The sequence below is a fragment of the Adiantum capillus-veneris genome, chromosome 8 (genome assembly GCF_014529385.1).
Source record: "Adiantum capillus-veneris isolate H3 chromosome 8, ASM1452938v2, whole genome shotgun sequence".
Taxonomy (NCBI): Eukaryota; Viridiplantae; Streptophyta; class Polypodiopsida; order Polypodiales; family Pteridaceae; genus Adiantum; species Adiantum capillus-veneris.
The window spans coordinates 146,912,584-147,048,570 of record NC_140938.1 but is presented as its reverse complement, the minus strand read 5'-3'; the positions used below and the strand labels follow the sequence as shown (position 1 = coordinate 147,048,570).

The 135,987-nt window shown below is 43.6% G+C and overlaps 2 protein-coding genes and 1 pseudogene across 2 annotated transcripts; 1 reads left to right on the top strand and 2 right to left on the bottom strand.

Annotated features, from left to right (window-relative positions):
• Positions 1-41,726: 41,726 nt before the first annotated feature.
• Positions 41,727-108,885, top strand: LOC147453133 (uncharacterized). The gene is made up of 4 exons (XM_086518619.1): positions 41,727-41,860; positions 106,689-107,405; positions 107,668-107,862; positions 108,185-108,885. Exons 1-4 carry the CDS (start codon positions 41,855-41,857, stop codon positions 108,224-108,226), a joined length of 960 nt encoding a protein of 319 aa, XP_086374745.1. The 5' UTR covers positions 41,727-41,854; the 3' UTR covers positions 108,227-108,885.
• Positions 89,584-90,228, bottom strand: LOC147453134 (uncharacterized; annotated as a pseudogene).
• Positions 108,886-126,167: 17,282 nt separating the features above from the next.
• On the bottom strand, positions 126,168-127,122 carry LOC147453132 (uncharacterized). Its single transcript, XM_086518618.1, has 2 exons — positions 126,536-127,122; positions 126,168-126,429 (listed from the first exon to the last, which is right to left on the bottom strand). The coding sequence occupies exons 1-2, from the start codon at positions 126,986-126,988 to the stop codon at positions 126,301-126,303; spliced, it is 582 nt and encodes a 193-aa protein (XP_086374744.1). The 5' UTR covers positions 126,989-127,122; the 3' UTR covers positions 126,168-126,300.
• Positions 127,123-135,987: the final 8,865 nt, after the last annotated feature.

Below are 135,987 nucleotides of genomic sequence, written 5' to 3'. Positions count from 1 at the left end.
TGCACAAAAACTTCGCCTGCTCTAACTAGAAATTGGTCATCCGCCAAAAAGGTTGGATGTATCCATCGTCAAATCATCCTCAACACCGTTTGAGATATCTTGTACTGATTGTTGTAGGTTTGTGATGAATGTAAGAGAAAGAGATGCCACATTTGAATCTCTATCATACACTTTAGCACTTGAATCATCAGTTGGAAAATAAACATCATCTTCAATATTTGTCAAAGTAGAAGGAAAGAAATATGGTAAAGGAGATGATTCCTTGAAAAAAACACTTTCCTGATGGTAGGTTCTTTTAACATCGTGATGGAGTCCATTTTTTATATCAGCAAGAAAATCATCAACATCTTCTTCTAAATTCCCAAAGAAGATTGGGATGTCCTCAAAGGTATAGAGTTGGAGAGGGGGAAAGGGGAACACACCCGGAACCCAAATAAATGCCTCTCTATAGCCCACACCCCAATCCACTAGAGTTCACCTTCAACACTTGTTGACACAATCCACAGGCAAACCACCGTTTGCACACAACCATACGCACATGCTCGATGCACTAACACAAACAACACCAATCAATCAGCACATGCTCAATTCACTGCCTTCCACACACACACAACCTCTCTCTATATCTCTTTGCACAACTTGACCTCGGGTTTCTTCTCTTATAGGAGAGGGAAAAAAGCTTAAAAGAGAAAAATTTGACTATGGGAGTATGCATGCTACCTTAGAAGCATTAGAAGTGACAATAGCAGCATTCTTCTTGTGTTGTGCAGCCAAAACTGCCTCTTCCATAGTGCACTACTTAGCCCTATGTTATCTAGATTGGGCCTATTGCAAAAATACAAGGACAAGTCCATCAAAATTCATATCATCCGGTTTATTCTCTATCCCAATCCTAAGGTAGAGACAACATTCTGATAAGAATCTTCCAAAGCATCAAGAAATATCTACACGAGTATTGTTAGGAATGATCTCACTAATGGCAATTCACTACTCATTGTGATCTATAATCCGCGTAAGAATTACATTCATATCATCCTCCTCGTGCATAACCTTAGACTCTAGCTCCATACCAAGGTAAGAAAAAATTGCCAGATTTGTGCTTTCATAAAGAAGCTAGCCTACCCCACGCTTGTTTTGATGTTCCTGCTGAATAAATGTATGGAGTAATGTAATGCCTAATGGAAAGCGCAATTAATGCATAAGCTTTCACATCCTTAAGACCCCAATGTCCATGTAGATCTTCTAGAACCTGCACCATTATCCACAAAATCTATATTGACGGAACCAGGTCTCACATCATTAATTTTCACACATTTCCAAATGCCCTTTGCAACAAGGACATGTTGCATCATGTATACCCAAGTGGGTAGCTGTTGTAATGGAAATGGCCTGCGAACTTTGAGAATAGCCGAATTAAGAGAATTAGAGTGAGCATTTTTGTGAGATTACTTTGAGAAAATGGAGGGTGAACTTAATTGATGGTACCAACATAAACATGGTATGTAATTAACTTGGCATGAACAATACTTTTGCAAGAGAGAGAGTATTAGAGAACGTGACAATAGTTGAGGACCGGATTTACTTGGAGCCGGTCCCCCCTCCAAAAGGCGTTTGTATCATAGATTCTCCCATCAAGAGAGACTTGTTACAATACAATTTTTGTGTTTCTTGTGACCATGGCGATGCTATGAAGATGGAAAGCTTCATGCATCACGAGCTTAACATAAAATTTGCAAAAAACATTAACTATCCCAAAGCCTCAAACGCCTTCAAAGGCACAGAGAGCTAGCGGGGAATGAGGGTAGGGAAGAGGAAGAAGAATCATCCATAGGAGAAAGAAATAGTTCCTCACTTATCATCACTCTTCTTGCTTAGCATATCATAATAGCATAGTAATGAAGATGAAGAATATGAAAAGCATAAGCATTGAAGCATGTTCTTGGTTGGATTTTCATTCCATAGCCAAGATTGTTGGTGTAGGCTCTCCACTTCTCAACAAGCTTGGAGAAGGAGATGTAGCGCTTGCACTTTGCACTCCACACAATGAGAGAATGTGTTTGTGTGTGTGTGTGTGTGGGAGAGTATACCCCCCCTCTCATGCTTGGTCCACACCTCTCTCTCTCTCTCTCTCTCTCTCTCTCTCTCTCTCTCTCTCTCTCTCTCTATCTATCTTTTGTATTATTTTATTCTTTCATTTGGACATGTGTCTTCTTTTTTCTCTTTGAGAGAAAGAACTTAATTAATTATTTTTATATATCTAAATTCTCATTGGACCCTGTTAAAACCTATCCAATAGCATTCAAACACATCATGAGGGCCACATGTGGAGGATAATTTGAACATGTGTCTTTTATGCTTATTAAGTCATTTGGTTGAATGGAATACTTCAATTAGTCTAGTCAAGCATGGAAACATTCATGCCTCTTGAGAGTTATGTTTGAATTGAACACTTCAAGAACTTTAGTCATTTAAACATGTGAGAAATTCTTCAACCTTTTGGGTAAGGTTCCGACTAACGCTTAGCAAGCCAACAAGCACCTCATACTTGGGTAGGATTCTCACCTCAAGGTCAGCCCTAGCTTGCCTAAGGTCAAAGGACTTTTGAACACTAACTTTTGGAGTTCTTTAATGAAGCTAACCCTATGGTCTTTAAGCTCCATTAGGTAGCATTGCTCTTCAACATACCATCTCTCATTTGGACACCGTTTAACCTTGGCCTCGTGTTGAGACAGATCCATAAACACGTGTCTATATTCTAACCCTTCTTCTTGTTTATTCTCCCACATTAAATGATCAGTTTAATATGAGAAAATCATTTGGGTTGGTTAGATATTAGATTTTATGAAATTACCTCTCTCTTGAAATCATAGTCGTCCTCGACTATGAGGTAGAAGAGATAAAGTCTTAGTCATTAGTCTACGTTTCTTAGCGGGTAGAGGATCCCTTTTTACCTTGCGATATCATTCCAGAATGGATGACTAGTCCATTTAGTTCTTGGGAGACGTACCTGCCACCGCGAGCATGTCTACTCTTTAGTCCATATCATACTCCCAAAGTAGAGTGAAAAATTCTACTTGGTGTTTGAGTGACGTCGTCATCACAAACATGATTCTAAGCATGCATACTATTTAAATTTGTGCAGAAAAGAGGATTAGTCTTATAAGACAAAATCATTATTCATTAAGAAAGCATTTACATTTGCTTCATGATGGAAACTCGTAGAGTTTTCCATGTCTTTGGGGCTTCACCATTGCCACGAAGGCTAGCCCACCATTGACGAGCCGATTTTTGGAAGTGCATAGCTACATGGTGTAGCTTGGAAGACTCCGTGAACCCCTCGTCTCCAAAGGCCGCATCAAATTGTTGGATGAAGGCCAATACTTTGTCGGTGGCACCAAAGGTACCATCATAGGTGAGAAAAGAGATACTCTTTCCTCCCTCTTTGAACTTCTTGAGCTTTTGTGATCTGCGCCATGTAGGGTATGATTTGCGATGTCCTCCCCTCTTGTATTGTCTAGGAGAATAGCCATAGCTTTCATCGGGAGAGGAGGAAGGTGAAGAAGAAGGAGAAGAGGGTGGCCTCTTTCTTGACCTTTTCTTCCTTTGTTTCCTCTCTTCCCTTTCGGAGTGACGAGGAGAAGGACTGTGTGTTGACCGTTTCCTCTTGGGAGGAGTTGGCGATCGTCTAAACCGCCGTCTTCGTGGAGCCACATCTTCAAAGGAACTTAGGGATTCATTACTTTCTTGTTCTTTGGATTCCTCCTCTCGTATGGGAGAGAGTCTTCTTTTGGGGGTCTCATCAAGAGGCCTCCTAAGCCATTAGGAAATTTCGGAGGTCATTTGGATGGCCTTCTAAGAAAAATAGAATTTTGAATTCTCTCTCTAGAAAATAGGTGTGGTAAAAGCAAATGTAAAGTTGGAATAACCATTCGAAAAGTGTACTTACAAGTAGATTCTTGCCACAGTGTCATAATGGCCGTGATGATTGAAGGCTAAATCGTTTTCAGTTGCATTTAGTGAACGTCCTATAATTGGAGGGAGTTTTCTATACATGGAATGTATGAGTAAAGGAAATAGGACGTATCCTTCCAAACCTGCTCTCTCATTACTCTCTCACTATTTGTGCGCTGACCTTAAAGAAATCCTCCCATTCTTGCCCTGTTGCACACATGGCTTCTTCTTCCACCCCGACAAATGTCCTCCTTAAAAGACCCTTCTATCATCTATAGATTGACCTGGATCCCCAATATACGCCACTGTGTAAGCGAGGCAAAACTAACATCAAAGTGACACCGATCATGACAGAGAGACTCGGAGCAAAGGGAGAAAGAACACTTAGATATTTGGACAAAAGGCTCACTCTATCCATTGAATCTGATGACAAATGCTTTCCCAGCATCTTCAAATCCCACTAACTTATTGAGCTTTGCAGGTAATGGAGAGAATGGATTGCTTGGCTACTATAAAACTCTAAACAACAAATCAGAAACTTATATAGACATGGTGAAGCACCAAGCAAATGAGATTCAAAGACTTTCAAACTTGCATCATGAGGACCAAAAGACTGTAATGCAGCACACACAAGAATCACAGGTCTTGAGAACAAAGGTACGGTCATTACAAAACAAAGAGACAATGTTAGGCACGCATGTGCGAAAGAAAAAACTACGGAATCTTGAAACGTTGAAGGTAGGCTCTGGCGGCTTTAAGAAAAGAATCCAAGCATTGATGTGAGCATTGTAAACTGTCTAATTAATTTAAATTAATCTAAGTGTTTGTTTATCTTAGTTATGCTTTCTTTGTAGAGATTCCATCTATCCAAAAAAAAAAAAAAACATAGACCCAAAGGCCAATGTAGGAAAGCACTTAAAGCCATTGATAACTAGTGGTCTTGCAAAGGATATCATGCATGACAAAAAGTTTAAGGTTTTGCAACGAGATGTCGTGGACATAGTCATTTCAAAGAATGCAGTGCCTGCCAAGCATATACAGGGTACATTGGACTTCCTTGGAGTTAGCAAAAGAGGCTACTCAACTATTCAACAGTCTCTTCCATGTTTGTGAAGAAGGGAATAAAGTCTAAGCTTTTACCAACAGCTGCAAGTGTTTGGAAGGAAAGACTACATCTCAATAATGAATAGACAGACTTCATTGGATGTCCATTTCATATTCAAGATATTTATAGCTCACAGGGAACTACTGTCACTTATGATGAGTACAACAATATCTTCATGGACCTCACTTTGCTACAAACTAGAATGGTAGAGTTCTACATTATCACATTCGAAGAGACAGGTGGTGTTCTACATTTTGTTTTGAAGCTAGATGAGTGTGAGATTCTTAAAGAGAAGAAGCTAGAGCGAATTACAATCACATTGATGAATAGGGCCCTTTCCAAATGTCCCATTCATGACCCTTCATACTTCAGTGTTCAATCAGAAACAAACATATGGTGGCTTGGTGCATTTCAGGTAATCCAGTTATCTCCAATTTTGCAGCTCTAGCAAGCCCTCTATTGTACCTAAATTTTAGATTTATTTTTTGTATCTCATAAGGATTGATCTTGCAAGTAAATAAAGAAGACCATGACATTTTATTTTGGGTATTCCATCAAACCCCTATTCCAGATATCATTGATAGGCAAATGAATCAAGGAGAGGTATTGGCTGTAGATGGGAGAGGAGACTTTCAAGTTCAATGGCATCTTGCAGGTGACCTCAAAACAGTGAAGTGTATGTATAACTGTGGAATGGGTGCCATGGCAAAGTCTCCATGCTTGTATTGCATGGAACCTGCAAAAGTGCTGGACCCAAAGTGGTGGCGAAAGGCTCCTACTCGTCGCAATCAAGACTCTAATTTCCGACCAATTCTAAATATACCACTTGTTAATGTCCATATTTGTACAATGCATGATCTCTGCCAAATTGTAGAGAAGTTGGTATATCTGTACATTGGGTTTGCTTGGAAAATCAAAAAGTCATCTGAACGAGAAGTCGCTCTAGAGGCTTTGGAACTAGTTTTGTCAGATATTGGTCTACATGGGGGCAATGTGAAAATACAGCGGGACGAAAAAATTCAACCAATGAGAAAGATGTACCCTGCAAACCATCCATAGGTGAGGTCAAGGCACGCCGTTTCCTATCTAAACCTCAAGGTATGAAAGATGTGAAGCTAACAAAGCGAGGGAGAGTATATCACTCTACCTACATTAACAAAGTTGAGTATATGCACTGGAAAAAACTTCATTTAGCAGTGAAAGACCAAGAGCCAAAAACTCGCAATGCAAAGGGTGATGTGTGGCATTCCATTGATATATTATTTCAAATGTGTGAGAATGATGATTGGTCGCAGGATAATCTCAGCAAGTTAACCAGAACCTTCAGCTACTGAAAAAATCCTTCAAGACAGCATGGACTGACACTCAAATCACTCATTACATGGTAAATTCAAAGCTCCTCATATAGTCTTAGTACTAAGTTTGTGTTTAAATTTCTAAATAAATTTCTTCTTTTGCAACACATTATTTTTAATCATTTGCCATACTTCATCCAAAAGTATGCGAATCCACGTATATGGAACACCCAGGACCTGGAAAAGTCTCATTACATGGCTAGAAATGCCTACTTCAGACACACACAACATGGAGGCTCTCAAAATAAGGCAAACGGTCTAAAGGAGTTATTTCAGTGGTTTTATCGCAGAATCATTCATCGCATGCAACAAACCAAGTATTGGCCTCTTCAGCAATCGTACAGGTAATCAGACATTTGCAAATTCAGAAAAGAAAGCGAGTAGACGCATTCAACAACTCAAGTGCTCTTGAAAGTCAAATCAAGTGGAGAGAAACAATGCAATATACCAATCATCGGTGGAACAAGAGAGTTAGAGTTTAGACAATTGATGTACCCCAAATGCCTGTAGAATTAAATTCAATATGTACCATAACTATTTCAACATTTTGATGATTTGCAAATACCATTTGGAACCTCCCCCTTGTATCTGATCATTAAATGTTTTCCATACTCTAAGAGTTCAGTAGAGTTTTCTTTCCCTAAAGATAATGCCATTGCTGTGTATGTGTAGTAATATGCTGCACGGCCCCCAATATATCCTGGCAAGTAACCAAAACATTCTCTCCCAAAAACCTTGTCGACGAGGATTACTTTGTCACCATTTTGTGGCAGCATTGGACCACCTAAAAAGCGAGATAATGTCTTGAAAGCATAGGTTGCAGTATTCCCCTCTTGTGACATTCCGTTGTGGAAGATTAGAATGGGTGCCTCGCATAAACTAGGAAGATATTTTCCTAGAGTTGCATCCCTACCACGGAATTGTCTTCTTTGACAACGAAGAAAGTCATCCTTTTCAGCAATCCATGATTGTAAACAAAAGAAGTGTTTGTGTATGTGTGAGAGAAAGAGAGACAAACAGAGATGGGGGGGGGGGGGGCAGGAATTTATACCATGAAACTCTCATCTTGCAAAAAAAACTCATCCTTCCATAGGTTGACTGATCTGGTTGACTCCTGCGCTGGTCGCTTAAACCAATCCTCCATATCCTGTTTACTAGTTGATGGCTTAAGATTATTTCGAATAGATTGAAATGTGGCTTCATCAGGAAGGCTTTCTTTATACTTTTTTGCCTTTTCAAAGCAGATTTTAAGGCAGTCCAGTGGGTTACTAAAGATCTCCATTGCCTCGTCATCACTACTGTCATCTGAAACAAATCCATTCCTCTCCTCCTGATACTTGGAGATAGTGGCCAGTGCAAAGTCCTCCGGCAAACAAAAAATACTTTGTATATCATGGAGGAAAATGTACGACCTATCTCCAAATTTAAACTCTGGCACTCTTGGTAGCATTAAGGTGGCTTGCCGCTCATTGAAACCTAACACGTCTAGAGGTAGCTTGATATCTGAGGTTTTCACTGAGAGAAGATTGCTTCGTTTCACCTCTTTTGCTTCTTCTTCAAGATCAATGGACTCCTCTATCTCTGTCACTTCAATATATTCCTCATTCTTTTCCTCTTTTTCATCTGCTGGTAAATCTTGTTCCTCCATGACCTCCTTAGGATCTTTCATAAGACTTGTAAATAATCCATTTAAAAAATATTAGAAATCCAAAGGACTCTTGAATTAGCTTGCACTCCCGATCATGTAAGTTGCACCAATGGGGCCTGTACATAAGAGGTAGCTGATTATACTTCTTGTAAGACTGTCTTTTAGGATCACAGTCTTTTAAATGTACTACCACCATTTCACCAACATTAACCCTGCCCTCTTGAGTGTGAAGATCAAACTTCTCTCGTTCCAGCTTCAAGTGTTCCCTCTGTTCAGCTATAAACACATCAAGATTAAATGGAGCATAAAAAATGCAGGAGACCAAATCAAACTTATCACCAACCTCAGAAGAAACTGCAAAATATAAAAGCCTTTCATCAATCACTGTAGGGTCTTCATAAATAACTGTCTCTTTTTTCTTTTGGATTGTTGCAATACATTGGGCACTCTGCAAAGTAGGTGTTGAAAAATCCACTTCTCTCTTAAGTGAGTTGGGTACAGTAAATTTTGGAGTAGAAGGGGACTCAATTTCTACAGATGGATCAGTATCAATGTAAGGCATGGGGACTGAACATGCTAATCTCCACCCAGCCATGCCCTATATAGACCCTTGGCCTGCTAAATATAGGGACCCCCTTGACTGCATGTCCATCCTGGCCCTTGGCCGTGACTGGTCCTACCCTTGTCCTGACATTACTTCCCCCTTAAGAAGAGTTTTCGTCCTCGAAAACAAAAGTGGGAGACTTCTTATTAAGAACGCTAATGTTTTCTACCATAACATCCCTCATGGATCCAACGGTTCATTGGAGCGGTGTTGGGGTATAAAGCCCAATGTGGTCGCCCAGGTAAGTGGGCGGGCCGCCAGGTATGTACACATATTCTTTTGTAAACACCTAATAAGAACTCACTATGCTCTACACATTACAGTAGAGCGAGTTCACCATATCGTCGTGCTCTTCTTCTCGCACTCTCTCTCGAGTTCACCATATCGTCGTGCTCTTCTTCTCGCACTCTCTCTCGCGTCGCACTTCTGCTCGTACTCCTTCAACTGGTATCAGAGCTCAGATCAAGGGTCGGTGCAGCACTGCAGGAGGCTAGAGTCACCAACTGAGATTGGAGTGAAATTCGACAAGCGAAGACACGGCCCCAAATCTCGACCACCGTTCGGCTTCGACAAAGGTCTGCGCAGGCCATTTTCGACTACGTGGTCTCGACGGGTGCAGATCCTACTCTGCAAATTTGGGGTTTTTGGTCTACGACTGCAGGTACTGAGGATATCGACACTCCCAGAGTGTTGATTTGTGGTTGTCTACACATCGAAGGACGGCTCACAGTTCTTGGAGGCGTGTCACATACGACACGGGCGCATCTACACACAGTCTGTAGGCGACATCCACTAGTTCATCAGGTAGCTTGTGTTTGCTGCTTGATATTCCAGATTTCATCCTGACATTCCAGGTACTTCCACATGGGATGTATTGTCAGAGATGATGTATGTCTGTTGAGGGTTTGCTGGCTGTGAGTCACGCAGCAAACAACCGCCGCAACGGTTAGAGCATACAATGGGAAATTTGTGGATGTATGACTTTGTGGGAAGTCTATGTACTGTCAGATTTACTGCAGCCTTTGTTGAGGGTCGAGTGAGGTTTTATTGAGCTGGGGGATTCTCGAATGTTGAGATCCTTTCGGTGATACAGGTCTTGGAGCGATCCCTCGAGCACCCTTAGATAGGCAGCTAGGATGTATTGACTGTGAGTTAGACAGTTGGGATTGCATCTTTGCTTTACTGCCGTTGAGGCATTGTCACAGTCTATGCTTACAGGACAGTGACAAGACAGTGAGAGATAGTACAGGTGCAGGACAGGTTTACCCGCAGCTTACAGTGTCAGAGAGACAGTGTTTTTTGAGCTGTTTTTTGGTCTGTTTTAAGTACACCATAGCCATTTTACAAAGGAGACTCTACCAAAATTTCTGCAGAATCTGAAGCTTTCTTGGTTCATTTGACAGGTTGATATTGGTTCAGAGGTCAGCTTACAGGGGAAACTCTGCCGAATTTTTCCCAGAAAAGTAAACTACTGTGAAGCGTAGCTATGGCTGGATCACAGGACACTGCTCTTTACAATATCAAGAATCTGGATGGAACAAATTTCCCATTGTGGAAGAAGCAGATTTGGCACGTGTTGGTACAAAAGAAGCAGATAAAACCTATAAAGCTCAAGGGGATAAAACCAGAAGATATGGACGAAGATGAATGGAACGAAATGGATGAATTGGCACTTTCTACCATTATGCTGACTTTGGCAGAAAGCGTTTACTTCAATGTAGCAAACGAGATGTCGGCTTATCAAGCATGGTTAAACCTGAGTGATCTTTATGAGAAGCACAGTGCAGCTTCACAGGTATACTGGCTTAAGAAGCTTGTTGACTTGAAGATGAAAGAAGGGACACCTATGTCCAATCATCTGAATGAATTCAACACAATCTACAGTCAGTTGTCAGCTCAAGGTGTCAAGTTTGATGAACCTGTTAGAGCTATGTTCCTGTTGATCACATTGCCGGAAAGTTGGGACACTTTTCGCACAGCTTTGAGTAATTCTGCACCTCCAGATGGTTTGAACATAGCAGGTGTAGAAGGAAGTCTGCTTACTGAAGAAACCAATAGAAAGACAATGGACAAAGGCAAAGGAACAGCCTTAGTTGTCAAGGGAAGGACCAAAGAAAAGTACAAAGGTGGAAAGAGGAATCAGTCTCGTAGCAAGTCCCGTAGTGCTAAAGGCAAGAGTGACATAGAATGCTACCATTGTGGCAAGAAGGGTCACATGAAAAGAGACTGCAGAGAATGGAAAGCAGAAAAAGGCAAAGAGAAAGCTAAAGACCATGGTGAGAAGAACAAGTCCTCAGTGAAGATTCAAGAAATAAATGTGACAAACACTGTTGCAGAGGATGACAGTCTAGTGTCAGGAGACATCTACTTCTTGAAGAATACAATGGACTCAGCTCTTCTTACAGCATCTGATGGAAATGCACTGAGTGACTGGATTATAGACTCAGGGGCATCACTTCATGTGTCTCCAAACAAGGAGTGGTTTACTTCTTATGTGACCACTAAAGATCATGTTCGGCTAGGCAATGGGCAGACATGTGAGGTCTTAGGTGTTGGAGATGTTCAATTGAAGTTTCAGAATGGCTCTTCTTTCACGCTGAAGAATGTGAGACATGTTCCCGCAATTACAAAGAGCTAGATCAGCACAGGTTTACTTGATGATGCTGGCTACGTCACCACTTTTGGACAGAACATATGGAAGATATCCAAGGGTTCTATGACAGTAGCACATGGAGTAAAGTCTGGAGGACTTTACATGATTTATGTATCAAATGTCTCTAAAAATGTAATCAATGTAACCGAGCAGCCGAACGTTTCTTTGTGGCATAGCCGGTTAGGACATATGTAATAAGGGAATGGAAATCTTGTCTCGTTTTGGTTATTTTCCTGGCTTTTCATTTAATGATTTTGAATTCTGTGAACATTGTCTGTATGGTAAGCAAACACAGCAGCCACATAAGCATATAAGCAGTAGAAGAGATACACAGTTGGCACTTGTTCATAGTGATTTGTGTGGACCTATGCCTAACCTATCTCTAGGGGGAGCTTCTTACTTTATGACATTTATAGATGATTACTCGAGGAAAGTATGGGTTTACTTTCTCAAGCACAAGGATGAAGCGTTTAGTGTTTTCAAAACGTTTGTGACACTTGTGGAGAATCAGAGTGGCAAGAAGCTTAAATGCTTACGCACTGACAATGGTGGAGAGTATGTTTCAAAGGCCTTTCAGGACTTTTGTGAGTCAAAAGGTATAAAACGTGAACTTACTGCTCCTTACAATCCTCCTCAAAATGGTGTTGCTGAGAGGATGAATAGGACCATACAAGAGAAGGTCAGAAGTATGTTGTCTAATGCACAGCTGCCAAATGGGTTTTGGGCTGAAGCTGTATCAACAGCTGTTCATCTTGTAAATAGATCTCCTAGCAAGGTTTTGCAGAAGGATTCAGTGCAAGAGATCGTATGGTCAGGAAAAATGCCCTCATACAAGCATCTCAGAGTCTTTGGCTGTGAGGCATATACTCACGTTCCAAAGGAATTTAGGAACAAACTTGAGCCACAGAGTAGAAAGTGCATCTTTCTAGGCTATGGTAATTCTGGTGAGATGGGGTACAGACTTTGGGATCCCGAATCCAGAAAGGTTTTCCGCAGCAATGATGTTCACTTTAATGAATCCAAATATCATTCTAAACCAGAGAGGGTTGAGGAGATTAGAAGAGTTGTCTTCCAAGAAGATGGACCTGCACGTGCAAGACAAAATGTCAGGGCTCAAGAGGAGCAAGGACAGGATAGAGTGGAACCACAGGTTGTGGCTGAGCCTGAGCCACCTATTGTGCGTAGATCTGGACGTGTCACGTGACCTCTTGATAGGTTTGTTCCATCTATGAACTATGTCATGTTGACTGATTGCAATGAGCCTTCATGTTACAAGGAAGCAGTGCAAATGAAGGACTCCGGGGATTGGCAATTGGCCATGCAGTCAGAGATGACAGCTCTGCATAAAAACCAGACATGGAAGCTAGTTAAATTACCACGGGGCAAAAAGGCTCTACCTTGTAAATGGGTTTACAGGTATAAGATCACCGCTCATGATAGTCAGCCAAAGTACAAAGCAAGGCTTGTTGCCAAGGGCTTTAAGCAAGAACAAGGCATTGACTTTGATGAAGTCTTCTCTCCGGTGGTCAAGATGACTACATTGAGATGCTTTCTTGCATTGGTTGCCATATTAGATTTGGTGTTGCACCAAATGGATGTCAAGACAGCGTTCTTGCATGGTGATTTAGATGTGGAAATTTACATGCAGCAGCCAGAAGGGTTTGTTGAGAAAGGCAAGGAAGATTGGGTATGCCAGTTGTTAAAGAGTCTTTATGGCTTAAAACAATCACCGAGGGCATGGTACCATAAATTCCACAAGTTTATGCTTTCTTAAGGCTACAAACGTAGTGAGTTCAATCACTGTCTATATACAAAGAAGGCTAAGGATGGTAGTTGGATGATCCTTATTTTGTATGTGGATGACCTGTTGATTGCTGGCAAGCACTTGGAAGAAATTTCAGCTTTGAAGTCAAAGATGGCAAAATCGTTTGACATGAAAGACATGGGTGAGGCAAGTCATATACTTGGTATGCGCATTGAGAGAGAGAGATCAAAAAAGATTTGGTTATCTCAAACAGAGTATATTGACAAGGTTTTGCAACGTTTCAATATGGAGAAAGGAAAGGCATTGAGTGTTCCATTGCCACCATATGTGAAACTTAGCAAACAAGATTGTCATGTGTCTGAGGAAGAACAGGCTGAAATGGATAAGATTCCATATGCGTCTGCAGTGGGTAGTTTGATGTATGCAATGATTGCTACTCGCCCAGACATTGCATTTGCAGTGGGAGTAGTAAGTCGATACATGTCAAACCCAGGCAAGAAACATTGGGAGGCAGTGAAAGGAATATTGAGATACCTGAAAGCTACAAAGAGTATGCGTATATGCTATGGGAGTCAGGAGCTAAGTGTAAAGGGTTTTACAGACTCAGATTATGCAGGTGACTTAGACAACCGAAGGTCTACGTCAGGGTATGTCTTTACATTGGCTGGTGGAGCAGTATCATGGCGTTCTAGATTACAAGATTGTGTTACTCAGTCTACTACAGAAGCTGAATATGTTGCAGCATCAGAGGCATGCAAAGAATTAATTTGGCTTAATCGACTAGTAACAGATTTGGGAATCAAAGAAGAGATGCCTGTGTTATATTGTGATAGTCAAAGTGCTGTACAATTGGCTCGCAATCCAGTTTATCACTCAAAGACAAAGCATGTGGATGTGAAGTATCATTTCATCAGGGAAATGCTCGAGGATAAGAAACTTCAACTTGTCAAAGTTCACACCACAGAAAATCCTGCTGATCTACTTACAAAAGGACTTCCCTCAGAGATCTTTGCGCATTTTCGCAAGCAGTTAGGTGTAGGGTAGTACATCACTTCTCTACATCTTTTGTATATTAGCTTGTATAGTAGCTTCTCTCACACTTAAAGTACCACATTGGACTTTAAGTGGGAGGTTGTTGGGGTATAAAGCCCAATGTGGTCGCCCAGGTAAGTGGGCGGGCCGCCAGGTATGTACACATATTCTTTTGTAAAAACCTAATAAGAACTCACTATGCTCTACACATTACAGTAGAGCGAGTTCACCATATCGTCGTGCTCTTCTCTTGCACTCTCTCTCGCGTCGTACTTCCGCTCGTACTCCTTCAAGCGGACCCGGGTCAGTAGAAGGTTCAATGAAACCAAGAGTAACATCTTGATTTTCTACATTGTTGTCCCTTGATTTTCTACATTTTTGTCCCTAATGGTACCGGTTCCTATCCAAACATGGTGTGTAGACTCCATTTAGAACGCTCATGAGCATGGTAAACGAGTTTATCACAACAAAGATGTACCAAAAAGAGTACCTCTTGTCACTTTCCATGAAAGTAACTTGCTGACATAACTCATCAGCCAAGTTTAAGTCCTTGACTTGTTCCCAGTTTTCATCATCAGTAAACAACCCCACCCTAACGAGTGTTCAAGGTTGAGAACCTGACTTATACATGAAGAGACTACCTAGTCGCAACATGCGTTAACTGATAGTAAGTAAACTCCAAGAAGAGCAATAAATGCTATTTAATTGGATTGCTTGGTGCTAATGTACGCACTTTGCATATCCTTTTACCCAAGGTTACACTTTGTAATCTGCCAATCCCCTTGGATACTAACAATACTGAGGTGTGTTTCCCCCACAGTTTACAGACAGTCTTCCCAGACGACTGGTAAACGGAGAATCACAATAGCGTATAACATTGTTGAGGAATCAACAATGTCCAGAATAACCGTCGTGGTTAACTTGAAAAATCCACAAACACCCAAATCGAGTCATGACCTCTATTGGTGATTAGTAGACCCAAAAGTAATCTCATAGAGATAGTGCACATAGAGTGCAAAATGCTTCATAAGCAACAACCTGAGGATTTAGCAAGAAACAAATCCGAACCTGTATATCCATGGTGATCTTTGCCAATACTTATGGCAAATGTGATGCGCATAGCACACATTAAAAAAAGAATGTAAATAGTTCTGAAAAGAAGCTAAATACTTTCAGTTGCAATCTTTTGCAAGCCTTGTTGAAACGTCTGAATGGCAATAGAAGGTGAAACATTGATCACTTCTAGGTACAGACAATGAAACTTTTTCATTAACCACTTATAGCCTTGCTATATGTATAAACAACCATCTGTAATGGTGTTTAGCAATACTTGTAGCTGAACAAGTCATTCTAAGTATCCAAAAATTTTTGGCCACTGAAATTGCTCCTGATACATCGTGTTGAAAATGGTCTAGAAAACAGATGTGACCAGCACCTGGGGACTTTGTCGTAACACATAATTGAAATAATGGCGCCAGTGTTAGTCCAGAGACTCATATTCTCTACATGTGGAATATGTCTCATGTAAGGATGTGTAAAAAAGAACATCCTTCAAGTACAAGTGTACTTGTGTGTGGAGGTAACTCTAAACACTCGAGACAAGAGTGATAGGGACCCTCATTCTTTGCTCCACACTAGCTAAACCAAACTCCTTGAGTTCCTAGACCATGTTGTATCCCATGTGACAACACGTGCCAAATCGAATCCTACAAGTGGATTCATAATACCATAATGTACATTGGACACTACTGCCCAAAATACGTGTTTTGACATGCCCTTGGCATGGCCCTGAAATATTCAAGCGTATGTAAACGACTTGAATAAAAAAACAAGCAATGCATACTAAAAACTGGCATAACACCAAATCAATAGATGCGTACTTGGAGATTGAACTGAATGTTCACTTACCCGTATTCAAATACAGAGGAACACGTCGTCCATGTGTGAAAAAACAAGCAACATTGCACTGAAAACCTTGGGTGTTGCCTTTGCAATCCAAACCCTTTGATTAGAATCTACGTAGTCAAACCCTTTAGTAAGACCCTTTGTAGAAACTGCTCGACTAGCAGATGACGGAAACGAACCTAGTTAACCGTGGATAGAATGATGAGAGTCAACTTGAAAAGTTGAATTTTTCTGCTACCGCATGGTAGATTGCGGAATTATTTCCTTGAAAGTATAATAGATCAAATTGTGATCCTCAATGCCTATGGGGTGATTAAGTAAGCACCCCCGGGATCTTACCCTGAAACAATGCGTCCATAGATACTCGTAGTGCTATAGAGAGAGAGAGAGAGAGAGAGAGCATGACGATACTCATGCTTGTAAAGCCTAGCTTGTATGGACAGCCATGCTGTCTCAATTTATTGTTGCATCGATACTTCCTTGTAGGGATGAGCTGCTGTGAGTTGAAGATTATCAAAAACTCAACTTGAGTGTCGCACTGTAAACACGTAGTGCAAACATGACACCCTAGACATCCGTAATGACAAGACTCTTGCTTGTCCATTAACGTCGATATGTTCGATGTGTACTCCACTGGGAAAATCTGTTCGATCCTAAGAACAATCTCCCAAGGAATGCCAATAGTTGGGTCTTACCCAAGATCTGACAATGGCTCGTCGCCAGCCTGTGTATGGCTCCTAGCTCTTACGGAAATTAGTGTTCAATCGACAAACCAATGAAAACTAATGTGAATGGCATATTGGCCGATTTTTAGCTGAGAGTTAGAGAACCTTGGCTCATAGTGACTCCCCCAAACAAAACATGTATGAAAGGCTTCTTAGAAAGTTTTCATTATTCTTGAGAGAAATAAGAAAAAGAGAGAGAAGAAGAGCATGTTGGGCTGAGGAACTTTCCTTAAATTTGTAGAGTGTGTGCCCAGAATGTGTGCTCTTAGACATCTTATGCTTGAATTGTTGCTTATCCTATAAGCATACAACAATCTGCCTATATGATGCTCTCGCCAAGAGACGTAAAAAACAAAAGTCACAACTTGACACACCTACTTTGTATATGGTCGTGACTATACCAAGATGACTTAACGCTAGCACTTTGCCTATAAAATGATGTTAAACAATCCATAACTTAGCTAGTTCTTAACAGAGCTGCTAGTGTGATAGCGGAAGCATAATCCATGAGGCGGTGGAATTCATGCCACTTGATTGGCATGCCTTCCATGCAGAATTGTAAGCCCTTGGCTACAGTGACAGCCTCGAACGTAAAAGCTAAAACCATAAGTGTCGTGCACAGTGTACTGGTAGGGATTCTGGGAGCTGATATCGCTATTTTTCTAGTTCCCCAAACATGTTTTCCAATTCCCTTGACACCATGGCAATAAGCAGTATCTTAGCACGAAGTAGAAGCCTTGCTTCACATGAAACTGTCAAAGCACTTTGCTTTGAACAACAGACAAATGTGTAAACATGGAAAAACCAAACAAAACTTGAAATTTTCTGACCTGGTCATCCTACTGTAACCAGTTACCTTGAAATTCCAAAGGGAAAGCTCGTTGAAAGGTGGCTCATAACCATTTCTACTTTGCGAGAGAGAGTTGTCGCGTATGCATATATGCCCTCTTGTATCATATACGCCCATCTTGTACATAATGAAATAGCATGCAAGCATATTGCCAAATCCCCCCAAGTTTGTATGCTCATAGCATATGCCAAACGTGGGAAGTTTCAATGTAAAATGTATAGATTGAAGCCGTGCTTCACATAAGTATTGTGGTCTTGTAGTCAGCAAATGCTGCTACCGATGTATAGATATCTTGGCAAAATAAAATTGACCTTGTCAAACATTTTCAGCCAAACGGCCATGTCGAATAGCTCATCATATTGAGAATGATATATGGTAATTGATGTATTCTCCACCGATTTCTAGAGCGGTGACAACGAGTCGGCCATGCCGAGCATGTGTGCCGTTGTCAGCTTGCTTAGACATGAGAAAGAGAGCTATGTCTGACCTGCAAAGAGTCGGCCATGCCGAACAATTTTGCATGTTTCATCAAGTCTAGGTACAGGCCTTGCCGAACGCCAAGAGTTTCGGTGAGTCTTACCGTTTAACCTCCGACGAGCTTGTGCTGTCGAGGTAGTTTGTACTAAAGCCGTGCTTGATACAACGCTCATAGCCGCTTGAGGGATCACATGTCATGCACAAGAATCTTCCAAGACATGCCGTGCATGCCTGATTGTGCTGATGATTGACAAACAATCGTGTTTGTCCTACTTGTTCAAAACACAAAATCACCTTGTGCTTGTCGTCTCATTAATCACTCAAATCGACATGCCATGCTGTCGATATCTTGCATGTTGCATGACCATGCATGCCAAGCTTGTTGTAGCCTTAGTAATTTCTTGCACTGCATAATTGTAACTAATCAAATAATAAAAGTGTAACAAAATATGCATACCATGTCTGCTATCTATGTGTAGATCGCCTCCCGAAATCAAGGAGCTTCCTTGGCACATAACTTGCATCAAAATTTTTTATTTCATGTTCTTGGCAGCTTTAGAAGATGAGCATGAGTCCATGATCATGATGTCCTATGTCTTGCCGATTGCCTTGCAAAGCAGCTTGAGCCTTTGAATTTGAGATGTGCATGAGGCCTTGTGGAGGTGGAGGGTAAGAGCCTCGCCCTCCTTGCCCTTGGGTAAGGGTCATGCCCTTCTTGCCCATGGGCAAGGGCCCTAAATTTCTCAAGTTAGGGCATTAAAAACAAATTAACTCAAGAAAATTAAAGCTCACATGGCGGCAGCGCAGACAGGCAGCGCTGGTGATTCATGTGCTCGTGCTGGACTACACGGCTCTCCTTGGCCCTCGCAGCAGAAACAAAAAAGAACTGGCCCTCCCTTGTGCTCCTGTTGAGCCCAACCTTGCAGATTTCTATGCAGATCAACCTCGCCATGGCCATGTGTGTAGGCAAGGGTTCTCGCCGCCTATCTCGGCTTCTGTGCAAGTATGGGTTCTCACAGCCTATCCCGACATCTATCTGTTCATGTAGGGTTTCATGGCAGTGGGTTTAGCGAGATTCCAACAGCAGCTTCTTGTGCAGCACCGGTTGCTTCTCCTCCTCTGCCATAGGAGCTTGAGATCGAGATAGAGAGAGAGAGAGAGAGAGAGAGAGAGAGAGAGAGAGAGAGAGAGAGAGAGAGAGAGAGAGAGAGATTTCCATGCATCCCCTCCTCTATAGCTCCACACTTCTCCTCCCTCTCCACCATGCTCTGATACCAATGTAAGGCATGGGGACTGAACATGCTAATCTCCACCCAGCCATGCCCTATATAGACCCTTGGCCTGCTAAATATAGGGACCCCCTTGACTGCATGTCCATCCTGGCCCTTGGCCGTGACTGGTCCTACCCTTGTCCTGACAATCAAGCTCCTCGAAACCTAAAGAAGGCTTCTCCAAACTACTGGCAGGCTCTGCAACAGTTATATCAATGGGCTCTGTGAAGTCTACATTCCTCTTCATTGATGTTTTTAACAGCTCCGGCAGTCTTCTTGGAAGGTTTCCTTGGCCAACAATGCGCTCGGGATCTATTTTCTGCCTCTTCCTCCTATGTGATCTTAAACCTGCCATTTATTTCATACTCACAAATATAAGTTTCAATGAGTATATATAAAAACAAGAGCACCAAATGATCATATAAGTTTTGAACCAACCATAATTAGGTATCTCACAATTGTTACCAACTAATCATATAGTCAATAAAATAAGATGATTACTATGGATTAAATGCAAAACTGGGCAAAATTGGGTTATATATGTGAGGAGTAAAAGCCATACAAGTGGATCACGGCACGAAGAATACATAAACAAATATCCATACAGCTATAGGCGCGCCGTGATCCACTTAGTGGGCTGTTAGATAATAGAATAGCTACCAATACATCAAAGAAATTGTACTTTCAGAAAAAACGTTTGTACAAAATCAAAAAAGGATCACGGCGCGTAGAGTATGTAAATTAATGTTAAAAACACTGTTGGCGCACCGTGATCCACTTTGCAGGCTTTCATGCATTGAAATACCTACAATATTATTATACAAAAAATCCCTTTGTAAATATTAGAAGAGGATAACGGCACGCGGAGTATGTAAACGAATCTTCATAACGTAACTGGCGTGCCGTGATCCAATTATGGAATTTGAAAGGTGAAATTCCCTTTTACATTTTGAAGCACACTCACAAAACACAACTAAACTAAGGACATAGTAAAACTGAAGAGATTGGCTTTACCTTTGCCAGGACTAAACATTGTTGTGGAGTAGAGGTTTTGGACTAGGAATGTAGTTTTGAGACTTCAAGCTTCTGATTTCTGCACCTTGAAGGAGGCAGAGGCCTTCTTAGGTGTCTCTTTCCCACTTCCTCACTTTCTCTCTCTGTCTCTCAAGGCTTTATCTCCGTCTCTTTCGAGGTCTGTAATTAGCTTGACCACACCAATTAATCTCTCTCTCTCTCTCTCTCTCTCTCTCTCTCTCTCTCTCTCTCTCTCTCTCTCTCTCTCTCTCTCTCTCTCTCGTTATTCTCTCTCTCCTCTCCCCTTTTCATGCAATAATAGATATTACCATTGGCGTTTTTAACGATGCGAGCCGCATATATTGAAACGTGTTACAAGGACATACATTTATTGGGCGGTACGACCAAAAAAGTGATTTTTAAAAACACAGAAATACGTGTACATTTATAGTAACAATGCACACTTGATTTCATGGTATGAGAGAGAGAGAGAGAGAGAGAGAGAGAGAGAGAGAGAGAGAGAGAGAGAGAGAGATAGAGTGGAATACAAAGAGAGAGAGGGAGAGAGAGAAAAAGCCTGCATAGGCGACCTCTAAGAGAAGGAGAGGGAGATAGCTAATGGAAAAAATGACCTCTGTGAGAGAAAGAGAGAGACAGACAGACACCTAAAGCCGAGCCTCTGTGAGAGAAAGAGAGAGACAGACAGACACCTAAAGCCGAGGCATCCTCTGCAACCAAGATGCAAGGCTCCTACACGCGTTTTCTTCCATTTGAATTCCACATAGAGAGGTATTTCCATAGTGATTTTTTTAGATGAAGAGTCAAAAAGAGATAGAGAGAGAGAGAGAGATAGATAGATAGATAGATTTTATTATCGTCCTCGGAGGTCAAATATGACCTATGGGACCAAAGTTACATGTGATGTAGTATGTGTATGGCTGATGAGTGACTCTCGATGCTCCAAAATTGTAGTGATGAGAGTCGCAATGGAGAGCCCACACTTTGGCTGGGAGAGGAAAGTGTGTAGGTCTAAGTTATGGCTGAAAATGTGAGAGAAGCAAGTTCGGATGTGATCAAAAGCTGAGCACTCTAGTAGTGTGTGGTACTCAGACTCTTGAACTTGCATTGAGCATAATGTGCACAATCGATTTGACTCTTCTCCATTTCCCCAACGCCCTATCTCACATCGAAGGAAATGGGAGCTAAGTCGAATTGCGCGATAGTGCGTATCGCGGACAAGGGAATAGGCTCAAGCATGTAAGTGTGATTACGGTTTCCTCTCTCAACAAAGAACATGGTTTTGTAGTTGGGGGCAATATAGGTGGTGTAATGTATGAAGCGTGACCCACCGGATTTCTCCCAAGCCGTAATACATTGGCGTTGTAGAAAAGCTTCATTCACTTGAGAGTCAATTGAAGCATCGTGTAGCAAGTGTAATGCATCCCATCTCCCAAACCACTTCTTTATGTCTTGCATCCATCCCGTGCTCAAGATCTTGCTTTTATGCGTCTTTTGAACTTTTTTGCTTGCTTCCCATGCAATTGTAGGAAGTCGATGTGAGGGGTTTTGACGCATCTTTATCATGTACTCCACAACCCTTTCCATGCCCATAACCTCAATTGGAAGAGATCCCGACTCAAGAAGTAGGAGCATATATGGTGTTTGTGTCTTAACTTGGAGAAAGTTTGTAAGAAAACGCTTTTGGACATTCTCAAACTCTTTCCAAGTAGACTTTGAGATGCTCCCGCCCCACACTTCAACTCCATAAAGAAGAACCGGTGTCACCAATGCATCAAAAAGATACTTCTTGAGAACCCAACACTTGATGTTTCCCGCATTACACATGTTCTCAAATGCATAATATGCTCTCTTTCCCGCTTCCAAACGACGCATAGCACATTCATGCCACTTGTGATTGGATGGAACCTCAAGGCCAAGGTACTTAAAGCTCTCAACAACTTCAAGTGTCTCGTTGTTGTACACAATGCATGGCTTCTCCTTATGGTTGGTTTTCACAAGCATAACCTTTGTTTTGGATTCATTTACAATCAGCCCACTATGCAAGCAAAAGTTCTCAAGGACAACCATAAGCTTTTGTGCATCTTCTAAAGTGTGTGCTAGAAGCACTACATCATCCGCATACAACAAAAGCATGATTACGGCATTGCAAATAGTGACCTCTTCAATGCCTTCTTCTTGCATAAAGTCAAGTACCATTTGTTCCAATTGATCGATGCATAGACCAAAGAGAGTTGGTGACAATGGACATCCTTGTTTAACCCCAATAGTGCTTACAAAAATTTCTGAAATTTCTCTTCCCATGCGCAATTGACAAATCACCTTCTCATAGATTCGAGAAACCGCAAGCATAAACTCACTTGGCACTTGGAGTTCTTCCATCCTTCTCCACAAATTGTTACGTGGAATCATATCAAAGGCTTTCTTAAAGTCCACAAAACAACAATACAATCGCTTGCCTTTCAACCGACTTTCCTCCATGAGAACTCGATGGAGAGAGTGTGAGAGATAGTATTTTTGAAACTTTGCTTGGTTTGAAAGAAGAAGAGACGGAGACAGAGAAAGACAAAGAGAGGGATGTCATAAAATGGATCACGACACGCAGTAGAGTGTTCTCTTTGCTTGATTTTGTGTCCGCGCACCGTGATCCATACATAGAGAGAGAGAGAGAGAGAGAGAGAGAGAGAGAGAGAGAGAGAGAGAGAGAGAGAGAGAGAGAGAGAGAAAGTATCCTACAAAGCTGTTGAGGCTTGTTGCTTACAATGCAGGATATAGATTACAAACTTTTCTCGATCCTCTTGTGGATCACGACGTGCGGACAACAACTAGCCTGGCTTAAAGATGAACCCGTGCGTCGTGATCCGAGAGAGAGAGAGAGAGAGAGAGAGAGAGAGAGAGAGAGAGAGAGAGAGAGAGAGATAAGGAGAGAGGGAGAGAGGGGGAGAAAGAGAGAGAGAGAGAGAGAGAGAGAGAGAGAGAGAGAGAGAGAGATAAGGAGAGAGAGACTCAATTTAATAATCATTAAAATCGGGGCTTGTTGCCTAAAAGGCTTGAAGTAAGTTTCTAATTTTCCTCCTTACCCTTGTGGATCATGACGCGCAGTAGGCTATTAGCCCATGTCAAATCTATGCGCGCACGCTGTGATCCCAGAAAAAGGGGAGAGAGAGAGAGAGAGAGAGAGAGAGAGAGAGAGAGAGAGAGAGAGAGAGAGAGAGAGAGAGAGAGAGAGAGTGATCCTCATAGGCTTATCTCACTAAGGGTCCAAATGGAGAGAGGTCTACCAAAGAGAAATGTACACTTAATGGAGATTTAAAAGACCTTAGGTTAAGCTTCATTAAAGCCCCCAAAGGTTAGTGTTAAAATTCCTTAGGCCTAGGACCAATGGGATAGACTATTGCCATAGCTGAGTACTTTAAACTTTTGAAGTATTGGACTAGGGTCACCTAGTGGGTGCAAGTGTCCAAGTGGATCCCCCACTTGCATGGGGTGAGCCCTCCTTGTAGGGAGATGAGATAGAGAGACACACACACACACTCACCAAGAGACACCCTTTCACATAAAGCATAAATGACACATGTCATGCTCTGAGCCATGTTCCCCCAGCCAAGCCTGAATCCTATTGGATGGCCCATATGAAGGACTAGTGAGAATTAAGCTTTATAAAAACAAGCTTAAACCTTATTGGATAGACCACAAAAAGGACCAATAAGAATTAAGATATCCTTTATTCCTATTGGACAGTCTACGAAGGGATCCAATGAGAACTAAGCAAACCATGTGTAAGCTTAATTCCTATTGGCCAATTCACCTTGAGAGACAATAAGAATTTAGCTTCATTTAATTAATGAATTAACCTTTCTCTCAAAGGGGGAAAGAAGGACACTTGTCACAATGCTACACTCCTTGCTTGAAATGAACTAGACCTCTCACTGGCTAGCACGAGGCTTGAGCCAATAAGCTTCTTGAAAGCTAGAGCAATCAAGCTAGGACGACCCCTCTCTCTCTCACATTTGTAGCTCACAAGCTTTCGTTTTTACACACATGCATGTGTTGCAAAAGTCATCTCCTTCTCCAAGCTTGAGAAGTAGACAGCCTACACCAACAACTCTTGGCTATGGAATGCAAACCCAAGCAAGAGCCAAGCTTCAAGCATGCTTATCATCTTCTCCCTCTTCATTACTATGCTAAGTTAAGCTCTAAGAGTGATGATATGTGAAGAGAATACTTCTTTCTCGTATGCTACATCTTCTTTCTTCACTACCCTCATTTCCTTCCAGTTCTCTCCACCTTTGAAGGTGTTTGAGGTCTTGGGATTGAGACCGAGGACAAGTTCTTGTCTATTGCAAGTAAGTAAATCATTATTTTGGGCATAATATTGGTGCGTGAAGCTTTCCATCCTAATGGAATTAAAAAAATTCTTAAGGAACACAAATATTGTATTGTATTAAGTCTCTCTTTATGGGAGAACATATAATACAAAAGCCTTTTGGAGGGGGGACCGACTCCAAATAAATCCGGTCCTCAATTGTTACCATTTTCTCTATTTCTCTCTCTTTTACAAGTTCATGCCAAGCTAACTAGGTGTAATGTTTGTGTTGCTATCCTCAGTCAAGATCTCTCTCTATCTTCATTAGGAATTCTCTTAATGAAATGCTCACTACTATCACTTTAATTCCGCTACAATCAATGTTATTAGCATAATTCTATTACATTAGTATCGAAGCTATTGGTTTCTCTTTTCTTGCTTAAGAAAAGAGAGGTACTTAAGCTTTTTACGAGAGGTTTTAAAGTTGCCAAAGAACAAGTTAGCATACACCTAAATTTTGTTAGCATGGCTGACAATAATAAAGAGAGTAGAATGAATATTGATGACTTTGATTTTGCACATGAAGGTGTTACTAATGATGCCCCTATGCTTGTGGATTATCTTGTCACCAGGCTACAACAAGCCGTGGTCAACCGTGCTCTACAAGGTGAAGTTGTCCAACAACTTCACACCCATGGGATTCTCCAAACTCCCCAACAAGAGAGAGTGCCTAGGAATCCTCTTGGTGAGACTTCCAAAAGAGGAATCTCCCCGGTGCTCTGAGAAGAGGAGGGACCATAAGAAGTAAAAAGAAGCGAGTCTCCAAACCCTTCGAAAGATGCAGCTCCATGAAGATAGCGGTTACGAAGATCTCCAATTCCTCTAAAGAGGAAAATATTGCCGCATAGTCCTCCTCTTAATTCCAAGAGAGAAGAAAGGAATCAAAAAAAGAAAAGGGAGAGAAAGAGGTCGCCCACTTCTCCATCTTCATCACCTTCCTCCTCTTCCAATGAAAGTAGCAGCTTATCTCCCAAAGAGCCCAAGAGGAGAGGGCATCGAAAGTCTTATGCTACTTGGAAAAGGTCTAACAAGCTCAATAAGTTTAAGGATGGAGAAAAGAACATCTCTTTTCTCACCTATGATGGAACCTTTGGTGCCACGAACAAAGTCTTGGCCTTTATCTGGCAATTTGATACAGCCTTTGGAGATGAGGGCTTCAAAGAGTCCTCTAAGCTACGACATGTAGCAATGCATTTTCAAAAGTTTGCTAGACAATGGTGGGCCATCCCATGAGCTGATGGCGAGGCTTCAAAGACATGGAAAGTTCTAAGAGCTTCCATAATGAAGCAATTTCTAGCAAGCGATGCCAAAGAAAAAGTTCTAGCGGAATGGTGAAGCTTGAAGCCGTGTCCTACGAGTCTATCCATAAGTATGTAAAGAAGTTTTGGGATTTACATCTCAAAGCCATTGTCTACAAAAAGATAGATTTTGGAGAACAAAAACGACAATTTTCTGATGTGATATCTGAAGACATGTCCGAGTATGTCAACTCTCAAAGGCCTAGGACTATTTTTGCGGTCATACACCATACTATGGTTGCTTCACAAATTAATTTCCAAGGGGCTAAGAGGAATTCTAAGCCCATGGAAATTAAAGACTGAAATGAGCCTAGAGGGAAGAACAATGCTCCAAATTCTTCTAAAGGCAACTCTAACAACAAGAACAAAAAAGCTAAGGAGAAAGGACTCTACAAAGGTAATAATAGACTCTCTCCCAAAGAGCTAGAGCATCTTCTCAAGGACAACAAGTGATTCAAGTGCAAGGAGCAAGGTCATGGCTATCACACTTGCCTTCAAAGAAATGCACGCAGTGAGCCTCCTAGAGCTTTTATGGTTGAAACTCCAAAAGGGGATGCTCATTGTAAAGGATCTCCCCTTTCCTATGCTTGGGAAAAGAAGGTGAGAGAGCATGATGCCTTTATCGTTTTGGACCGTGGCTCAACTCACAAATTTATATCAATGGAGTTTGCTACCAAATTAGGCATACAAGAATAAGAGATGGGAGACACTGTGAAGGCTGATGGGGCTTTCAAGTGGAAAAACACCTCTATTACTCTCGTGATTGGGAAATTGAGGCTTCATGTCCAAAGCTACGTTGACCAAGAGGACTTCTTCATCTCCCTTCTCCAGCATGAGGATGTTATCTTAGGGGCACCATGGTTCACTCGCATGGCTGCCAATATGAAGTTCCCTGAAAGGAGAATATATTTCAAGTACATGCAAAAGAACATTTTTCAAAGATGCTAATGAGTCGGGTAACACCATACCCCTTGTAAATATGTCTGCTTTTGATAAGTCAATAAAAAGCTCAATTTCCACGTACATGATTTTTGTTAGGGAATCTATAAATGATCCAATAGTTTTACTAGATAAATGGTGGGAATCAAGAGAAATTAGAGTTGTCTAATTTTCTAAATGAATAACAAGATGTTTTTATTAATGATATCCCTAGAGATCTACCTCCAAAACAAGCGGATGATGATCATGCAATAGAGCTTCTACTAGGAAGTTCACCACCTAATAAGCCCCCTTATTGAGTTTCATAAGCTCAATAAGAGGAGATCATGAGGCAAGTACATGAACTGGTAGAAAAAGGGATGGTGAGGCCTAGCTCTTCTCCAGTTTGTTCAATAGTCCTTTTAGTACAAAAGAAAGATGGCACATATCGCATGCGTGTCGACTATAGAGCACTAAATAGATCACTATCAAAAATAACTTTTTCTGTGCCGCAGGTTGAAGATCTATTTGATAAGTTACAAGGGTCTACCTACTTCAGTAGGATTGATCTTAATAGTGGCTATCATCAAATAAAGATAGTCAATGAAGATATTGTAAAGACTTCTTTTCGCACGACATTTGGTCTTTATGAATATCTTGTCATGCCTTTTGGCTTGAAAAATGCTTTAGTCATATTCAACCGCTTAATGGAGAAAAATTTTAGGCCCCACGGTAAGTTTACTGGAGTGTTCTTTGATAATAATATTATCTAATCCAATTCTCTTGAGGAGCATAAGAAACATCTTTAGGTAATCTTTCAAGTTCTGGGAGAGAATAAGCTTTTCATTAATCAAAAGAAGAGTGAATTTTCCCTACAAGAGATTCAATACTTAGGTCACATTATCTCTCAAAATGGCATCCGTATGGATGCAGCAAAGTTAGAGGTAATAAAGGGATGGCCCAATCCTAGGAATCTACACTAGCTACGAAGTTTTATTGATATGTGTGCATACTATAGATGCTTCAAGTAGCAGGACCATTACATGACTTAACAAAAAAGAACGTTTAGTATACATGGATTGCGAAAGAGCAAGTTGCTTTTGAGAAGCTCAAAGAGAAACTTATCTCTCATCCTGTACTTACACTATCTGATCTCTCAAAGCCATTTGAGGTCCAATGTGATGCTTGTGGTGTTTTCCTTGGAGAAGTTTTGCTTCAAGAAGGGCATGCCATAGCATACGAGAGTCGAAGACTCAATTTTGATGAGAAAGTATTGGGCATATACAAAAAAGAGCTAATAGCTGTTCTACACGTTCTAGACTCATGGAAGCACTATCTTTTGGGTACTCCATTCATCCTACAAACGGATCACCAAAGCCTCAAGTACTTCATGATGCAAACCAATCTCTTCAAAAAACAAATGAGCTGGGCAAATTTTCTTTCGTAATTTAATTTCCATATTGCTCACATTACTGGCAAGCACAATCAAGTGGTTGATGCACTATCACGACGACCAAGAGTAAATGCGGTATCTATAGCAACTATGATCTATCTTTAATGATAGATGAGTATGCTATTGATCTCAATTTTAAGGATGTGATTTCAGCCCTTGCATTAGGGAAGAAAGAGGAACCATTCACGTTGTAGGATGGTTATCTTCTCTATTGTAATAGGCTATGTGCTACTAACTCACTCTGTGAGAAAGTAATGTATGAATCCCATGCACCTCCTTATGTAGGGCATAGAGGGATTCAACCTACTCTTCAAGGACTAGAGACGTACTTCTATTGGCCTACCATGAAAATAGACATACAAGAGTATATTTCAAAATGCGTGGTATGCCAAAAGACGAAGTATGATAGAAGGAAGCAACCTGGATTCCTCTAGCCATTGCCAATTCCTAATTTATTATGAGAGATCATATCCATGGATTTTATCTTTGGATTGCCCAAGTCTATTCCCATGGGAATACAAGAATATGGACAATAGTCGATAGGTTTAGCAAACAAGCACACTTTATATCTGTCAAAAGACTATTGAGGCACATCAAATGGCAACCCACTTTATATCCTAGATTTTCAAATACCATGGCTTGCCAACATCCATAGTGTCGGATAGAGATCCTAGAATGATTAATAATTTTTGGAAGGGTCTCTTTGAGAATCTAACGGATGGCAAAAGTGAGATAATTAACCTTCCTAGATCTACTAAAAGCCTATGTTACGGAAGTAGATCAATGCTCACAATATGAGAAATACTTACCCTTGTAGAGTATGTCTACAAGGGTAAGTATGAGAAATACTTACCCTTGTAGAGTATGTCTACAATAAGATTGTACATACTTCTATAGGAAAGGCACCTTTCGAGGTCATAGAGGGAAGATCTAAAAGCCCCTTGCTACTTAAGGTACATGGGAAGATCTTCGGCTGCTAATGAGTATAGCCGAGATCTACAAGAATCTTTTCAAAAGATTAAAGAGGCTATATCCATCTCACAGCAAAGGCAAAAGGATGCTGCTAACAAGCACAAAAGAGCCTTAGCTTTTAACCACAATGATTGGCTCTTGCTAAAGTTCCCCGAGGCTCGTCTAAGGCAAACTACGGGCAAGAATCCTACGGGTCACCATAAGTATTATGCTAAGTTAGCAAAAAGATACTATGGTCCTTTTCAAATTCTTAAGTCAATCAATGAGATGGATTATCAATTAAAGTTGCCCAATCATTGGCTCATACACAATGATTTTCATGTGAGCTTACTCAAGCCTTACAAAGGAGAGCCACCAAGAGAAGCAATAATTGAAGACCCTCCAGAGATCGAGGATCAAGAAGAGGTGCTTCAACTCAAATCCATCCTTTGACATGAAGATAAGGTGCTAAGACATGGTAAGATTATCCAACGGTATCTTATTAAATTGAAGAATTATCCTTTTGAAGATACTAGATGGATGCAAGGAACACAACTTAAGGATAATATGAACCTTGTCGATGCTTACAATGATACAATAGAGTAAGCAAATGTAAATGCATATTAAATAAACAATGTTTTTGTCTTATAAGACTCTCTCTTTTTCTTTTATTGTGCACAAATTTAAGAAGTATGCATGCTTAGAATCATGTAATTTATGGTGACGACATCTCCCAAACACCAAGTAGAATTTGCCACTCTACTTTGAAAGTATGATATGGACTAAAGAGCAGACATGCTTGCGGCAGCTGAGTCTCTCAAGCAACAAATGGATTAGTCATCCATTGTGGAATGATGTCATAGGGTAGAAAGGGATACCTTAACCACTAGAAAACCATGGACTAATGACTAGGCTTTACCTTCTTCACTTCATAGTCGAGGACAACTATGATTTCAAGAGAGAGATAATGTCATAAAATCTAATATCTACCTATCTTTTATGATTTTCTCATACTAAATTGATCATTTAATATGGGAAGATAAAAGGGAACAAGAGTTAGAATACGGATATGTGCTACTAGATCTATTCTCAGCAGCGGACCAAGAGGAGAGATAAGCATATCTCAATAAGGGTCCAAATGGAGAGAGGTATAGCAAAGCGAAATGTAGAGTTAATGGAGCTCTAAAAGACCTTAGGTTAAGATTCATTAAAGTCCCCAAAGGTTAATGTTAAAAGAACCAATGTGATAGACTATTGCCATTGCTAGGTATTTTAAACCTTTGAAATATTGGACTAAGGTCACCTAGTGGGTGCAAGTGGCTAAGTGGATCTCCCACTTGCATGGGGTGAGCCCTCCTTGTAGGAAGATGAGAGAGAACACACACATGCACACTCACCAAGAGTCACCCTTTCACATAAAGCATAAAGGACATATGTTAGGCTCCTAGCCATGTTTCCCCCAACCAAGCCTGAATCCTATTAAATGGCCAATATGAAGGACCAATGAGAATTAAGATTTATAAAAACAAGCTTAAACCTTATTGGATAGACCACAAAAAGAACCAATAAGAATTAGGATCTCCTTTATCCCTATTGGACAAACTACCAAGGGGTCCAATGAGAATTGAGCAGACCATCTGTAAGCTTAATTCCTATTGGCCAATTCACCTTGAGAGACAATAAGAATTCAGCTTCATTTAATTAATGAATTAACCTTTCTCTCAAAGGGGGAAAGAAGGACACTTTTTAGAATGCTACACCCCTTGCTTGAAATGAACTAGACTTCTCATTGGCTAGCACCAGGCTGGAGCGAATAAGCTTCTTGAAAGCTAGAGCAATCAAGCTAGGTCGACCCCTCTCTCTCTCTCTCTCACACACACACACTTGTAGCTCACAAGATTTCATTTTTACACACATGCATGTGTTGCAAAAGTCATTTCCTTCTCCAAGCTTGATAAGTAGAGAGCATACACCAACAACTCTTGGCTATGGAATGCAAATTCAAACAAGAGCCAAGCTTCAAGCATGCTCATAAATTTCTCCCTCTTCATTACTATGCTAAGTTATGCTCTAAGAGTGATGATACGTGAGAAGAATACTTCTTTTTCATATGCTACATCTTCTTCCTCTTCACTTCCCTCACTCCCTGCCAGCTCTCTCCACCTTTGAAGGTGTTTGAGCTCTTGGGATTGAGGCCATGGAAAAATTCTTGTCTATTGCAAGTAAGTTAATTTTGTTTTGGGCATAATATTGGTGCATGAAGCTTTTCATATTCATGGCATCAAAGAGGTCTTAAGGAACACAAAGATTGTATTGTACCAAGTCTCTCTTTATGTGAGAACATGTAATACAAAAGCCTTTTGGAGGGGGGACCGGCTCCAAATAAATCCGTTCCTCGATTGTTATCAGTTTCTCTATTTCTCTCTCTTTTACAAGTATTGTTCATGCCAAGCTAACTAGGTGTAATGTTTGTGTTGCTATCCTCAATCAAGCTCTCTCTATATCTTCATTAGGAAATCTCTTAATGAAATGCTCACTACTATCACTTTAATTCCGCCTACAATCACTGTTATTAGCTTAATTCCGTTACAAGTGCTCTTTGGATTATACGAAAAGATATCACATTTGAGGATATTTCATAATTAAGTGCTCTTTATGAGATATAGCCATTTTATGTCCGAATGGCCGGTTTGTATTCATTTTGAGCATTTTAAAAATCTATAAATAAATACATGATATAAGAAAATGCTCACTCTTGCACAGTGAGATTGCACCCAGTGCCTGTGTCATAAAATCTAATATCTAGCTTACCCAAATGATTTTCTCATATTAAATTAATCATTTAATGTGGGAGAATAAGCGAGAACAAAAGTTAGAATAGAGACATGTGCTTCTAGACCTATCTCAGCAGGGGACCAAAAGGAGAGATGGTTGCATCTCAATACGGGTCCAAAAGGAGATGGTCTACCAAAGGGCAATGTGCAATAAGTGCTTCTAGACTTATCTCAACAGGGGACCAAGAGGAGAGATGGTTACATCTCAATATGGGTCCAAAAGGAATTAGTCTATCAAAGAACAATGTACATCTAATGGAACTTAAAATACCTTAGGGTTAGCTTCATTAAAGACCTCCAATGGTTAGTGTTAAAAGTCCTTTGACCTTAGGCAAGCTAGGGCTGAGCTTGAGGTGGGAGCCCGACTTAAGCTTGAGGTGCTTGTTGTGCTTGATGACTAAGGTGCTTGTCGTGCTTGATGACTAAGGTGCTTGAGGTGCTTGTCATGCTTGATGACTAAGGTACTTGAGGTGCTTGTCATACTTAATGAGGAAGGTGCTTGAGAAGCTTCCCATGCATGGGAAATAAGGTGCTTGAGTCAAAAAGAGACCCTACAAACTTAATGAGGAAGGTGCTTGAGAAGCTTCCCAAGCATGGGGGGGTAAGATGCTTGAGTCAAAAAGAGACCCTACACACTTAATGAGGAAGGTGCTTGAGAATCTTCCTATGCATGAAAGTCCCAAAGTTAGGGGAATCTTTGACTTAACCTTCCACTCACCCAAAGGGCATCCCTTTTCTCAAAGGGCACATGGGACACATGTCAGACTCTCCCTATGCTTAATCACATGGTGTGCTTGAATTCTATTGGTTGGGCTAAAGAGGGGTCCAATGAGCTTCTAGTTCCACCCAACAAATATCTAGATATTTTCAAGCTCTCTCTCTCTCTAAGGGGTAAGGAGGACACGTGTCCAAACACTACCCATGTACTTGAATGCATGTTGCATGTGATTGGCTAGGGGGGAGAGGGGTCCAATGAGCTTGAAACATGTGTAAAAGCTACAACTCGCCCCAAGCAAGCAAGGGGGGTGCTGGGGAAATATACACCACACACACACACACTCATTTTGGGGGAATGATTCTCACTTGGTGAAAGTGGAGGAACTCCACCTCCTTCTCCAAGCTTGTGAGAAGTGAGAGCCTACACCAACACTCTTGGCTATGGAATGCAAATCCAACCAAGAGCCATGCTTCAATGCTTAAGCTTGCCATCTTCTGCATCTTCATTACTATGCTATTATGTATGCTAGCAAGAAGAGTGATGAGAAATGAGAAACTATTTCTTTCTCCTATGGAATGTTTCTTCTTCCTCTTCCCTACCCTCACTCCCCGCTAGCTCTTTTCACCTTCAAAGGTGTTTGAGGCCTTGGGACTGAGGTTTGGGATAGTTAATGCTTTCTACAAAGTTTATGTTATGTTTGTGATGCATGAAGCTTTCCATGTTCATTGCATCACTTAGGTCACAAGGAACACAAAGATTGTATTGTACCAAGTCGATGGGAGAAACTATAATACAAGTGCCTATTGAAGGGGGCACCGGCTCCGTATGAATCCGGTCCTCAATTGTTGTCATGTTCTCTAAACTCTCTCTCTTACAAAAGTATTGCTCATGCCAAGTTAACTAAGCACCATGTTTATGTTGCTACCATCAATTAAGTTCACCCGCTATGCTCACAAAGTAATCTCACAAAGTTGCTTTATCTAATTTCCTAATTCCGCTACTCTCAAAGTTCATAGGCCATTTCCATTACAGCTTATGTTTATTCTTCTCTCCTCTCCTCTCTCCTCTCTCACCATGCCGGTGTAGCATTCTGCTCTAAGAGGCGCATTTGCAAGCTCTATCCTTCTTTCTCTCTCTTTGTCTCTCTCTGTACGTGTAGCTCGACTATGTGCTTGTGCGACTACCCAAGTATGTAGATTGATTGATTTTGTTGTGTATAGCTTGCTATTTCTTTATTTTGCAGGGTCTTCTATGCTCTCGGTTGTAGGATCAAACTTCCACTAGAACAATAATGGTTGTCACTACCAAAGATACTCGCAGATCTACTGTGTTTAGAGAATTTGTGACTGTCCCTGTGTGTATAAAACTATATTTGGGAGCTGTCTCTCAGAAGTCGTCAATGGCTATGCATAAGAAATACCACAGAGAACCTACATCATGGCCAAACATGCATATGAAAATCCAAATCCGCTCTCAAAAAAATGCATATAAACATTATTAACAACAATCTGTAACCTGCCTCTCACTGCCGACAAACTATATCTTTGTCTCACTCTCTGCAATGCCAAAGAGCATGTGAAAACCTGTAATTGATGTTGCTGACATCGATACCAATGTTTGGTGTCACTCCTCTATGGAAGAGGCACCTCACTTATACATGTCGATGTCGGAGGAAAAGTCATCGATGCCGTAAGCCAAGAAAACGGATTGTCATTACCGAGAATCAATGTGTGTGTGTGTGTGTGTGTCATACTACACACACAATCCCTCTTTCTTTTTGTTGTATACGCTTTCTCTTCATCGTCGAGAGTTTGTGTATTTGAGGCCTTCAATGTTGAAGTTGAGATGAAGCTATCTCTTTCTCTCTCTTCTACACTCTCTCTCCTCTCTTACTCAACTCAAATGCACAACCTGTCTTAAGAAAACAGCTTATGTAGTTTTGTTTTTTGACATATATGTACTTGGAACCAATTAATGAGTTCTTCTACAATGTGGTAGAGCTCAAAAAGATCTACGTTTTGATTAAATTTTTTTTTGAATCGGAGTTTTGTAGCTAAAGTTCTGAGCAAAACAGTTACCTACTATCAATCTGTCATAAATTAAGCAATCTGCTTCTCTCTTTCTTTCAGTTCACAGAAAGCTCAATCTTTCACCTCTTGTGGCCTTGATGCGTGATCTCTAAGTGCTGAGCTCACAATGCTTCCATGGCCATGGAAGCTTCGATCTTTGATCTGTAACCGATATGAAACTCGCCAGGAAGAGGGAAACATCGAGAGGGAAGTAACACTGCAACCTTTGGCTCTGATATACTTGAAGAGTGCACGGTGCATGCGGAGTGCGAGGGAGAAGAATAGAAAACACAAGTAACGATGTGGGTGGAGTTCTTAGTGAGGATTCAAAATTGTCTCACTACTCTTTATTCTTCTATATGATCAAAAGAATAGATAAGGATAGTACGATCAATGTGATGGGTGTTTGGCCAGTTGACTTGATGTTACCATATACATGTGGTAGTGATGTGTGTGAACACATTAGGACCGCCGGGGCATTTTTTCCCTCTTTAGGAGGTTTTTTCCCCCGTGCATTGTATATACGCCCATCACTCTAGGGCTATCTATCTTTCCATTGCACACTAAGTAATACACTCTCTATTGTGTGCCTTGAGCTTCCTTCGTCTTCTCCAAGCTGTGTGCGTTTCTTTGCAACCCTAATTCCAACAATTGGTATTAGAGCAGGTCACGTCCTCCCGAGCTTAGTCGCCAAGTGCTCCAGCATACGCCTGCTCACTTTCTTCGATTTCAGTGAGCTTTGGCAAGCGTTCGCAGATCGACTAATATTTTGGGTAAGCTCGAAGAGCTTGGTCTGCTCAGACTTTTGATTTGGGCTCATTTCGGCCTCCGTTTCCACTACAGGCTACTAGTACTGCACAGGCTATTTCGTCATTTTGTGCAGAATTTCTGTCAGTGCCGTTTTCTGCATAACAGGTGCCTTATAGTCTTCTACGGTTTGTGCTATATAGCACAGGTTGTTCCCGCTCCGTTTCTCCTATTTTCGGGCAGTTTTCACATCAGGTGCAACATTTACAATGGCTGACAACAACAACACAGATGTGTTCAAGATGTTTGCTGCTGAGGACAGGTTGGATGGGGACAACTACCCTATGTGGGCTTATATGATGCAACATGTTCTTGCGTCAAAGGGTGTCTGGAACATTGTGCAGGGCATTGATGTACGTCCTGGTTTTGAAGATGTAGGCGATGTTGAGGATGTTGCAGGTCTTGCTGCAAGGATTGCAGCTGTTAGAGTTGTTCTGCCTACGGCACAACAAGCTCGTTGGGATGCTAAGGATGCGCATGCTCATGCATTGATTGCGTTGTCTGTGAAGCGCACCATTGTTCCTCACATCCGTTCAGCAAAAATTGCAAAACAGGCTTGGGATATTCTAGCAGGTCTTTATGCAAGCCGCAATGAGGCTAAAATTGCTTTGCTGCGTAAAGAGTTGGAATCGAAGATTATGCATGAGGAAGATGATATGGACACTTTACTTGCTAGTGTCAAGGATATCAATGAGCAACTTATTTCTGCAGGTGAAGTCATTTCAGACAGTTCCCTTGAGCAGACTCTTCTTGATGCCTTACCAGATTCCTACAAGACTTTTGCTAGTACTTGGAGACTGATGACCCAAGGAAATCCTGAAGTTGTCAAGTTTGATGCATTATGCACATTTCTGTTTTACAAGAGTCACTTTTTAGAAAAAACAGGACTAGATAGCGTGCAGTTGAACAGGCTTTTATTGCTTCTCAAAGAAAGGGTGGTAACAGCAATGCAGCCACTTCTTATGGTTCTGCTGCGAGTGGCAAAAATTCTGTTCCTAATGCTTCTGCTGGCAGCAATTCGTTTGGAAATTTTGGTGATAAGGGCAAAAAGAAGATGCGTTGCCATTATTGTAAAGCCAATGATCACTTGATCAAGTCGTGTCCTAAGCTGAAGGCCAAAGAGTGCCAACAACGCCTCTTATCCAGTTCAGGGAGTTGGAAAGATTGTGCTCACTGCTGCTAATGGCAGTTCCTTCACACTTGTTGATGCACTTTATGTACCTGGGATCAAGAAGAATCTCTTGTCTGTATCTGCACTTGGTAGACTTGGACTTGTAGTCAAATTTGTGGATGACAGACGTACAGTTCATGATCTCAATTTTGGTGATGAAATTGTTGCATCTGGGCTTTTGTGCCGTGGGCTGTATAAGCTCACTTTGTATGACAAGTGTGGACAAAATTTTGCAAATGCTGTTGAGGGCTATTTCAAATGCAAAACTTTGGTATGCACGTTTTGGTCATCTGAATTTTGCCAGTTTGCTGCGTTTGCAGAAATCTGATATGGTTGCTTCTTTGCCACCTCTTGAAGCACCTGTCAAACATGTTTGTGAAGGCTGTATGTTGGGTAAGATGCAGCGTTCTAAGTTTCCAAAGGATGGTTTAGTCCGGGCTACATGCAGGTTGTAGCTTGTGCATAGTGATGTTTGTGGGCCCATGCAAACTCCGTCCTTGGGCAATTACCTGTACTTTGTGACTTTCATTGATGATTACTTTAGGCATGCATGGGTATTTCCGCTTAAAGCGAAGTCCGAAGTTTTTATGTGCTTCAAACAATTTCTGGCTATGGCTGAAAATGTCTCGAAATGTACTATGGGCACCCTCCGTTTAGATCGAGGGGGGGAGTATATGTCTCATGCATTTAATGCATTTATGGCTAGTCATGGGATAAAACACCAATGTACAGTGCCTTATACACCTCAGCAAAATGGTGTTGCTGAGAGGAAAAACAGGTCACTAACAGAAATGGCACGATGTATGGTCAAAAGTCAAGCTTTGCCGCATTCTTTTTGGCTTGAGGCCATCATGTGTGCCACTTATGTACTTAACAGGTGTCCTACGAAAGCTTTGCAGTCTATTACTCCATATGAAGCATGGCATGATAGAAAGCCTTCTATTGAGCACATGCGTGTTTTTGGCTGTTTGGCATATGCTTTGGTGCCACAAGTGCAGCGCAGAAAATTGGATGATAAGGCTGTCAAATGTATTTTTGTTGGTTACAGTGCTGAAAGCAAAGGTTACGTTGTATCATCCGCAAACAAAACGTATTCTGGTTTCTCGGGATGTAGTGTTTGTGGAAGATTCTGTTCAGCCCTTGCTGTCATGTACTAGAGACAGTAATGTAAGCTCACAGGACATTTATGACACTTTGTGGCCTCTTTTCAGTGGTGGAAATACGAATGTAAGTTCCAATGAGGCAAATGTACAGCCTATGGGGGTTTCTGAAAATGTTTTAGATCAGCCTATTACTGATGCAGATGTACATGATGTACTTGATGAGGAAAGGGCTGAAAATGAGCAGGCTAGAGGTATGCCAAAATGGCTGGTGCACACTTTGCGTGACAGTAAATTGGATGCACCTTTGTCTAGTCGTACTCATTCAGGCTCTCGCCATGCATCTTATGCATCAGATTGTTATGCTTTGGCCGTGTTTAGCTTACATGATGTTGAGGAGCCTCTGTCTTTTGATGAAGCACATAATTTAGAAAATTGGATGGCTGCCATGCAATCAGAATATGATGCACTTATAGAAAATGACACATGGACTTTATGTGATTTGCCTCCTGGCAAAAAGGCCATTGGTACGAAGTTGGTTTACAAGTTGAAACGCAAGCCGGATGGTGAGATCGATCACCATAAGGCTCGACTTTTTGCAAAAGGTTATGCACAGCCAAAAGGCATAGATTATGAAGAGACTTTTGCTCCCACTTGTCATATGACTACTGTACGTTTTTTATGTGCATTGGCAGCTCATTTTTGTTGGGATGTACATCAATCAGACATTGTTACTGCTTTCTTGAATGGTGACATATTTGAGGAAGTTTATGTAACGCAGCCTCGCGGTTTTGTCATAAAAGGACAAGAGGACAAAGTCTGCAGATGTAAGAAGGCTTTGTATGGGTTGAAGCAATCTCCTCGTGCTTGGTATGAGAAAGCTGACACTCATTTGGTTAAACGAGGCATTCGTAACAGTCCAATAGAAAGCACATTGTATGTAAAGCGTGAGGATGATGTATTTCTCATTGTGGTTCTTTATGTTGATGATTTATTGATCACTGGACCAAATGAGAGACATATTGCTGAATTTAAGGCTGATTTGAATGCTACTTTCAAGATGAAAGATTTGGGGCTGTTGCATCATTATTTGGGCATACAGTTTAAGCAGTGTGATGGTGGTATTGCCTTGTATCAGAAAAGCTACATAGAGACATTGCTATGTAAGTTTGGACTTGAGGATTGCAAACCTATTGCCACTCCCATGGAAATAGGTTTGAAATTGAGTCTACATGATGCTGGTGATCCTGCTGATGTCACTCTTTACCAAACTGCTGTTGGCTGCCTCATTTATGTATGCAACACGAGGCCAGATATTCAGTTTGCAGTCTCACAGGTCAGCAGATTTATGCATAGCCCAGGGTTTAAGCATTGGCAGGTTGTCAAGAGGATTTTCCGCTACCTTAGTGGCACTTTACATCTTGGCTTGTTTTATCCCAAGGGGGGATCATTGCCGCCAGACTTACATGCTTTTTCGGACTCAGATTGGGCTGGTTGTTTTGACTCGCGAGTGTCCACAAGTGGTTTTTGTTTCATGCTTGGCAGTTCATGTATATCATGGTTGAGCAAGAAGCAGCCTACTGTGGCCACTTCGAGTTGTGAGGCTAAGTACAGGGCAGTCTTCACAGCTACGATTGAGTGTGTATGGCTCAGACACCTTATGGCTGATTTGGGTGTTGGACAGGACACTGCCAACACTATCTACACTGACAGTCAGAGCGCATTGGCAGTTGCGAGGAACCCAGTTTTTCATGCTCGCACAAAGCACATTGAGGTGCATTACCACTATGTCAGGGAGAGGCTCTCAGCAGGAGAGATCAGCTTTGCTTATGTGCCAACACAGGACAACCTTGCAGATCTTTTCACAAAGGCATTGTCTCGTGAGAAGCTTGAAGGTTTCCGCAAAGCTTTGGGCTTACTCCCCTTTGTGGACTGATCATGTCCTCAGGGCATGGCACTTCCCTTTACTCATGTGCCAGCTCTTGTTCACCGCATCACTCCAGGGGGGATTTGTTACCATATACATGTGGTAGTGATGTGTGTGAACACATTAGGACCGTCGGGGCATTTTTTCCCTCTTTAGGAGGTTTTTCCCCCCGTGCATTGTATATACGCCCATCACTCTAGGGCTATCTATCTTTCCATTGCACACTAAGTAATACACTCTCTATTGTGTGCTTTGAGCTTCCTTCGTCTTCTCCAAGCTGTGTGCGTTTCTCTGCAACCCTAAATCCAACACTTGAACCCTAACAATGTATGTTGGCAAGTCTCATGTATGTAGGGTTCGAGTGATGCATGTGCGTGGAAATGTTAAAGGTGATGGTGGTGAAACCCGGACAATATATACCACGGGATATTTAATGAAGCCCAAGAGGTGGGATCGATTATCAACACAAGAAAAAGTCGATGTTGTTGACTCCACTCAGGTCTCGAACCCATGACCTCTAGGGTGGCGGCTTCGACGTCCTAACCATGTAGGCACATGCATTTCATTACTCCCATGGCCACTTCACTTTGTACTAAAGCTTAGAGTTGGTTGCATGGGCCTTGTGTCTAGCCATCCAACGCTCTCTCTAAGTCAAGGAAACCACGGGATGGAGTAATCATGCCAAGATTTTGGTAATGGTTTCGAGCAAGTTCTCGCGACTGTAGTGGGCACAAAATGGCAGCCGCTATTGGGACTGGTTCCTACCTCTGATACTTTGGAAAACGACAAGGATTTACATTTCTTAGAGCCAGGATTTGACATGTAGAGAGAAGTCCGATAATTGGTGATCGAGCAGTAGCCGTTGCAGGCAAAAGTAAACTCGAACAAAAAGAGTAAACTTGAACAAATCGATTGGCTATAAAGGAAAAAGTAAATTCGAACAGAAAGAGTAAACTTGAACAAATCGATTCGCTATACCTAGGCCCCGTGAGAATTGTGACTGAATTCAGTGTCGCTTGGGGTTCATTCAATACCTAGCCACCCGTGAGATATAGTGCTAGGGATGGAGTTACAACTTACTACTATTAATTGGGAGAGTGAATAGGGATGGGTGAAAGGCTGAGACCTGATGTCGACTTGTGTTAAAGAGTGTACAATGTGGAGAGAGGAGAGAGAAAGAATTGTATGTCGTTTTGAGGAGAGCAACGGCAGGTGGCAACTGTGAGATGAAGGACAGAGAAGAGAGAGAGAGAGAGAGAAACGGGAGTGGAAGAGAGAGATAGAGGGAGGGACTCGAGGGACTCCGAGGGGGAGAGAGAGAGAGAGAGAGAGAGGACACAGAGTCAAAGAGAGCTCTCTCTCGAGTCGATAGCGATGCCCTGGAGGCTCGGAATCAGACTGGGATACAGAGAGAGAGAGAGAGAGAGAGAGAGAGAGAGAGAGAGGCTCTCTCTCAGCTCTCGCCGCCGCCAAGTTGGCAAACAGGATGATCAAACATCAAAGCAGAGGTCAAACTGCCTAATAAAATTCTGCGATTCCCTTCCAGCTCGGCGCGCCCATGTTCTCATCTGCAAATAGGGTGGCCACTGGCAACCTTTACACTCTAGTCTCTCCGTAAGACTGGAACTAGGCTACTCACATCGGCTCAAGAGCATCCTCTCTGTCAAGCAACCATCTCTTCGACTTTCTCTCACACACGGAACCCCCCCCCCCCCCCCCCCCCCCCCCCCCCCCCCCCCCACACACATTTTCATACACTTCGCTCTGCATTCACTACCGCTCCTGGCAAGGCTACTGTCTATTGGCATCCCCAGCTTGCTTCCTCTTCACCATCTCTGGCAGCTTTGGACGATTTCAGGTTTCATCACCATGCAAGTATTTGCTTCTTACCCTATCCTTACTCTCTTCTCAAAGCTTGAATTGGTATGCTTTCCCTTTGGACAACAGTGTATGCTCAGCATATTCATGTTCCAAAAACACTCTTTAGATAGTTTGGGGCTGATCTTGATGAGCATGTACTTTAGAGACCTTCACATTTTTACAGTTTTTGCCTTTATTTTTGTAAATTGTATCTCCCTTTGAAAGAGCAGTCCACTCTTAGATTCTGCCATCTCATGTTATAAAAATCTTTTGTACAAATCAGAAACATTGTCTTTAAGGTTTAATATAGATTCACTGTGCAACTCATTGTGAAGAGACACATTGGTTTTTCATGTCGGAAAATGAAAGGGCACTCTTGAGGTTTGTGGATGGGCATCATATTCAAACTAAGCCATACATGCCTGCAGTATGAGGTAGCTGTTATCTCCAGTATTGCCTTTTATAACATCACAGGTATCTCTTTTCAGTCTCGGTCTGCTATATTAGCCCAAGGACACCCCTTAGGCTTGAATTCCAGGTATTTTGGGTTTTTCGAGGCCAATATATAGACAAATCTTTCCAATTTTACATATTAATACATGGGATAAAACTGTGCTTGTGAGCTCAGAAGGTCTACCCACATGATGAAGAGCGTGTGTCCTGGTCAATATGTGTTTTGTAATGGTACACATTGGTGAACAACAAATGCAAAGTTTGGTTCAGATCCAGCACTATCAAAACACATGGTGTGCGGCGCAATTAGCAATTGAACATGGAGTGCCACAACTTTAGAGTCAGGTTAGCGTCAGTCTTCAGTAGCTTAGAATCTAGCATGTCAACTTTCTGACCCTCTAGTACATACATGATTGGGCATGTCATAGTTGTATACCCTCACTTGCACAGTACAGTCACTTAAGCATATAGGTATGAAGAGTCACTAAGTCATTTATTAATATGTGGCTTTGACATGAGATTTAAAAAATGTAGGTAGGGCAGGGCAAATTGCGAAAAAACCTATAAAAGAGTCACTTGGCCTTTAGTTTTTAGGATATTAGAACCTAGTACCCATGCAGGGGCATCCAACGCCCACAACACCTCAACACCTAGCCTTTACCATTGCTTACAACCCAACATCATCGGCGTTTTGCATCAGATCAGCCCAATGTTTTTGCATCAGATCAGCCCAGTGTTTTTGCATCAGATCAGCATAGCGTTTTGCATTAGATCAGTCCTAGCATTTTGTAGTTCATCTACATGAAGCATCAACACTCATCAATATTCAGTATTTAGCCATTGTATCAACATTTGTGCAAGTAATTACAGCAAGTACTTGCTTTGGCAACAAAGCAAGGGGGTCCTTGACGGTGATTGGGACCCTACATGCGGTGTCGTCTCTCTCTCTCTCTCTCTCTCTCTCTCTCTTTTATTGTATTCAATTCGGTTTCTCTCTAGTGAAGTAAAGTAACCTGGTGTTTGAAGCACACTGTGTAGCTCGGGTCAAAAGCTATCAAGTAAAACCTTGGCAAATTGAAATCGATCACATGGATTTCAAAGCTGGTCTAAAAAATAGCAAACTAGATCTGTGAAAAATCTTGAATTGCGATTAACTTTCCGGTCCAGACTCTGATCAGCGAGCCACAAAGACAAGCTTGGAGAGCACATCGAGCACTTCATTTTCAATGTGTAAACTTGCATTTTGGCAACTCCCATACATCTTGGCTTACATGTATCAAAACTCACCTAATGGCCCCCAAAACGGGAAGTGTTGCTTGCAGGCTGAGATCAAGTGAAGCTAAACGTCGCGAGGCAAGTGACACGGCTCGACATTGGGGGCGAGAGTGATGCGTGGGCAAGCTACAACATCGGCTAAGGGCTAGGGTTAGGGTTACAACAATTCAAGACTTGTTGGATAGATCTTCGAGGTATCTCGGGATTGTTTTCTTCTTCTTCTTCTTCTTCTCTCTCTCTCTCTCTCTCGGCAGGAAAAGAGGCTGTATACAATGTGCAAAAGAGACCTCTAGAGATTTGGAGATGCTCAATGGCCTATCACCCAAAGGAAGTAGAAAAGTGGGATAACAATGTGAGGACTATGTGGATATCATGGTGAATATATCATCTCTCTCTCTCTCTCTCTCTCTCTCTCTCTCTCTCTCTCTGTGTGTGTGTGTCTTGGTAAGAAAAGAGATTGTATACTATGTACAAAAAGGACCTCTAGAGATTTGGAGATTCTCAATGGCCTATCACCCAAAGGAAGTAGAAAAGTGGGATAGCATTATGAGGACTATGTGGATATCATGGTGGCCTGTATGATCAATGAAAATTGAACCATTGGGGAGGTGCATAATGCCATGTGATGTGACTACAATCCCAACCGAAAGAATTGAAAATCTCAGTGGTTTGTCAAGAGAGGAGCATCTACGCTGCTCCGCTGTCCTGGGGGAGCTTGCTGAAATATCCCACTGACTACAAAGAGTATGCAACAACTCAGTCCAAATCATTGTCAAAGTGGTGGATGTAGTAGAAGACTGTGAGCACAACGAGCCTTCCACATGGTCCAAAAGAGTGATGCTGTAGATCATAGTAAAAACTGTATCTAGCTCGTAAAATCCAATTTGTGACCTGCATATGGAATTATCTGTAGAGTGTTCGGTCTCTATTCCAACGAAGTAAACATGATGACAAGATCTGTTGGCAAGCCCTGGAAAAAGATGTGTGACCCTGGTAATTACAAAAGCCATGCAAACGCCCCCACGTCGCGAACCCATCATGTATGCTCACTCAAATCAACAAACAACAAACTGCCCTCCACATTGGCTGAGCATATGGACAAATCGAGAAACGGTGCCTCAAAGACTCAGGCTCTAAAGCACTTCTCTAAAAAGTTGAAGCAAGTGATCCATATTCATGACCAAAATTGTCATTGAAAAGCGGGTTAGATGCGCTGATCCTACCATACCTCTGGCTAACATGATCGGCTTTCATCTTTATATGATCGAGTTTCTTCGAAGCAGATTGCTTTGGAGGTGCAGTTGTGGACCGTAGATGCAAATCAATCATCCATGACGGATCACATCAACAAGACGCAAGAACTCCAATAGGTGATACGTCATATGAGAAAGCTGATTAGTTCAGAGGACATGACCATCCAACTTTTGACTGAGCTACCTCCTCGGTATTCCAATTTCTATTCTTCGTTGATTACCAGTGGCAGAGTAAACACTTGGGAAGAGATTGTTCCAATGGTGTTGGACCAAAAGGAGCGGTTCAATGCAGGGAAGAACTCAGGCTGTGAAGCCTTGGTCGATTCTTCCAACAACAAGCAAAAAGGGAAGAAGAAAAGAAACAATACTCTTGAGAAGGTTATACAGAAGCACCCTACACGTCAAGCTACTGCGGTTTTGGAGCTGGTTTACATCGAAGATTGTGAACCTATGCAGTCTCCGTCTTTGGGCAGAGCTCTTCACTTCATGTTTTTGGTGGATGATTACAATTGATTTACTCGGGTATATTTTCTACATCACAAGTCAAAGGCATTTGATATTTTCAATAATTGGCGTGCTTTTGTGGAGAAGGAGAGCAGCAAAGTGTTGAAGACAATTCGATTGGATAAAGGTGGGAGTTTACTTCCAATGTTCTTATACAATTTTGTGTAGACCATGGCATCAAGCGACAACTTGCAAATTTCGGATCGCCCTCAGAGAATGGAATTGTGGAGGAGAAGAATAGGATTGTGGTTGAGATGGCACGATTTGTACTCGAGCATTGAGATTTGCCAAAGTCTTTGTGGGCGGAGGTAGTGGCGACGATAGCTCACGTTATAACTCGGTCTCCTATATCCGCAGCTCCAAGGAAGACTTTGTTTGAGGCTTATTTTGGTAGAAAACCCAATGTCTCTCATTTTCGAATATTTGGGAGCGATGCATACGTCCATGTACCAAAGCACCAGAGGGGCAAGTTTGACCCTAAGTGCAACAAAATGTTCTTTGTCGGCTACAATAGTCTTGCCGGTGGATATTGACTCTATGATCTAGAGAAGAAGGACGTTGTACTAACCCGCGATGTTGTCTTCAACTAGGATATTCCTTCAGAGGGGGCTTCCGCTCCCAAATCTTCCACGAGGAGCCCTAATTAACCCAGTACTTGGAGCTCTCTATCATGATGTTCCTCTTGACCCTCTTCTTCGGTTCTTGTCACCTAGGCTCCGAAGGAGAATGCACCTATCCCTGATGATGCAGATGACAGTGGTTCTCACCATGGTGCTAATGTAGAGGAGGATGTACCAATAGCTTCCTCTTTTGTGGGAAAATCCGACAAGTTATCAAAGGGGCTATTGGAAACTTTGCGAGATACAATTACTTCAGATTCAACTCCTATCTCTAGGGTTTAGGACAACCTAGGAAGTGCTCTCGCACCCTTGTGAGCTTGTACGCAGGACGTGCATGTCGAGGAACTTTAGAGTAGCTGTGTAATGTGCAGCGGAAGTGAATGATGGTGTAAGCTCAGGATGAGTGAACAGTGAGTGCTCAAGGTTCCTTTTACTCCAGAGGAAGGGAGAGCCTTTCTTGCTTAGAGGGAGAATGTGCAATGACCAAAACAATGAGTGTGGAAAACTGGCTGCAAAGTGCATGAGAGTGCTAGAGAGAGAGAGAGAGAGAGAGAGAGAGAGAGAGAGAGAGAGAGAGAGAGAGAGAGAGACAACACCAGATGGGGTCCCAAACCCCCTCCAAGGGGCCCCCTCTCTATTGCTAGAGAGGTATTTGCTTTAGATTGCACAAGGTCTGGTACAATGCTTCTAGATGCTGTGGTACTTGACGGCGACGATGACGACGACGACGACGACGATGTTGACGACAACGACGATGAAGACCGAGGGCTGAAAATAAAAAACGCTAGGGCTGAAGCTGGCTGAAAACTCGGCGCTGACCTAGGGCTGAATTCTGCAACCGTGTCGGCGACGACGATGAGGCTATGCAAATCGCTGCTGGCTGAAATCTGCAAACGCTGGCTGAAATCTGGCAAGGATTTGTTGCGGGAAGTGGGTACTACGCCGCGAGGCTATAAGGCTGATTGCTGATACAAAAACGCCGAGGGCTGAAACTGAAAACGGTGAGGCTCTGCTAGCAAAAAAGATAGATCGGTTGATTGGCTGAGAAAACGTCAGGGGTGCTGGAATGCTGCAGTGCATTGTCTGTCTGTGCTCCTTGGTCTTCTTACCCTGTGACTTCTGCTTCTTCATGGCCCCCCATGGGCCACATATATAGGTGTTTCAGTGTGGATCGAGCTGAGCTCCCCACAGCCCCCACGATTTGGAATAAGAAGTCTTTTATTAAATAATAAGTGCAAGAGGTGTTCACATGCACTTTGGACAAAAAGGGTTCATGCGGTGGAAAATGCTCATGTTGGGAACTGATGGGTTGTGCAATCAGAGGGTATGCAGCTACTCTAAGTGCCTGGACATGCACGGCTTGTGTACAAGCTCACAAGGGTGCCAGAACATTTGCTAGGCTACCTAAACCCTAGAAGTAGGAATAGCTTGTCCACATGCACATAGGGTTAGATGTGCACGTGACATCCCCTCTTTTCAAGCTGAGATACTGGTACCGAGCTGCATGGCTTCTTTGTAGTCTGTCAACAACTCAGGGTAATCTGTGAAAAATGCCTCATCAACCCTCGGTGCCTCGTGGGTTCCTCAATCTTTGTCACGTGACACATCCAACCCTATGTGTCCGTGGACAAGCTACAGCAGGACAAGGGTTCAGTCAGTCCAGTTAGTCTAGATTTAGAAGTGATCTGGCACTTTTGTGAGTCTATTCGTAGACCGTGCATGTCCAAACACTTAGTGTAGATGCATATCCTCTGGTTGCACACAGCATGATCATAAGCATTCCCATCAGAATCCATCAGAATCCTTCAAGGGAATTTTTCAGTGCATTTAGCCTATTTTCTCTATTTTTGACATTTTTCACTTATTATTTTCAAGTGACTTTTGTTGGAAAGTAGGTAGGGCAAATTGAGTAAGTTTGTATATAAGCAAACCTAGACTAGCACTTTCTGGCAAAAGAGGTAGCAGGAGCACCTTGCTCAACAGGCAACTTCTCAGCAAGACCAACCCCCGCGACAACTCTAGCGTTTTTGCACCAGATCAGCCAGCGTTTTTGCACTTGCAGATTCCCGGCGACAGTAGACAGCAGATGAGCCCTAGCGTTAGCAAATTCCCACCGCAACACAAGAGATTTCCTAGCGTTAGCAGATTTCCCCGCAAGGTCAGTTTTCAGTCCTAGCGTTTTTGGTTTGCAGATCAGCCCCGGTGCTTTGCAAATTCACCGCGATGGAACATCAAGAAACCTCAGCGTTTTCAGTTTTCAACACTTACCCGAATCTCGCAGATCTCACCTTTCCGCAGCAGTTCCTCGCCGCACGGTCAGTTTCCGCAAGGTTTACATTTTCAGCCCGGAAAACGCAGATTTCAGCATCTGCGTTTTCAGCACGTCGTCGCATCGTCGTCATCGACATCGTTGTCGTGCCATGGCACGTTCATAATGTGAAATTAAAGTATCTACCTCACTCTTTATGTTTATGATGTGTGGGACCAAATGCTACAATGTACATAGTGTGATATATGCGAAAATGAATGTCACGGTTGTAGTCGTGTACATACCTTGCCGGGCGGGTGAGGCCCTACACGTGGCACCATGGAATGCTTTTTCACATAAATATATTCCTAATTTGCTTTGGGAATGTACAAATGTCAAGTGTTTCGAAGTGGCACGCTCGTTTTGCTTAGAAAGTTCAATGCGGGCAATCTCGGCAAAAAATAGCATGTTTTGTGCGTTGGTGTGAAAGAAGTATCCAAAGTGCTTACCAAGTGAGAAAATGAGGTTCAACATGAAATTTGAGCCCAATGGGATTTTTCCACAATTTTAGGGATTTTTCTCAGCTCGTTTGGGCTTTTTACGGACAAAAAGTGACATTTTTAGACTAAAAATGGCCTAAAAATGGTAAAAAATAGCCCAAAAAAAGCTCAAAATAGCTATGAGTGCCACATTGATGACGCTGGCGTTGTTGCTCAAGTTGTATGGGAATTTTTAGAGCCAAGAATGAGCTCATTTGGGTACATGAACAAGGAGATACAACCATTCCTTTACAGGGTGCTAGTGCAGTCCCGTGCTGCTTCCACTACATGGTTGAGGCTGTGAGGTCTCCAATTAGGGTCTCCCATTCTCAAATAACTACTTGGGCTTCTCCAATGAAGTACTGAAGCTTCCATGAAATGGTTATAACGAAGAATCGAAGCGTAAATTTAGGGTTTTTAACAGGTCGAATGAGCACTGCATCCGTGCAATTGGGAGCGAGGCTACACCTAATCTTCACACACACAAGAGTTTTGAGTTAGTATTGGTTCTTTTTCAAAGTGGAGCTTTCATGGCTGGAGCTTTGTTCTATTTTAGTGTGTTTTTGGCTTCAAATCGTCTACGCCTTGCTTAATTTTGCTACGAATCCTCACAGTTAGAGGCCCGGCGCTTTCCTAGTCCCACTACGCACTTCTTGACACATTTTTGGTGAACCCGACGCGAAGTAGGCTAGGGTGAGGGTTCAAAAGCTTCATTGAAGGTCTCAAAAGAAAGGTTTAAAGCTATGGAGCAACAAGAGCAACAGGGGGTTCGGTTTGATCCAGTCACAATGCAAATGTTTCAAGCTTTTGCAGTGTTTATGCAGCAGCAGCAAGCTGCAGAAAGGAGGGAGCTCTCCTCGACCAAAGCGCTTCAATTTGTGGTGAAGAAAATGGACCAATTTAAAGGTAAAGATGTAACAAAGTATCTTTGTGGATATGTAAAGGAGATGGAGCTTCATTGAGTGCCCGAAGCAGAGATGGTGCGAAGTTTTGAACTTGCTGTGGTTCCCGAGATCAGAGAGCATGTAAGGGGAATTAGAAATGAGCATGGGGCAACTTTGGAAGCATTCAAATTAGCCTTGAAGGAAGAGTATTTCATGGAGGACTCCGAAAGGGTAACAAAGAGGACTTTCTTAGAGTGGGTAGTTCGGCCAAAAGAGGGGCTCTCGCCTACCGAACTGCTAAGGGAATTTGAACGCCGCTATGATCAACTTTCAAGAACTGAAAAGGCTACTCTAAAATTGGAGAAGACAGAGATCTTTTTGCAAGCCGCAGGTGAAGAGATTCAAGAGAAGTTAGAGCTACTACTTGAGGATAAGGATGCGGAACAGGGTTTGAAGACTGATTGGAATGAGGTCGAAGACGCCATTTCACTGCCAGCTAAGAGACGACGACGAAGAGACAAGATGATAGTCAATCCTACTCAATCCCCAAATGTTTCCGAGAGTCCTATAAAGCCTGTGATTGTGGTTCCAAAGAGTGACAAATCCATCCTAGATGATATTGTCAAAAGAATGCAAGAGCTCAAGTTAAAGCTTACAAGGCTAGAAGAAAAGGGACAACCATCAGGTCAATCTACAGGGCAACGATTGCAAACCAGAGAAGGCTTTGTCAATAGATGCATATGGTGTGATAGTACTGACCATGGAAGGAGTGATTGTGAAAGTTTTAAAGACGCTTTGACAAAGGAACTCGTTTGCTTTAAAGATGGAAAAATTCACTTAAGTGAAACAGGTAAGCTCTTGGGAACAAACTTTGGCAAAGGCGGGATGAAGAAACTAGTTGAGGATATGGCTACTAGCCATGCCATCTCGATGGTTGAGGCAGCCGCCTATGGGTTGAAGGTGGATCCTATCAAGAAAAAAGGATCATTCAAGGTTGGAGAAGATGAGTCTAATGATATTGGAGAGCTATGGCCATGCGCTATAGAGTCTGCTATGAAGGGATAAAATGACTACAGAGGTTTTACATGAAGTTGGAGATTGCATTCGGCTTGAAACAGGTTGGAATGACCCTGTAGACTCTTTGTCAGTGCATGTATATATTGCCAAATGTCAAGCAAATGAGGCCATTGTTGAAGAGAAACGTAGGCGCGAGAATGGGGATGAAGGGCCTTCAAAGCGGGCAACGAGGAGTGGAGGTAGAAATGACATAGTGCCTCCTAGATCACCTTCCCCGCAGCAAATGCCTGTCCCCCAAGTGCCTATGCAAGAAGCCTCTAAAGACAAGAAGAAGGATGCAACAAAATCCAAAGCAAAGGGTCCGGCCTACAAACTCCGATCCGATATAGAGGCAGCAACGGATCTCAAAAAGGTTTTGGAAGAGAGGATTCTAAACAGTAAGGTGGAATTTACCTTGGTTGAGGTCCTTGGTACAGCAAAGCGGGAATTCCACGAAGAAATAATTGATATCATAAAGAGGAAGCGGCAGTCTCTTACTGAATCTATCCATGTACAAGGTGAAGAAGAGACTTTAAATGCACAGGGTGTACAGGTCTATGGCAAACAAGGTGATGAAACTATTGTTGGATGCTACAAGTCTAGGGGAGGAGTAAAACACGTTCGCTTCTTGGATGATGAAGATGAAGTGGAGACCACTCACAAGAGCTACTACTTGAATAGTCACTGGGCAAGAGCAACTACTGAGACGCTGGTAAAAGTGGGAGACTTAGAAGAGCCATACATTGCGTTGATAGATCATGGGTCGGAAATTAACCTCATGTCAAAGAGTCTTTATCAAAAAGGGAAATGGCCAATTGATATAAATCATGGATGGATGATTCGTGCAGCAAACAACTCATCGAGGGAGCTGTACAGAGCTTGTCCAAATGTAAAGATGACTATTGGGGATGTGAAAGATGACCAAAATTTCTTTGTACAGGAGATGTCTACATATCCTCTTATCCTTGGGCAGCCATACATCACTGCTACTCGCATGGAAACCAAGGTGATGGATGATGGGTCAACTTATGCAAGAATAAGGAGCAGGGATGGAAAGCGTGCAATACAGTTCCTTACTGTTTGTGTAGACCATGAAAGGAACCGTGAAAGTCTTAGAGAGCAACCCTTGCCAAAGACAAACAAAGAGTTCAAGGACTACAGGGATATGAGGGGTTTTGGCCATGTACCATTGTAGAGCGGGATTGCAGTGGTACAAGAAGAGAAAGGTTCTCGCATGATGTATATGTAAAGGAAACATTTTCTACAGGTTTTGTAGGATTATCAGACTATGGATCTATTGCTTTTACAGAGTGTGAGGACTTAAAGCGGGGTGAACGATAACATGTAAATAGTGTACAAAGAGGTTTGAAGATGAATGGTTTGCTAGAAGATGATGAATGCATTGCAGGTGTGTTTGATGAGTGTTCTTTTGTGGATACTATGCAAGATTTGGAGTCTTTAATGGATTGCAATTTGCATATGGGAAGTGAGGTTGTGAAAGTATGCTCAATAGAAATGTACAAGGTCATTGAAGATTTCAAAAATGCTCAAGGTGTTGATGTACGAGTGGAGACTAAGTATAAGTCCGTGGCAAAGAAAGTGAAACCAATGGCATTACCTCTACCAAAAGATTGCACAAATAAGATGGAGCAAGCTGCTTTGCAACCTAGCCTTCGTAACCCAAGCAAGATTGGACACAAGTTCACAAAGGATTCTTTGAAAGAGTTAAAGGTTGGTTGCGAGGATAGTTTGACAAAAGCTGAAAAGATATGCTTTGAAGACATGCTTGCCAAACACGGAAAAGCTTTTGCATTTGAGCCTTATGAGATAGGGTGTGTTGATTCATCCATGTTGCTCCTATGGTGATCTTCACTATCCCTCATGTACCTTGGAACTTGAGACCTATTCCTGTTCCAAAGGCTCATTTGCCAAAACTCATTGAGTTACTTAATGAAAAGATCAAGATGGGTATCTTGGAGCCTTCTTGTGCTCCGTATTTAAACAGGTGGTTCATAGTTCCGAAGAAAAATGGTTCTTTACGCTTTATTCAAGATATGCAACCTGTAAATAAGGTGACAATCAGAAATGTGGGTATAGGGCCAATTGTCGATGAGTTTGCAGAGGCATTTGTAGGAAGGGCAATATATTCTATGGGAGATTTATACTCAGGGTATGATCAATTCCAACTAGCAATGGAAAGTAGGGACTTGACTACCATGAGGACACCCTTGGGTTTAGTAATGATGTGCACCTTACCTCAGGGGGCAACGAATTCAGTTGCACACATGATGAATGGTATGAACAAAGTCCTACGTGACTTCATACCGCAAACTACAATGCCTTTCCTTGATGATGTGCTAATCAAAGGATGCGATGTAAGTGATAAAGATGTGGCTCTAGACTCGAGGAGGTGCCGAAAGTATTTGGCAAACCATATCAACGATTGTGATAATATCTTGTCAAGGTTGGAAGAGGTGAACCTTACCTTGTCTGGCCAAAAGTCAATGTTTGGTGTGAATGAAGTTCTTATTGTGGGACATATGTGCGGGCCATATGGTAGAAGGCCTTGTCCTGCAAAGATTGATGTAATCCAAAGAATGAAAGAGAAATGTATAAATGTCACTGAGGTTCGAAGGTTCTTGGGTGTATACGTGTTTTATGTTATCTGGATTCCGCATTATGCACATGTAGCAGAGGCTTTGTATTAGCTTTTGAGAAAGAATATGTAGCAGAGCCTTTGTATTAGCTTTTGTATTAGCCTTTGTATTAGCTTTTGAGAAAGAACAAAAAGTTTCAATGGGAAGAAATGCATACCCATGCCATGAGGAAATTAAAGAAGTTGCTGCTTATGTCTCCAACTTTGAGAAAAGCAAACTATGAATGTGGAAGATATGTAATTGTGACAGTGGATACTAGCCCCACAGGAATTGGATGGGCGATTGGGCAAGATGATAATGATGGCAAGCGATATGTGGTGAGGTTTGGAGCAAAAGTCCTAAGTGCTCGTCAACGCAACTATCCACAGGTAAAAAGAGAGTTATGGGGAGTAGTCACAGCTTTGAAATGTGTGACAAAGAGTATTTGATAGGAGCAAATGTAATAGTGAAGACTGATTGTTTACCCCTTCTTGGAATGATAACAAGTCGCTCAACTCCCGACATTGCTATGTTGAGATGGATTGCCTACATAAAGTCCTTGAATCCAGAATTTAAGCATATTGCAGGGAAAGATAATCCAGTTGCAGATATGCTTTCAAGAGCAAGGTATGAAAAAGAAGAAGACATGGTTGTCGAGGGCGATGACGCAGGCACACAGTTCTATAGTATCTCTCATGTCAAGGGCGATCATGTTTGTCTGTCAAATGCACTTGAGTCATTTACAGAGGACCTATATCAAGGTGACTGGTTGGTCATTGGACGCTATCTGAGCACTTTGACAAGGCAAGAAGGGGTGAGTGATCAAGAGTTCAAAAGAATACGGAGAAAGGCCTATGGATACTTTTTGAAAGATGGGTACTTATGGAAGCATCCAAAACAAAGAAATGGAATGCCAATGAGAGTCGTGAATGATAAGGACACTCAAAATGAGCTTATGAAAAAGTTTCATGAGAGTCGTTATGCTGGACATAGAGGTGTATAGGCCACCTTTACTAAAATGAAAGAGAGGTATTGGTGGAAAGGTATGTATAAAGATGTATCTCACTTTGTGGAGTCCTGTGAAACCTGTCAAATGTATTCAAATGTACGTCATCGTGATGGGTTGCACCCTACTTACCCATTGGCCATGCATTACAAGTGGGTAGTAGATCTGGTTACAATGCCATTGGGCTTATGGCAAATGAGATACATAGTGCTTGCACGAGAAGACTTAACCAATCAAGTTGAAGGTTGTGCTCTAAGAACAAAAAGCACAGAAGGGGTATGTAAGTTCCTCTTGGATGATGTAATTAGCCGTTATGGTTGAGTTGGGAAAATAACAGCGGACAGGGGTGAGTTGGATGCTGACAAAGCAAGGGAGTTTTTCTCTAGGTTGGGCATTAAACTTGCTCTCACTAATGCATATAATCTTGAGGGAATTGGTAAATGGGAGCGTGGGCATCCTCCTATCATTAAAGCTTTAGCTAAGGCGTGCAAAGGTAAAATGCGAGAGTGGCCTAGGTTGTTGCCTTATGCTTTATGGGCTGATCGTACAACTCATAGCTCAGTTACTGTTATATGTCTTTTGAGTTGATGTATGGTCAGAAACCTATAATGCCAATTGAGGATGTAATTCCCACATGGAATGTATTACCTTGGGAAGATGGAATGAGTAGGGAAGACCTTCTTGCTTTGCGCATACAACAGTTGGAAAGAAGGCCCTAAGATATTGAGATTGCAGTAGCACGATTAAAAGATGCAAGGTTAAAGAATAAGGACAGGTTCGACAAGAGGCATAGGCTCAGACCTAAAGCTATTGAGGAAGGTGATTGGGTGTTGGTGTATGACAGTAGTCTTGAAAACCAACATTCAACAATAAGAAAGCTTTCAAAGAGATGGTTTGGTCCTTATGTGGTTCAGCATGTACATGGGAATGCAACTTATACCTTGCATGAATTAGATGGGACAAAAATGAAGATTCCCATTGCAAGGAAAAGAATCAAGTTATTCAAAAGAAGAGGCGATACAGATCCCTTTGATTCACAGGAAGGTCAAAATGAAGGCTCTGATGAAAATGGTATGGATGTGGATGGAGAACAAGAGGATGATGCGTTAGATTTTGTTGCAAGCGATGATGAAATCGACATGTATGTTGACTTAAATGAAGATTCAACCTGCAAAAGATATCTGTGGCACATGTCGGAGGATGTGCAGGTTTAGAGGGGGTGGATGTCGTGCCATGGCACGTTCATAATGTGAAATTAAAGTATCTACCTCACTCTTTATGTTTATGATGTGTGGGACCAAATGCTACAATGTACATAGTGTGATATATGCGAAAATGAATGTCACGGTTGCAGTCGTGTACATACCTTGCTGGGCGGGTGAGGCTCTACACGTGGCACCATGGAATGCTTTTTCACATAAATATATTCCTAATTTGCTTTGGGAATGTACAAATGTCAAGTGTTTCGAAGTGGCACGCTCGTTTTGCCTAGAAAGTTTAATGCGGGCAATCTCGGCCAAAAATAACAGGTTTTGTGCGCTGGCGTGGAAGACGTATCCAAAGTGCTTACCAAGTGGGAAAATGAGGTTCAACATGAAATTTGAGCCCAATGGGATTTTTCCACAAGTTTGGGGATTTTTCTCAGCTCGTTTGGGCTTTTTACGGACAAAAAGTGACATTTTTGGACTAAAAATGGCTAAAAATGATCAAAAATAGCCTAAAAAAGCTCTAAATAGCAAAAAATGCCACATCAACGACGCTGGCGTTGTTGCTCAAGTTGTATGGGAATTTTTAGAGCCAAGAATGAGCTCATTTGGGTACATGAGCAAGGAGATACAGCCATTCCTTTACAGGGTGCTAGTGCAGTTTCGTGCTGCTTCCACTCACTACATGGTTGAGGCTGTGAGGTCTCCAATTAAGGTCTCCCCTCCTCAAATAACTACTTGGGCTTCTCCAATGAAGTACTGAAGCTTCCATGAAATGGTTACAACGAAGAATCGAAGCGTAAATTTAGGGTTTTTAACAAGTCGAATGAGCACTGCATCCGTGCAATTGGGAGCGAGGCTACACCTAATCTTCACACACACAAGAGTTTTGAGTTAGTATTGGTTCTTTTTCAAAGTGGAGCTTTCATGGCTGGAGTTTTGTTCTTTTTTAGTGTGTTTTTGGCTTCAAATCGTCTACGCCTTGCTTAATTTTGCTACGAATCCTCACAGTTAGAGGCCCGACGCTTTCCTAGTCGCATTGTGCACTTCTTGACATCGTCACTGATATAGAGTCATAATTCAGCAGATAGAAGATTAGCAGATTTCAGCCCTTAGATCAGTCTCGCCATCCCCATCGTTGTCATCAATCTAGCCTAGACTTGCATCGGTCACATGCATTCAGTTTGTACAAGTTTGTGCAATCAATAGTAGACCACTCTCGTCGACGAGAGTGGGGCCTTCGGAGGAGGGTTTTACAACGTCTCTGGTGTCGTATTCTCTTCTCTATCTCTCAGTCTCATGTACTTTCACGCACAGTGTCCATCCACTTGTTTGTGATCATTGCACTTTCTCATTAAGAACGGAAGGCTCTCCCTTCCATAAGAACAAAAGGAACCTTGAGCACAGTTCGGAGCACTCATCTTGAGCAAAGTTCAAACATTCATTTCGCTGCACCTAACATTGGTATCAGACCTTTGGCAGTGTTCTATATCACTCAAGGAAAGAACCACAAGAGTCACAAGAATTTTTTTGCTTGTTGCGGTCGCACGAACCCAAGTTCGCTCGGGCTTGTCGATTCCTAATGGTGTTTTTGAAGAGTGACAGGAATCCAAGGAAAGAAGGGCTTGTCCAACGTCCCCTTGTGCTTCTTTTCAGTCATTGAGAGCGGACCGTGCACTTAGCGGCCGGTCAATCGACGTGAGGTGGGAAAAAGCAACCTTGGTGTGAGCGCAAGGCCGCCAAGGGGTGCGCCCGCGGAAAAGAGTAGAACTCGAGTGAAGAGAAGATCCTTCTCAAACACAGATTGCAAGCGAAAGAAAACCTCAAGAACCTCAAGACCCTCAAGAACCCAAGAATCCAAGTTCCTCGTGAACTTAAGAACCCAAGACCCACAAGAACCCAAGTTCCTCGTGAACTTAAGAACCCAAGTTCCTCGTGAACTTAAGAACCCAAGAACCCCAAGAACCCAAGTTCCTCGTGAGCTTAAGAACCCAAGAACCCACAAGAACCCACGACTTCAGTGGATGGTCATCACTCGAAGCGGAATGGATACTTCTTGGAGGTGATGAGCATGAGAGAGGCGAAGAAGAATTTTCCCCACCAGGAGGTTTTTCCGACCCTCCCCCTTCCCCATCTACGTCAAGGATTGCACTAACTCCTATGGAGGAGTTAGAGTAGATGTTTATGGACAGGAAGTTAGAATGCGAAGCAAGAAATGCAGAAAGAATGGTAGAAATGGATCGCAGGCACGCAGAAAGAAAAGCAGAAAGAGAAGCAGAAAGAAAGGCAGCCAAAGCAAGACAAGAACAGAGCGATCGACACATAAAAGAGTTGTTGCGACTCTTTTCTCAAGTTCAGGCACAGATGCAAAAGATTCGGGAAAAGGAGACTCTCTCAGTCTCTTCTTCTCCCAAGCATGACACACAGGATTTGCTTGATTATGAGAAGCATGATGAATCGAATGATAATGATGAGCATGATGATTTGAATGCCAATGATTTGCATGATGATTTGGATGACAATGACAAACATGATGATTTGCACGATCAAGATGTGATTTCTCACGAGCATGATGATTTGCATGATCAAGATGTGATTTCTCATAAGCATGATGATTTGCATGAAGAAGATGTGATTGTTCACAAGAAGGATGATGTGTTAGTTGATACTTTCTCTAGTGAAGCTAACCTCATTGTAGATTCGATCAATCACGAAGAACCAATCTTGGCTCTCGAGCCTAGGTCCAAAGAACCCCCTGAGGAAGAACCGATCTTGGCTCTTGAGCCTAGGCCCAAAGAACCCTCACAGGAAGTATTATGTGTTCGCATGATTAGTCAGCACGCATTGTACAAGTGTTTCATTCGTGATCATTTCCTGTATTTTCGTCAGCGTCTTTATGTGATCCCTTCTCCTAGGCATGACATATTGTACGTTGAGCACGTTTCACTCATGAATGAGCACGAATGTATGCGGATTGTTCATGAAATTCTGAAAAGTATTCATTCAAGGAAGCCACATTCCATATCTCTTCCTTGGCATGACACATTTGTAGAAAGAGCACATGACAGTATGAGCACCAAGCATGGGCATTTCCGTTGTGAATTGCCACAGTTGATTGCTTTAGATCCGCAGAGAAAGATTCGATCTCATGGTTTGCGTGTGTGTGGTGAACGGTTTGACACTCCGTCTATTTGTTCATCTACATTGCATGCACAGTCTTTTAGGAAGACAAGATTTTTTCCAGTCACTTTACATGGAATAGGTATGTTCATGTTTTTGTGTTGGAAGTGGTTTCAGGAATTTTCATCCATGGAGATTCTTGAAGAAGAAAGAAGCATGACTCTAAACGAAGTTGAAGCATTGAAGGAGCCACATAAGATTTTGTGTCGCATTCGGTGCGGCCCAAAGAAGCAAGTGTTGCAGACCTTTATGAAGTTTAAGTACCGCACGACCCACACATCAGAGTGGGCTGACGAAGAGTCCCTTCCAGGATTCCGGATGCTATTGACGATCTTCCTCGACGCCATACAGTTCGGTACCAGTACCTCACTTTGAAAAGGAGGGTATGTCACGTGACACATTCAACCCTATGTGTCCATGGACAAGCTACAGCAGGACAAGGGTTCAGTCAATCCAGTGAGTCTAGATTTAAAAGTGATTTGGCACTTTTGTGAGCCTATTCGTAGATCGTGTTTGTCTAGACACTTAGTGTAGATGCATATCCTCTGGTTGCACACAGCATGATCATAAGCATTCCCATCAGAATCCATCAAGAGAAATTTTCAGTGCATTTAGCCTATTTTCCCTATTTTTGACATTTTTCACTTATTATTTTCAAGTGACTTTTGTTGGAAAGTAGGTAGGGCAAATTGAGTAAGTTTGTATATAAGCAAACTAAACTAGCACTTTTTGGTAGAAGAGGCAGCAGGAGCACCTTGCTCAACAGGCAACTTCTTAGCAAGACCAACCCCCGTGACAACTCTAGCATTTTCTCTCAACAGAAGGCCTAGCGTTTTTGCACTAGATCAGCCAGCGTTTTTGCACTTGGAGATTCCCGACGACAGTAGACAGCAGATCAGCCCTAGTGTTAGCAAATTCCCACCACAACACAATAGATTTCCTAGCGTTAGCAAATTTCCCCGCAAGGTCAGTTTTCAGGCCTAGCGTTTTTGGTTTGCATATCAGCCCTGGCGTTTTGCAGATTCACCGCGACGGAACATCAAGAAACCTCAGCGTTTTCAGTTTTTAGCACTTAGATATCGCAGATCAAGTCTCGAACGTCGCAGATCTCACCTTTCCGCAGCAGTTCCTCGCCGCACAGCAGTTTTTGCAAGGTTTATAGTTTCAGCCCGGAAAACGCAGATTTCAGCATCTGCGTTTTCAGCGCGTCGTTGTCGCATCGTTGTCATCGACATCGTCACCGATATAGAGTCAGAATTCAGCAGATAGAAGATTAACAGATTTTAACCCTTAGATCGATCTCGCCATCCCCATCGTCGTCATCGATCTAGCTTAGACTTGCATCAGTCACATGCATTCAGTTTGTAGAAGTTTGTGCAATCAATAGTAGACCACTCTTGCCGACGAGAGTGGGGCCTTCGGAGGAGGGTTTTATGTCTCTGGTGTCGTATTATCTTCTCTATCTGTGAGTCTCATGCACTTTCACGCATAGTGTCCATCCACTTGTTGTGATCATTGCACTCTCTCATTAAGAACGGAAGGCTCTCCCTTCCATAAGAACAAAAGGAACCTTGAGCATAGTTCGGAGCACTCATCTTGAGCAAAGTTCAAACATTCATTCCGCTGCACTTAACAATCTTTGAACTTCAAAAGGTACTTTCGGGCTTGCTTCTTTGAAACATGGTGAAATCAATGTAGCAAAATTTGCTCTGGTACTATGACTTTTACTTCATCAACGATCTCGGGTTCTTCTTCTTCAGAAATGTCCTTAGATGGGTCTCCTTGAAACAACTTCAACCAAGAAACATGGAAAACGTTGTGCATTGACCATGAGTTAGGCAACTGCAATTTCATAGAAACCTCATTTATCTTTTTAATGATTGGAAATGGACCATACATGCGAAAATACAATTTTGGACACTTCTTTTTAATTGCTTAAGGTGTTGCTTCATGATCCGAAGATAGACCCAATCCCCTTCCTTGATAGTAACATCCTGACAATGCTTATTAGCCTGATGTGAATAAGACTCTTGAGCCTTGCTTAGCCGAAGCTTCACACTCTTAGTAATCTCATCCAAAGACTAGCTTTCAGCATTGGCATCAGGCAACTGACCGATTGATCGAGTCAACAAAGATTGAAACGGATGGCCAAATGCTACCTCATATAGAGTTCTACCAGTGGCACTGGAATATGAGTCATTCAAAATTGCTGGAACTAACGGGAGGTATTGCTCCCAATGAGACTGTTGATCGTGCACATAAGACTTCAAAACATCGAAAGCCAATTGATTGTAGATCTCAGTTTGACCATCGGACTGTGGGTGAAATACGGATGAAAAATTCAGCTTGGTACCAAAATTTGCAAGAAGTGCTTTTCAAAAATTTGACGTGAATCTGACATCCCCATCTGACACAATCGACTTTGGAAAACCACAAAGGGGAAATGAGTGCTTAATGAATCAGAGGTGCTAAATCTTGTGCTGTTACACGCTGAGTATTTCTTGAATGCAAACTAGGTGGAAGATTAGTCACAAAATCCATGGAAATGTCTTGAAATGGGCCTTTGGGAATAGGCAGCGGTAGCAAGAGTCCTTGCTGCTTACCCCTAGGGGCTTTGACTTATTGACAAATGAGACACTGTGTTCTTTTTGCATTTTAGGCCAAAAAAGAATCTTTCTACCTATTCTAAAGCGGTAGTCATGCCTCTGTGCCCACCCGTGAGTGCATCATGTGCTTCGTGCAATATGGATTGCTTAAGAGGAGGCAACACACAAAGACGGTGATGAAAATACGAGACCCTCATGAATGAGATAGTTGCTAGGCCCTTGGGAAGCAAGAGCCTACAACCGCTGCTTGCCAAACTCGGAATTTGCATACTCGTTTTTCATGCTATCAAAAGAAACTCCTTGAATGGAGACCGTTGAACTTGTCTCTAGAGCAAACATTTGTCCTTTGCAACTTAACGCATTTGCAATAGGGTTCGCTTTACCTAGAACATACTTAATCAAACCTCCAAATTGCTCAAAAAACTGAGACCACTGTGCTTGGCGATCACTTTAATGTGCACTAGGCATAGACTGAAGCCATTTGAGGGCTTGATGGTAAGTACGAACAGTAAACACTCTACCATACAAGAAATGCTTTCAATGCTGGAGAGAATGAATGATAGTGAGAAGTTCCTTATCATACACAGAATAATTCTTTTTTGCACTGTTTAGATTTCTACTGAGAAATGCAACTGGACGGCCATGCTGTTGTAGCATAGCTCCTATGGCGATGTTGTTCGAATCCGTCCATACATGAAAGGGGTCATCCCAAGAGGCAAGGATGAGACACGGAGCCTCAGTCACACTGCAACCTTGAGAGCTTCAAAAGCCTCAATGGTTGCCTCGGGCAAAACAACGCGTTGTCGGCGAGTTTTTACCCAATTCAAAACATCAATCACGGGTGCGACAATGCGTGCACAATTCTTTATATGCGAACTACATGCTTGACAGATGCCTAAAAAAGAGCGCACATCATATGCAATTTTGGGCAAATCCCAAGAATGAACCTGTTCTGCCTTTGCGGGGTCCACCTGACACCGTTTGCATAAGTGATATAGCCCATATAAGTAACCCCAATTAGAAAAAATTCTGACTTCTTAGTTGCAATGTACAACTGACACTCATCTAAAGGGACTAAAACCTTTTCTACATCCCGTTCATGCTGTTACCATGAGGCAGAAAAAATGAGCTCTGCACATCTCTGAGAAAATCCAACGTGTGGAAGGGCTCCATGGGCTGCCCGTTTGTGGGACCCAATCCGATGAAGCAACAACTCCTTTCAAGGCTCCTCCCTTGGAAGAAGTCCTCTAACCACAAGCTTCCCAAGCAGGCCTCTACTCTGCCGTGCAGGGTTGATAATCCGCAATCCTCTGTGAGAGCAAGGTAAAGTGATGACCTGCTAGGAGATCTTGGCTCAGGCCGATTGCAATTTGCGAGTCTCGCCTTGACCACAAGAAGTTCTTTTTCAGTCGCTCTAGTTGGCTGATGCAGGAGCTTGAGAAAATCCAGCGGGACGTGATGTACCACGTAGTGGCCAAAAGCGCCTGGTTGACCACCACAACCTTGCCAGCAAGAGAAAGCCGTGCTGAGCTCCAATGCAACAGTCTCCTCTTGATGGACAAGAAGAGAGGAGCAATTTGCTGGGGCAATTTGCTGCTCTGGTAATAGATCCAACCCAACCTGATAGCCCAAGTAACTTACTCGTAACTAGATTCCCTGATGTAAGAGCTCGAGAAAATCCAGGAGGACGTGATGTACCACATAGTGGCCAAAAGCACCTGGTTGACCACCACAACCTTGCCAGCGAGAGAGAGGCGTGCTGAGCTCCAATATAAGAGTTTCCTCTTGATGGACAAGAGGAGAGGAGCAATTGGTTGCTCTGGTAACAGATCCAACCCAACCCTCAAGAGCCTGCTCACACCTGTGCAAGTTGGCCTCCTGGCCCTCCAAAAACATGCGAGAGTCATCAACAAACTCAACATCAAGGAGCTGCTCACCCTGAATAGGCAGCTGCAGCCCACGCAAATCAACCTTCTGTGAGGTCAAGAATGTGTTCCATCTCCTCGGCATAGAAAAGAAACATGAAGGGGGTGAGAGGGCAGCCTTGTTGAACTGATCGTGTGAGCATGGAGCGATCCCCTCTTCCCTTTGCTAATAATAGTTGAGTGTGCGCACGCGTGTATAGAGTTGACACTCCCCTAATCCATGCATCTTAAAGGCCCATCCGACCCAAAGTGCCCTCAAGGAAGCCCTGATCAACTCTGTCATACGCCTTCTCAAAATCGAGGAGTACCACTAGATCCTCTCCTCGGAGGCGTGCGAGGGCCATCGCCTCCCAAAAGGTAAAATGCTCTCAAGTAGTAGCTGAATTCTCAAACTCAGACCCTTTGCTAAGATTTTTTAGGTTGAGTTGAAAATGGTGATGGGTCTGAGGGAAGTGCTTTGAGGGAAGTGCCCTGAGGGCCTCTTGCAGCTCCTCGCACTGAAGCGGCCGCTCTAGCCTTTGGCGCATCTCCTCAGTGACTGAACGAGGCATCTGTGCCCACACCTTCTCTCTGCATGCATCTCAACATGTTGACTGTGGTTCTACAAAAGTGGCTCACGGTAAATGTCAGCAGCAACTGTATGCAAATCCTCGAGCTCTGTAGCAACAGACCCATCGGGCCTTCTCAACTGACCAACACTGAATGCGCATGGTGGGGACCCGCAATCTCAAAAACCTCACCGATAACTCTATCACCCACGTGTGAGTGCACTGAGATGCCTGATGATGAAAGGCAAACTTGTGGCGTCACTCCTATATTGTAATCAACTCCTATCGAGCTTGCTGCATCCGCTCCTCCATCCAAGAGCTACCTGGTTGGTGCTCTTCCATTATTTGTAGCGAGGCAATGCCCCGTCAGAGTTGCTTCTCCTCCTCCTTGGTCGCTGCCAAACGAGCTGCAGACTCTTGGAGGAAGAAGCGGGCCGCGGCTAAGCTCCACAAGGCCATTGGCTGCTCTAGTAGTAGGTTCCCCTTGCGTGTCCAAGCCCTTTGTCCAAAGCGTCACAACCTACTCTTTGAGCTCCGTATCTAGGAGAATCCTCTCTAGGATGCATAGGCATTGCCACTCCTTTGTCTATCTGACACAGTGAGAATTGCTAGCTCATGATCCAAAAAAGTAATCCTTGCCAAATTGCATATTGATCCGCCTAGGTCACAAAAGTGGTCACTAGCATAGAAGCGATCTATCTTGGATAGATTCACGCCCCCCACTTTGACGATCGAGAGAACAAGAGGCCACTTGAGGGCCGTATAAAGCCTGCATGCTGCCATACATCCGAAATCCTCATAGTCATACAAAGGTCCTTCCATGCAACTAACTCAGTGCGTGAACAATAGCATGGTTGTCTCCAATCCTATTCGAGGGTTCCTCCAACATGTTGAAGTCCTCACATATGCACCATTGCTCTGCATGAGGAAGGGACTCCACAATATGCGACCAAAACTCAGGCCATGCACTCGCATGGTTGGGTGCATAAATGTTCAAGAAGCCCACAAGGCTGCCTTGAACCTGCATGGTGACCCACTGGGCCCTGTTTGTTGCAATAATACCTTTGCCCATAATGGCTTGATGCCATGAGTTCGCAATAGTCATACATATTACATACACCTCTCTGAATGCTACCAAGCGCAAAACGGCTGACCAAAATGTTTCATATCTGCCTCGCAAAACGTGTTCAACCGAATGCAGCTCACATAGATGATGGTCCTGTAGCATAAGAATATCAATAGGTAGCTCTGGAGCTCCTATCTCAAACGACTGCAATGTACAAACCGTGGTCCTCCAAGGCCCTGGATATTCCATGAGAGAATCCTCATGGGGTTAGTGAGAGAAGACAGATGCTGCTACAGCAGTCAGGTGAGAAATCTTCGAGGCCGGTTTGGATGAGGAGTAATCCGCATTTGAACGACCGCGAGACAAACAAGACTGCACACATGCCCCCCAAAGGCCCAAGATGCTTGTGCAGTTCCTTGAGCCACATCCTCCGCCCAAGAGTCCTTACGAGTGTATACATAAAGGTAAGAACTGCACATTTGCAAAAAAGGTGAACAGTAATGTGTCAGCGTGTGGCATCAGACAATGTCATTGTGAACTTGGCCAACGGCCAGAGGGTTTGCACCAAATCAATGATCCCAATGTGTTTGTCCCCCATGTGATGGGAGAACTCAAGGGCCGAAGTCTCAAGCCAGCTAAGTGTCGAATCCAAGGTCCAATCTTGCTGGTCCCGACCACACAGTGAAAAAGAGTGTCCCACGACAGAGTCTAAAGTATCTGTTCTGTGTGCCGCAAGAAACAAGGCATGAACCCGAAAGCAAGCCGCCTCTAGGTTAGCATGGGGGTCACCGAGAAAGCGAGTGAAGGCGTAGCTGAAGAAATCCCACCGTCTGTTGATGTCAAAATTGGAGATGTCCCTTGTGTGATGGGAAAACTCAAGGGCTAAGTTTGGAGCCAGCCAAGTGTCGAATCCAAGGTCCAAATCCAGCTGGTCCCGACCACACAGTGGAAAAGAGTGTCCCACTACAGAGTCTAGAGCATCTGTTCCGTGTGCCGCAAGAAACAAGACATGGTACGATGGTTTTCTAAAGAGAGCATCTGCTTCAACTTACGGAGGATGATTTGTGACCAGACCCAGATACATGGATTCTCATCTATCTCATGGGATACCATGTGCTATTGGTCAGTTACGCACATCCTCACACCAACTAGAGATCAAGACAGGGAGATTTAGAGGAGTGTCGACCGAGTCGAGGACCTGTCAGTTGTGTCAAATGGAGCCCGAGACAGAGTTACACTACATATTCCATTGCCCAGTATACTATGACATCTTGAGGAGGGGCCCACAGAGGGAGATACAGCTACAGCGACAGATTACAGATTTCTTTCGGTCACAGACAGAGGAGTCAGCCCGCAGGCCCCACAATATAGTGGCACCAAAGACCCATTGCTTGATCGGGCGATTGAGTTGGGGCGGTTCCCTTGCCCCCGGATGAGGGGGCCATCTCGACATCGACGGAGGCTACGATAGAGGATCCGCACCATACTAGTGCGACACCAGAGTCGCCAGAGTGCTCACTGTGGAGAACATTGATGTTATGCGCCATCATCCCATGAGAGATGTCTTTGGATACTGATATATATGTACATGATCACTCATACCCCACACAGTTCTAGATAGTAGTACTTCTAGTTTCATTCTATTTCTTTTTGTACCCAGACATGGTATCAGATTCACCAGTTTGTTATGGTTTGGTCTCATAGGTCATTTTGGCCTCTTGAAAACGTTAATATATCGGTTAATTTCTTCTTCTTCTCCTTCTCCTTTTCCTTCTCCTTCTCCTTGTGCTTCTTCTTCTTCTTCTTCTTCTTCTTCTCCTTCTCCTTCTCCTTCTCCTGCTTCTCCTCCTCCTCCTCCTTCTTCTTCTCCTTCTCCTTCTTCTCCTTCTTCTTAGATTTGGGATCGACTTTCCTCATTATATGATCGAGTTTCTTCGATGAAGCGGATTGCTTTGGAGGTGTAGTTGCAAACCTGGATGCCAAACAATCATCCATGAGGGACCAACAAGATGCGGAAACTCCAACAAGAGATACTTCATACAGGAAAGCTGATCAGTTCAGAGGACATGGCCATTTAGCTTTTGGCCTAGTTTCCACCTTGGTATTCCAATTTGTACTCTTTGCTAATTACGAGTGGCCTATTGAACACCATTTCTTAGGATGAGATTGTTCTAATGGCATTGGATTAGGAGGAGGTTTAATGCAAAGAAGACGCCATGTTCCGAAGCCTTCCAACTACAAGAAGAAGAAGTAGAAGGGTAAGAAGAAAAACAACAACACTATATGCTGAAAAGGATGCTTCGAAAGCAAATCGGCATTGCAATCATTGTGGGGAATTGTCACGTGCACATATGATCCTATGTGCATGTGGACAAGCTAACTCCTACTTCTAGGATTTAGGACAACCTAGGAATGGTTCTGCACCTTTGTGAGCTTGAACGCAGGACGTGCATGTCCAAGCACTTGAGAGTAGTTGCATACCCTCTGGTTGCACATAAGCACAACCAGAGTCTGCTAGGTTTAGGCACTAGGAAGTGTTCCCACAGTCTAGTATTAGTACCACCCTAGGTAGTTAATTGCATGTGAAGCATGAGTTTTTAACTTTCGTTAGGAATTCCTCGTGTCCTAAAGGATCCTATTTGACCAAGCCTAAACAGCCAAATCACAGATTTCAGCCAGCGTTTTGCATCAGCATTCAGCCCATCACCATCGATTGCAGATTTCAGCCATGCCTTATCAACAGCAATGCCATCACCACTAGCAACCTCTCAATTTTCAGCCCTCAGCCTCTTAGATCCAAGCATCAGAGGCAAGACCCTATCAAGACCCTATCAACACCTCAGCATCTAGGACCATTGTATTAGCATTTGTACCGTCGTGGGCAGGATCATTGATGTGCAGATTCTCGGGAGAGTTTATTATCAAATAGAGTTTGAGTCTCCAGAAATGGTAACCAAATTGACCTCGATGAGCCCTCTTGGCATTCGGGCGCCTCTAGCTTACTTCAGACAGTGGCACCATGGCTTCGACCTGACTACAAATGTGTTTGAGGAGGAGGCAGATCTTCCTATCTCAAATTGCTTCCCAGACTTGAGACAAGAGTACCTCCCTCTACTTTCTAGGGGGGTTCTATATTTGGGACGGTCTTGGAGACCGCGCGCACTTCAACTTCAGTTGTGGCCAAGGCCGCAGGGTTCTTGTTCGAGAGACACTTACACTTCCGATGGTGGTTTTACTTCCTTGGGTGAGGGGTGGTTGGATCAGATAGAGAATGGAGTATTCGGGCCAACCAGTGTTTCATTTGCCGACAGATGGGCCATCTTGCCAAGATCTATCTACGTAGGAGAGCCCGGCCAGCTCCGCAGCCACATGCCCCCATGACAGCCCCTCTTTGAGTTCCAAGGTTCCCCCTACCAAGGCTTTGGAAACCCCCAGAAAGCCACCTCTAGCACCGATAGATAGCTAGACTGAGGAGGGATGGCAACAGGTTCGTGTCAAAGTCGACGATACGAAAGTGTAGAGACCAAGGAAAGAAAGCACGAGAGAGAGAGAGAGAGAGAGAGAGAGAGAGAGAGAGAGAGAGAGAGAGAGAGAGAGAGAGAGAGAGAGAGAGAGAGAGAGAGAGAGAGAGAGAGAGAGAGAGAGAGAGAAGGAAAGAAAGATTTTTAACGTCTATGTCAAGCCGAAATCGGCCTATGAGACAAATCAAATGTACATGGTGTGTATGTCATCCGTCTATCGGAAAGACAAATGAAACAAAACTGATACAAAACTGAACTGAATGTAGGTAGTGGAGTATCTGAGGAGGGATGGAGCTCTATCTCTAGGGGTATATGCATGTCTATATGCTCAATGTAGTACAATCATGAGAATGCATCAAGCTATCTAGCTCCATCCTGTACTAATGGGGGGATGTAAGATGTGGTACATGGGCGGGTTTGGTGCCAAGGCTACCCGGATGAAAGCTGTCGGGTCGGCCCTCATCTGAGCCACTCGCTCCTCAGTGGCACGGCGCTCCCGGGCTCGGATCTCCTCGATCTGTCGGTGGTGGGAGCTCGCGCCCCTGTAGCCTGTGACTCGTGGTCGTCGTCTAGCTCGGCTCACCTCCGCCTGTGGGAGTGTCACTCCCCTCTGAGTGTCTGGTGAGGGAGGGGCGGCAATCCTCTGAAAGAAGTTTGTGAGCTGCGACTATCTCCCCTCTGTCTGTGTAGCTGTGTGTGGCTGTAGTAGTGTGTCCCGATGGCTCTGTATCTCTAGTAAGAAATGTTCGAGCTGTCTCTGATCTCGAGAGTCCATGATCTCTCGGAGAGTGGGCTGTCCTCTGAATAAGGCCTCATACCTGCCTCTGATCTCAGTGTATGCTGTGCATCTACATACAAAGTGCTCCTCACTCTCCACCTCCTCTGTGCAGGCTCTGCAGACTCGCTCCTCCCTGGGAACACCAGTATGTCTCCCGATCTCAATCTCTAACCTGTGTGAAGCCACTCTCAGCTGACCAATCGCCACCCGTGAGCTATGTGGCATATATGTGTCCATGTAGCGTGGTCTCTGTATGAACCCCCCAGACAATATGGTGAGAAACTGGTCTTTGTAATCTGACATCCTCGTCCCCAAGCCAGGTGACTCCCAGACTCTCCTAGTGTATAGCTGCCACAGATCCTGTCTCAATACCAAGTTCCTCTCACTGCGAGAGAGGTGAACATATGGTGAGTGGGGGTCGTATTGGAATGGTGGTAGGCTCTCCATGTCAAGACCGTGTCCCTCAAACCATGCTCTGACCTGTGAGTACCATGCTCTCTCATGCCCACTCTCTGATAGCTGTATAGCTGCCTCAAATGCTCTACGAGTAAGTCTGTCAGGAGGTAGCTCTCTCATCCTGTGGATGAAGCAGACTGTCTGGAATAGTGCCTCTACAACCATAGGTGGTGTGGCGAGCTCGGCTCTAATAATGTCATGTGGCACTGTCTTCTTTCTGCGGAGCAAGCGTGAGATCATACATACCTGTGGCCTCTCAAGTTGTGTCCACTGGTCAGCTGTCAATCCTGGTGCCCATACTGCCGCCGAGTACATCAAGGCCGGGGTGACTAAGGTGTCGAAAAGCCACCCCTTCGTGCGGGGCTCCTGAAAGTGTGCCTGGTGGCATCTCCGCTCTAGCATGGCCAGAGCTGCATATCCTCGGGTGAGCCTGTCAGCAGCAGCCTGCCTCATAGTGAAGGGTCTTGGTAGGCTGGTGAATGTGATGCCAAGGTAGACATAGGAGGTGACTACATCAACCTGTCATGTATCCGTGGTAACCCTCTCTCTGGGCTCTCGTGTCTCTGTAAGTAGAATGATGTCTCGACCTCTCATCACCTCCTCAAGTCTCTCTGGGTGTGTCCATAGGTCTCCATTGCAATTCCAAACCGTGACATGAATCTCCTCGTGTGTCCCACAGGCCGCGAGTCCCTATGCGATGGTCTTGCCATCAATGATAACCCTACCATCTCGATATACTGCCTTCTTCCCTTCTTTGCGGGCTTGGTGGACTCTAGGCATGCACGCGCGACGGTGATCTTGTTGCATCTTTGTGAGGTCATCATCAAGATAAATCGGGGTGCCTTCTAGCCCTCTCAAGATGACCCTCTTTCGGAGGAAAGAAGTTCGAGACTCCTCGGAGGCGAATTGGAGGATGAGAGCTCTCTTCTTTGGATCTTTGCCGGCTCTCGAAACTTTGGAGAAAGGGATCTCTTCTTCCTTGTATCCCACTTTCTTGCATAAAGCTTTCCCATCGCTCTCGGGTGTAGACCCTTCTTCTTCTTTGATGCCGGTCACTCGCACATTGAGACGGCGAGCTTGTCGCATCTTCTCCTCCTCGATGGTTGTGTGTACGATGAGTACCTCATCTTTTTGGGCTTCCTCTCTTGCTACCTTCTTGATGTTCTTTTTGACCACTTCAACCCATCCTTCTTTGGTGGCCTCTAATTTGTCCTCAATGCTTGCGGTGAGGGCTTTGGTGATCTCCTCCTTGAGGGCTTCCTTAGCCTCCTCTTTAATCTCTCCTTCCCCGGGGGTGAGGGATGTGATGGAAGCATGAAGGAGATCGATTTGTGCCTTCATCTCTTCTTGCTCTTTCCTCCATCTCTCCCTCTCCTTCTCGTTCTCCCGTTCCCTTCTCTCCTCCTCCTCTTTGAGATTTTGGATTTCCGCTCTCATGTCCTCCTTCTCTTCGTTCCATAGCTTGATGAAGGTGGCTTTCTCCTCCTCCCATATCTCTCTCTCTCCATCCGCCATTCTTTCATGTCCTTCTCCAATTGTGCAAGCCTCTTGTTCGTGAGCATGAAGGTTGTCTTCATTGTCGATGTCGGCGTCTTGATGATGGGGGAAGACATGGTTGTCTTCGTAACTACCCTCTCTTCATATTGTGAAGAAGAGGGGAGAAGGGGAAGAGAGGGAGTACGTGTGTGTATGCGTGTATGTGTGTAGTGTGTGTGTGGGTATGTATCCGTGTGTGTGTGTGTGTGTGTGAGAGAGAGAGAGAGAGAGAGAGAGAGAGAGAGAGAGAGAGAGAGAGAGAGAGAGAGAGAGAGAGAGAGAGAGAGAGAGAGAGAGAGAGAGAGAGAGAGAGAGAGATGGCTGCGTGATGGGGAGCGAGGAGGGGCTGTGTGAGGGGGAGGGAGGGGCTGCGTGAGGGGGAGGGAGGGGCTGAGAGAGAGAGAGAGAGAGAGAGAGAGAGAGAGAGAGAGAGAGAGAGAGAGAGAGAGAGAGAGAGAGAGAGAGACCTGCGCGTTGCTTGGCACCTCTGCTCTGCGCGCTCTCTGTGCCAGTGGACCTTCCCTGCTCAGCAGCCTGCCAGAGAGCCCTTCACCCTCGCGCTCAGCAGTCCCCGCCAGAGAGAGAGAGAGAGAGAGAGAGAGAAGATTTAAGCTTCTGAGGGGGGGAGAGAGAGAGAGAGAGAGAGAGAGAGAGAGAGAGAGAGAGAGAGAGAGAGAGAGAGAGAGAGAGAGAGAGAGAGAGAGAGAGAGAGAGAGAGAGAGAGAGAGTCTCTCCTGGGACCTGAACCAACCCACCTTGGCAATGAATTGATGATATCATACATTGGGGGCAATGGGTTGCATATATACTCACCTAACTAAAATTTCCCTACCGAGACTTTGACAAATAAATAAAATAAATACCTAAAGGCCAAAATAATAATGGGATCACATTGGGCAGTTCACTTGAGATGCCATAACTTTAACACCCTCTCTCCAGCTCATAGTGGACATAAATGGTGAGACCAAGTTGATGAAGAAGGTACCATGGACACCACATGGACACCCCCGCAACAGCTCCTTGCTGGATACACCTCGGATTTGCTACCCTCAACCTTGTACCTTAGAAGAATGCCATCTTGAGCATCCGTTGCCTTTTAGAAAGTTGAACTGTAGACCACACCACGTCCAAGAATCCCCATTTGTGAACTGTGTACACATCACGTCCAAACATTCCGAGACAATGAACTTTGAAACACATCTTGTCCATAGTCCGACCAACAACAATGGATTGGCGCGCACATCCAAAGTGTTTTAGATACGTCTGATTGGTTTTGCCAGATGCATGTGCCTTGAACTCTGACCCACGGTTTCAAACACCGATAACTTGAACTCCAACACAAGGGTCCAAACTATTTATAGGGAGCACTGTTTGCCCCTCTCTGCCACTCACAAGCCTCTCTCTGACTGAAGCTAGTGGCGGCAACTGCCTCTTGACTACAAATTTGGCGTCGTCGCAACTGTGGTCACCACCACGTGTGCCATGCCGATCTCCTTTGTCAATTCTGTATTACCGTTAACTCTGTCCAGCTTGCCTTTTCCTTTGTCCTCGTGTAAGTTCTTGCTTTTGTCTTTGGCTTCAAACTCCCGAGCCAAACAAAGCGTCATGTCACATTTATAACAACAATTGTCGAACCTTGTGGGTACCCAGACCGTCCTTGTCAAGCTTGCCTGTGCCTTTGTCCTCGAGCGAACTCGTGCATTTTCTTTTGGCTTCACAATCTCGAGCCAAACAAATTGATGGTTTTCTTGAGAACTTCGCCCGTGCATAGGCCGCTAACGGGGAACTGATCAATCCGCTTTCCATAGCCGATAGCTAGTGTTGGTCATCAATGTTGTTGGCGCTCGAGCCGCGGGGCGGGGTGGGGGCATGTTGCAAGGACGAGATCTGGAGATAGGGTTACGTACTTTCTCGCACTCCAAAGGGTGGTTGCTCAATCTCCAAGCCGCTCCACAAGACCCGCTCAAAGGGCTCCAAAAAACTTTATGTCCTCGTCACCAAGATAGTTGGTTTTCACTCCTTTAATTCCCCTTGCGAGCCGTTTTCGTTCCTTCCATAGCCGATCAAGCAAGCCCTTTTGGTTCCCCTCTCGAAGCTCCAACTCCACAAGCAAGTCCTCTTGCAGTGTTTTGAAATGCTAGCAGGGAGCCTTTGTGGGTCGGATCGAGAAGGGAGAGTAGGAGGGTTGTTGGCAATGAGGAGGAAAAACAACATTTAAAAACTCTGGCTGCATGCGGGTGAGGGGAGATGCCGTCGTTGTCAAGGGAACTTTGATACAAGGAGCCTTGACGCCCTCGCCAAGAAGCTACTTGCTCTACCGTCAAGAGAAGACGATGACGTGTCAAAACGCTGCAGGGGGTGCTTGATTGCACTAGCCACTTTCGGACGCTCGTAGCAGCAGCAACATTCTAAAATGTGTGGGTAGCGTCCACAACATGACAACAATCGATGCCTTCAACACCGGTAGCGTTTCAAAACTCCAGCAGACCAGCAAGTTACTCCGATAGGCTCCAAGAAGCAGCGTTTTAGAACGCCGGTAGCAGAGTAGGGGGAGGTGAGGCACCGCCAGCAAGGGAGTGGGTGGGAGGGTTCTCTTCAGTTCTCAATGAGGTGCCTTGCTCCTCCAAGGCGCTGGGAACAAAATCGATGCCCTCAACACTCGTAGCGTTTCAAAACTCCAACAGACCAGCAAGTACTCCAATAGGCTTCAAGAAGTAGCGTTTTAGAACGCCGGTAGCAGAGTAGGGGGAGGTGAGGCACCGCCGGCAAGGGAGTGGGTGGGAGGGTTCTCTTCAGTTCTCAACGAGGCGCCTTGCTCCTCCAAGGCTCTGATACCATGTTGAAGTCGAGGATGCGGAAGCGAGAGAGAGAGAGAGAGAGAGAGAGAGAGAGAGAGAGAGAGAGAGAGAGAGAGAGAGAGAGAGAGAGAGAGAGAGAGAGAGAGAGAGAGAGAGAGAGAGAGAGAGAGAGAGAGAGAGAGAGATGAAATGAAATATTAACGTCTTCAAAAGGCCAAAATAACCTATGAGACCAACTGTTACAAAATTGTGAATTTGATACCATGTCTGGGTACAAAAAGACTAGAACAAAAATACTACTACTACTAGAATCCATCCTCATCTGCACTCTGGATGTCGAGAGAGTATGGCTCAAATCCTCTGTTGTAGTCTCTGTAGATGCTGTGTAGCCCCTCTCCTCAATCGTGGCCGTTTGGATCTTTGTAGCTCCAATGCTCGGTCGATGAGAGTGCGAGTGTATATATACTTAACGTCTATAAAAAGGCCGACTTCCTATGAGACAAATCAAAGTACATGAGGTGGGTGTCCTCTGTGTATCCATAAAGGATAAAAGGTACAAAAGTAAAAGTAAGCTATCCTGTGTAATGACTGGGGGAGGAGGTAAGTGATGCAAGGGTGGGGGTGGAGCTCCAAAAGTGGGGAAAGATGCAAACCTATATGCTGGGGTAAGTACAAACATGAGATGCTATCCTATCTCTAGCTCCATCCAATCCCATAGTCAGGATGTAATACATAATGCATGGGCAGATAGGGTGTGAACAATCCGCGTAAGATGGTGGCTGGATCTGTGAAAGCTCAAATGCGTCGCTCCTCCAAAGATCTATAGTAGTGCTCCTCGATCTCTTGAATCTCTCTATGGTGTAGGCGAGGTGCCCTACGTCCATGGGTGCGTGGCCGTCTGCGAGCTCGGACCTCCTCAGCCTACTGTAGAGTCACTCCTCTCTGGATGGTCGGAGGTGATGGTGCTGCTGTGGGCCTCTGAAAAAAGTCCGTGAGCTGTGTCCGGCACTCATCTCTCACACGTGATGTGGCCTGGAGGAGGGAGTCCCTATGTTGCTATGCCTCTATGAGGAAGTGGCTGACTGCTGCTGGTCTTTGGACTCAAAAATCTGATGTAGGATGGGCTGATCTGCAAACAAGGTCGGATATCTGCCTCTAATCTCCTCATATGCTCTACATTTGCATTCATAATGCTCCTCGCTCTCAACCTCTGCTGTGCAAAGTTTGCATATCCTCTCTGCTCTGGGAACATGTGCAGCTCTCCCTGCCTCAAACTCTAGCTGAGCTGTCTAATGGCGACCCGGGCTCTATCTGGCATGTAGACATCCATGTATCTCAGTCTCTGGATGAACCCATCTGCTATAATGGTTAGGAAGTGGTCTTTGTAGTACTGTCTCTTCGTAGGAAGAGACTCTCTGGGTGTGATCCATGTCTCCCTGATGTATAGCTGCCAGAGATCCTGTTGGAGAACTTGATTCCTCTCGGTGTGTGAGAGGCGTATGTGAGGGGAGTCAAGATCGTACTGAAAAGGAGGCAGATCCGTGATGTCCAAGCCATGGGATGTAAACCACTCTATGACCTGTGAGTACCATGCCCTCGTGTCCCCCTCCTGATGCAGCTGTATCGATGCCTCAAAAGCTCTGCGGGTGAGTGTCTGGTGGGAGCTCTCGCATGCGCTGGATGAAACAAACTGTTTGAAAGAGGGCCTCTACTAGCATCGGAGGTGCTGCTAGCTCTGCTCTGATGATGTCATGTGGTACTGAGGGATTGCTGTGGAGCAAACGAGAGATCATGATGACTCGTGGACGCTCTATCTGTGACCATAGAGATGCTGATAGCCCTGGTGCCCATACTGCGGCTACATACATCATGGCAGGTGTGACTAGAGTATCAATTAGCCACCCCTTGGTGCGGGGCTCCTGGAAGTGGGCCTGATGGCATTTGCGCTCCAAGGTGGCCAGTGCTACATATCCTCGTGTAAGCCGGTCTCGGGCTGCCTGGGCCATGGAAATCTGCCAATGGTGCCAGTGAAAGTCACCCCCAGGGATACATATGAATCAACCACATCGACCTGCCCGCTTGTTACTGTGAGTACTGCTCTGCTCCAAACTGTCCTGGAGGTGTGGAAGATCATGACCTTGGTCTTGCCAAGGTTCACTGTGAGCCCTCGATGTGTGCAGAAATCATCCAAGGCTCGTAGGTGGCTCTGTAGTCCCTCCCGTGTCTCAGAAACTAGAATAATTTTATCAGCATAGAGCATAATATGGACTGGTATACTTGCTAAGTCTGATCCCGCTCCACCGGCTCGTAGAATGTAATCTGATATCTCGTCGATGTAGAGACCAAATAGAGTAGGGGAGAGGGGTTATCCTTGCTTCACCCCAATGGTGCTAGCAATGGAATCCGATAGTCCACCTGGGCATCGCACTCTACCAAAGACGTGTGCATACAAAGAATGAATGGCCCATATCATCTCAGAGGGTATCTGTAGCTCTTGAAGGCGCTGAAAGAGTCTCTCTCTAGGGATAGTATCAAAAGCCTTGCGGAAATCCACAAAGCAGCAGTAGAGTCTCCTCTTCCATGCTTTCGCTCCATCGATCAGGCAGCGAAGCACGAAGATGTGGTCGATAGTCGAGAAAGTGCGCCGAAAGCTTGCCTGTCCTGGTGCACGTATCCCTGATGTCTCTGTATGTGTGCTAAGCTTTGCCTCAAGAACTGCCCCGTACAATTTGGCCAATGTGTGACTAATCATGATAGTCCTGTAGTTCCCTGGGTCCATGGTGTCACCAGATTTGTGGATAGGCACGATGGTGTGCATAGTCCACTCCTCTGGAAGTCCCTCAACCAAAGCGCGGTTGAAGAGACGTGCTATCAAGGGGGAGAGAGTGTTTGCTGCATATATCAGGTGCTCACTCTTTAGTCCAGTGTGATCTGTGATCTGTTGAGTGGCCATGCTGAAGGCGTCGGATGGCCCTCTCTACCATGCTAGATGTGAAGAAAGTCGAGGTGGTAGGTCGAGGATCAGATAGTGCTGGGATCAGTGGCTACCCAGGTATTTGGTATAAGCACTCCGCATAATCATGCCAGACTTGGGGGTCCTCCAAGGGGGTGTGGTGGGGCGCGGCTCTCTGAGAATCCTCCATGCTGTGGCACAGTCTGTACTCATGAGAAGGTGGTATAACTCAAGCTCCTGTGCCTCCTCGAAGGCCCGCCGTTTACGGCGTGTGATGGCCTTCATTTGTCGCTTGACCTCGCTCTCAGTGATCTCCTCTAAGGCTCGTTGAGCCCGTAGGTGTCTGTATAGATCTCTGCACTCCCCGTGGTACCATTGGTTCTGGGGTATCGTCCTAGAGGGTGGGGGTTCGGCCACTATGGGTAGTGTGTGGAAAGCAGCTGTGTAAGGTGCAGCGGAAGTGAATGTTGAACTTTGCTCAAGATGAGTGCTCCGAACTATGCTCAAGGTTCCTTTATCTTAGGGAAGGGAGAGCCTTCCGTTCTGTAATGAGAGGATGCAATGGACACAAACAAAGTGAATGGACACTGTGCGTGAAGGTGCATGAGACTGAGAGATAGAGAGAGAAGAGAATACGACACCAGGGAGTTGTAAACCCCTCCTCCAAGGGCCCCACTCTCGATGGCGAGAGTGGTCTACTATTGATTGCACAATCTGATACAATGGTTGATGCGATGATTCTAAATGCTTGCTATGTCGATGTCAACGGTGTGGACGACGAGGACGAGGCTAATGCTGAAATCTGAGTGCTTGAACGCTGACTTGCTACTGTTGCAAAAACGCTGGCTTGCTAGGCTTCATGTCGCTGAATTGGCTGATGCACAACGCTGATATGCTGCTCTTCTATCTGCTGAATTTTGCCTTGCTGAAAACGTTGGTATGGCAGTGCAAAAACGCTGAAGTGGCTGGCTGTTTGCTGCTACAAAACGCTGGTCTGGGGCTGCTAAAAACTCTATCTGCAGGGGCTGAAATGCTGGTGCAGAATCGCCTCTTGCAGGCTGGGGAAACGCTGATGAGGCTGGCTGAAAATGCAGATTGCAGGAGCTCCAAAAACGCTGGCCTAGCTGTGCAAAAACGTTGATCAGGTTCTTCTTGTCTTGCTTGAGAATCGGCCTGTTGAGCAATGCACCTGTTGCCTCCTTTGCCAGAAAGTGCTAACTCTGGTTTGCTTATATATTTCATTTGCGAAATTGCCCTACCTAGTTCCCAACAAAAGTCACTTAAAATAATAAGTGAAAAATGTCAAAAATAGGGAAAATAGGTTTAATGCACTGGAAAATTCCCTTGATGGATTTTGATGAATTCTGATGGGAATGCTGATGATCATGTCGTGTGCAACCAAAGGATATACATCTAATCTAAGTGTCTGGTCATGCACGGTCTGCGAAAAGACTCACAAAAGTGCCAGATCACTTCCTATTCTAGACTGACTTGATTGATTGAACCTGGTCATACTGTAGCTTGTCCACGGACACATGGGGTTGGATGTGTCACGTGACATCCCCTCCTTTTCAAAGTGAGGTACTGGTACCGAACTGTAGGGCGTCGAGGGAGATCGCCAATAGCATCCGGAATCCAGGAAAGGACTCTTCGCCGGCTCACTCTGATGTGTGGGTCATGCGATACTTGAACTTCATAAAGGTCTGCAATGCTTGCTTCTTTGGGCCGCGCCGAAAACGACACAAAGTCTTCTGAGTCTCCTTCCTTGCTTCAACTTCGTCCAGAGTCATGCTTCTTCCTTCTTCAACTTCGTCCAGAGTCATGCTTCTTCCATGGTTGAAACTTCCTGAAACCACTTCCAATACAAAAACATGAACATACCTATTCTATATAAAGTGATTGGAAAAAATCTTGTCTTGCTAAAAGACTGTGCATGCAATGTAGATGAACAAATAGACGGAGTGCCAAACCGTTCACCACACACACGCAAACAATGAGATTGACTCTTGTCTCTCTAATCTAAATCAATCAATTGTGGCAATTCACAACGGAAATGCCCATGCTTGGTGCTCATACTTGCTTGTGCTCTTTCTACGATTGTGTCGTGCCAAGGAAGAGACATGGAATGTGACTTCCTTGAATGCATACTTTTCAGCTTTTTATGGATAATCCGCATACATCCGTGCTCATTCATGAGTGAAACGTGCTCAACGTACAAGATATCATGCCTAGGAAAAGGGAGCACATAAAGACGTTGACTAAAATACAGGAAACGATCATGAATGAAACACTCGAACAATGCGTGTTGACTAATCATTCGAACATATAGTACTTCCTGTAAGGGTTCTTTGGACCTAGGCTCGAGAGCCAAGATCGGTTCGTCATGTTTGATCGAATCTACTTGGGGGTTTGCTGTGGACCTTGACTCGAAAGCCAAGATTGATTCTTCGTGATCGATCGAATCTGCAACGAAGTTAGCTTCGCTAGAAAAAGCATCAACTAAACCATCATCCTGGTGAACAATCACGTCTTGATCATACAAATCATCATGCTTGTGAGAAATCACATCGTGGTCATCATGCAAATCATCATGCTGGTCAGTGTGATCTAAATCATCATGCTCATCACTATCATTCAAATCATCATGCTTATCATCATGCAAATCCTGTGTATCATGCTTTGGAGAAGACGAGACCGAGAGAGTCTCCTTCTCTTGAATCCGTTCAATCTTTGCCTGCACATTAGAAATGAGAGATGGAGAATGAACAACTTGCTCTCCACGAATGACAATGGGAGAGTCACTTTTGGCATTGAAAGTGAACGTATTTTCCGCCCAATCAATGAGAGGGTTATGCTTACAAAACCATCGAATGCCCAAAATCATATCACATTCCGAAAGAGGAGAGACCAAAATTTTTCTTCGGAAAGCAGCTTGTTGAACTGTAAATAACACATCAAGGCACTCTTTCGTGATGAGAGAGTCCATATCGGGAGCGAAGCCAGAGACCTCGAGAGGAGATTTTTGACTAACCTCTTTTGGGTTAAAGGCCTAAATAACCTCTTTTTGTACATTTTTATACTTTGTCCAGGTTCATGTTGAACCTAGACACATTTTTTAAAGGTCACTTAAATAAAAGTGGGAAAACCCAAAACTCACTTATTGAGTTTTTTCCAAAAACGTGAGCTCTCTCTCTTCTGCTAGCGCTTCCTCTCCTGCTGGCCTTCGCCTCCCCTCTCTGCACACACACTGCACTTCCTCGCGTTCTCTTTCACTTGCACACACCGTTGCGCGCTCATCAACTGGTATCAGAGCTCGATTAGGGTTTGCCCACAAACCTGCAAACGTTGAATTTCAGCCAAGAAGGTCAACTTTCACGCGAAATTTTGCAATTTCGTCGCCAAAGGACTCCTCCCCGACACTAGAGAGCTCCCGGCAACCAAAATTGACCTAAAACAGGCTGAAATTAGGTCAAAAACAGGAAATTACAGGTTATGACAGCAAAATACAGGTTTTGCAAATGATGTATTAAAGTGTGGGAATACTTTTGCTAAGTCCCCACTACTCGAAAATACTGAAATTACCGAAAAACAAGCCCTAAAACAGGTGTTTTAAGCAAATTTCAGATTTGCGCAGGTTTATGCAAGTGTTTTTATGGTGCGATTACATTGGGGAAAGTGCAAATTGATGCAATCTATGCACATTTGACAAATTTTGTCGATGTATAACCATTTGTGGCTCAATGTCATGCAATTTTGATGCTACAAATTGGGGCTTTTGTGCTTACATGCTTCTAAAGGCTGTGTATTAGCCTTATGTATGTCTTTTGAGGCTAAAAACAACTAAATTTGTTGTTTTCGAGCACAAATTTACTCGCTGAAATTTCCTGCGCATAAATTTCAGAAATTGAATTTTGTGCCCAAATCGACGTATTTTGCCCCAAATTGCTCCTGTGACCATTTGGAGCTGTAGTGCACATCTTTGTGAGGCTATACTCCGATTTTTGCGCATTTTGTCAAAAAATTCAACGTATTATCCCTCTTATTTCGTGCAACTATGGCCTCATCTTCTTCGGATGTGAAGAACCTCTTCGAGATTAGGAGGTTCGATGGTACAGGTTTTGATCTTTGGAAAGATAGGATTCAGGGAATCCTATTTCTTAAAGATTGCGAAGGGGCACTTGAACAGGTGAAGCCACAAAATATGACGGATGAAGCATGGGTTAGCATGAACAGGAAGGCCGTTACATACATTAAAATGACCATGATCGATGAGACCGTCATTGATGTGAAAGGTCTCACGACTGCTTTTGATGTGTGGGAGAAGTTGAAGGGAATGTATGAAAATACAACGCCTGTCAACCAGGTGCACTTGATGCGAAAACTTGTTGGCATGCAACTAGATGAGCCTAAGAGCGCGGCAGAGCACTTGTCATTATTCGCAGGTACTTTGTCGCAGTTACAGGATTCTGGCTTGCCCTCTTTTGATGATAAGCTGAAAGCTATCTTCTTGCTTATGACCTTACCTGAGTCATGGGAAACTTTGGTGGTTTCGTTGTCCAATAACCCCAATTTGACCTTTGATGGTGTTAGGGGTTCTATTTTGAATGAAGAAATCAGGAGGAAAGCAAGAGGAGAGGGAGGCAGCTTTGCCAACATGGTTAGAGGCAAGACAGAAAAGAAGAATGCTTATGCACAAAGGAGTAAGAGTAAGAGTAAAGAAAGGGGAAATGCAAGCAAAGGCAAGGGTGATGTGACTTGCTATCAATGTGCCAGGAAAGGTCACAAGAAACCCGATTGTTGCAGGTACTATAAAGCTGAGTTAGAAAGGAAAAATAATGGTGGAGACAAAAAGAAAGAGAAGAAGGAAGTCAAGGCAAATGCACAGGATAGCTCAAAGGACAAAGAGAAGGCCAATGTGGCTTCTAGTGTCGTGATTGAGGAGCTGTCAGATGTAGAGGACATCTTGTGTGCCACTTTGTTAGATGATGATGCTTATGACTTTGATGCCTCTCTAAATGTTCATTGACAGGACATGCAGATCACCAAGAGTGATCTTATTGATGCTTTGTTGACTGTCAATGATGCATTATCCCAGGCTTGGATTGTTGATTCCGGTGCTTCATTTCATGTGACTCCTATCAAGGAGTGTTTCTCTACTTTTGATGCGGGCAAGTGTGGCCATGTATACCTTGGAAACAATCATGCATGTTTCATTGAGGGTATTGGCACTGTGCATCTCTCCATAGATGGCACAAATGAGCTTGTCTTGCATGATGTTCGATATGTGCCGAGAATCAAGAAGAGTCTGCTTTCTGTTGGTCAGATGGATATGCATGGTTATAGCATCTTGTTTGAGAGAGGGTCATGGAAAATGACCAAAGGCTCAAAGCTGATTGTAAAGGGCACAAAGAAAGGGACACTTTACTGCATGCATGGAAAGGTCGTGTTGGGCAAGTTTATTGCATTGGCTGAAATTAACTCTCACATGGAGTTGTGGCACAAGAGGCTTGGCCATATGAGCCAAAAGGGCCTTTCTAAGCTTTGTACTTTGAACAAGCTTGATGCTAAAGGCACAAAGCTTGACTTTTGTAATGAATGTCAATATGGCAAGCAAGTAAAGCGTTCTTATTACTCTGGTGTCTCTCGTAAATCTTGCGTGCTTGATCTTGTACATTCTGATGTATGTAGCATGCCTACTAAGTCTATGGGTGGTACATGTTATTTTGTCTCCTTTGTTGATGATCATTCTAGGAAAATTTGGGTTTATTTGCTTAAGTCTAAGGGTGATGCCTTTGCTGCGTTTAAGAGATTTCATGCATTTGTGACCACCCAAACAGGTAGAAAGCTAAAATGCTTGCGTACAGACAATGGGGGGGAGTACACAAGTGTTGAATTTAACAAGTTTTGTGAAAATTTGGGCATTAAGAGGGAGCTTATTGTCCCATACAACCCCTCTTCTAATGGTGTGGCTGAAAGATTCAATAGGACACTTTGTGAGAGGGTGAGATGCATGTTGTCCGCAGCTAATCTCTCTCATGGATTTTGGGGAGAAGCTTTGAAAACTGTAGTGCATATATGCAATCGATCCCCTCACATGTCTTTGAAAGGTGATATCTCTGAAGAGGTTTGGTCTGGCGAGCCTGCTTCATATGATCACTTACGCATTTTTGGTTGCGAAGCTTTTGTGCATGTTAGACCTGAGTTGAGGAGTAAACTAGATGCGAAGTCCATTAAAGGCCTCTTCATGGGATATGGTGAAGAAGGCGAAATGGGTTACAAGATTTGGTTACCTCAGCTCAAAAGGGTTGTACGCAGCCGGGATGTTGTTTTTAATGAGGTAAGGTTGCTTCAAAACAATTGTGTCTCAAAGCATGACCATAAAAGGGTGAAATTTTAGCATGACCAGCCACCTGTTAGGCCTATTTTTGACCCTCAGGATGCACCACAAATGGCTGAAAATGTAGATGATCCAGTGGTGTTTGAGCCAGATGATGTTGGACAGCAAATTGAGGCTCCTCAAGGGCATTTGCAGCCAAGAAACAATGCTGAAAATGGTGCTGAAAATGATGTACAGCAGCCCATTGTTGATGATTTTGTAGTGCCACCTGATAATGTGGATCATTGGGTGAGGCGGTCTACTCGTCAAAGACGGCCTGTGAGTCGATATGACCCCTCTTTGCATTACATTATGTTGACAGATGAGGGAGAGCCTCTTACGTATAAAGAGGCAAAGACATGTGAGCACAGCGACGACAAGTGGGAGCTTGCTATGCAGGAAGAGATTAAAGCTTTGCATGCTAATCATACTTGGGATTTGGTTGAATTTCCCAAAGGAAGGAAGGCTATTCCTAACAAATGGGTGTATAAAATCAAAATTGTTGATGCAAAACCCAAGTATAAGGCAAGGCTTGTGGCAAAGGGATATGTTCAAACCAAGGGCATAGACTTTCAGGAAGTGTTCTCTCCTGTTGTGAAGATGACCACTTTGCGTGTATTGTTTGCCATTGTGGCTGCTCTTGATTTGGAAATGGACCAAATGGATGTACATACCGCTTTCTTGCATGGTGATGTGGAAGAAGAGCTTTACATGAAGCAACCCGAGGGTTTTGTCATCCCTGGCAAGGAACATTTGGTATGTATGCTCAATAGAAGCTTGTATGGTACAAGAAGTTTGATCGCTTCATGCTTAAACATGGTTACAAAAGAAGCCATGCAAACCATTGTTTGTATACCAAACGTGATGAGGATGGCAGCCCAATCATTCTTGTGCTCTATGTAGACGATATGTTGATAGTTGCAAAGAAAAGAAGCAGTGTAGATGCTCTTAAAGGGCAGCTGAAATCTGCGTTTTCAATGAAAGACCTTGGGGCAGCTGAATATATACTTGGAGTGCGTGTTACATGGTAAAGAGACAAGCGCCTATTGTATTTGTCGCAAGAAAAGTACATTGAAAAGGTGCTGGACAAATTTAAGATGGCTGAAGCAAAGCCTCTTGGTGTGCCATTACAGCCATATGTTAAAATCTCCAAGGATGATTGTCTCAAGTCAAAGGAAGAAGCCAATGACATGAAAAGTGTGCCTTATGCTTCAGCTTGTGGTTCACTTATGTATGCTATGGTTGCTACTAGGCCTGATATAGCCCATGCAGTGGGAGTTGTGAGCCGGTTTATGGCTAATCCAGGCAGGTTGCATTGGGATGCAGTGAAGTCCATTATGAGGTACTTGAAAGGGACTAAAAACAAATGCCTCTGCTATGGTAAAGGACCAATGGAGTTGAAGGGATTTTGTGACTCTGACATGGCTAGTGATGTGGATACACGGAAATCCACAAGTGGCTATGTATTTACTCTTGCGGGAGGTGCTGTTTCATGGTGTTCTAGATTGCAAAAGATTGTTGCATTGTCTACTACAAAGGCTGAATATATTTCAGCCAGTGAGGCTTCCAAAGAAGCTATTTGGTTAGCACGTCTATGCAGTGAGTTTGGCTTGCTTGCCAAGGCACCTATGCTTGGTTGTGATAGCCAGAGTGCTATATGTCTGGCAAAGAACGCCATGTTTCATGCACGCACAAAGCATATTGATGTGTGGTATCACTTCATACGAGAAGTGCTTGAGGATGGCCTTATTACATTGGTTAAGGTCCATACATCACAAAATCCAGCCGATGCTCTCACTAAGTGCTTACCCAAAGCACAACATCATCTATGCATAGAGATGGTGGGAGTCACATAGCTTAAAGGTGCCATTTATGCCTTTAAGTGGGAGGTTGTTGGATTAAAGGCCTAAATAATCCCTTTTGGTACATTTTTATACTTTGTCCAGGTTCAATATGAACCTGGACATATTTTTTAAAGGTCACTTATAATAAAAGTGGGAAAACCCAAAACTCACTTATTGAGTTTTCCCCAAAAACGTAAGCTCTCTCTCTTCTGCTAGCGCTTCCTCTCCTGCTGGCCTTCGCCTCCCCTCTCTGCACACACACTGCACTTCCTCGCGTACTCTTTCACTTGCACACACCGCCGCGCACTCATCAACCTCTAGGCGGGCTCTCTCAACAAGAGAGACTAATCACATCATGCATACTGCCTGGGTCAAACAATATGACAAAACGTTGCCCCGTCTTATGACCATAACATTTAATGAGAGACTCATCAATGGGAGGGTCATGAGAAACTTGGGACACACTCGTGTTCTCATTTATTACATTGACAGAGGAAGTGGGTTCTGTAGATTTTTAGATTCATTAGAGTCAAGCTTAGGACATGTTCTTTTTATGTGACCCTTAATGTGACAATGAAAACAACGACATTCTTTAGATTAAGTGCTTTGCTCTTCCGACGTGATGTATCCTCCTAAAATTCCTTGTGCAACCTTTTCATATGGAGTGAGCTTAGGTTTAGCAATTGTGTTAGCCTTACCCTTAGGGTCATTTTGAGAGTTCTTTTCTGAGAGACTATTGAAAGATTGGTTAGAAGAGTTACTGTTCTTATCATTCTTACCGTCCTTACCGTTCTGAGGGTTCTGAGAGGTACTTGTCGAAGTCTTGTTTTCCTTAGGCTTTGCCTTGTTGTGCTTCATCTCCTGTGCGAGAGCAATTGCTACCGCCTTGTGGAGATCGATTGGATCAAGCACCTCGACATCATACTTGCTGTACTCATCCAATCCATAAAGGAATGCCTCCTTGCGCTCCGCATCCAATTTGCGTAATTGAGTGCCGAGCTGCAAAACACGATTAGAGAAAGACATAACTGGCATACCATTTTGCTTTAGACCGTGCCAATCGCCCTTCAATCGTACGAGGTACTGAGGTGGCATAAATTGCCCCTTCAGCTTGTCTTGGAAATCAGCCCAATTGAAGGAAAGGGACGTGAATTCATCGGCTTCCTCTAGGTGCGCGGCTAACTGTGCTTTTTGCCATGCGTGTTACCAATTTATGGCATTACCGGCAAGGTACATGGATGCCGTCAAAACCTTGCTATTTCCTCTCTTCTTAGTTGTCGCAAAATAAGCATTAAATTGATACAACCAAGAATGAATAACTGTAGCATCCATCTTACCATCATACTTACTGAACTGGATCTTCTCTGTGACTGGGTTGTTGGAGTTTGAATCTCTGCTTGCGCCACTTGATGAACTATCAACATCTTTGGCTGGCTCGGACTTTGAGGCAAGAACCTGTCGAACCAATTCTTGCGTGCGTAGGTCTCCCTGAACCTCACGATCGGCCTCCAAGGCCGCTCGTCTTTCTTCGGCTGTCTCCTTTCTTTGTGCTTTTCTTTCTTTTCATGCATCGCGCTCGCGTTCCAAAGTAATGCAAGTCGCTTCTTGTTGTTCCAGCGCAACGCGATTCGCTTCTTGTTGGTGTGCCATCATGTCCATCATCGACTTGACCAAAGCCTCCATAGGATTTGGTATAATCCCTGGCATAGATGGCGTAAGGGGAGGGTCAGGAAAACCTCCATGGTGAGGAAATTCTTCTTCACTACTCTCATGCCCATCACCTCCATGCGAAGTATCCATTCCGCTTCAGGTGATGACCATACACTGTGATCTTCGGTTCTTAAGTTCTCGGAGAACTTGGGTTCTTGTGGGTCTTGGGTTCTCGGGTTCTTGAGGGTCTTGGTTCTTGGGTTCTTGAGGGTCTTGAGGTTCTTCTTTAGCTTGCAATCTGTGTTAGAGAAGGATCTTCTCTTCACCTGAGTTCTGCTCTTTTCCGCGGGCGCACCTCTTGGCAGCCTTGCACTCACACCAAGGTTGTCTTTTCCCACCTCACGTCGATTGGCCGGCCGCTAAGTGCACGGTCCGCTCTCAATGAGTGAAAAGAGGCACAAGGGGAGGCTCGACAAGCTCTTCTTTCTTGGGTTTCCGGTCACTCTTCAAAAACACAGGAATTGACACGCCCAAGTGAACTTGGGTTCATGCGACCTCAACAAGCAAAAAAAATTATGTGGTTCTTGTGGTTCTTTTCTTGAGTGATACAGAACATTGCCAAAGCTTTGATACCAATGTAAGGTGCAGCGGAAGTGAATGTTGAACTTTGCTCAAGATGAGTGCTCTGAATTGTGCTCAAGGTTCCTTTTTCTTAGGGAAGGGAGAGCCTTCCGTTCTTTAATGAGAGGGTGCAATGGACACAAACAAAGTGAATGGACACTGTGCGTGAAGGTGCATGAGACTGAGAGATAGAGAGAGAAGAGAATACGACACCAGGGAGTTGTAAACCCCTCCTCCAAGGGCCCCACTCTCGATGGCGAGAGTGGTCTACTATTGATTGCACAATCTGATACAATGGTTGATGCGATGATTCTAAATGCTTGCTATGTCGATGTCGACGGTGTGGACGACGAGAACGAGGCTAATGCTGAAATCTGAGTGCTTGAACGCTGACTTGCTACTGTTGCAAAAACGTTGGCTTGCTAGGCTTCATGTCGCTGAATTGACTGATGCACAACGTTGATATGCTGCTCTTCTATTTGCTGAATTTTGCCTTGCTGAAAACGTTGGTATGGCAGTGCAAAAACGCTGATGCCAGTTGGCAAAAACGCTGAAGTGGCTGGCTGTTTGTTGCTACAAAAACGGTGGTCTGGGGCTGCTAAAAACTCTATCTGTAGGGGCTAAAATGCTGGTGCAGAATTGCCTCTTGCAGGATGGGGAAACGCTGATGAGGCTGGCTGAAAACGCAGATTGCAGGAGCTCCATAAACGCTGGCCTAGCTGTGCAAAAACGCTGATCAGGTTCTTCTTGTCTTACTTGAGAATCGGTCTGTTGAGCAATGCTCCTGTTGCCTCCTCTGCCAGAAAGTGCTAACTTTGGTTAGCTTATATATTTCATTAGTAAAATTGCCCTACCTAGTTCCCAACAAAAGTCACTTAAAATAATAAGTGAAAAATGTCAAAAATAAGAAAATAGGTTTAATGCACTGGAAAATTCCCCTGATGGATTTTGATGAATTCTGATGGAAATGCTTATGATCATGTTGTGTGCAACCAAAGGATGTGCATCTAATCTAAGTGGCTGTACATGCACGGTCTGCGAACAGACTCAAAAAGTGCCAGATCACTTCCTTTCTAGACTGACTTGACTGATTGAACCTGGTCATACTGTAGCTTATCCACGGGCACATAGGGTTGGATGTGTCACGTGACAAGCTGAGGGCTGAGGTGTGTAAGACTACGGAGAGGTGGCTAGTGAGTGTAGAGAGTGGTGTGTCTGGATCGAGGGTGTAGATCCCCTCATATACATGTGATGAGTAAACTCTGGCTAGCTCATGTGTGAAGTGTATGGTGTGGATGTAGGTGGTGTATGTGGGATGGGTGAGCCAGTGAGAGATATGCACGGTCAGCCCCAATAGGTAGTGGTGGGATGGTGAGAGATGTGAGCAAATGGGCTGCCTCTCTGAAGCCGATGATGTAATTAACTATGCTGCCTCTGGTTATTGATGGTGGTATACAAGTCACGCCGCCGGATGATGGCCATTGCGCCATCCCGTTATAAATAACGAGACGGTGCTGTGATCCCAAGCGAAGTAGGTGTCTCCCATATGGTGTGGGTGTGGTGGTATCTCTGGAGATCCTCTCTGCCCCTGTGTCCTCCATGGTGGAGAGTAGCTCTCGGTCGTCGAAGTCGTAAATATCACACTGTCTACTCTGTGTCCTGGCGTTGAAATCCACCGTGAGGAAGACTTCACCCAATCTAGAGTACTCCATGATCTCCTTTCTGAGACATGCATATAGTGAGTGTGAATCATCCTCCTCCTCTCCTCTGTGTGTGTGGACCTCCTCTGTCTCTCCTCCATCTGTCTGTGCAAACCTAGAGCCGCTAGGTGCAAAGTAGCATATGGCGATGTAGAGGATGTCCTCCTCAGATAGCTCAATCCGTATCCACATGTATCGTGCTTCTGGATCGCGTGCTACTATCTGTATCCTGCTGTGAAGTGAGCAGCGGTATAGAAGTGCTACTCTGCCAGATCCGCTGGAGGTGTTGTGTCGTGTACACTTCCTATGTGTAAACTCCCATTGATAGTCCTGTGCTCGGGGTAGACCTCTCTCTGAGCTCTTGTGTGTCTCTGTGAGTAGAATGATGTCTCTACCATGCATCACCTCTTCGAGTTTCCCTGGGTGTGTCCATAGCGAGCTGTTGTAGTTCCAAACTGCCATATGTATCTCCTCGTAGAGTGTCCCATAGGCCGCGAGTCCCTATGCTACCGCCTTGCCATCAATGATGACTCGGCCATCTCTGTATGAATCCCTCTTCCCCTCCTTGCGAGCTTGGTGTACTCTAGGCATGCATGCGCGTCGGTGTGTTACTTGCATTGGTGTGAGATCATCGTCTAGGTAGATAGGTGGTCCATCGAGTCCTCTCAAGATCACCCTCTTGGGAAGGAAAGTAGACCGTGCTTCTTCGGAGGAGAAGTGTAGGATGAGGGCCCTCTTCCTTGTGAGATCTTTACCCGCTCTCCAAGCTTTGAGGAAAGGGGGTGATTCCACTTCCTTGTATCCGAGTTTCTTGCATAAAGCCTTTCCATCAAGCTCGGGGGTGAGGCCTTCTTTTTCTAAAATGCCCGTGACGCGAATGTTGAGGCGTCGGGCTTGTCTCATCTTCTATTCCTCGAGGGTAGTGTGCACAATGAGGACTTCCTCCTGTCTTGCCTCCTTCTTGATGTTCTTCTTGACTACTACTACCCACCCATTTTTAGAAGCTTCCAATTTGTCCTCAATGCTAGCGGTCAAAGCTTTGGTGAGTTCTTCTTTGAGGGCTTCCTTCATGTCCGTGTGCATCTCGCCTTCTTCGGGGTTGAGGGATGCAATCGAGGCTTTAAGGAGCTCGATTTGCTCCCTCATGCCTTCTCTTTCTTTGGTCCATTCCTCTTGTTTCTTCTGCCATTCTTCCTTCTCTTGCTCCTTCTCCGTCTCCCATCTCTCCTTCTCTGTTAGGTGCAGCGGAATGAATGTTTGCGCTTTGCTCAAGATGAGCGCTCCGAATTGTGCTCAAGGTCCCTTTTGTTCTTATGGAAGGGAGAGCCTTCCGTTCTTAATGAGAGAGTGCAATGAACACAAACAAAGTGAATGGACACTGTGCGTGAAAGTGTATCAGACTGAGAGATAGAGAGAGAAGAGAATACGACACCATAGACGTTGTAAAACCCTCCTCCGAAGGCCCCACTCTCTATGGCGAGAGTGGTCTACTTATGATTGCACAAATCTCTACAATGCTTGGACTTGCAGATGATGTCGATGACGATGAGGACGACGACGAGACGGGCTGAAATTTGAAAACGCCAAGGGCTGAAATCTGCAAATCTGGTATCTGCTGAATTCTGACTCCATGTCGATGACGATGTCGATGACGACGATGCGACGACGACGCGCTGAAAACCCAGATGATGAAATCTGCGTTTTCCGAGCTGAAACTGCAAACTTCAATGGATCTGACCGTGCGGCAAGGATTTGCTGCGGGAAGGTGAGATCTGCGAGGTTCAGGACTTCTTTTGCAATGTCTGATTGCTGAAAACTGAAAACGCTGGTTCTAGGGCTGAATCTGTCGCGAAGATCTACAAAAACGCTGAGGTTGATGTGAAAACCAAAAACGCTAGGGCAAAAAACTGACCTTGCGGAGAAATCTGCTAACGCTAGGGAATCTGTTGTGTTGCTGTGGGAATCTGCTAATGGTAGGGCTGATGTGCTGTCTACTGTCGCCGGGAATCTGCAAGTGCAAAAACGTTGGCTGATCTGGTGCAAAAACGCTAGGCCTTTTATTGAGAGAAAACGCCAGAGTTGTCGCGGGGGTTGGTCTTGCTGAGAAGTTGCCTGTTGAGCAAGGTGCTCCTGCTGCCTCGTCTGCCAACTAGTGCTAGTCTAGGTTTGCTTATATACAAACTTACTCAATTTGCCCTACCTACTTTTCAACAAAAGTCACTTAAAAATAATAAGTGAAAAATGTCAAAAATAGGGAAAATAGGCTAAATACACTGGAAAATTCCCCTGAAGGATTCTGATGGAAATGCTTATGATCATGCTGTGTGCAACCAGAGGATATGCATCTACACTAAGTGACTTGGCATGCACGGTCTACGAATAGACTCACAAAAGTGCCAAATCACTTCTAATCTAGACTGACTGGACTGATTGAACCCTGATCATGCTGTAGCTTATCCACGGACACATAGGGTTGGATGTGTCACGTGACATCCCCTCCTTGTCAAAGTGAGGTACTGAGACCGAACTGTATGGCGTCGAGGGAGATCGCCAATAGCATCCGGAATCCTAGAAGGGACTCTTTGCCGGCCCACTCTGATGTGTGGGTCGTGCGGTACTTGACCTTCATAAAGGTTTGCAAAGTCTTCTTCTTTGGGCCGCGCCGAAAGCAACACAAAGTCTTCTGAGGCTCCTTCAATGCTTCAACTTCGTCAAGAGTCATGCTTCTTTCTTCTTCAAGAATCTCCATGGCTTAAAATTCCTGAAACCATTTCCAACACAAAACCATGAACATACCTATTCCATGTAAAGTGACTGGAAAAAATCTTGTCTTCCTCAAAGACTGTGCATGCAATGTAGATGAACAAATAAACAAAGTGCCAAACCGTTCACCACACACACGCAAACATTGAGTTCGAATCTTTCTCTTATGATCTAAAGCAATCAACTGTGGCAATTCACAATGGAAATGCCCATGCTTCGTGCTCATACTTTCATGTGCTCTTTCTACAAATGTGTCATGTCAAGGAAGAGACATGGAATGTGACGTCCTTGAATGCATACTTTTCAGCTTTTCATGAACAATCCGTATACATTCGTGCTCATTCATGAGTGAAACGTGCTCAACGTACAATAAGTGTAAGGTGCAACGGAATGAATGTTGTATTTTCTCAAAATTAGTGATCTTTATTGCTCAAGGTTCCTTTTAGTTCTTAGGGAAAGAGAGCTTTCCGTCTTGTGGAGAGTGCTATCATCACGAACAAAGTGAGTGGATATTGTGCGTGCAAGTGAATGAGACTGAGAGAAGGAGAGAGAAGAGATACGACACCGAGAGGTTGTAAAACCCTCCTCCGAAGGCCCCACTCTCGTCGGCGAGAGTGGTCTATTCTTTGATTGCACAAAGGTGTACAATGCGTATGCAATGGACTGATGCAATGGGACTATGCCGATGACGACGACGACTTGATGGCTGATCTGGGATCTTCTAATCGCTGAATTTCGGGACTGTTTCGATGGCTGAAAATGACTGTTTTGGCTGCGTTTTTATGGCTGAAAATGGGGGAACATCTGCAACCGTCTTGGGATGGTTCTGCTACTGAGTCATAGGCTGAAAACTGCGAAGATCTACCGCTGGTTTGGGCTGAGAATTAAAAACGCTGATCTGTGTGGTTACCTAGCGTTAGTGAAGGGCTGATCCGTACCTGCTGGTTATGCTGCAGAAAACGCCGAAGTGCTGAATCATACAAGCTGCGAATCTGCCACAAAATCGCTGAGGTATGCTGGTGGTCTAGCGTTGGTAAAATGCTAAAGCTGGGGCTGATTCTGTCATGGGAAACACCGAGGATGGGGGCTGATCTGCAAGGATCTGCTAACGCGAGGATACTGTGGTTGATGGCGGTGATTGCAAGAGAGGAAAACGCCAGGGCTGCCGAGTTGATGCAAAAATGCCAAGAAGGGGAGAAGATGCAAAAACATGAGGGATGGTCTGAGGGGGTTTTGCTGAGAAGTTGCCTGTTGAGCGGGAAGCTCCTGCTGTCTCAGAAAGTGCTAACTTGTGTTTGCTTATATATTAACTTAGCAAAATTGCCCTACCTACTTTTGTTGGAAAGTCACTTAAAAATAAGAAGTGAAAATACCAATAAATAGGAAAATAGGCTAAATGCACTGGAAAATTTCCCTAACTGATGCTAATGGATTCTGATGGGAATTCTGATGATCATGCTGTGTGCAACCGGAGGATATTCATTTATGCTAAATGATTGGGCATGCACGGTCTACGAATAGACTCACAAAAGTGCCAGATCACTGCTAATCTAGACTTGACTGAACTGACTGAACCCTGCTGTGGTGTAGCTTGTCCACGGACACATAGGGTTGGGATGTGTCACGTGACATCCCCTCCTGTTCAAAGTGAGGTACTGGTACCGAACTGTATGGTGTCGAGGGAGATCGCCAACAGCATCCGGAATCCTGGAAGGGACTCTTCGCTGGCCCACTTTGATGTGTGGGTCGAGTGGTACTTGAACTTCATAAAGGTCTGCAACGCTTGCTTCTTTGGGCCGCGCCGAAAGCGACTCAAAGTCTTCTGTGGCACATTCGATGCTTCAACTTCGTCTAGAGACCTGCTTCTTTCGTCTTCAAGAATCTCCATGGCTGAAAATTCCTGAAACCATCTCCAACACAAAACCATGAACATACCCATTCCATGTAAAGTGAAGGAAAAAAATCTTGTCTTCTCTAAAGACTGTGCATGTAATGTAGATGAACAAATAGACGGAGTGACAAGCCGTTCATCAAACACATGCAAACAATGAGGTCGAATCTTTTCTGTTTGATTGAAATGAATCAACTGTGGCAAATCACAATGGAAATGCCCATGTGTAGTTCTCATACTTTCATGTGCTCGTTCGGAAACTGTGTCATGCCAAGGAAGAGACATGGAATGTGACTTCCTTACATACAAACTTTTTAGCTTTTCAGGAACAATCCGCATACATTCGTGCTCATCCATGAGAGAAACGTGCTCAACATACAATATGTCATGCCTAGAAAAAGGGATCACATAACGATGCTGACGAAAATATTGGAAACCTTCACGAATGAAACAGTCGAACAATGCGTGCGTATCAATCATGCGAACATATAATACTTCCTGTGATGGTTCTTTGGACCAAGGCTCGAGAGCCAAGATCGGTGCTTCAGGGTCTATCGAATCTTCTTGTGGGGGATTTGTGGACCTCGACTCGAAAGCCAAGATCGATTCTTGGTGATTGATCGAATCGACAACGAGGTTAGCTTCGCTAGAAATAGCATCAACTAACACATCATCAATCACATCATCTTCGTGGAAGTCATTATGCTTGTCTTTGTCATACAAGTAATCATGCAAATCATTATCATTCAAATCATCATGCTTCGCATAATCATGCAAATCCTGTGTGTCATGCTGTGGAGAAAAAGAGACTGAGAGAGTCTCCTTATCTCGAATTCTTTCAACCTTGTCCTGTATAGTAGCAATGAGAGATGGAGAAGGAGAAGTATCCACTCCATGAAAGACTGTAGGAGAATCACTGTCGGCATTGAGAGTTATAGTGTTAGCCGAAAAATTTATGAAAGCATCAGTTTCACGAAACCACTTAATGCCTAAAACCATATCACATCCTGAAAGAGGAGAAACAACAAATCTTCTAGTGAAGGCAGTCTGTTGAATTGCAAACAACACATCAAGGCACTCCTCTGTGATGAAAGCGTCTATACCAGGACGAAAGCTAGAGACCTCGATAGGAGATCTCGGACTAACTTCGAGGCGGGCTCTCTCAACAAGAGAGGAACTGATCACATCATGCATACTACCTGGGTCAAACAATATGACAAAACGGTGCCCCAACGTACGACCATAACATTTAATGAGAGAATCATCAATGGGAGGGTCCTGAGAAACTTTGGGCACAAACGTGTTATCATTCATTGCATTGACAGATGTAGTGGATGCTGTGGGTTCTTTAGATTCATTCGATTCAAGCTTAGGACATGTTCGTTTTATGTGACCCTTAATGTGACAATGAAAACAACGACCTTCTTTAGAATACGTGCTTTGTTCTTCCGAAGTGATGTATCCTCCTACAATTCCTTGTGCTACCTTTTCATCTGGAGTAAGCTTAGGTTTAGCAGTTGTGTTAGCCTTACCCTTAGATTCATTGGAAGAATTCTTTGATGAGATACTGTTGATAGATTGGTTAGAAGAGTTATCATTCTTACCATTCTTATCGTTCTTACCGTTCTGCGGGTTCTGAGAAGTCTGCGAGGTACTTGTGGAAGTCTTGTTCTCCTTAGGCTTTTCCTTGTTGTGCTTCATCTCCTGTGCGAGAGCAATCGCTACCGCCTTGTTGAGATCTATTGGATCGAATACCTCGACATCGTACTTGATATACTCGTCCAATCCAAAGAGAAAAGCCTCTTTGCGCTCATCATCCGACATGCGTAGTTGGGTACCTAGCTCAAAACACGATTAGAAAAAGACATAACCGGCATACCATTTTACTTGAGAGCTCGCCAATCGTCCTTCAATCGTGCAAGGTATTGAGGTGGCATAAACCGTGCCTTGAGCTTGTCTTGGAAATCAGCCCAACTAAAAGAGAGGGGCGTGAAATCGTCGGCTGCCTCTAGGTGCGCGGCTAGCTGTGCCTCTTGCCATCCGTGGTACCAATTGATGGCATCACCGGCAAGGTACATAACTGCCGTAAAAAATTTGCTATTTCCTGTCTTCTTAGTTGTCGCAAAATAAGCATTAAATTGATGCAACCAAGAATGAATAACTGTAGCATCCATCTTACCATCATACTTACTGAAAGTCAACTTTTCTGTGACTAGATGGTTGGAATCTGCGTCGTGGCTTGCGCCACTTGACGAACTCCCACGATCTTTGGGTGGTTCGGTCTTCGAGGCTAGGATGTGGGAAATAAATTCTTGACGACGAATCTCCCTTTGAGCCTCTCGTTCATCGCGCTCGCGTTCGAAAGCAAGTCGACGTTCTTCTTGTTTTGCGGCAAGAGCAATGCGCTCACGTTCCTGAGCAAGTCGCTCACGTTCCTGAGCAAGTCGATTTTCTTCTTGTTTTGTAGCAAGAGCAATACGCTCACGTTCTTGAGCAAGGCGCTCAAGGTCCTGAGCCATGCGACTTGCTTCTTGTCTATCCATCATGGCCATCATCTGCTTGACCATTTCCTCCATAGGGTTTGGTGGCGTAGATGGCGAAGGGGGAGGGTTGAAGAAATCATCTCCGCGTGTGGACGAGTCTTCGTCGCCTCTCTCATGCTCATCACATGTATGCGAAGTATCCATTCCGCTTTGGGTGACGACCATGCACTATGATCTTGGGGTCTTAAGCTCGCGAGGAACTTGGGTTTTGGAGAGTCTTGAGGTTCTTGAGGTCCTTGATTCGTGAGAATCTTGGGTTCTTGAGGTTCTGGAGTCTTGAGGGTCTTGGGTTCTTGGGGTTCTTGAGGTTTTCTTTCGCTTGCAAATCGCGTTGAGAAGGATCTTCTCTTCACCCGAGTTCTACTCCTTTCTGCGGGCGCACCCCTTAGCGGCCTTGCGCTCACACCAAGGTTGCTCTTTCCCACCTCACGTCGATTGGCCGGCCGCTAAGTGCACGGTCCGCTCTCAATGAGTGAAAAGAGACACAAGGGGAGGCTGGACAAGCCCTTCTTTCTTGGGATTCTTGTCACTCTTCAACAAAACACGACTAGGAATCGCCACGCCCAAGTAAACTTGGGTTCGTGCGATCGCAACAAGCAAAAAAATTCTTGTGGTTCTTTCCTTGAGTAATGCAGAACACTTCCAAAGCTCTGATACCAATGTAAGGTGCAGCGGAATGAATGTTGTATTTTCTCAAAATTAGTGATCTTTATTGCTCAAGGTTCCTTTTAGTTCTTAGGGAAAGAGAGAGCTTTCCGTCTTGTGGAGAGTGCTATCATCACGAACAAAGTGAGTGGATATTGTGCGTGCAAGTGAATGAGACTGAGAGAAGGAGAGAGAAGAGATACGACACCGAGAGGTTGTAAAACCCTCCTCCGAAGGCCCCACTCTCGTCGGCGAGAGTGGTCTATTCTTTGATTGCACAAAGGTGTACAATGCGTATGCAATGGACTGATGCAATGGGACTATGCCGATGACGACGACGACTTGATGGCTGAAATCTGGGATCTTCTAATCGCTGAATTTCGGGACTGTTTCGATAACTGAAAATGACTGTTTTGGCTGCGTTTTTATGGCTGAAAATGGGGGAACATCTGCAACCGTCTTGGGATGGTTCTGCTACTGAGTCATAGGCTGAAAACTGCGAAGATCTACTGCCGGTTTGGCTGAGATTAAAAAACGCTGATCTTTGTGGTTACCTAGCGTTAGTGAAGGGCTGATCCGTTCCTGCTGGTTATGCTGCAGAAAACGCTGAAGTGCTGAATCATACAAGCTGCGAATCTGCCACAAAATCGCTGAGGTATGCTGGTGGTCTAGCGTTAGTAAAATGCTAAAGCTGGGGTTGATTCTGTCGCGGGAAACACCGAGGATGGGGGCTGATCTGCAAGGATCTGCTAACGCGAGGATACTGTGGTTGATGGCGGTGATTGCAAGAGAGGAAAACGCCAGGGCTGCCAAGTTGATGCAAAAACGCCAAGAAGGGGAGAAGATGCAAAAACGCGAGGGATGGTCTGAGGGGGTACTGCTGAGAAGTTGCCTGTTGAGCAGGAAGCTCCTGCTGCCTCTTCTGCCAGAAAGTGCTTGTGTTTGCTTATATATTAACTTAGCAAAATTGCCCTACCTACTTTTCTTGGAAAGTCACTTAAAAATAATAAGTGAAAATACCAATAAATAGGAAAATAGGCTAAATGCATTGGAAAATTCCCCTAACTGATGCTAATGGATTCTGATGGGAATTCCGATGATCATGCTGTGTGCAATCGGAGGATATGCATCTATGCTAAGTGATTGGGCCTGCACGGTCTACGAATAGACTCACAAAAGTGCTAGATCACTGCTAATCTAGACTTGACTGAATTGATTGAACCCTGTTGTGGTGTAGCTTGTCCACGGACACTTAGGGTTGGGATGTGTCACGTGACAATAAGGCATGCCTAGTAAAAGGGATCACATAAAGACACTGACTAAAATACAGGAAACGATCACGAATGAAACACTCGAACAATGCGTGCGTATGAATCGTGTGAACACATAATACTTCCTGTGAGGGTTCTTTGGACCTAGGCTCGAGAGCCAAGATCAGTTTTTCGTGATTGATCGAATCTGCAATGAGGTTAGCTTCACTAGAGAAAGTGTCAACTAACACATCATCCTTGTCAACAATCACATCATCTTTATGCAAATCATCATGCTTGTGTGAAATCACATCTTGATCATGCAAGTCATCATGCTTGTGGGTGTCATCCAAATCATTATGCTTATCATTATCATTCAAATCATCATGGAAATCATTGTCATTCAATTCATCATGCTCATCATTATCATTCAAATCATCATGCAAATCATTGTCATTCAATTCATCATGCTTCTCATAATCGTGCAAATCCTGTGTGTCATGCTTGGGAGAAGAAGAGACTAAGAGTCTCCTTTTCTCGAATCTCTTCAATCTTCGCCTGCACATTAGAAATGAGAGAGGAGGAATGAACAACGTTCTTGCAATCCAATTTTGTTTTTCTTTCTGCGTACTTGCGATCAAATTCTTTGGCCTCCAAGCGTAATTGCTCGCGCTTACGCTCCATGGTTGCCATTCTTGCTTCGTGCCACGTTGTCATCATGTCCATCATCGTCTTGCACAAAGCCTCCATAGGATCTGGTGCAATCCTTGGCGTAGATGGGGAAGAGGGAGGGTCAGAAAAACCTCCTGGTGGGGAAAATTCTTCTTCGCCTCTCTCATGCTCATCACCTCAAAGCGAAGTATCCATTCCGCTTCTAGTGATGACCATCCAATGAAGTCGTGGGTTCTTGTGGTCTTGGGTTCTTAAGTTCACGAGGAACTTGGGTTCTTAAGTTCTCGAGGAACTTGGGTTCTTGAGGTTCTTGAGGGTCTTCTTTTGCTTGCAATCTGTGTTAGAGAAGGATCTTCTCTTCATCCGAGTTCTACTCTTTTCCGCGGGCGCACCCCCCTTGGCGGCCTTACGCTCACACCAAGGTTTCTTTTTCCCACCTCACGTCGATTGGCCGGCCGCTAAGTGCACGTTCCGCTCTCAATGAGTGAAAAGAGGCACAAGAGGAGGCTGGACAAGCCCTTCTTTCCTGGAATTCCTGTCCCTCTTCAAAAACACGATTAGGAATCGACACACCCAAGCGAACTTGGGTTCGTGCGACCGCAACAAGCAAAAAAAAATTCTTGTGATTCTTGTGGTTCTTTCCTTGAGTGATACAGAACACTGCCAAAGCTTTGATACCAATGTTAGGTGGAGCGGAATGAATGTTTGCGCTTTGCTCAAGATGAGTACTCCGAACTGTGCTCTAGGTTCCTTTTGTTCTTATGGAAGGGAGAGCCTTCCGTTCTTAATGAGAGAGTGCAATGAACACAAACAAAGTGAATGGACACTGTGCGTGAAAGTGTATGAGACTAAGAGATAGAGAGAGAAGAGAATACGACACCAGAGACGTTGTAAAACCCTCCTCTGAAGGCCCCACTCTCTATGGCGAGAGCGGTCTACTTATGATTGCACAAATCTCTACAATGCTTGGACTTGCCGACGATGTCGACGATGATGAGGACGACGACGAGACGGGCTGAATTCTGAAAACGCTAAGGGCTGAAATCTGCAAATCTGGTATCTGCTGAATTCTAACTCTTATGTTGAGGACGATGATGCGACGACGACGTGCTGAAAACGCAGATGCTGAAATCTATGTTTTCTGGGCTGAAATTGCAAACTTCAATGGATCTGACCGTGCGGCAAGGATCTGTTGCGGGAAGGTGAGATCTACGAGGTTTGGGACTTCTTCTGCGATGTCCGACTGCTAAAAACTGAAAACGCTGGTTCTAGGGCTGAATCTGTCGTGAAGATCTGCAAAAATGCTGGGTTTGATTTTCAAACTAGAAACGCTAGGGCTGAAAACTGACATTGCGGGGAAATCTGCTAACGCTAGGGAATCTGCTGTGTTGCTGTGGGAATCTGCTAATGCTATGGCTGATCTGTTGTCTACTGGCGGCTGATCTGGTGCAAAAACGCTAGGCCTTCTGTTGAGAGAAAACGCCAGAGTTGTCGCGGGGGTTGGTCTTGCTTAGAAGTAGCCTGTTGAGCAAGGTGCTCCTGTTGCCTCTTCTGCCAACTAGTGCTAGTCTAGGTTTGCTTATATACAAACTTACTCAAATTGCCCTACCTACTTTTCAACAAAAGTCACTTAAAAATAATAAGTGAAAAATGTCAAAAATAGGGAAAATAGGCTAAATGCACTGGAAAATTCTCCTGAAGGATTTTGATGGGAATGCTTATGATCATGCTGTGTGCAATCAGAGGATATGCATCTACACTAAGTGACTGGGCATGCACGGTCTACGAATAGACTCACAAAAGTGCCAGATCACTTCTAATCTAGATTGACTGGACTGATTGAACCCTGATCATGCTGTAGCTTGTCCACGGGCACATAGGGTTGGATGTGTCACGTGACATTCTCTTTCTTCCATGCTTCCCTCTCTTTGATATAGGTCTCCCCTTCTTTCTCTAGCTTGGAGATCCGGTTGATAATGGTGTTGAGAGTGGTATCTGATGACTTCTTGTATTCTTTGATCTTGTCGTTGAGTTTGCTCATCTCCTTCCCCATTTCTTCCTTTGCTCACTCCCTTCGTCATTGTTGAGAATGAGAATAGATGTGGCTATGATTGTGTGGATATGTATGTGGCTGAATGTGTGTGTGTGGAGAGGGGGGATGTGGTGTGTGTGTGTGTGGTTGGGGGCAGCGGGCTTGGTGCAGTGGGGCAGCGGCAGTGGCTACAGCCTTGCTGCAGCAGTGAGGCAGCGGGCCTGGTGCAGTGCGGCAGCAGCAGGTGCTACAGCCTTGCTGCAACAGTGAGGCAGCGGCAGGTCCTAGTCTTGGCACTGTGCAGTCACAGCAGGTGCAGTCGCAGCAGCAGCAGTGGCGCGCGCAGGGGATGAAGCAGCAGCAGCGGGTGAGAGCAGCAGCAGCGCGCAGGCAGCCACAGGGGTGGCGCGTGGACAGCTACAGGGGGTGCAGGGACTGCGCAGTGGGGCAGCGCTGGCGAGGCTGGCGGACAGGCATGGCGCGCGCGCGAGAGAGAGAGAGAGAGAGAGAGAGAGAGAGAGAGAGAGAGAGAGAGAAAGAAAGAAAGAAAGAAAGATTTTTAACGTCTATGTCAGGCCGAAATCGGCCTATGAGACAAATCAAATGTACATTGTGTGTATGTCATCCGTCTATCGGAAAGACAAATGAAACAAAATTGATACAAAACTGAGCTGAAAGTAGGTAGTGGAGTATCTGAGGAGGGATGGAGCTCTATCTCTAGGGGTATATGCATGTCTGTATGCTCAAGGTAGCAATCATGAGAATGCATCAAGCTATCTAGCTCCATCCTGTACTAATGGGGGGGTGTAAGATGTGGTACATGGGTGGGTCTGGTGCCAAGGCTACCCGGATGAAAGCTGTCGGGTCAGCCCTCATCTGAGCCACTCGCTCCTCAGTGGCACGGCGCTCCCGGGCTCGGATCTCCTCGATCTGTCGGTGGTGGGAGCTCGCGCCCCTGTAGCCTGTGACTCGTGGTCGTCGTCCAGCTCGGTTCACCTCCGCCTGTGGGAGTGTCACTCCCCTCTGAGTGTCTGGTGAGGGGGGGGCGGAAATCCTCTGAAAGAAGTCTGTGAGCTGCGACTGTCTCCCCTCTGTCTGTGTAGCTGTGTGTGGCTGTAGTAGTGTGTCCCGATGGCTCTGTATCTCTAGTAAGAAACGTCCGAGCTGTCTTTGATCTCGAGATTCCATGATCTCTCGGAGAGTGGGCTGTCCTCTAAATAGGGCCTCATACCTGCCTCTGATCTCAGTGTATGCTCTGCATCTACATACAAAGTGCTCCTCACTCTCCACCTCCTCTGTGCAGGCTCTGCAGATTCGCTCCCCCCTCGGAACACCAGTATGTCTCCCGATCTCAATCTCTAACCTGTGTGAAGCCACTCTCAGCTGACCAATCGCCACCCGTGAGCTATGTGGCATATATGTGTCCATGTAGCGTGGTCTCTGTATGAACCCCCCAGACAATATGGTGAGAAACTGGTCTCTGTAATCTGACATCCTCGTCCCCAAGCTAGGTGCCGCCCAGACTCTCCTAGTGTATAGCTGCCACAGATCCTGTCTCAATACCAAGTTCCTCTCACTGCGAGAGAGGTGAACATATGGTGAGTGGGGGTCGTACTGGAATGGTGGTAGGCTCTCCATGTCAAGACCGTGTCCCTCAAACCATGCTCTGACCTGTGAGTACCATGTTCTCTCATGTCCACTCTCTGATAGCTGTATAGCTGCCTCAAATGCTCTACGGGTAAGTCTGTCAGGAGGTAGCTCTCTCATCCTCTGGATGAAGCAAACTGTCTGGAATAGTGCCTCTACAACCATAGGTGGTGTGGCGAGCTCGGCTCTAATAATGTCGTGTGGCACTGTCTTCTTGCTGCGGAGCAAGCGTGAGATCATATATACCTGTGGTCTCTCAAGTTGTGTCCACTGGTCAGCTGTCAATCCTGGTGCCCATACTGCCGCCGAGTACATCAAGGCCGGGGTGACTAAGGTGTCGAAAAGCCACCCCTTCGTGCGGGGCTCCTGAAAGTGTGCCTGGTGGCACCTCCGCTCTAGCACGGCCAGAGCTGCATATCCTCGGGTGAGCCTGTCAACAGCAGCCTGCCTCATAGTGAAGGGTCTTGGTAGGCTGGTGAATGTGATGCCAAGGTAGACATAGGAGGTGACTACATCAACCTGTCCTCCTGCTGCTGTGAAGGTGGCGGCGCTCCTCACTGCACTGGATGTGTGAAAGATCATAACCTTGGTTTTGCCAAGGTTCACAGTCAACCCCCTGTGTGTGCTGAATTCGTCCAAGGCCTCAAGATGGCGTTGCAAGCCCTCGGGTGACTCTGAAATCAACACAATATCATCAGCATATAACATGATGTGGACCGGAGTACCTGCCAAGTCGCTCCCCTCTCCCCCTGCTCGCAGTATGTAGTCGGAGATCTCGTCGATGTATAGCCCAAAGAGTGTCGGGGAGAGTGGGCATCCTTGCTTAACACCAATGGTGCTAGCAATGGTCTCTGAAAAACCGCCTGGGCAACGAACCCGACCCGTCACCCTCTCATATAGAGCGTATATGGCCCAAATCATCTCTGTTGGTACCCCAATGCTGTGAAGGCGCTGGAAGAGTCTCTCGCGTGGGACTGTGTCAAAGGCCTTGCGGAAGTCCACAAAGCAGCAGTAAAGCCTCTTCTTCCGCGCCTTTGCCCCATCAATGAGGCAGCGCAGAACGAAGATGTGGTCAATGGTGGAGAAAGCTCGTCTAAAACCTGCTTGGCCTGGAGCTCGTAGACCCTCGATCTCTGCGTAGCAGCTGAGCTGTGCCTCAAGTACTGCTCCATATAGCTTGGCCATCGTGTGGCCAATCATGATAGTCCTGTAGTTCCCTGGGTCCAGGGTGTCGCCAGATTTGTGGATAGGCACTATGGTGTGCTGTGTCCACTCCTCTGGGAAGCCCTCCCCTATAGCCCGGTTGAAGACATGTGCAATCAACGGGGCTATAGTGGAGGCCGCATAAATGATGTGCTCACTCTGTAATCCAGTATGGTCAGCTGATCGTCTGTGCTGCATGCGGCGTATGGCCCTCTCTACCATCTCTGCTGTAAAGAAGGAGGAGCACGTGGGGCGAGGCTCGTGTGGTTGTGGAATAGGAGGCTGCCCTGGCACTTCATAAAGTCGCTCTGCATAATCATGCCATATTTGTGGATCCTCAATAGCTGTAGTCGGACGTGGCTCGCGTAGGGTGCGCCATGCCGTCGCGCTATCCATGCTCATGAATAGGCGGTATAGCTCAAGCTCCTGTGCCTCTTCGAATGCTCGCCGCTTTTGGCGTGTCAGCGTCTTCATATGCCGTCTGGCCTCTCTCTCTGTGATCTCTCCTAAGGCTCGTCGTGCATGGAGGCGTCGGTATAGCTCTCTGCACTCATCATCATACCAGCGGTTCTGAGGCATAGCCCCGGGGGGGGGAGTGCGTCCTGTGTGAGTGGTGTGTGGAAAAGAGCTAATAGCTGAAGTGTGGAGAACGGAAGAGATATGTGATGTGAGAACTGAGAGTGGTGTGGATGGGTGGAGGAGACATAGGCCATGTTCGACCTTGGCCGAGTAAATAGAGGCTAACTCATGTGTGAAATGGATGGTGGTGTGTGGAGTGCGTGTTGTGGAGCTGTGTGTGATGGTATCTCCGGTGATAGAGAAAGAGAGGTATGTGTGGTCGGCTCCGATGGGTATGGGTGGAATGGTGAAGGATGTGATAAGGTGTGTAGCCTCCCTGGGTCCCAGAATATAGTCGACTGTACTCCCCCCTCCTTCTGCAACTCCATGTGGCATACAAGTCAGGCCCCCTGAGGTGGGCCACTGGACCATCCCGTTATAAATAACGAGACGGTGCTGGGAGCCAAGTCGAAGTAGATGTCGTCCATAAGCTGTGACTGGAGCTCTGTCTGCTGTGTCTCTCATAGTAGCCTCCTCATCTAGAGTGTGTAGTGTCTCTGGGTCCTCATGGTCATATGTCTCACACTGCTCACTGCGTGTACGAGCATTGAAGTCTCCCATAAGGAAGACTTCACCCAGTGTGGAGTACTCCATAATCTCCTCCGTGAGGCATGCGTACGGTGACTCCTGCTCAATAGAGGCGAATCTGGAGCCTGTGGGAGCAAAATAGCAAAGGGCAATGTAGACGATCCTGTCTCGTGAGAGCTCGAGGCGAATCCACATGTAGCGGGCCTGTGGGTCCCGGGCAACAATCTGTAGTCTGCTGTGAAGCCCCTGTCTAAAGAGTATGGCCACTCCTCCTGAGCCGCGAGTGGTGTGCTGGCGCATACATCCTCGATGTAGAGACTCCCACTGAAATCCATGTATCCGTGGTAACCCTCTCTCCGGGCTCTCGTGTGTCTCTGTAAGTAGAATGATGTCTCGACCTCTCATCACCTCCTCAAGTCTCTCTGGGTGTGTCCATAAGTCTCCATTGCAATTCCAAACCGTGACATGAATCTCCTCGTGTGTCCCACAGGCCGCGAGTCCCTATGCGATGGTCTTGCCATCAATGATAACCCTACCATCCCGATATACTGCCTTCTTCCCTTCTTTGCGGGCTTGGTGGACTCGAGGCATGCACGCGCGACGGTGATCTTGTTGCATCTTTGTGAGGTCATCATCTAGATAAATCGGTGGGCCGTCGATCCCTCTCAAGATGACCCTCTTTCGGAGGAAGGAAGTTCGAGACTCCTCGGAGGCGAATTGGAGGATGAGAGCTCTTTTCTTTGGATCTTTGCCGGCTCTCCAAACTTTGGAGAAAGGGATCTCTTCTTCCTTGTATCCCACTTTCTTGCATAAAGCTTTCCCATCGCTTTCGGGTGTAGACCCTTCTTCTTCTTTGATGCCGGTCACTCGCACATTGAGACGGCGAGCTTGTCGCATCTTCTCCTCTTCGATGGTTGTGTGTACGATGAGTACTTCATCTTTTTGGGCTTCCTCTCTTGCTACCTTCTTGATGTTCTTTTTGACTACTTCGACCCATCCTTCTTTGGTGGCCTCTAATTTGTCCTCAATGCTTGCGGTGAGGGCTTTGGTGATCTCCTCCTTGAGGGCTTCCTTAGCCTCCCCTTTAATCTCTCCTTCCTCGGGGGTGAGGGATGTGAGGGAAGCATGAAGGAGATCGATTTGTGCCTTCATCTCTTCTTGCTCTTTCCTCCATCTCTCCCTCTCCTTCTCGTTCTCCCGTTCCCTTCTCTCCTTCTCCTCTTTGAGATTTTGGATTTCCGCTCTCATGTCCTCCTTCTCTTCGTTCCATAGCTTGATGAAGTTGGCTTTCTCCTCCTTCCATATTTCTCTCTCCATCCGCCATTCCTTCATGTCCTTCTCCAATTGTGCAAGCCTCTTATTCGTGAGCATGAAGGACGTTGTCTTCTTTGTCGGTGTCGGCGTCTTGATGATGGGGGAAGACATGGTTGGCTTCGTAGCTACCCTCTCTTCATATTGTGAAGAAGAGGGGAAGAGAACACTCAGCTTGTGTGTATGCAGGGGGCAGCGGGCAGGGGATGGGGATGGGGTGTGTTTTCACTTGACGTGCAGGGAGCAGCGCAGCGCGCAGAGGAGGCAGCGCGCAGGAGGGAGCCACGCGCAGGGAGCAGCGCGCAGGGGAGGCAGCGCGCAGGAGGGAGCCACGCGCAGGGAGCAGCGCGCAGAGAGAGAGAGAGAGAGAGAGAGAGAGAGAGAGAGAGAGAGAGAGAGAGAGAGAGAGAGAGAGTTAGTTTTGGTGTATGTGTCTCCAGAGAGAGAGAGAGAGAGAGAGAGAGAGAGAGAGAGAGAGTTAGTTTTGGTGTATGTGTCTCCAGGAAGCAAGAACTCTTGTTCCCAGCTTTGGTAATTGGGACACAGGTGCAGAAATACCATATACTACAGTGTTTGAGAAAGTAAGGGCAACCAAAGATGGAAAGCCTTTAAATTCAACAGGATGCGGAGAGGTATCCTCTCAAACATCTATCAAGCATCAATTTCAAGGCAACCCCTCATTGGTTTATCCTCGTTACGACAGTGACAAGTACAGTAATGCCAGTTCTGAGCTTCACAGTGGGAAGAGATTAGTGCTGGATGAGTGGGGTATCCAAAATAAAAGAACAAATGACTTGCAATCATCTTCTAGAAGGTCATCGCTGGAACAAATTGCGGATCACATTTTTGCAGAGTCCCAACACGCAGCAGGTAATGAAACTCCTGTTATCTCACGCCAGTCGACATCCTCAAACGCATCATGGCAAGGAAACCATTATGTCGGCAGCAGAGAGTTAGGAGAACCCTATATCAAGGAGAGCATCTACATGCAGCCTGTGTCAGGTGGTCTTTCAAAGGGTCATAATCAAGGCAGCCTTCCAAACGGTAATAATCAAGGCAGTCTTCCAAATGTTCATAATCAAGGCTACCAAGCGTATGAGAGCGGAGTGTCCACTGCGTCGCCTAGAAAAGAGCGCTTTCTACCTAAAGACTCTGCTGGCTCACATTTGCTATACCCCACATCTGGGAGCCAAATGTACCATCAGCGAAGTATGGAAATGGTGAGCTCATTCCCACTGTCTGAATATAAAAGATTAATGGCAACTCTACATGCATGAATGCAGTATAGTACATATGTGGTCGCTCTATTTAAGCGTGTTGTTATGCATATGTAACACGTGCATGCTATGACATTCATGCGTCTCTCCCAAATTATCCTCTATTTGTGTATGTCTGCATGCTTGTTCACATGTGTGCACAAGAAACCGCCCTAGCATCCTCTCATGTACTGATGCAATTATATCTGCAACATGTGAATGACAGCCTCCAGACAGAGGTTTGCCGAAGTTTGGTGATTGGGATGCTATGGACCCCACAAAAGTCGAATTCACAGTCATATTTGATAAGGCTCGCAATGAGAGGAAGGTTTCAGTAAATCAGGAGTACACTTCAGTGAACAAAACTGCTCCTGAAGTCGATGAAGACCTCTACAAGCCAAGCTCCGTGCAGAGAAGAAAGGTAAGAATTCATTAGTGCAAGCAGTTGTGCTGTTTTCACCAAAACTGTCATGTTGTTGAAAAGGAGTAAATGTGCAAAGTAGTTCATTCTTGTGGAGTCATGTGTTAAGTAAAGAACGTGTTGTAAGAGTTCACGCGGAATTGATTCGACTTGATGTGTGCGCGTGTCTGCATGCATACGAGTCTTTATAGAGAATCTCACTTTGTCCGTGTCTGCGTGCATGCAGATTAGGTGCATCTGTTTTCCTACAAAGCAATATGATGTCAACCTGGTCAGAATGTTGCTTTATGACTTTATACTAACGGCCTTGGTTGGATTGCAGGGTTTTTGGACTTGGATTTGCTGCAGTAGTCCTGCTGTGTGATGAAGACATAGAGTAGGTGAATTACCCAAGGCAGCTGGGCACATTCTCTGAATACATCTCACCAAAATCTCAAGATTTCCTCGGTTTCCCGATTCACACATTTGGAAGGTAGTTTAGTTTCTGTAACAGAAATTGTGGCCATGGTATTTTGCAACGAATTGAAAGCTAAAGAAAAATGTGGGTACGTGCTCCAAGTGCATTCTTTGTACAACACATCTGAGCTGGTTGCTTGTGGTAGTTAATGGAAAAAGAGTTCATTTAGTGAATAGGCAGGCATGCTGCAAAGCAGGAAAGAACCAGCTTATCAATTTTAGTGCTAGGAAGAAAGAAAGAAAGATATATTTAAGGTCTCTTACAAGGCTAAAATGGCCATGAGAGACTAGAACAAGGTACGATCGATGATGGTATCTCTGATGATGAAGTGTTGCAAAATTTGCAGAATTAAGTGAGCAAAGGCTTGTAATACTCGAATGTAACGGTACTTGCCTTCCTTTCTCAGTACCCAGCATTGTGGAAGAAAGCAAAATGTACTACTTCAAGAGGGTTAACTTACATCTGTTTGGGACATCCTCCTCTTCAGGAGAAGGTGAAATTCAAAGACAAAAAAGAAGAAATTTTTGTACTCCAATGATCTAGCAAGCTAAGTGTCTTAACATGCTTTCATTTTTGGTAATTTGCTTTCAAAGAACATACGACAATCAATTCAAGCAGGCCAACTATGTGGGGATAAATTAGCTTACTACTGCTTCTTCCCTGAACCTTCAGTGGCATGTGGTGCCAAAAAGACTTTTAAGAACTGTTACAAAGATATGATATGATCGAAGTATCTCTGTTTTTTTGGAATTTCTAGATAATCCACTCATTTCTACACTAAAAGGTGCCAACTTTTGCCAGTTTTCTTGAAGACGACCTAGAGAGTTTGCGAGGAACGTGCAACCACCAACCTTAACTTTTTATCTCATTCTTCTCTCTATTCTTATGTGTCTTTTAGGCCTGTCTTTTAGACCATGACATAGGTATTGCTCTGGACGACAATGGAGTGAATGCCCCTCGTCTCCCAGAAGGGTATGAATGAAATGGGTGAATGGGCGTCTTCGCAACTCCGCATCACTTGGGGCTTCAGTTTGTCTTCTGCAGATTTGATGTGGCACTGTCCTGGAGTCATCAGCCTCTTTAGCTTCCTATTCTCTCTGTTTTGTCACTTGAATTGTCCCATTGAACTTTGTACTTGTTGGGAATTGTGGACCGCTGGGTAAAGCTTGTCCACTAGTCCACATGCCTAGCTATGATGGCAAACCTTTTTTCTTCGTCTTTCGGACATTGAATGTAGGCCATTAACCTCTGGTTAGAGAGAGAGAGAGAGAGAGAGAGAGAGAGAGAGAGAGAGCAGGCATGCAACTCAACTCTCCTCGTCGAGTAGATCTTTAAGGTCTCTTGGTATAGTTTCCTACAACATTACGACCTCCGAGGACGATAATCAATCAATCTCTCTCTCTCTTTTTGACAGAGTGTAAACTAAAGCTACATGGCCCGAAGAGCTTACAAAAAATTAACTGAGCCTAGGCCTTGGGGGAGGAAGAGGAGAATCGATAACAATTTGTTTGGCTCTCTCTGTTTTTTTGTGTAGCCTAAACTAAGCTAGATGATGATAAGAACTTATGTGGTCCTTGTGTGCATGTGCGCGCACGCGCACACAAATAAATTGAAATGTTATATTAAACGTCTTCAAGTGGCCAAAATGGCCTATGAGACCAAATTGATACTCTTGGTGGATCTAATACGATGTCTAGGTACAAAATAAAGTGAAGTAAAATAAAAGCTTAAATGAACATTGATGTATAAGGATGTCTGCATCAGGCATTGTCCAAAGATGTATTACATCGGCCTTGTTGAAGAGCATCGTCAATGATCGCCTCTATAAATAGCCAGATGTCTCGCGTCGTGATAGAATAGTCTTGAACTTTTGATGGAGCCTCTATCGATGTCGTAGTGGCCCTCGTAGACGTGGATATCTAGCTCTCCCAAGCTCAATGGCTTTGTCAGTCAATGTACCTCTGGTATATGTGGAGTCTGAAGTATGTTGTGAAGCTTGCTCATCTGACTGTCGAGTCTTTGCTCTAAAGAAGTCAATGATCTCTCTCTGTGAATGTCTCCCATTGTCTAATCTCCTCAAGAGACTCTCTGTGTGTTTGTGCAGCTCTAGCAAAAACAACCCGAGGGATCTTTGATCTTGATATCTCATGACTCTAGCCAATGGTCCAAAGCCCTCTTTGAATAGAAAGTGAAAACGGCCTCGTATCTCATAACTTACTGGACAATGATATGTGATGTAACTCTGTCTCTGGCTCTATATGACACAAGTGGCAAATCTTGGCCTCTGCTAGGACTCTCCTAAATCTACAAGTCTCAATCTCTAGTTGGGTGATGATGTGCGCATTTGACCAATAGCACATCATATCCAATGGGATAAATGAGTGTCCATATAGGCAGGTTTGATCACATAACCATCCTCTATGAGCTAGGGAAGATTCTCTCTCTCTCTCTGTGAGAGAGAGAGAGAGAGAGATTTCATTAATGTCCTCAAAGACAAGTATGACCCGTGGGGCCAAAAGAATCATATCATGTGGAGTGTGGGAACCTGATAAATGACTTGATGCTCAAGAATGGTGGAAATAAGCATTGCAATTGAGTCCACATCGTGATTGGGAGAGAAAGGTATGTAGGGAGAGCTTATGGTTGAAAATGTGGGGGAAGCAGTTCTATCAAGATTAAAAGCTGAGCACTTAAGTAGGGTGTGATACTTGGACCCGTAAACTTGGTGGGGGTATAAAGTCCATAGTTGATGAGGCTCCTCGTCGGTGCCCCAATTGCTTGTCTCTCATCGTTGAGAATGAGAGCTGAATTGAATGGAGGCGATAATGCGGATTTGTACTCACGGGGATTTGCTCGACCATGTAAGGGTGGGTGCGGTTCTCTCATTTTAAGAAGATGGTCTTGTAGTTGGGAGCAACATATATAATGTAATGTATGGAGTAAGACCCCTGCATTTCCTCGAGGTCACTGAAAATTCCTCATTCACTTTGGAGTCTATTGAGGAATCATGAAGCATGTTTAATGAATCCCATCTTCCAAACCACTTCTTGATGTCTTGTATCCATCTTGAACTTAATAATTTGCTTTTGTGCGTCTTTTAGACTTTTTGTTGACTTGCTTCCCGTGCAATTCTCAAAAGTTGATGTAAAGGGTTTTGCGGTATCTTAACCTTCTTTTCATATCCATAACCTCAATGGAAAGTGATCCGAACTCAAGATATAAGAGTATATATGGTATTTTTATTTTGACTCAGAGATGTGAAGAGTGCGTACACGGATGCGTGTATGCTCGACGTGCTATGCAAGGAAAAAGAACACAAAGAGTTTTGGGTGGAGCTCTTAGTGAGGTTTATAATAACCTCAATACTTCTTATTGTTCTATATGATCAAAAGAATAGATAAGGTTAGTATGGTTAGTGTGATGTGTGTCCAGCGAGCTGGCCTGAATCCTAACACTCTCCCACTTGAAGGCCAATGTGGCCCAAGTGGCTACATCTGTACAACCGTGAAGGAATCTTGGCTTCACCTTACAATCATCATCTCCGTGCAATGTGCAAACCGCTTTGAGGATAAGACTCTTGATGAGAGCATATGCAAGGTTGTCATCCTATGAACCTTAACTAGCTCAAATCACTTGCTAGCCAAGATGTCATGTATCACATGATAATAGACTTCTATGTGCTTTGACTTGGAGTGAAACACGGGGTTCTTCGCTAATACAGTTGCACTCTAGCTATCACAATGCAACATTGGAGTCCGATTAATGGCAAGATATCCCACTAGGCGAGCTAACCACACAACTTCCTTTTGCTAGCATCAGAAACTACCACATACTTTGCCTCTATGGTGGAAGATGACGTATAATTTTGGAGACATGATCTCCATGACACGACTGCTCCAACAAACAAAGAAACATAGCGAGACATGGATCTTTGAGTATCCACACAACTCGCATAATCTGCATCCATGTAGCCCACAATGGATGCTTCACTATTCCCAGGGTATGAAAGAATCCAGGAAGATCACTACTTGTATACCTGAAAGTTGCACGATGGTTCACTTATATCTTGATATTTCCTGTTGATGATATGCTCATTGCCGAGAACTAAAAAGACGAGATTGCCATCTTGAAAAAATCACTTAGTACGCAGTTTACTATAAAGGATTTTGAAGATGCAAGTCACTTTCTTGGTACGCATATTAAGAGGGATAGAAAACGTGGAACATTGGGGTTGTGAAAACGTATATCCACAAGGTCTTGCAATGTTTTAATATGTAGGGGGAGAATTCTACATTGAGTGCCCCAATGCAGGCATATGAAAAACTTAGCAAGAATGACTCTCCCAAGTCTGATAAGAAAGCGAAATGTCCAAGGTGCCATATTCTTCGGCAATCGATAGTCTTATGTACGCCATGGTAGCCACAAGTCCAAACATTGCTTTTGCAGTGGGAGTGGTTAGCAGATTTATGACGAATCTTGGTAGAAAACATTGGGAAGCAATGAAGCACATCTTGAGATATCTGAGAGGTATGGTAGACAAGTGCTTACCATGTACCACTGCCTTGAGCCTTGCTTTAGGTCATATAATGCCTTACATAATTTACACACCAGTTCTGCCCTCATAGGCTTCTCAAGCTTGACTTCAAAAAAACCCTATGGTTGTTTCATGTAGACATCTTCTTCAAGATCCTTATGAAGGAAAGCTGACTTCACGTCCATTTAGACAAGCTCCAGTTTCTTAGTGGCTACCAATCCAAGCATGAGACACAATGTAGTCATCTTGAAGACAAGAGAAAATATTTCATCGAGCTGTATGCTTTTCCTTTTCCTGAAACCCTTATATCCGTTTGTAAGACAAAGATTGTTTTCTCACTCGCAACTCTATCAGATCCAAAGTTTCATTAACTAAAATTAATTTGACCAAATTGCATGAACATCTTCCACTTCACATCATCTTCCATCTCAATAGCTTCTTGGTAGCAAGTAGGCTCTCCGTTGTCAATGACCAACAAATAGTCTAGATCTGGCTGAAAACGCTCAAGGGCACGATAGTCACATGTAGATCTCCTCACTGTGTGACTGCTGGACTCTGCTCTCTCAGGAGCATCACTAGCTCTCTCTAGAGCACTACTATCGGTAGGTACATCACTAGTAGATAGAGCAATTTGCGTAAGTGGACTTGAGGCTCCATCTTCGATTTGAGATACTTAACCTCTTTTACGGGCTGGTTGTGCATATTTGACTCATTAAAGGTCACTTGTGAGCTGCAAATAACTCTTCTAAATTCGGAGTTCCAGAGACGATAACCCATCTCTCTATCTGCATTGTAGCCAACGAAGATGCATTTGTGTGACTTGGGGTCCAGCTTTTTTCTAAGTTCTTTAGGCATATATGAGAATGCCTCGCACTTAAACATACATAATCTTTCATAATGAGGCTTTTTGTTCGTCCATATCTCCTCTGGAATCTTGTAGTTCAACGGTGTACTAGGTGACCTATTGATTTTATGCATTGTTGTCATAATAGCTTCTCCCCAAAACTCTTGAGGTAAATTTGCCATAGATTTGATGTAAGTGACCCTCTCTTGGATAGTCCATGTGCTCAACAAATCAATTCTGAGCAGATGTGTACTATGTAGTAAACTGCCTCCTAATGCCTTGTTTACTACAGAAGTCCTTAAAACTCAATGGAAATGCACTCTCCCTCATTGTCAGTGCGCAAAGCCTTCAATTTCTTGCTTGATTTGTTTTTGACTATAGCTATGAGATTCCGAAAGACACACTAGCCTTTCTCTTTCCTCTTAAAGAAGTAAATCCACACCTTTTGAGTAGAGTCATCTATGAATGTTAGGAAAGGTAATGCCCCTCCTAGAGACTTATGCGGCATAGTCTGCATAGATTGCAATGAACATAATCTAAGGGATTTTTAAAATTTCTATCCAATGGCAATGAAGTAAGCCTAGTTTGTTTCTCATATATGCAATGCTTACACAAACTAAAATCAGAATAGTTTTAGGGATATAGCCAAAAAGCTGTAACTTCTTCATTCCTTTCTAGCTCATATGACCAAGTTGGCTATGTCACAACCCAATAGAACGCAGCTCGGCTACATAGATAAAGTTCTCTTTCACAAAAGAGATATACAAGGAATATAATGAGCTAGATTTTTGGCCTTTGAGCATGACCAAGTTACCCTTTTTTATGATCGAAGAACCATTACCAAACACTATAGTGCGTCCAAGATTATCAAGCTGTCCAGCTAAAACCAAGCTTTTAGTTAGCCTTGACACATGTCTAACAGCTCGTAGCATGAACTCAATACCGTTGCACATAGTAACTTTACATTTCCAATGCCATATATCTCAAGCTGATGAGAATCACCTAGCTTAATTGAACCATGTGTAGAATCATAACTAGAAAACCACTCCTTGTGAGGAGTAACATGATGGATACAGGCACAGGAGGAAGCTTTGCCAAAAAAGCCTTATTCCCATCAACAACGATCAAACTATACCCATAAGCGAGACAAGTGATTTATGAAAATGGCTCCAAAGCCATTATCAGGGAATTTGTGTATACATGGATAGAGTTAGGTACGGCCAAGCTACCTATTAGACTATCCTTACACAGCTCAAACATGTGCTATGATTTAGTAGTCAGTTTCGACCTTGTCTCAAAACTATCCCCTAGCACCTTCACAAAAACCAACTTTAACTTCTCCTATTTGGGAAAAAGATATACCACTCCTATAAAACAAAAAGCCAGTTATGCTATTAATAGTTGTTTAGTATCCATCAACAATTGTGATAGCAAGTTCAGAGAATGGTTCCAGAAGGACAAAGAAAAATACAAAAACCAAATAGAAGAAATTAAAGACAAAATCCTACAGAGAACCTCCGATAACCCTTTAGCCTTCTGGGATGAAGAAAAGTATATGATCATTCTTCCAACTATCCTTGAAGTCAATCCAACCAAGCATCTCATCCCGAGATGTCAATAACGGACATTGAGCTTTGTCGAAAAGAAATAGGAGAGCTACTACAGAAAGGCATCATTGAACTCTCCAATTCAAATTGGGCTTTCAGAGCCTTCTACGTCAACAATCATAGAGAACAAAAAAGGGGAACGAAAAACTTAGTAATTGATTACAAACCTCTTAACAAATTTTTAGCTCCAAACAAATTTCCTATCCCTCTTCAAGAAGATTTAATCAGAATAATAAATGGTGCGAAAATCTTCTTCAAATTCGATCTTAAAAGCGGATTCTGGCAATTCAAAGTACATCCTAAAGATAGGTACAAAACAGATTTTGTTGTATCCCAAGGTATGTATCAGTGGATTTCCATGCCTATGGAATTAGCAAATGCCCCTTCAGAATGCCAACTCAGGTTTGAAGTAATATTTGGCTCTAGAGAAAGTTTCTTCTTGGTATATTTGGATGATATCTTGATATACTCCAAAAGCATGGAACAACATGCGCAACATCTGATCGAATTCCACAAGCTGCTCATCAAAACAGGTCTAGTCTTATCTTATACCAAATGCAGCTTTGCTCAAGAGGAAGTAGAATTCTTAGGCATCACTATTTGCAATGGATGTATCAAGCTACAAGAGCATGTATTAGCAAAAATTGCCAAAACTCCAAATCAATTGAAAAATGTCAAAGAGATCCAACAATTCTTGTGATGCCTAAATTGGATCAATTGAAAGGTCCCTTATCTAGCTACCCTCACAAAGAAAATAAGGACGCTTCTGCAAAAAAACAGTTCGGAGAAGTGGGATGCTTCCCATAGTAAAAATCAGCTCCCCCCACTAAAGCTACCAGGCGAGGGACAACTTATCCTCTACACCCACGCTTCGCTCAAAGCTTGGGGTGCAGTTTTCTGCGAAGAGAACAAAAACAAAGAAATAATAATTTGCAGATTTGCTAGCAGCTCCTTTCAAAAAGCAGAACAAAATTATCCTTCTGCTCAGAGGGAAATTCTTGTTGTAAAATTAAGCATAAAGAAATTTTGGCTATTTCTTTTGGACGAGTCTTCATTCTCCGAATGGATCTAAAAGAATTTCTTGGATTCCTCACTTTGAAAAATGTCAGCGAAGACAAACGGCTAATCCACTGGGCCTTCTGGTTTGCTCAGTGGGACTACAAGTATGAACACCTCAAAGATTCCAAAAATTTCCTTGCTGACATCTTAAGTCGACTCATTCCACAGGTGGGGTGGAGTGACACAATCACTTAGGTCATGAAAGATGCCAGTGCCAGCACATAGTGATTAGAAAAAAGCGTGAGCATCTAATCTATACTGCCGTGCCCCTGGAGATTCTACCTAAAAGCTAAAGTCTCCACTTGTCAAGTCACTTTACTAAAGTGATTCCCTCTCCACTAATAACTTAGTGTGCATAATAAGTTACGTACCTTGGAAAGGCACCTCTCTTCTCTATATAAGGAGAGCGCCCCTTCATTGTAAGATATCTCGAGTGAGCCCAAGTGATCTCAACTGTGAGCTCTAGTGATCTCAAGTTGAGTTCTCAAGTATTATCCAGCCTTGTATATCAATCCCCTACATATATACTGTATTTCCTTTTAATCTTTTCGCTTCATAATACACAGTTTCCGCCTGCAATCGTTTAGTGTGCGTATCTTGACCAAGATACGTACACTAAACGATTGCAGGCGGAAGTTGTGTATTGGGAAGTGAAAAGATTACAAGGAAAATACACTATGTTTGCAAGAGATCGATATAGGGATTGCATACAAGGCTAAGTAAGACTTGAGAGGCTCAACTAGAGATCACTAGAGATCACTAGAGCTCACACTTGAGATCACTTGGTCGTGCACACTAAGTTATTAGTGGAGAGGGAATCACTTTTGTAAAGTGACTTGACAAGTGGAGAGGGAATAAAGTGGCTTTAGCTTTTAGGTAGAAACTTCAGGGGCCCACCACTATAGAATAGATGCTCATGCTTTTTTCTAATCACTATGTGCTAGCACAGCCGTGGCATCTTTTATGACCTAAGTGATCATGTCACTCCACCCACCTGTGGAATGAGTCGACTTAGGATGTCAGCAAGGACATTTTTGAAACTAGGAGGCTAGGAACAGTCGTTTGTTGTTGTTGACAGAAATGTGATCCTTTATCTAGATAGGGATCTGCTTGTGTTAGGGTTGTAGCTTCAGTTTGAATGGCCGCTTGTGTTAGGTCAAACTCATTGAGATATACATTTGGCCACTCATGGGAAGGAATGGTATATAGAATTTGATGTAGGATAGTTGTATAATAAACCTTTTGCTTTCATCTGAATTTGAAACATTTGTTGTCAAATGTAATAGGCTACAATCTGTCAAGAATGTCATTGCCAATGATCATACCGTAACTTGGCTGAAAACAGAGATAGGCAAAGATAGGTATTGTGGATTTTCCAAGCAGTAACCATAATTTGACCCGATTTTTTATCGGCTCTTCGAATTTGTAAGCACATTTAATCAGAGGTTCGTCTAGTTTTTTCCAATAGTTTTTAGGAACAAACCTTTTGTTAAGGAGAGTCAAGATGGCTCCTGTATCTAATATAGCATTGAGAGAATTCTGAAGTTTTATATTTAGAATTATAGTAATGGAGATTTTTTAGTGGTGAAAGGTTGTTATCTCCATTTAGTGATTCCTGAATTTCTTCTTGCTGTGACGAGATGACTTCCTTTACCTCTTTCGAGATTCTTGCAAGGCTTCAAGAAGTTTGTCAATTTTAGAGAGAACCAAACTTATTTTGTTAGAGGTTACTGATTGAGCGTTTGTTGGGTAAAATCATTCTTCTTGTGGTTGCTTATCTTTTCCATTGCCCTGTTTAGATGATTCTTCTGAGATCTTTTCATGGGTCTGCTTATCATCTATTATTTGGACAAAGACATAAGCTCTATGATTATCAATCCATTGCTGAATTTGTATGTTGATTGGATTGATCCATGCTTTCTTTCTGGCTTCAAGGTTAATTGGCTTGATTTGTTCAACATCCAATTGCTTCGAGGGGTCAGCTTCTTCAAATTTTTTTTGCTTCTGAATCAAAGTCTGCATAGTTAACATAAAAATTTCTCCAGTCTTTGTACCATGATGATCTAAGTACTGCCACTTTGGTATTGATTTATTTGGCCTTATCTTTATCAGTCTGAGGTCTGAGAGGGTATTCTGGATCTAGAATAGTTTCTTCTTTCTATTATGCGACCTGAAGGAAATTCCTCTCCTCTCCTGCTCTTGATCGAAAGCATCTACAAAAAATTTATTAGGCATTGAGAAGATCGAGCATCATTGGCATTACCGGCTTTTCATGAAGCTCAAATCTGTAATTTCTCCTCCATTTGGGAATTTTATATTTATTGCAAAAATTTAATATATAAAGCAGGTAAATACCATTCTGGAGAAATCAAAGCAAAATTTCTGCACAAACTGTCAAAATCCATTACCAAGCTGTTTATAGAGAAATTGAACAACCAAAATCTGAATCTCCAATCAACAACACTTGAACACTTGGAGATATAATCCAAGCCTTACAAAAGAAGTAATACAAGAACTATGTATTCAAAAGCCGGAACAAAAAGAATTGAAGGACTTAAAACCTTCAAACAAGTTCTACAAGCAAAATTACTACTCCGGAGATTTTAGATGTGCCAAAAAAAAGAAGGAATGCTCATGCAAGCATCCTAAGAAGGAAAAAAAGAAGAAGAAGTTCAAACGAAGACCCAAGCATCGATTCTTTCAAAAGCATAAGTCCACATCTTCAAAGAATGATAATAAATGCTTTATCTGTGGCAAAACAAGTCATTGGGTCTCTGAATGTCCCAAAAAGAAAGAAATCAATGGCATTCAAAAATATAATCCTAGAAGATGGGTATAGCTACTCAAGGCCATCCTCTTCAAATCTCTCAGAGTTCGAATTCAGTATTGCTCAGTTTGCAACTAAATCTTCTTCACCATTAGCAAACAACAACTACAATTCAGACTCAAGTTTGGAGGATTGTCATATAGCTCTTAATGTAATGAGCTTAAAAGACTTCATGCCTATTCCTTTTAATCCTCAAAAATAGAAAAAGCCCTTCTAAAGGAAAACAACAATACATGTCTAAAGATTCAGTGTCCAACAATTCAAATTTCTCCATCGACTCTGAAAAATCAGGTAAGATGACCTTTTCAAAGAAAAGTTCCAATGACGTAACTACATTCCAGAAGCAACTGAAAGATGCATTGAAGGAAGCTGATAAACCTAAGCGCCCAGCTTTAGAAAGAATGCTTATTCTAGCTTTGGCAAAGAAATGAAAATGAAACAAATTCAAGAGAATAAGCCACTCTTCGATCATCACTTTATCAGGAATCTAATCTCTGGCAAAATCAAAGCCAGACCAACCCATCAGCTACCACCAGGAAGAGAACCCTCCTCTCCTTCCAGTTCTGATGATGAAACCATAGAATATCCCAAGGATCTTCCCTAGACATCACAAAAACTCCCTGGTCCATCATACAAAGAGTTTCTCCAAAGGGAAACAAAATTACGACAAAGGGACAAATTTCTCGAAAAGCAACAAGCTCTATTTCGACTGGAAACATACCTACAAGAAAGGGAGAAAACTCTTCTCTCTAGGAGCCGGGGTGAGAAATATCCATCATATCCACCAACCTCACCAGTTCCAATTACAACCTCTCTAGCTCTAGTGCCTTGTAATATTTTACTACCAAAAGATGACGAAAGAAAGACTCAATCTCTTTCTCTCCATTTTTTTTGTGTACAAAATATTCTTGCTTTTTTGGCACTACTCCATGAACACAAAACTAGTACGAACAACATTACAAAGCATCATTGTTAGTGAATTGTGTGGGCTTTGAAAAGCATCAAGGATGAAATGCAATTTCCATGAGGGAGATCAATGCCAATTGACCTTATGATGATGCCTTTAATCCGACATCACAAAATTGGGCTATGAGGACAAGGCTACGGGCTTGTTTGAAAAAAAGGTCTTAGTCCAACCAAGTAAATTCATGTCCTTAGGCTGCACAAAGGCCATGGGCGCTCAAGCAATGCTTTTAAAACACCTAGGTTTAGTGTAATCTCACTAACACATTTGAGATTTATCTTTAAATTTTAAAACTAAAGGTGAGAACCTAGCCGATAAAAAATCGGGTCAAATTATGATTACTGCTTAAAAAAGGCACAATACCTATCTTTGTCTATCTCCGTTTTCAGCCAAGTTGATCATTGGCAATGATATTTTGGATAGATTGCATCCTATCACATTCGACAACGAATGTTTCAAATTCAGATGGAAAGAGTAGGTTCATTATACAACTATCCTGCATCAAATTCAGTATACCAGTCCTTTCCATGAATGGCTAAATGTATATCTCAATGAGTTTAACCTAACAAGAGTGGCCATCCAAACTGAAGCTACAACCCCAACACAAGCAAATCCCTATATGGATAAAGGATGCACATACATGTCAACAACGACAAATGAATGTTCCTAGCTTCCTGGTTTTCTCAATGGGAATACAAGTACGAACACATCAAAGGCTCCAAAAATGTCCTTGCTGACATCCTAAGTCAACTCATTCCATAGGCGGGGTGGAATGACAGCACACTTAGGTTATAAAAGATGACACGGCTGTGCCAACACATAATGACTGGAAAAAAGCGTGGGCATCTAATCTATGGTGGCGTGTCGCTGAAAATTCTACCTAAAAGCTAAAGCCACTTTATTCCCTCTCCACTTGTCAAGTCACTTTACAAAAGTGATTCCCTATCCACTAATAACGTATTGTGCATGACAAGTTACCTACCTTGAAAAGGCACCTCTTCTCTCTATATAACGAGAGCGTCCCTTCATTGTAGATCATCTCGAGTGAGCCCAAGTGATCTCAAGTTTGAGCTCTAGTGATCTCGAGTTGAGCCTCTCAGGTCTTACTTAGACTTGTATACAATCCTTATATCGATCCCCTGCACACATAGTGTATTTCCCTTGTAATCTTTTCGCTTCACAATACACAGCTTTCGCTTGCAATCGTTTAGTGTACGTATCTTGACATGCGTCTGCAATCGTTTAGTGTCCGTATCTTGGTCAAGATAGAGACACTAAACGATTGCAGGCGAAAGCTGTGTATTGTGAAGCGAAAAGATTACAAGGGAAATACACTATGTGTGCAGAGGATTGATATACAAGGCTAGGTTATACTTGAGAGGCTCAACTTGATCACTAGAGCTCACACTTGAGATCACTTGGGCTCACTCGAGATATCTCACAATGAAGGGGCGCTCTCCTTATATAGAGAAGAGAAGTGCCTTTCCAAGGTAGGTAACTTGTCGTGCACACTAAGTTATTAGTGGAGAGGGAATCACTTTAGTAAAGTCACTTGACAAGTGGAGAGGGAATAAAGTGGCTTTAGCTTTTAGGTAGAATCTTCAGGGGCACGCCACTAAAGATTAGATGCTCACTCTTTTTTCCAGTCACTATGTGCTGGCAGAGCCGTGGCATCTTTCATGACCTAAGTGATGATGTCACTCCACCCCACCTATGGAATGAGTTGACTTAAGATGTCAGCAAGGAAATTTTTGGAACCCTTGACGTGTTCATACTTGTAGTCCCACTGAGCAAACCAAGAGGCCCAGCGGATTAGCCGTTTGTCTTCGCTGACATTTTTCAAAGTGAGGAATCCATGAAATTCTTTTAGATCCATTTGGAGAATGAAGACTCGTCCCAAAAGAAATAGCCGAAATTTCTTTATGCTTAATTTTACAGCAAGAATTTCCCTATGAGCAGAAGGATAATTTTTCTTTGCTTTTTTTGGAAGGAGCCGCTAGCAAATCTGCAAACTTATTTCTTTGTTTTCGTTCTCTTCGCAGAAAACTGCATCCCAAGCTTTGAGCAAAGCGTCAGTGTAGACGATAAGTTGTCCCTTGCCTGGTAGATTTAATGGGGGGAGCTGATTGCAGATCATTTTAATTAAATCAATGGTTTTACTATGGGAAGCATCCCACTTCTCGGAACTGTTTTTCTGCAGAAGCGTCTCGATTTTCTTTGTGAGGGTAGCTAGGTAAGGGATGTTCCAATTGATCCAATTTAGGCATCCCAAGAATTGTTGGAGCTCTGTGACATTTTTCAATTGATTTGGAGTTTTCACAATTTTTGCTAATACATGCTCCTGTAGCTTGATACATCCATTGCAAATAGTGATGCCTAAGAAGTCTACTTCTCTTGAGCAAAGCTGCATTTGGTATAAGATAAGACTAGACCTGTTTTGATGAGCAACTTGTGGAATTCGATCAGATGTTGCACATGTTGTTCCATGCTATTGGAGTATATCAAGATATCATCCAAATATACCAAGCAAAAACTTTCTCTAGAGCCAAATATTACTTCAAACCCGAGTTGGCATTCTGAAGGGGCATTTGCTAATTCCATAGGCATGGAAATCCAGTGATACATACCTTGGGATACAACAAAATCTGTTTTGTACCTATCTTTAGGATGTACTTTGAATTGCCAGAATCCGCTTTTAAGATCGAATTTGAAGAAGATTTTAGCACCATTTATTCTTCTGATTAAATTTTCTTGAAGAGGGATAGGAAATTTCTTTGGAACTAAAAATTTGTTAAGAGGTTTGTAATCAATTACTAAGTTTTTCTTTCCCCTTTTTTGTTCGCTGTGATTGTTGACGTAGAAGGCTCTGGAAGCCCAGTTTGAATTGGAGGGTTCAATGATGCCTTTCTGTTGTAGCTCTCCTATTTCTTTTTGACAAAGCTTAGTGTCTGTTATTGGCATCTCGGGATGAGATGCTTTGGTTGGATTGACTTCAGGGATAGTTGGAATAGTGATCATATACTTTTCTTCATCCCAGAAGGCTAAAGGATATCGGAGGTTCTCTGCAGGATTTTGTCTTTAATTTCTTCTATTTGGTTTTTGTATTTTTCTTTCTCCTTCTGGAACCATTCTTTGAATTTTCTATATCAATAGTTGATGGATACTAAACAAATATCAATTGTATAAGTGGATTTTTGTTTTATGGGAGTGATATATCTTTTTTCCAAATAGGAGAAGTTAAAGCTGGTTTCTGTGAAGGTGCTAGGGGCTAGTTTTGAGACAAGGTCGAAACCGACTACTAAATCAGAGCACATGTTTGAGTTGTGTAAGGATAGTCTAATAGGTAGCTTGGCTGTACCTCACTCTATCCATGTATACACAAATTCCCTGATAATGGCTTTGGAGCCATAGCCATATATCACCTGTCTGGCTTCTGGGTATAGTTTGATCATTGTTGATGGGAATAAGGTTTTTTTGGCAAAGCTTTCTCCTTCGCCTGTATCTATCAAAGCGTCTGATACTCCTTGTCAATGCAAAAGCGTGTGACAAGTAAACTAGAGGACTCTCGAGAAAATCTTGATAGACTCACTTCTGTATAGAGATCAAAACTATCAAGAAAAACTGAGCAAAATAAATGTATAAATCAACAAAGGGTGCTGAAAATGCAAAAATAGGCATATTTTGCTGAAAGAAACTGTCGAAAGACTGCCAACTTGACATTAAAGCACCTATACCTATCTATACATATCCTAATGTGAGGCCGATCTCTGGCAACCTAATCCACCTAAAACTAGGTAACCCGGCATCCAGTGCTCCACTTCCAAAAACCTCGCACAACAACCCGCACAAAAGACTATGCAGGCACGACTAGCCACAGTCTCAAAAAAGGCTCTTCCGGTCCGAGTCTCAAAAATGATTGGGACCGTCAAAACAAGCCAAAATCATCTCACATAACAAAACCACAGTAGACATACATAAAAAAATGTGTACAAAACAGAGCATTAAGAAGCCAAGCAATAACTCAAAATTACTCTCTCTGATGATGCCGTAAAAAATGTTGTATCAATGTCAAATCCGATGGCGATGTCACAGCCAAGCAAACAGATGGATGTTGATGCCATTTTTTGCCGCCGGATGGCAACACCTCGTTGGTATCGAAAACCAATGCAGAATGCCGAGAAAGCCGATGCGCTCTCTCTCGCACTCTATGCTGAAGGGACTAAGCCCGACGATTTTTCGCCGATGTTACAATCCAAAGAGATGATGCCGCTGCTCCGATGCCGAAGAAGTGTGTGTGTGTGTGTTTTCAAAAAACACAACGTCGATATGTGTGTTTCGAAAAACACAACGCCAATGTGTGTGCGCGCACGAAGGATATTGATGTCGTTTATGTTTCTATAAAAAATGTGTGTGTGTGTGTGTGTGTGTGTGTGTGTGTAGAGGATGCTAATGTTGTGCATGTTGCAATAGAAAATGCGATTAGAATTAAGTAAAAAAGACATCACTTTTGCATCCAAAAGATGCCAAAACCTCCAAAACCATTCTTGGGTTGCACAAATCCGAGTCCGTGTAAGAAAATTATGGCCAAAACATGTTTTAGTTCAGATCAGGAGCAAGGAGTAGGGTGCGGCAGCTAGACTAACACGGAGAATCCAAACCAAGATGTAGAAAGTATAGACATGTAACCTAGACTTGCAGAGCTGGATGATCCATTCAATGAGTATGGAGTTGGTATTTGCACTGAGAAAGAAGCAATCATTGACCAAACAAAAAGGAGGTGGTCAAAATTGGTTGCTTCCAGATGATCAGGAGATCGAAGAGTGAAATCTTGGTACAGATCAACAAACATATGAAGCCAAAGCTTAAGGAAAAAGCGAAGGCTTCATTTCCGAAGTACAAAGATGTCTTTGCATCAGTTCTAGTTCCAATATCAGTCTCGCATTTCCATTTTAGTTCAGTCTTGTCCTTGCCTGATCTCTTTTCTAAAGTATCACATTTTAACTAACTCTACTAATCAACCTAGAATAGTTGTCAAAAGTGACCTATTCCAAGCATATAGAAAATAAACATGAAACTAGCATATTGTAAAGCTCTTACATGTTGTGTTGAGATGCCAACCTAGTGCTAACTTGTAGTAAACTTTCAAGTAAGATATCAAATGTGTCGTGTATACAAGGAAGCATGGCGGCCTCAGTTTCTCTCCTCATTATGCCTCACTCCAATCATACATCCTTCCTACAATAAGTATGCCATTCAATGATGAGGCTAGAGATGGGGTTTGCTTTGAGTATAACGTGCTTATTGTCTGTCTCTTGCATAAGTGTGAGTTTATCAGCTAAGGTGAACTAAGATGGAAGCTTATCCAAAAAGTTACAATGTCATTCCATTTTGTTTGGGCAGTAGGAAATGCCTGAAGCCTCAGGTTTGCATGCAGGTCTTGAACAACCATGGCCACCCACAAATCAAGCTCCCGACAACCAGTTTGCAATAATTATCATAAGAGAAAGTTACCGTATTCCCAATAACCCTAAACTTTAAAAATTCCCATAATAAACTCCCACAGGGTGGTTATTGTGTCTACAAAGATTGAGCTATGTTATACTCAAAGTCCATAATACCATAAAAAATCCTCATCTTATGATCTTCTAATGATGGAGAGCTATTCTTCCTATGATGGGTTGCAAAACATAATGCCTTGAGAGATCGTTGAGGGAAATTTGATAAAAGTTTTAAGGGTATTTTGGTAAGTCTTGGCGAAAAACGCCAAATAAGAGGGGCTATTTTGGTAAAGCCCCCTTATCATAGTTAGTTCACCAAATTTTGGTTTGCACTGTAGTCTTCCCAATGCAATGTAAATTAAGCATTGGCACCAGAGATCTCATTCATGGATTTACTGCCTTCCCGTAAGCAAAAACCATGTGAAATCCCGGCCGCTGATTGCTTTGTATCAAGAAATACAAAGAAAAGATAGAACTAAAAAACAAAGGTTCTAAACGCTAGATGTACAATCCACTACACTAAAATTGAATTTTAACAATATTAGGAGCCATCTAACTATGTAATCAGTATTACAAGGCTTGTTCACTAGGTAGAGAAGGCCATGATGGTCTTCAAAGAATGTAAATTCGTATCCCCAGAGATGTGTATCATGAAGCCCACTGCATTCGCATTCGTGCAGCCCAAGAATCTGTTCTCTGGGCTCGCACGCTGCTCTGCCGATTGAACTCAACCAGCTGGCGCTCCCATTGTCGTCTCCAGAAACTAGCCGAGCAATCCTGGAAGAAAAAGACCCGTCAACGATCATCAGCTACATTGTGTGTGTTTGTTTTGTGCTACAATAGTACATAAAAGCTATGTGAGTGCAACATGATCTCTATTTACCTGGTGGCATGACACCCTGCCGGATGAAGCAGAGCCCCGGCCAATGGCTACAGCATGGTCGTACTCAGCTCTTCTTTCAGGGTCAGAGAGAGTCTCATAGGCCTCTCTGATTTCAATGAACCTTGTGGTGGAGTCGTGGGCGCGGTTCACATCAGGATGGCATGTTCTTGCCAGATGCCTGTAAGCCCTCTTGATTTCACAAAGACCCACATGAGGGGGAAGCTCCAAGATGTCATATAGAGTCGATGCAGCAAGAGCGGTGCTGCTCGCATGCGCTGCCATGAATCGGCTTCGCATGAACCCTGCTCTGCCTCTGTACTGCTGACGATGGACTTCTTGATGCGGTAACAAGAGGAGGGGTCGGCTTGACGTCGAGCAGCAGAGGCCCGTGGCCCTCCTCAGCTCATCAGCAGCAGTATGGCTTGGGCCGGTCTGCTGCGCGTGGAGGAGCATTGTGAAAGGCGAGAATAGGCTGTATGACTACGCGTTTTGGAATGAGGAGAAATGCTTTGTTACGAGATTTATAGAGGCAGGCAAACGACACAGTTTTTTCGCACAAGGCGGCCAGTGGCCACTCTGAATTTGGCTCTTGGGCCTTGGCCTTTGCCTCCTCCGCTATCTTTGCAAGGTTCTAGAACTAGGACACGTTCTTCGTCACTTAGAGCCCAGTCCCACTTAGGGGTGTTCATAGCTCCGCAAGTGCTAGGTGAAGCGGTCTTGCATAAGGCTTACAGTGCCTCTAGGGGCTGCAGTTAGCCGCTCCAACCCTTGCAAAACTATGCCCCAAAGCCAATTTTATAGAGCATTGGCATTACACTAGCCCAAAATGGGAAAACGATTCAAATCGTTGGCACAAGTTGCTGCAAGCAAATCATATGCTACCAAGCACATATGTACTCGTCATCATGGCGCAACAACTGCAATCTGTGTGACTGTGCAGAGAAGCTTCTAGCGCATGAGATAACAATGCTTTCAAGCCTCCCGTTTGTAGGTGCGCCAGCAGAAGCCAATGGCCTTGCGAATGGACATGGCACGCAGAGGAGATTAGACGAGAGAGAAGGTGGATAGGATAACACTCAAGTGGAGCAAAAATAAGAGAGATTTCTCATTTAGGTTTATTGGCCTTATAATGGCATTTACAACATGTTCACACCCTCTTGGCCACGCCCAAGTTGGGTTGACCCCAACAATCACCCCCTTCAGCCAAACTTGGCATAATCACACGCCCCCTTGAACAAAGGTCTTCACTCTCATGACACAATGAGTTTTTAGTATACTCGCCAATCGTGAGTTTTAGGTTTTCTCATAACTGAGCTACCATCATGCGGGGTTTTTGGTTTACGCCCAAACCTCGAGTTTAGGTTTACCCGTTAACTTCATGAGAATGGGTTACAAAAACAAGTGGGACTTTTCATAATACGTGAGGGAAGGTCTTGCGTCAGCATCATCATAGTCGCCAAGGTAGTGTCTAGTACCTTTACAAGATTTTGCCACGATCATATGGGAGTTTCTTCATATAAATATTCATCATTTCATTGTACACTTTAGTGACATCATCGTTAATCGATTTTCGTGTGAATATCCTCCAAAAAAATAAATAGAGCAAAGCCATGATAATACTTCAGACTAGAAAAAAAAAACATGTGGGATGACATCACTTGTGTGTGTAGCATGGCAGAGCCTGCTGGTCCGCACTTATTCCCAGTTGCACCATTCGCTCTAGCGCTGACCTGTTCCTCAACCGCCCTTAGCCCAACAACGTGCTTCCGGCCTCTCTGTCACAACAGGCTCCGGGCCTGAGTCCCTTGCCTCCAATTCGCCATCTTTGGCGTAGTCCTGCTTCGACCCAATCTCCTCATCTCCGCCTGCTCGACACACCCTTGATCGCATTCACTGTTAGAATCCTTCCTCAATCGTTCTCTCAAAACTACCTGAACGTCGCCACTTCCCATCAATTGCTCACACTGCCCTCCTCTCCATCCTTCTCATTGTCAAAGCGAGGTGTGGAAGAGCCAAGACTTTTGAATTGTTTCTCTTCCTGGTGCTCTGATACCACCTGTAGGGTGCGCCAGCAGAAGCCAATGGCCTCGCAAATGGACATGGCGCGCAGAGGAGAGTAGACGAGAGAGAAGGTGGATAGGATAACACTCTAGTGGAGCAAAAATAAGAGAGATTTCTCATTTAGGTTTATTGGCCTTATAATGGCATTTACAACATGTTCTCACCCTCTTGGCCACGCCCAAGTTGGGCTGACCCCAACACACTTGTGCTAGGTGAGACGAGGCTATTAATGACAAACGTGGGTATACTACAACTTTTGATCAAAGGCCACTTGTTGGAGGCAGTGGAAATTAAACAATTTAGAGGGCTCCCTCATAGTCCCTCTAAAGGTGCTATTAGGGGACCCTTGAAAAAACTAATCTGTGCTTCATAGGCCTCCACAAAAGTGAAGGGCCCTTCACCTAAAATGTCTCACTGAAAATGTAGGGGGTCCGTCAACCACCCCCTACACTTGAGAAACGCTTTTATAATTTGGTATAGGAGGTCAACAAGTCAAAAAGAGAAAGAGTACTCCCAATTTTTTGGTGCAAACGGCTGGAAACTTGTTGTTGAAGGGTTTATGGGCACACAAAGAGATTTTTATAGGGCCCTTTACATTTAAAAGGGCCCTTTTCTTAAAGTTTGATTTAGAGGGTTTATGGGGGAGCCCTCTAAGCATGACAAGCCTGTGGCTAGTCACCTGTCAAAACTTCAAGGTGGGTAGGTGTCTCGTGTGACACAAGCCTAAGTTGAAATGTTAAGTTTGTGCTTCCAAACCCACTTCAATAACATTGGTATCACCCAAACAACATGTGATTAAGTTAAGAGGATACCTTCGAAAAGTGTATTTGTCAAATTAAACCTCCTAGCATCAAGGGTCCAAACGTGACGATCTCATGCATAAGAGGCATTCTATGAACCTGAACGAGTACGACTGAACAAGGGTGTATATCCAACCAATTTGCAGTCCCGTAAGTTTTTCACCGACCATTTTAGCATACCTCTACCTTTCTCATTTTCAGCCCTATCCTCATTAGTACATCTTATAAATCTGCATAAAAAATTGATTGATCTGTAATGTCATTCGAAACCTCACATTTACCTCATTAGCGCGTACATTCGTGCTCCCACCGTCAACCAAAGTCAACATTGTATCAGATAATTCTAAGATCTCATATCTATCTCCTTCGTACATGCTAAAAAAGGGTCACTCATCCTGTCTTCCACAAAACCAACACCTTGACTAATCAAGATATGCTTTCCTTGGAGATGATACAACCAAAACTCTTTGCTTTCTAGGTTGTAACCAATTAAAATAAACTTCCTAGCCTTATCATCCAAGAAAGAATTGCCACTTATAATAGGGAGCACAATCTCTCCAACTCCATAACCGGATAAGAAGCATTGCTGGCACACGTGATAGTCTTCCGCTAGGGACAATCTCAAGAGAAATACACAAATCATGAAGAGACATGATATGCATAGTTTCACCACTATCAAAGTACCACACACGATCCATAAATTTTGTAATGCATGTATCATGAATAGATGGTTCATACTAACACTGCACACTAAAATTCCAATCTCCATCCTGCCCAACATTTGCTAAATCTCCATTTGAAAAACCATTTATAATGGTCGCATTTGTCTCTTGCTTACGAGTGTCTTTAGCCTTAGAACATTTCTTGATGAGATGATCATTTGCCTTAAAAGTAATGACATTTCATCGTCTTCTTGCCTTTATCGTCATTCTTCTCATACATATTTCTCTTTGAAGAGGCAACTGCTATAGAGACAATGTGCCTACTTGCATAAGCATTGGAATTTGGAGGTGATAACAATGGTATTGTCCGTTTTGCTTAGCAGCCACAAATGCCTATTCAACAACATAAAGGTTAGCCCTATGTTTTGTGGATTGGGCCTTTTGCAGCATTACACAGACAAGAACATCGAACATTAGATTATCGGGTTTACTCTATGTCACATGTCTAAATGTTAAGGAGAAAGTATGATAAGAATCTGGAAAAGCTTAGTTGTCAACGCAAGAGAACAATAAAAAATGACCTCAAAAATGGCAATTAACTGCTCATTGAGATTTTTAATCTCCACAAGGAATACATCCATATCATCCTCCTCGTGCATAGGCTCGGCTTGAACACCTTGTGCAAGTAAGAATTTTTGCCAAATTAGGGCAACATGCTACACCTGATGCAAAAGTTGTTGTGATGTATAAAAAATCCAAAAACTAATATGTGCTCTATTTTTCTTTCCTTCTTCTATCCTTCGTTGAAATCAAAGCTTGCATGCCACCTCTCAATTATTGTTGTAGGAGATTGAAAAAAATTTTGGCCTTTATATAGAAGTTGCCTCTCAATTATTGTAGGTGTCTTTCATTGGATTGATAATTTTTTGGCCTTTATGTCGAAGTTGAGAATGGAGAAACCTACATACCTTTCTTTGTAATTTTTAGGCGAAGCTAATCGATAAAAAATAGACGACCATCAACGTGTGTGGGCACTAGTTATCCATCTTTCTTACTTCGTGAGCCAAAGGTCCTTTTTGGACTCTTTGAGCCCACAAGTGACCACATAGAGCACTTACAACACGTCCAAAAAAAAGCAATTAAAAAACCACAACACGTCCAAAATAAAGCACGGTATCGAAAGCAATTAAAAAAAGAAGGAATTGGGCTCCCCGAGGGATGGTCCCCTAGCATGGCCACCTGCATTGCCCCTTCTCATCTGCTTAACATGGCGGCTCCTCCTCAGAAAGCGCCCTCTCTGGCTAATTGGATGACCCATGAGGATCTCCTGTCCTCCTTCTCACGAGTGCCATGATTCTCCTTGCCTTCAGGTCCTCATCTCTTCTAAACAGCTCTTCGACTGCCCTACATCCTAGTTTGTGAGCTCTCTCTACCCGCTCCATCTACATTGGTAGCCCGTGATGGGCTCCCTCTCCCTGCAGCCCGTCTCGGCTCTCCTGCTTCCTTTTGGGCGCTCCCTTTTGATCCATGGCAGTGACTCTTCGCATGTGCACCATGCTTGCAAGTTGGTAACATTTTTACAGTTTGAATAAATACTGATTATTTTTTTACAAAAGACCTCCTAATCCCTCATTCCCATAAGGCCTCTCCGACTTGCATTCAGTATTCTTCTCTGGTGTGTGAGCTCCCAAAGCTTAATACATTCCCAACACAACCCTGGGTCACATCCACGGAGTGGAGCTTTTCCCCGAGTGGCAAGCTATGTTGCACATCATAGCCCAAGCCTTGCCAAATATAGGATAGGCAACGTTTCCAGCGGATGGATTGCTACAATCTATAGTGCCAAGCACATTAAGAGGTTGCATGGAGATCGATGGAGTCCACCTAAGGCAAGCCATGATCAATGTAATTATCACTATTGGTGGCGTTATTCCAAGTACTATAATTGCTATGTAAGTTGGTATTGTTGATGTTGATATTGCACTGCAGCATGTAAACTGAGATTAGTCAACCCCGCCACTTGTCTACGGCCAGCTGACATGCGTACTACTGCTCCGTCTCTGCAAGAAGTTGACCATGATCGCTCAATACCAACTATGACTAGCGGCCTCTCCAGTGTGGCTCATGGTTAGGGAGGTGGAGAATTAGGATCTTCAATCACAAAGAACAAAGAGAGTCAAAGAGCCTTGGCATTTGCAAAGTGCCGAGCTGAGTGCAAGAGAGCATCGAGCTTGGGAAGCCAGAAGAAATGGACGAGCAGCTTTTAGAGGGCGACGTGTAGAGCTATCTATTAAGAAGGAAAAGAACATTTAGCTACAACGTTTTTTTTGGAGAGTGACGAGTAGAGAAACAAAAAATGGATGAGGAGACAAAAGAACGAACAATTATTCATCTCTCTTTAAATTTAATCTATATCCTATATCTTTTGTATTTGTCTTAATGCGTGTTTTCTGTCTGACAGAGAGGACATATATTCACAACAGTAGACGTTTTGATTGCACAAGCAAGTCTCCAGTTCGACAACACTGCAAGGTTCGTTATCTGCATCTAATTCCCCATGGCTATGTGTTTGCTTGGCGCAACACAATATAAATGCTACGGGGCAGGGCACGACTTCCGTTTCTTATAATTTTTGGAGAGACCACAGTGCCAACTCTCCACCATACTTTTGTATGGCACTTCTGCATGATGTGCACCGTATACTTCGTATTTTTAGTCTGTGACCCTTCATTGCAAGGCGAAATGTTTAACTATTCACATTGCTTTTTTGTAGCTTGACTCAAATATCGCCTTGCAATTTGGACAATCAAAATGCACCTATATATCATTATAGGTCAGTAAAGCATTTTATTTTTTATTGCAGTTCATTGATGCTTTATCACTTGCTTGTTTTAGAATTTTGCACAATGCTTCCTTTAGTTTGGTTTACATGTATGTTGTCTTTAAAAATATATATTCAATGTCGATCAGCATCAGTACATATTACTTACAGACGCTAGAGCAAAGATAGTTGCTAGATAACCCATTGATGTCTTGGTCAAATAATGCTAGTCTGCACTCTGCAACTCATGAACTATCCAGCTCAACCATCTCAAATATCCTACCTTTCAACATCAAGAACAATCCTAGCCAAACGACCATATCAAATAATAGGATTATGCATACTGTCTGAGGAGGTTCTAGGCGACATGATCAGTCGCCATTCACAACTACAATCCTTTGACCTAATGGATCAAGCCCAAAACGAAACCAATTTCTTGATCTTGGAAACATTGGCTGAGCCACCAACATGACACGCATATATCACATCCGATACACATGAATTTGGCTCCATACAGCCTATCAAAATCATGTTTGTTTAATTATTCATTGTTATAATATGTTTTAGAAAGGCCCACCAAGCAAGACTAGTTTTTTTTCTATACTCATAATTGTGACTTGAGAGAATTTATAAAGACCCGAGAAGAATACAATTGTCCAGGTCCAACATACGTAAAAACCAACAATTACAAACCTACCCTCTTGAATGTTCCAAGCATCTCAGTGCATGAGTCCAATCTTCATCCTTATCCACTGACCCTCTTCTAGCTCCAACACCATGGATGAGCTCAGTGCTCCTGCGCACAATATCATTAAAACATGCTACCGTCATCTTGGCTTCAAATACTCGAAGATTCCTAGACTTCCAGACCTGATTCAGGTAGCAAAATCTAATAATCTGGGTGCGCACAAAAATGTCATGACTTTGGAATCCATGCCCTCCCAATATCATGTCATTAGTAAAGAAATTTGTCTTCTAAGTTCTCTGTATCCATTTGCACACCTTAGCGGCCAGCCCTCGTGAAGTAGGGCACATGATGAATGAAGGGGATCTTTGGAGGCTGACCTACAACCAAAGCAGGTGTCAGAGCCAAGCCCTCTAGTTCGCACCTTAATACCAATAGGCAAAACTCCCCATGTCACCTTCCAAATGAAAATCTTCATGTATTCTGGCTGTTGAGTCTCCCAAATGGCCTTAACACTCTTTTGCTAGTGCTCTCCAGACCAATTTTTCTTCCAGATTTTGGTGAGTGGGATGAGCCAATCCACTTTGTATATTAGGACATTATAGGTATTTTGAGTCTTGGGAAGTGCAAACACTCGATCCTTCGGCCCAATTCCAAGCTCTTCAATCAATTTTTGATTCATTAACATGTGGAGGTGAGGCTACCAGCACTTCCAAGAGTTTATAGATCAGAAGCCTTTCCTACATACCCAAGTTATGTTGCATCACTACAAGCTCCCTATCCTTCCAGCAAAAACTTCTGTCATCCCAAAGATGAGAGAGTTTAGAAATTTCTTTGTTGTTTGCTAAGCGTGCAACTTCCCTCCAGAAGGGGTCTAGGGAACCCCTCCCCAATTTTGAGAGCCAGGGGGACCAATTGAGAGAGGAATCCCTGAAGTACCTGAAATTCTCTCCCCATTCTAAAGGTTGAGGCTCCTTTGTTGCACTTGTTATCCATCTTTTCTATGTGGTGTGATAACAGACTCGCTTGGTATTGCCCATCGAATACAGAATCGAGAAAATGTCTCGACATCCAAGTACTGCAATACTCTCTCCATATATAAGGCTATTTTTCTTTTTAATGCATAATATACATGCTGTTTACCTTGGAGAGGACATGCATACCCTCTCTCATACACACATAGGTACTAGTTTTCATATTGACATTTTGGTCCTTATTTACTGTTGCTTATGCATTCACATTTGCAAGTGCATGGGAAAAAATTCTATACAAATTGTGAAAGTAACACTCCTTACAAACACAAATGCAAAATAACAAGTGAAAGGGTCACGACGGCTTTCAAAAAGAACAAGAAAGTGATAAAATTGTTAGGTTGAATTAAACTGGTATCAATGTTTGAGAAAGGATTGTCTCAGCTTGATTGAAAATCGAAACTAGCTAGCTACAAACCATAGTAAACGAAAGAAAAATCGATGAATATGTGAGAAAGTCTTCCAAAAATTTTGCAAATCTTAAATTTTTTTGCTAGTATTTCCGATTTTCTTCTTTGTGAGGAAGAAACTCGACCAATAGTAACCGTTTAATAAAATAGACTTTTTTGAATATTAACATTGAATGGAATCAAGTTATAAAATGTAAGAAATGTAAAGCATAGGTGAAGCTTCACTTTAGCATTCTAAAACTGTAGAATGCAAAAAAAAAAAAAACACATACGTGTGTGTGTAAAATTTACTAGATTTATACGAGGTGAAGCTTCACTTTAGGAATACAAGAAAAGTAAAGACATGAAATGAAAAGTAATTCTTCATCATCATTCACTCACCGAAAACAATGAAAGTCTCCCTAACAGAACACAACACAACACCCAGTGTTTCTTTTAGATAGCCAAAAATACATGAGGATAATGCTATAATATTATTAATGTTAATGTTAGATAGTGCTCACTTTGAGATGACGTGTTGCCAATTTCAAATTCAAAGTCAATACCTACAGGCTACAGTGCTACACTTTAGAACCTTCTATATCAAAGGACTCGTTGTCCTTTCGAAGACCATAAATAGTTATAACGTTCAAAGTCTTGACTCTTCACCTCAAATGTTGGCAAGCCGGCTGGCATGATGATAAGGCAACCAAAGATCATTTGTACATCATGTTTGTTGCACTCTCTCTTGTGCAAGTGAAGGGAGCAGACTTCGGAAAAAATCATTTTTCCAAACATACAAAATTCCTTTCTTTGAATTTGTAAAGAGAAAATTTTAGAAAAATAGGTTTATTTTTTGGCTTATACATTAATTTTCTCTATTTTGGGATGGAGTTTCTCCTTTTCCCATTGCCTTCAATCGGCATTTTTGAAATTGAAAGCGACACGATATTAAACTGAAACATATTTTTCTCGAACACTAAAAGGGACACGCTTATTCGAA

Bases quoted from the DNA above. Each gene is read 5' to 3' on its own strand.
- LOC147453133 (XM_086518619.1), top strand. The intron at 107,406-107,667 runs GTGAGCTCATTC...TGTGAATGACAG, and splicing joins ATCAGCGAAGTATGGAAATG to CCTCCAGACAGAGGTTTGCC. The intron at 107,863-108,184 runs GTAAGAATTCAT...GTTGGATTGCAG, and splicing joins GCTCCGTGCAGAGAAGAAAG to GGTTTTTGGACTTGGATTTG.
- LOC147453132 (XM_086518618.1), bottom strand. From the start codon at position 126,988: ATGCTCCTCCACGCGCAGCAGACCGGCCCAAGCCATACTGCTGCTGAT. The intron at 126,430-126,535 runs GTAAATAGAGAT...TTTTTCTTCCAG, and splicing joins GCAGGGTGTCATGCCACCAG to GATTGCTCGGCTAGTTTCTG.